Source organism: Carcharhinus amblyrhynchos, chromosome 10, assembly GCF_965287045.1.
Source record: "Carcharhinus amblyrhynchos chromosome 10, sCarAmb.v2.hapA, whole genome shotgun sequence".
In the NCBI taxonomy this organism is placed as follows: domain Eukaryota; kingdom Metazoa; phylum Chordata; class Chondrichthyes; order Carcharhiniformes; family Carcharhinidae; genus Carcharhinus; species Carcharhinus amblyrhynchos.
In genome coordinates, this window is record NC_137333.1 from 107,566,388 (window position 1) to 107,710,566 (window position 144,179).

Sequence of the window (144,179 nt, forward strand, 5' to 3'; positions counted from 1 at the left end):
ACAATGCAAACATGAATTGCCTCATCATTCCAAAGGTGTGATAATACCACTCCAATCCCATAGCGGCAGCATCACAGGTTACAATGAATGGCCTTAGGCGGTCATAATGGGCTGGTATATTTGTTGACAGCAGTTGTTATTGGACATTTGCAAGGGCCTTCTCTGTGCCATTTGCCATGTCCATTTCTGGTTTTTGTTACAGTACATGGAGAGGCAGCAGAATCACCCCAATTCGGTGTGAATTTTCCAAAGTAATTAATGAAACTAAGGAAAGAGTTCAGCTCCAATGTATTCCTTGGAGTCAGAACCTCTTTTCTGCCCTTCCCCTTACCCTTCGACAGGGTGTAATTGATCCTTGTTAACTCTGTACCTGAGGTACCTCGTGGACCTGGAACACACATTGTCCCTTTTTTTAATCAGACGCCAGCATCTATAGGCCCCCGAATAATGATCTGGAGGTGGGGCGGGCTGTTAACGTGCAAATAAGTGCGGCGTGCAGGAATGGGACGGCCGTAGTTATGGGGGATTTCAATCTACATATAGATTGGTCGACCCATGTTGGACGCGGTGGGCTCGAGAAGGAGTTCTTGGAATGCTGCCGGGATAGTTTCCTGGAACAGTGTGTGTTGGAGCCGACGAGGGAGCGAGCTATCTTGGATCTGGTGTTATGTAATGGGGCGGGTAGAATTAGGGACCTTGCAGTGAAGGATCCTCTTGGGGAGAGTGATCATTGTATGGTGGAGTTTCTGGTGCAGTTGGAGGAGGAGAAAGTGGGTTCCCAGACGCGCGTCCTTTGTTTGAACAGAGGGGAGTACGGTAGGATGAGAGAAGAATTGGCAAATGTGGACTGGGGAAGCGCGTTGGAAGGTAGGTCTGCTGAGGAGCAGTGGAGGATCTTTAAGGAGATCTTTCTTGGTGCTCAGCAGAAATTTATTCCGATGGTCAAAAAGGACAGTAGGAGGAGAGGTAATAAGCCGTGGATAACGAAGGAGGTGAAGGAAAGTGTTAAATTAAAAGTGGAGGAATTTAGAGTAGCTAAGAGTAGTGGGCGAGAAGAGGATTGGGAGAGTTTTAAATGTCAACAAAGATTGACAAAGAAGTTGATAAAGAAGGGTAGGATAAACTATGAAGCTGGGCTAGCGCTTAATATAAAAAAGGATAGCAAGAGTTTTTATAAATATATAAAAAGGAAGAGGCTGGCTAGGGTGAACGTTGGTCCCTTAGAGGATGAGAAGGGGGACTTAGTGGTAGGGGATGGGGATATGGCTGAGGTCTTGAATAACTTTTTTGTTTCTGTCTTCACGGAGGAGGACGTGAATAATTTGCCGAGTGTTAGAGATGGAAAGGTGGTAGGACTGGAGGGTCTCGATGACATTACTGTTACTAGAGAGGCGGTGCTCGACAGACTGGAGGGGCTGATTGTGGATAAGTCACCAGGACCGGATGGAATGCATCCAAGGGTTCTGAAAGAAATGGCGGAGGTGATAGTGGATGCCTTGGTGGTTATTTTCCAGAAGTCACTGGATTCCGGGGAAGTGCCGGAAGATTGGAAAACGGCTAATGTTACGCCGTTGTTTAAGAAGGGTGCCAGGCAAAAGGCAGGGAATTATAGGCTGGTTAGTTTAACGTCTGTTGTAGGTAAAATGTTAGAATCCGTCATCAAGGAGGAAATAGCGAGGCATCTTGAGAGGAATTGCTTGATAGAGCAGACGCAGCACGGTTTCGTTAAAGGGAAATCGTGTCTGACAAATTTACTGGAGTTCTATGAGGATGTGTCTAGGGCGGTGGATAGAGGAGAGCCGGTGGATGTGGCCTTGATTTTCAGAAGGCGTTTGACAAGGTACCTCACAAGAGGTTATTGCAGACGGTCAGGGGACATGGAGTTGGGGATAGGGTGTCAGCGTGGATAGAGGATTGGTTGTCAAATAGGAGGCAGAGAGTGGGGGTCAATCGGTGCTATTTGGATTGGCGGATGGTGACTAGTGGAGTGCCCCAGGGGTCGGTGCTGGGGCCTCAGCTATTTACCATTTATATAGATGATCTGGAGGAGGGAACCGAGTGTAGGGTGTCGAAATTTGCTGATGACACCAAGATTGGTGGAACGGCAAATTGTGTGGACGGTGTGGAGAGTCTACAGAAGGATCTAGATAGGCTGGGCGAATGGGCCAGGAAATGGCAAATGGAATTTAATGTTGGCAAGTGTGAGGTGGTCCATTTTGGTAGGAATAATGGTAGGAAGGATTATTACTTACATGGCAAAAAACTGCAGCAGGCAACGGTGCAGAGGGACCTCGGGGTCCTTGTGCATGAGTCGCAAAAACCCAGCTTGCAGGTGCAGCAGGTGGTCAGGAAGGCGAATGGGATGCTGGCCTTCATAGCGAGGGGCATTGAATATAAAAGTAGGGAGGTCTTGCTGCGGCTGTATAGGGCATTGGTGAGGCCGCAGCTGGAGTACTGTGTGCAGTTTTGGGCGCCGTACTTACGCAAGGATATTTTGGCCTTGGAGGGAGTGCAGAGGAGGTTTACTAGGCTGATGCCGGAGTTGAGGGGGTTGAGCTATGAGGAGAGGCTGAATAAATTAGGCTTGTACTCATTAGAGTTTAGAAGAATGAGGGGAGATCTCATTGAGACGTATAAGATGATGAATGGGATGGGTGCAAGCGCACAAGTCCCTGAAGGTGTCGGTGCAGGTGCAGAATGTGATGAGGAAAGCGTATGGTATGTTAGCCTTCATAGGAAGGGGTATAGAATATAAGAGTAGGAGTCTGATGTTGCAGTTGTATAGAACGTTGGTTAGGCCTCACTTGGAGTACTGCGTCCAGTTCTGGTCGCCGTACTACCGGAAGGATGTAGAGATCCTGGAGAGAGTGCAGAGGAGATTTACCAGGATGCTGCCTGGTATGGAAGGGCTGTCTTACGAGGAAAGATTGAACGAACTTGGGCTGTTTTCCCTTGAGAGACGTCGGCTGAGGGGGGATCTAATAGAGGTTTATAAGATTATGAAGGGGATAGATAGAGTAAATGGTGGTAAGCTTTTTCCGCTATTAGAAATGGATAGAACGAGGGGTCACGGGCTTAGGGTGAGGGGGGCTAGGTATAAGACAAATATTAGAGGGCAGTTTTTCACGCAAAGGGTAGTGGGGGTGTGGAATGCACTGCCAAGTAAGGTGGTGGAAGCAGGCACGCTAGGGTTGTTTAAGAGTCACTTAGACAGCCACATGAGCGGTCTACATATAGGGGGATATAGCAGGCCTTACTAAACATTGTAGGCTTGGGATTCCGTTTTGGCCTCAGGGATGTTACAGTCTTTGCCTGTTTAATAATGAATTTTTTGTCTCCACAGGCATTTAAGTCCACCTTGTTGACCAGCAAGGGGCATGCATGCGGCAGGTTGTAGTGGGCTGCTCTTGGATGTTGCTTCGGGAGTTGCCTATTGCTTCATGTCGTTAGTGTGCTTAAACTGGACCATCTCGAGGGCAACATGACAGCTCAGAGACTATCTCTGTTGCTGTGCAGACACATGGATTTGGGCCTGTGTCTGTGGAAGTTTGCGCGTTCTCCCCGTGGTTGCGTGGGTTTCCTCCGGGTGCTCCGGTTTCCTCCCACATCCCAAAGATGCGCTTTTAGGCTGATTGATTGGGTAACAAATTGTCCCTATATTGGACCTCCCTGATCCTCGCACATTAGGCGTAGACTAAAATCATGAATAGGTCACTGAGACAATGGGACGGCGGCGCGGGCTCGTTGGGCCGAAGGGCCTGTTTCCCGTGCTGTGTTGTTCTTTGTTCTTTGTTTGTTGATAGGATAGAGGTGGAGAGGCTCTTCCCGCTCAGAAAGGATAGTAGGACTAGGGGGCATAGCCTCAAGATAAAGGGGGGGCGGTTTAGAACAGAGTTGAGGAGGAACTTCTTCACTCAAAGGGTGGTGAATCTCTGGAATTCTCTGCCCGTTGAAGTGGTGGAGGCTGCCTCGCTAAATATTTTTAAGACACAGGTTGATGGGTTTTTGATGAGAGGGGATTAAGGGTTATGGGGAGAGGGCGGGAATGTGGAACTGAGCCACGACAGATCAGCCATGATCTTATTGAATGGCGGGGCAGGCTCGAAGGGCTAGGTGGCCTACTCCTGCTTCTATTTCTTATGTTCTTATGTTCTTAAAAAGCCAAAAGACCTTCTTTTCAGGCATGAGGCTGATTATTTAAAATAGAAATTAAATATTTCAAGAGAGCCAGGGACACAATTCTCCAATCATGTATGGTCCCCATCAATGGGGATCTGTCGTGATGGCCTCGCCAGTAGGACCGGAAGCCATTCAGCCTGCCCCCACCCCCCCCCGCTCCCCCCCCCCCCCCAAGCCCCCAGAGACTGGGGGCACCCTGGCACTGTCCACCTGGCACTAGGGAAGGGGACTACTGGGAGGGGCGGTGCCTGAAATTGGTGGGGCCGAAGGCAGAGGTGGAGGGGGGGATGCTGTGCACTTTGAATTTGGCATTGGGGGTGGCTGTGACCCACAGCCAGCGATCAGCCAGTCCATCGGGGAGGGATGGATTGGCCATGGAGGCTAGCTAATGTGGAGGAGGACATTAGGGGCATTATTGCACACAGAGATCTATGCATGCGCAGTGGCACCCTCTGCTGAGATCTGCTGGCTTTTGTGTGAGCCGAGGCCCCATCCCTTTCCCCTGCTGGTGCAAAATAGATCTTACTTCATTTTTTTTATTTTTAACTCGCCCATTTTTGGTGAGATTGCCCCCTGTGACTCAATGGGAATATGGGCCATCAATTATTGGCCATGCATTGACTGTCCTTGAACTGAGTCACTTGCTGGGCTTTTTCAGAGGGTCAGTGAAGGGTCACCAACAATGCTGTGGGTATGGAGTCACATATAGACTAGACCAGGATGGCATTAAAGAACATTAGCAAATCACGTGGGTTTTTACAGCAATTACTGAGCTTTGCTTAATATTTAAATTGAATATTAAATAGCACAGCTGTCTTGGTGGGATTTGAACCCACATCCTCAGCATATTAGCCTGGACTTCTAGATTGCTAACCCAGTGACATTAACCCTACAGCACCTTCTGTTCTTAGCACTCATTGTGATGAGGGGCCCCTGCTCCTATTTCTTATGTTCTTATGTTCTTATATCATTTTCTCTCCATAGATGATCATGGGCAGCTATTGGAGTGAGTAGGCAGCTTAGAAACAAGGATACGAGAGACAGGGACATGTTTAAATCCAAAACATTTGTATTTGGTAAGATTGGGATAGAGCGTCCAGTAGTAACAAGAGTTTTGTCTCAAAAAAATCCATGTATAAAACCAGAAAGAGGGAACAGCAACCAGCTGACTCTGCCAGTGAAAATTAGTAACCCTCTGTACAAAAGAACATCAGAACAGCACCAAAATAAAAAACAAGCCTACCCAGCAACCCCTGGCCCTTCCCTTCTAAAAAATAAAAAATTAAAAATTTTATAGTAAACAAGAAAATGGGGCAGTTATGGCAATGAGGGAGCTTTTCCCCCCCAAGGTTCAGAAATGACCCCAATATTATCTGGAACGTTGTGAGGTCATCAGTATGTGTTACCTTGAGGGTCAGAGATCTGTTGGTATGTCCCTCCCCATAACTCCTCACAGAAAGCCAGGCTCCCCATTCTTTCCCCTGTTCTCACAAACACTGTCCAGGATCCACACTCTTGCTCAATATTCTTGTCAGAAGGAATCCCAGATTCTCCCCTTCAGCACCTTCTGAATATTCAGTAAGAAACTGGTGTAATCACACATACCCAGCTCACTAGCCAACACACATCTCAGCAATCTTCACTATCCTACAGCCTGGGTATATTCCCCCCCTCCACCCCATCCCACCCCACCACCTCATTCTCCCCATGAGGGGGAGGAGGGTGTGTGTGCTGTTCCCCCAGGGGAAAGGTTACAAGCAGCTTGGGAACAGCAAAAAGTTGGAGGGCTGGAGGAATAATCCAAACCCATCTCACCCTGTGCCCTGCAAAAAAACTAATTTGTTCCTCGGTCCATAGTAACCAGCAGTCTGAAAACCACTAATAAGAGTGGCTGTGCAATTCACGTGGGCATTATTAATGATAACACTTGCTCATTCGACATCATGTGCATAAGTATACAGTCAATGGCACAAGTACCATTCATGTGTGCATGTACGTGTTTGTAATACTATTAACAGTGGCACAGCTTGAGAATATTACAGGCTACTGAGAATATTATGGGGCAAATTACTCAGTGTGACCCGATTCCTGGATTCAAACCTGTTCAGACTGTCATAGATTTGACCCAGGGGTCAGAGAGCAACACTGGAGGTGTACGGGAGTTTCCACTCTGGTCAGAGATTAGAATAATACCCAGCTGAACTTTCACACTCACTTCCCATTAGTGTTCATGCTGAAGGAATAGGAAAAATAAAACTTCCATCCTGATTACACCAGGAAAAGACCCAAATAATGTACACACTGTTTAACAGTAGAAGTAGGCATTAAACATAGCACAGAACGCAAATACATATTTACACAATCATACATTTTAACCGTTCAGGAATACGCCTGCCCATTTCCTGAATTATGTAGTGGTGTCCAGGAGGACTGTGCTGGAACATTACAACCACTGCTGCCTTTCCTGGAATCTCAACCATGGTGATCAGTGAGAATCAGTGATACTGCCACTGCATCCAAAGCAAATATATCCATTTTCACTGCGATTCAATCAGTTGCTAGAAGCATTCCTGCAAAAATACAGAGAAAACCAGATCAGGACCACTTATTTTCTCCTCAGTGGAAGCACTCTTGCCTCTATACAAAAAAGTCAAGGGATTGAGCTAGACTCCACAGGTTTGAAGACAAATCTGACAGTCAGAGGGTCAGTACTGGGGGAGTGCCGCACTGTCAGAGGGTCAGTACTGAGGGAGTGCCGCACTGTCAGAGGGTCAGTACTGAGGGAACGCCGCACTGTCAGAGGGTCAGTGCTGAGGGAGCGCCGCACTGTCAGAGGGTCAGTGCTGAGGGAGTGCTGCATTGTCAGAGGGTCAGTACTGAGGGAGTGCCGCACTGTCAGAGGGTCAGTGCTGAGGGAGTGCCGCACTGTCAGAGGGTCAGTACTGAGGGAGTGCCGCACTGTCAGAGGGTCAGTGCTGAGGGAGCGCCGCACTGTCAGAGGGTCAGTGCTGAGGGAGTGCTGCACTGTCAGAGGGTCAGTACTGACGGAGTGCCGCACTGTCAGAGGGTCAGTACTGAGGGAGTGCCGCACTGTCAGAGGGTCAGTGCTGAGGGAGTGCCGCACTGTCAGAGGGTCAGTGCTGAGGGAGTGCCGCACTGTCAGAGGGTCAGTACTGAGGGAGTGCCGCACTGTCAGAGGGTCAGTGCTGAGGGAGTGCCGCACTGTCAGAGGGTCAGTACTGAGGGAGTGCCACACTGTCAGAGGGTCAGTGCTGACGGAGAGCTGCATTGTTGGTGCTGCCATATTTATTTGGTTAAACGAGAGACATCTGTCTTCAAGTGAACTGAATTAGCAAAACTAAATCCTCTGGACTTAAAGAGGCATTGATGGTGAATGGTTGATCTTTGGAAATGTGCAGCATTGTTTCCCAAAGTTATTATCATAGAGTCAACAAGATTACAAAATGGAAACAGGCCCTTTGGCCCAACCTGTCCATGCTGCCCAGTTTTTACCATTAAGCTTTCCCCAACTGCCTGTGGCCCATATCCCACTATACCCATTTTATGCATGTAACTGTCAAAATGCTTTTTAAATGGCAAAATTGTACCCATCTCTACAGGTTCTACAGGCATTTAGAGATGCAAGGACTGATTAGGGACAGTCAGCATGGCTTTGTGAGTGGAAAATCATGTCTCACAAATTTGATTGAGTTTTTTGAAGGGGTAACCAAGAAGGTAGATAAGGGCAGTGCAGTTGATGTTGTCTACATGGATTTTAGCAAGGCCTGTGACAAGGTACCACATGGTAGGTTGTTGCTTAAGGTTAAATCTCACTGGATCCAGGGTGAGGTATCTAAATGGATACAAAATTGGCTTCTTGACAGAAGCCAGAGAGGGTGGTTGTAGAGAATTAACTAATATTCTTCCTTTCTGTTTGTCACGCCAAAGTGTATAATTTCACATTTAGCCACATGGTACGGGATCTGTCCTGTGTTTTCCCACTCACAACTTGTCTAAATCACCTTGAAGCCTCCCTGCATCCTCCTCACAGCTCACAATGCCAATCAGTTTGTGTCGTCAGCAAACTTCGAAATGTTACATTTGGATTCTTCATCCAGGTCATTTATAAATATTGTGACCAGCTGGGGCCTAAGCACTGAGCCCTGCAGCCCCCCACTAGTCACTGTCAGCCAGTTGGAACAAGACCCATTTATTCCCATTCTCTATTCCCCATTTGTTGATCCATGCCAGTACATTACCCCCTATTCCCTGGGCTTCAATTTTACCCACTGACCTCTTATGAGGGACATTACCAAAAGCCTTCTGAAAGCCCAAATACACCACATCCACTAGTTCTCCCGTGTCTATTCTCCCTGTTACATCCTCAGAAAACTCCAGTCAATTTATTAAGCATGATTTGCTTTTCATAATCCCATGCTGGCTTTGTCCAATCCGGTTAATACTTTTCAAAATGTTCTGTTATCACATCTTTTACTATAGACTCCAGCATTTTCCTGATTCCTGATGTCAGGTTAACTGGTTTATAATTCTCCCTTTTCTCTCTCTCTCCCTTTTTAAATAGTGGGGTTACATTTGCCACCGTCCAATCTGCAGGAACAGCTCCAGAGTCTATAGAGTTTCACAAGATGTCCAACAATGCATCCAATATTTCCAGAGCCTTTTCCTTTAATACTCTGGGATGTAGATTACATAAGAACATAAGAAATAGGAGCAGGAGTAGGCCATCTAGCCCTTCGAGCCTGCCCCGCCATTCAGTAAAATCATGGCTGATCTGTCGTGGCTCAGTTCCACTTTCCCGCCCTCTCCCCATAACCCTTAATCCCCTCTCTTATCAAAAACCCATCAACCCGCGTCTTAAAAATATTTAGCGAGGCAGCCTCCACCACTTCAACAGGCAGAGAATTCCAGAGATTCACCACCCTTTGAGTGAAGAAGTTCCTCCTCAACTCCGTTCTAAACCGCCCCCCCTTTATCTTGAGGCTGTGCCCCCTAGTCCTACTGTCCTTTTTGAGCGGGAAGAGTCTCTCCACCTCTATCCTATCCATCCCATTCATCATCTTATACGTCTCAATGAGATCTCCCTCATTCTTCTAAACTGTAACGAGTACAAGCCTAGTTTATTCAGCCTCTCCTCATAGCTCAACCCCCTCAACTCCGGTATCAGCCTAGTAAACCTCCTCTGCACTCCCTCCAAGGCCAAAATATCTTTGCGCAGGTGCGGCGCCCAAAACTGCACACAGTACTCCAGCTGCCCTGGGGATTGTCAGCCTTTAACCCCATTCATTTCCCCAGCACCATTTTCTTACTAATACTGATTTCCTTCAATCCCACCCTCTCACTTGGTTCCTGAATATTTCTGGGAGATTATTTGTGCTCGCTTTTGTGAAGACAGTATCAAAATATGTGTTCAATTCTTCTGCCATTTCTTTGTTTCCCAATATAATTTTTCCAACTTCTGATGTTACTGGTTTTTTTCTCTTCACATACTTATAGAAGCTTTTACGCTACTTTCTATGTTCCCTGCAATATGTTCCTAATAATAACAGAAAACACAGAGGTTATAGAAAGCGAGTGACTAGAACTATCATCATTACTAGGGAAAAAGTACTGAGCAAACTATTGGGTTTGTGCACAGCCAGGTTTCCAGGGCCTAATGTCCTACATCCAGAGGCTTAAAGGAAGTGATGTTAGAGACAGTGGATCCAGTGAATCATAGAATCCCTACAGTACACAAGGAGACCATTCGTCCATTGAGTCTGTACCAACCACCAAGGCCCTATTCCCGTAACCCCTCGTACTTAGCCTGCTAATCCCTCTGACACAAGGGGCAATTTAGCACAGCCAATCAACCTAACTCACACATCTTTGGACTGTGGGAGGAAACCAGAGCATCCAGAGGAAACCCACGCAGACACGAGGAGAATGTGCAAACTCTGCACAGACAGTGACCCAAGCCCGAATTGAACCTGAGTCCCTGGCGCTGTGAGGCAGCAGTGCTAACCACTGTGATACCGTACTGTCCATATATTAGTTATAATATTCCAATGGAAATAGTTCTGGTAGATTGGAAAAATGTTAATGTAACACCCTTATTCAAAAAGGGAGGCAACTATAGGAAACTATAGGCCAATTAGTTAACATCTGTTGTGGGGAAATTGATAGAATCCGTTTTAAAGAAAGTATTAACCGATATTTAGAAAGTCAGCATGCTTTTGTGAGGGTAAATCATGTTTGACTAATCTGTGATGTAACAAGCAAGGTGGATCATGGTGATCCTGTAGCTGTAGTATATCTGGACTTCAGAAGGCATTTGATAAGGTGCAAACAAAATTAGTTCACATGGGATTGGGGGTATTTTATTAGCTTGCGTTGAGGATTTGCTAATGAACAGAAGGCAGAGAATGGGGATAAATGGATCGTTCTCTACTTGACAAGATGTAACTAGTGGGGTGCCACAGGGTTTAATACTCGCGTTCCAACTACTTACAATCAGGGATTGCAGGGACTATGGCCAAATTTACAGACAACATGAAAGAGGTAGGATAGTAACTTGTGATAATAAAATTTACAAATGGATTTGGATAGCTAAGTGAACGGGACAAAATGAGGCAGATGGAGTTTAACGTTAAGCGTGGGGTTATCTGTTTTGGTAGGAAAAATGCAAAGGCAAATTATTGTCTATATGGAGAGAAGCTTCAGTGCAGAGGGATCTGAGTGTCCTCATGCTTGAATCGTAGAAAACTAGTATGCAGGTACAGCAGGTGATAAGGAAAGTAACTGGAATCTTGGCATCCATTGCTAAAGGAATAGAATACAAAAGTAGTGTTGCAGCTCCTGCACAAAGCATTAGTGAGACCGCACTTAGAATGTAGTGCACTTAGAATATTTGGTCTCCTTACTTGAGGAGGGATGGAGTTGTATTGGAGGCGGTTCAGAGGAGATTCACGAGATTGATTCCAGAGATAAGAGGCTTGTCTTATGAAGAGCGATTGGACAGTTTAGGCCAATACCCCCTGAAGTTTAGAAGAATGAGAGGTGATTTAATTGAGGTGTACAAGATGATAATGGGGATGGACAAAAGTAGAATGGAGAGGGTGTTTCCTCTTGTAGGGCAATCTGGGACAAGAGGTCATAGTTTTCGGATAAGGGGTGACAGATTTAAAACAGAGATGAAAGTTATGAGAGTTAAGAGATGAGAGTCTGGAATTCGCTGCCCCGGAGCATGGTGGATGCTGGGACTTGGAGTAAATTTAAAAGGAGATAGACAGATTTTTAATTAAAAATGCATTTGAAGGGCGATGGTGAATGGGCAGGAAAGCGGAGATGAAATTAGTTGTGATTGTATTAAATGACGGAGCAGGCTCGAGGGGCTGCTCCTAGTTCCTATGATTCTTACTCTCACTTTATTTTTCTCCTCTTGGCCAAATTCTTTGTCCTCTTTTGCTGAATTCTACAGGCTGGAAAATGGAGTTAAGGTCTCAATTAGATCAGCCATGACCTTATCAAATGATAAGCCTCGAGGGACTGAATGGCCTAATGCTGCTCCTATTTCTTTTGATATTACCTAGAAACTGAATCAGACTGGCTAAAACAGCAGCTCAGAGGCTCGGAATTTAGAACATAGAACATTACAGCGCAGAACAGGCCCTTTGGCCCATGATGTTGCGCCGACCAGCTTTTTTAAAAAAAAACAACACTAACCCACTAATCTAAACCAATCCCATTTCGTCCATAAACCTATCCACAGATCTCTTAAACGCCCCCAAACTAGGCGCATTTACAACTGCAGCTGGCAGGGCATTCCAGTCCCTCACCACCCTCTGGGTAAAGAACCTACCCCTGACATCAGTCCTATAACTACCCCCCCTTAATTTAAAGCCGTGCCCCCTCGTGCTAGCTTTCTCCATCCTAGGAAAAAGGCTATCACTATCCACCCTGTCTAAACCTCTAATCATCTTATATGTTTCAATAAGGTCCCCTCTTAGCCGCCTTCTTTCCAGCGAAAACAACCCCAAATCTCTCAGTCTCTCCTCATAGGATCTCCCCTCCATACCAGGCAACATCCTGGTAAACCTCTTCTGCACCCTCTCCAAAGCCTCTACATCCTTCCTGTAATGTGGGGACCAGAACTGCACACAATACTCCAAGTGCGGCCGCACCAGAGTTGTGTACAGTTGCATCATGACGCTGCGACTCCTAAATTCAATCCCCCTACCAATAAACGCCAAGACACCGTATGCCTTCTTAACAACCTTATCTACTTGATTCCCAACTTTCAGGGATCTATGTACACATACACCTAGATCCCTCTGCTCCTCCACACTATTCAAAGTCCTCCCGTTAGCCCTATACTCAACACATCTGTTATTCCTACCGAAATGAATTACCTCACACTTCTCCACATTAAACTCCATCCGCCACCTCGCGGCCCAGCTCTGCAACCTTTCTAAGTCACCCTGCAAACTATGACACCCTTCCTCACAATCTACCACACCTCCGACTTTGGTGTCATCAGCAAAATTTGGTGGAGAGTAACTCACCTCCTGAGCCACCAAAGCCTGTCCCCTATTTACAAGTACAAGTCAGGAATGGGATGGAATATTCTCCATTTGCCTGGGTAAGGATAGATTCAAAAACACTCAGGAAGCTTGACACCATCCAGGACAAAGCAGCTGCTTGATTGGCACCCCATCCACAAACATTCACTCCCTCCTCCACCCATGCTCATAGCAGCAGTATGTACTATCTAAACTGTAGCCAAGTTTGCAGACAACACAAAAATAGATGGAAAGGCAAGTTGCGAAAGGGATACAAAGTGGATAGCGTGGATAGTGGATAGAGCCGTGAAGAAGGCTTATAGTGTGTCAGCGTCTATTAACGGGGGTTTGAGTTTAAGAGCCGTGGGGTTATGCTGCAACTATACCGGACGTTGGTGAGACTACATTTGGAATATTGTGCTCAGTTCTGGTCACCTCATTATAAGAAGGATGTGGAAGCATTGGAGAGAGTGCAGAGGAGATTTACCAGGATGCTGCCTGGTTTGGAGGGTAGGTCTTATGAGGAAAGGTTGAGGGAGCTGGGGCTTTTCTCTTTAGAGCGGAGAGGATGAGAGGCAACTTAATAGAGGTTTATAAGATGATGAGAGGGATTGATATACTGGACGTGCGGAGACTATTTCCTCGGGTGGATGTAGCTGTTACTAGGGGTTATAACTATAAGGTTGATTGTGGGAGATAAGGAGGGATGTCCGAGGTAGATTCTTTACTCAGAGAGTGGTTGGGAATAGACTGCCTGCTGTGATAGTGGAGTCGGACATGTTAGGAACTTTCAAGCAGTTATTGGATAGGCACATGGAGCACACCAGAATGATAGGGAGAGGGATAGCTTAATCTTGGGATTGGACATAGCTCAGCACAACATCGAGGGCCGAAGGGCCTGCACTGTTCTATGTTTCTAATGATTTTACAAAGAGATATTGATAGGTTAAGTATGCAAAAAGTTGGCAAATGGAGTATAGTGTGGTTGTGAGTTTTGTAATGTCCTTGCCACAGAGAGCTGTGGGCAAAGTCCCTGTATATCTTTCAAGCTGAGATAGAGAGATTTTCATCAGTAAGGGAATCGAGGGATATGGGAAAAGAGCAGGAAAATGGACATGAGGAATGTTGCATCAGCTATGATCCTATTGAATGGGGAGCAGGCTTGAGGGGCTGAATGGCCTACTACTCTTCCTACTTCATATGGTCTTACAAGATGCACTGCAGCAACTCGCCAAAGCTCCTTAGGCAACACCTTCCAAGCAGCAAAGGCAGCAGATACCAATGCCACCACCTGCCGGTTCAGTCTCTTTCAATGTGTGTCCACTGATCCCCGTCACTGGAAATAGTTTCACCATCTTGACTTGGAAATAAATAGCCGTTCCTTCAATGTCACTGATTCAAAATGAATTAGGGTTCAGTACCTCCCAAACAGCACTGTCTGTGTTTTTTAAATTCAATCCAGGGATGTGGTATCACTGACTGGGCCAGTGGTCATCCAACACTAATCCCTAACCAGTGATCTTATACAAGCCAGTGAGAGAGAGAGAGACAGCAGCCAGAGTGAGATTCAGCCAGAGTGAGGGTATCGAGAGTTTGGAACTGAGTGGGAATTTGGTGCTGAGGGCGGGGGAAGAGATGCCAAGAGGTGGACCTGTGAGGGAGTCTCGAGGGCAAGTGAGAGGTAGAAAGAAAACAAACTGAGCCATCACAGCCAGCAGGTGAGTGGTTGGCTAGTGACTGGTAAGTAGTTTCTCCTTTTTTTCTCTTTTTTCGTCTTGGCATTGTAGTTGTTGTTGTTAAGTTAACTTAAGGAAATCCCAGACTTGTGTCATGTTCCTCTTGTGTGATGTGGGAATTCAGGGATCCCTCCTGTATCCCTGGTTCCTTCACAGGCAAGAAGCGTGTCCAACTGCAGTTCCTGTTAGACTGCTTGACGGCTCTGGAGCTGCAGATGGATTCACTTTGGAGCATCTGCAATGCTGAGGAAGTCGTGGACAGCACTCTGAGTTGGTCACACACAGATAAAAATTACTGAGGAGATAGGGAACAGCACAGTGTAACAGTGGGTTAGCACTGCTGCCTCACAGCTCCAGGGACCTGGGTTCAATTCCTGGCTTGGGTCACTGTCTGTGCGAATTTGCACATTCTCCCATGTCAGCGTGGGTTTCCACCAGGTGCTCTGGTTTCCTCCCACAGTCTAAAGATGTGCAAGTTAGGTGCATTGGCCATACTAAATTGCCCCTTAGTGTTCCGAGATGCTTAAGTTAGAGGTTAACAGAGTAAATATATGGGGATAGGGCATGGGTGAGATTGTTGTCGGTGAAGACTTGCTGGGCCAAATGGCCTCCTTCTGCACTGTAGGGTTTCTATGATTTCTATACATGGGTGACCACCAGATAGAGGAATAATAGGAAGTTAGTTCAGGTATCCTCTGCAGTCATCTCCCTCCAAAGCCCATATACCCTTTTGGATACTGTTGGGGGAGATGGCTCACCAGGGGAAGGTGGCAGCAGCCAGGTTCATGGCACCGTGGCTCTGCTAAACAGCAGGGCAGGAAAAAGAATGGCAGAGCTATCATGATAGGGGACTCAATTATAAGGGGAATAACCAGGCATTTCTGCGTTCGCAAACAAGACTCCAGGACGGTATGTTGCCTCCCTAGTGCAGGGGTTAAGGATGTCTTGGAGTGGCTGCAGGACATTAGAGTCACAGAGATTTATAGCATGGAAACAGGCCCTTCAGCCCAACTTATCCATGCCACTTTTTTTTAAAACCCCTAAGCTAATCCTAATTGCCCACATTTGGCCCATATCCCTTTATACCCATCATACCCATGTAACTGTCTAAATGATTTTTAAAAGATAAAATTGTACCCGCCTCTACTACCACCTCTGGCAGCTTGTTCCACTCACCACCCTCTGTGTGAAAAAATTGCCCCTCTGGACACTTCTGTATCTCTTCCCTCTCACCTTAAACCTCTGCCCTCTAATTTTAGACTCCCCTGCCTTTGGGAAAAGATATTGACTATCTAGCTGATCTGTGCCCCTCATTATTTTATAGACCTCTATAAGATCACCCCTCAGCCTCCTACGCTCCAGAGAAAAAAGTCCCAGTCTATCCAGCCTATCCTTATAACTCAATCCATCAAGTCCCAGTCGCATCCTAGTAAATCTTTCTGGAGGGGGAGGGTGAACAGCCAGCTGTTGTGGTGCATATAGGCACCAACAATATAGGTAACAAACAGGATGAGGTCCAACAAGCTGAATTTAGGGAGTTAGGAGTTAAACTAAAAAGTAGGACCTTAAAGGTAGTAACATAAGAACATAAGAAATAGGAGCAGGAGTAGGCCATCTGGCCCTTCGAGCCTGCCCCGCCATTCAATAAGATCATGGCTGATCTGTCGTGGCTCAGTTCCACTTTCCCGCCCTCTCCCCATAACCCTTAATCCCCTCTCTTATCAAAAACCCATCAACCCGCTTCTTAAAAATATTTAGCGAGGCAGCCTCCACCACTTCAACGGGCAGAGAATTCCAGAGATTCACCACCCTTTGAGTGAAGAAGTTCCTCCTCAACTCCGTTCTAAACCGCCCCCCCTTTATCTTGAGGCTGTGCCCCCTAGTCCTACTGTCTTTTTTGAGCGGGAAGAGTCTCTCCACCTCTATCCTATCCATCCCATTCATCATCTTATACGTCTCAATGAGATCTCCCCTCATTCTTCTAAACTCTAACGAGTACAAGCCTAGTTTATTCAGCCTCTCCTCATAGCTCAATCCCCTCAACTCCGGTATCAGCCTAGTAAACCTCCTCTGCACTCCCTCCAAGGCCAAAATATCCTTGCGCAGGTGCGGCGCCCAAAACTGCACACAGTACTCCAGCTCAGGATTGCTCCCAGTGCCACAAGCTAGTCAGGGTAGGAATGTCAGGATAGCTAAGATGAATACGTGACTTGAGAAATGGTGCAAGAGGGAGGGATTGGAACCGGTTTCTGGGGGGGTTGGGGCCAGTACAAATCAGACAGTCAGCAACAGGACAGGATGGGAACCAATATCCCAGGGGGAGTGTTTGCTCGTGCTGTTGCGGAGGATTTAAACTAATGAACCAAAGAACAAAGAAAATTACAGCACAGGAACAGGCCCTTCGGCCCTCCAAGCCTGCACCGACCATGCTGCCCGACTGAACTAAAACCCCCTATCCTTCTGGGGACTGTATCCCTCTATTCCCATCTTATTCATAAAGGATGTGACAGGGGGATGGGAACCGATGCAGGAAGTAAGAGGGAAGTAAAGTGGACACAGAAACAAAAGGCAGTAAAGGGAAAGAGTACAGAAAAGATTTACCAGGATGCTACTGGGATTTGATGGTTCGTGTTATAAGGAGAGGCTGGATAGACAGACTTTTTTCCTCTGGAGCGTAGGAGGCTGAGGGGTGATCTTATAGCAGTCAATAACATAATGAGGGCACAGATCAGCTAGATAGTTAATATCTTTTCCCAAAGGTAGAGGAGTCTAAAACTAGAGGGTATAGGTTTAAGGTGAGAGTGGAGAGATACAAAACGGTCCAGAGGGGCAATTTTTTCACATAAGTGTGGTGCTTGGAACAAGCTGCCAGAGGCAGTATTAGAGGCGGATACAATTTTGTCCTCTAAAAAGTATTTAGATAGTTACATGGGTACGATGTATAGAGGGATATGGGCCAAATGCAGGCAGTTGGGACTAGCTTAGCAGTAAAAACTGGGCAGCATGGACAAGTTGGGCCGAAGGCCTGTTTCCATACTGTAAACCTCTAGGAGCCCTTGAACTGAATGGTTTGCTGGCCCATTTCAGAGGGCAGTTGAGAGTCAACCACATTGCTGTGGGTTTGGAGTCACATGTAAGCCAGACTGGGTAAGGACAGCAGATTTCCTTTCATAAAGGGCATTAGTGAAACAGATGGGTTTTTCCGACAATCGACAATGGTTTCATGGTCATCAGTAGATTCTTAATTCCAGATTTTGTGTATTGAATTCAAATTCCCCCAGCTGCCGTGACGGGATTCAAGCATGACCCTGGATCTCTCATTTATTAAACCAGTGGCAATACCACTTCCCCACCACAGGGACTGCAGCCGTTCAAGAAGGCAGCTCACCACTGTCTCCTCACATATGGCCATATCCGCCGAATAAATAAAAGGAAGCTGGAATTGTTTTCTTTAGAGTGGAAAAGATTCAGAGTGAACTTGATAGAAATATTCAATATTTAAGAGTTTTGACAGAATAAACACTTAGAAACTATCTCCATGACAGGAAGGTCAGTAACCAGAGGACACAGATTGAAGACGACCGAATGGAGATGAGGAAATGAATTTATTTTTACACAGTGAGTTGTTGTGATCTGGAAGGCACTGCCTGCAAGGGCACTGGAAGCAGATTTAATAATAACTTTCCAAAGGGAAATTCAGTCAAGGAAATATTTAAAGGAGGGAGAATGTGCAAGGCTATGGGTTGGGGAGAGCGGTGGCGGGGGGTGGGGGGGGGGTGGGGTTTACTAAATGGATAGATCCGCTGACACAACCACAATGGGCTGAATAGCTTCTTTCTGTGTGTACCATTCTTTAATAGTGTCTTGCAAAGGAGATGAAAATTCTACCATCACACATTAAGATATTACCCCCTCATAGAGGTGTCTCCTTCTTGTAATTAAAGCCACTGGTTGGTCCCTCAAATTGGAGTTTGATGGCCTGTTTCAGGTTCAGTTCAGGATCCAAAGTAGTGATTGCAATCAGTGGTTCCATCATCACTTTCTCCACTGCACTGGTACAGCTCAATTTCTGGGGAGAGACCCTGGGACTCCTGTGGCCTCTGCACTGGGATTTGTTCAGTATTCCACTCCATTTCTCCTCAAACTCCGAGGATGCAGTCTGCTTATCGTAGCACCAAGTGAAGGGTGACGCCTCCCACTCAGCAGGGGGTTTGTTGTTGCTAAGTGATGTGATGAGTGGTGATGTAATCTCCAAATTCTTCTTGGTGATTTCAGCTTTGGGAATCTGTTCTGGAACACTGGTCAGTCCAGCCTTCACTGATACTCCCTTCCTACCTTTGGGACTAGTCTCTGACAAATCGATGCCCAATATTGGGCTAGATACAGGTGTGGTTCCCCCCTGTCTACTGGGGCTCTTTGCTGCTTCGGATATGGCACTGGTTTGCAAGTTGGCTTTAGGTTTCACCAGGGTTGAGGAAGGTGAGGTAAGGATGGAGTGTCGGCTCCGACTGCGAGGCAATGAGTGTTGCTGGATCTGCTGCGTGAAGGTCAAGCTATCAATGGGCACTGTCTGATCAGTGGCCAATGAATGGTAGGTGGACGAGGTGACAATAGATGAGTTTTTGGAACTCTTCAATGAGTTGTTGGACATAAGGGACTTGCGATGATCCACAGTGGAATCCGGGGACCCAGATGGTGAGCTTGATGCCCCTATTTGTTTTTTGTCACTGGAGACGCGGTTGCTAAAAGGCATTTCTCCACCTGTCATACCAGGACTTCCAGAGCTGTTGGACGTGCCAGAGGACAGCGTCTTCATGGTGGAGGTGTGCTGTTCTGCTTTCTGTCCAGCTGCTGGTGCCACATAACCATTGAACGCTGGCACACCAAATTTCTCCAACAGCTTCATGATCCGTGTCTGCCCACGTTTGGCTGCCACTCTCATCGGCGTGCGGCCATACTGGTCAGCGTGGTTAGGATCTGCTCCCTTTTCCACAAGTATCCTCACCACCTCAGTGTGACCCTCCTGGGCGGCTATGCAGAGTCCAGTGGCCCCTTGATTACAAGCATGATCAACAGGAGCCCCACTTTCGATCAGAAACTGCACCACAGGCGAGTGGCCCTGCCAGGCAGCTGAGTGCAGGGCTGAGCGACGGTCACTGTCCAAGGCATTGACCTCTGCCCCGTACTTGACCAATAACTTTACTAGCTCCAGGTTACCCTGCCAGCTACATACGTGCAGAACTGTCCGTCCATCCAAGTCCCGCGACTCCAAGTTGGCAGCTCCATCATCCAGCAGTAACTGCATCATGTCCATTTGATTGTCCAAGGCCAGGAGGTAGAGTAAGGGCCGTCCGTCTGCGTCCTTGATGTCTACATTTGCCCCTTTATTCAAAAGCAGCTTCACCACTTCCTTGTGGCCTTCGAGAGCTGCAGTACACAGAGCTGTCCTCCCATCGTACCCCCGGGAATCCACGGGGGATTTATATTCCAGGAGGACCTGGACACACTGGTAATGCCCTTCCAGAGCAGCCAGGATTAGTGGGATCCTTCCATCATTGTCCACCTCTATCACCCTAGCACCCTGTTCAATCAGTGCCCGGCAAACAGAGCAGTGACCCTCGAAGCTGGCCATGTGGAGGGGGGTCCAGCCTGTGTCGTCTCGGTGATTCTCATCCAGGCCTCTGTCCAGGAGGGTCTGCACTACATCAGTGTTGCCATAAGCAGCAGCGATACTGAGCACTGTCCGCCCTTCACTGTCGATGGTATCCACAGCCGCACCCCAGAACAGTAACGCATTGACAACAGCAGCATGACCCATGGAGGCTGCGGCCAGGAGCGGCGTGCGTCCTGTGGCATCAGCCTCATCCACATCTGCGCCCCCTTCTAGGAGCAGATCCACCACATCCGCATGACCTTCGTAAGCAGCCACCAGGAGTGGGGTGAGACCGTCACGGTCCCGGTGACCTACCTCTGCACCCTGCTCAATTAGCAGGCTCACCACATTGGCATAGCCACGACTGGCAGGAACACAGAGAGCTGCCACAGAGAGAGCTGAGCGCCCATCTACATCCCGATGGTTGATGTCAGCACCATGATCCAGCAGAATTTCCACCATCTCCCGGTGACCCATGTAGGCAGCAGCAATTAGTGCAGTCCGGCCGTCTGTATCCTCTTTGTTCACGTCAGCTCCGTGCTGTAGCAGGGTGAGTGCAATGTCCTCATGCCCACCCCAGGCTGCAGCCCTTAGTGCCGTCCGGTGGTCAGCATCTGTGCTGTCCGCCTCAGCACCCCCAGATTCCAGCAGTACTGTCACTGCCTCTGAGTGCCCCCCCCAAGCTGCTGAGCGCAGTGCAGTCCAGCCTTCCTGGTCAGCATGATTGATGTTGGCACCGTGCGAGATCAGACAATGAAGCACTTTGGTGTGGCCCATTCGAGCAGCTAGGGTTAAGGGAGTCTGTCCTTGATAATCCTCAGTCTCTAGATCAGCTTGTCTGGATAGCAGTAAGTTGACCACCTCTAAGTTGCCACTGTAAGCTGCATTGGCCAGGAGCGTACGTCCACTCGAATCGCGCTGATGGACACTCGCCCCATTCTCAAGCAGCATCCGGATGGAGTCTTCCCTTTCCAGAGCTCGGTGAATGACTCCTGAGGAGTCTCCACCCTCCTGGTCAGAGGCATAGGCTCCAGCCTTGACCAGGACCTGGAGGACCTCCTGTTCCACTGGCAGGATGGAGTTGAGAGAGTCCCGGGTTACTGGCGCTCCACTCCATACCATCCAAAGGGCCAGGCGACTGGGATCAGCCTGGAGACGAGAGTGAACAAGGTGCCGGGCATATTCTTGCACCTGAGTGGGAGTCAGCTCCCTGGCACAGCAAGTCAGACTCATTGCCAGCATGGCATGCCCCTGTGCCGCACTGCACAGGTACTTCTGAGTGCAGTACTTTACGTCCAGTAGCCATTCGGCAAAGCTGTGATGGAAGAGAATCTTGCTGCCAAACTCTCCATCCAGCAGCAGTTTAGACACCATCTCCATCTTGTTCTGGAATTCCATGGCCGTCAAACACATGCCCTTGGTCCAGACAGCTTCATAGAGCTGGCGCAGGGTGAGGGGGCGCTGGGCAGCCAGCATCACATTGAGGATTGGTTGGATTTTGGTGAATTGCTTGCGGGTGAAGAGCCGTTGGCACAGCCAGAGGTAGAGGCCGTTGAGGGTGCCCGGAATATCGCGGATCTCACGAAGCATGATGAAATTATCGAGCACCCCATCCAACACTCTCTCCAGGTATAGGAAACAACCATTACTCTTGATGTGAAGTTGGTTTAACATCTCTGCCGTCTCCCGGGTCAGGTGATGCCTCAGAGCTTCCTCCTGGTCCAATCGGCTCAGGATGTACTGTTGCACATCCTTCACGATGTGTGATTTGCGGAGATCATCCAGGCAAATCTTTCGGAAACCTGACAGAAAGAAACACACAAAATCAGCAAATCTGCTGCTGGCAGCAATGGAGAATCCACATGAAGCATGTATGGAACATTGCTTAGGGCACACTCACATCACAATATTGCACTATTAAACAGGTACAGTGTAGAAAGAGGCCATTCAACCCATCATGTCTGCACAGCCAAAAAAGAGAAAAAAAGAAACTAGCGTTCATTTTGAGAAGGCTGGAATACCAAAGCAGAGATGTACTGCTAAGGTTGTATAAGGCTCTTGTCAGACTACATTTAGAGTACTGTGAGCAATTTTGGGCCCCATATCTAAGGAAGGATGTGCTGGCTTTGGAGAGGGTCCAGAGGAGGTTCACATGAATGATCCCAGGAACGAAGGGCTTGACATATTAGGAGTGTTTGAGGACTCTGGGTCTCTACTCAATGGAAGTCTCACAACACCAGGTTAAAGTCCAACAGATTTACTTGGTATCATGAGCTTTTGGAGCACTGCTCCTTCATCAGGTGAGTTTTCAAAAGATTTGCCTGGATGATCTCCGCAAATTGCACGTTGTGATGGACGTGCAACAGTATATCCTGAGCTGAGTGAAGGGCAGCTCAGAAAGCTCATGCTACCAAATAAACCTGTTGGACTTTAACCTGGTGTTGTGAGATTCTGACTGTGCCCACCCCGGTCCAATACCGGCATCTCCACATCATGTACTCAATGGATGAGGGAGGATCTCTATGTGGTGACTAGGGGATTTTCACAGTAGCTTCACTGCAGTATTAATGTAAGCCTACTTGTTACACTAATAAATAAACTTAAACTTACAGAATACTAAAAAGCCTGGATCGAGTGGACATGGGGAAGATGTTTCCATGAGTAGAAGAGACTAGGATCCGAGGGCACAGCCTCAGAGTAAAGGGATGACCTTTTCGAACCGGGATGAGGAGGAATTTCTTCAGCTAGAGGGTGGTGAATCTGTGGAATTCATTGCTGCAGAAGGCTGTGGAGGCCGGGTCATTTAGTGCTTTTAAGACAGAGATAGATAGGTTCTTGATTAATAAGGGGATCAAAGTTATTGGGAAAAGGCAGGAGAAGGGGGATGAGAAACTTATCAGCCACGATCAAATGGTGGAGTAGACTCAATGGGCAGAGTGGTCTAATTCTGCTCCTATATACTATGGTCTTTTCATTTGAATTCCATTTCCCAGCACTTGGCCTGTAGCCTTGATGGTTTCAGCATTTCAGATCCAGGCATCTTTTAAATGAGTCGAGTCTTTCAGCCTCAACCATCAACTCAGACAGTGAATTCCAGACAGCCACCAACCTCTGGATGAAAATGTTCCCTCTAATCCTTCTACCGATCAGCTTCAATCTCTGGCCCCTGCTAACTGCCCCCTCAGCTGGGGGGATCAAATCTTTCCTGTCTACCCAGTCTCGGCCCCTCATCATTTTGCACATTTCAGTTAGGTCACCCTTTAACCACCTCTGCTCTGAGGAAAATAACCCGTCTATCCAATCTTTTCTCACAACTGCAATTTTCAAATTTTCTTTTTCCCAGAGTTGAAATGTCTAAAACTAGTGGGCATGCACTTAAGGTGAGAGGGGAATGTAAGGGCCAAATTGTTTTTATACCGAGTGTGGTAGTTATCTGGAACACACTGCCAAGGCTGGTGGAGCAGGCAGATAAAATAAGGGCATTTAAATAAGCATATGAATATGCAAGAAATAGAAGATATAGACCAAGGGCAGCAGAAGAGATTGGTTTAATTTGGCACAACATCGTGGATTGAAGGGCCTGTTCCTGTGCTGCACTGTTAAATGTTGTAATGTCGTGACCAGAGCTGTATACTAAACTCCAGCTGTGGCCTAACTATTTGTTTATACAGTTCCAGCATTACAGAATCACAAAATTGTTACAGTGCAGGAGACATTTGGCTTCCCAAATGAGCATCATGACTTGGTGCCATTCCCCTGCATGTATTAGCATACAGTGAAATGTATTGTTTCTTGTGCGCTATACAGACAAAACATCCCGTTCATAGAGAAGGGAAGGAGAGAGTGCAGAGTGTAGTGTTACAGTCATAGGTAGGGTGTAGAGAAAGATCAACTTAATGCAAAGTAGGTCCATTCAAAAGTCTGACAGCACCAGGGAAGAAGCTGTTCTTGAGTCAGTTGGCTTGTAACCTCAGACTTTTGTATCTTTTTCCCAATGGAAGAAGGTGGAAGAGAGAATGTCCAGGGTTCATAGGGTCCTTAACTATGCTGGCTGCTTTGCCGAGGCAGCGGTAAGTGTAGACAGAGTCAATGGATGGGGAGCTGGTTTGCGTGATGGATTGGGCTACATTCTCAACCTTTTGTAGTTTCTTGCAGTTTTGGACAGAGCAGGATCCATACCAAGCTGTGATACATAAAGAAAGAATGCTTTCTATAGTGCATCTATAAAAGTTGGTGAGAGTCGTAGCTGACATGCCAAATTTCCTTCGTCTTCTGAGAAAGTGGAAGCATTGGTGGGCTTTCTTAACTATACTGTCAGTATGGAGGGACCAAAAGAGGTTGTTGGTGATGTGGACACTAAAATACTGAAGGTCTCGACCATTTCTACTTCGTCCCCATTGATGTAGACAGGGATATATTCTCCTTTACGCTTCCTGAAATTGATGACAATCTCTTTTGTTTTGTTGACATTGAGGAAGAGATTATTGTCGTCACACCAGTTCATCAGATTCTCTATCTTATTCCTGTACTTCGTCTCATCATTGTTTGAGATCTGACCTACTATGGTGGTGTCGTTAGCAAACTTGAAAATTGATTTGAAGGGGAAATCATAGGTCATAGGTCTATAAGGGAATACAGTAGGGAGCTGAGAACACAGTCTTGTGGGGCACCAGTGTTGAGGCTGATTGTGGAGGAGGTGTTGTTGCCTATCCTTACTGATTGTGGTCTCTGAGTTAGGAAGTTCAGGATCCAGTCGCAGAGGGAAGTGCCAAGGCCCAGGCCACAGAGTTTCGAGATGAGTTTTGTAGGAATAATGGCGTTGAAGGCTGAGCTGTAGTCAACAAATAGTCAATAAGTATGGCCTATTCCTGCTGCTATTTTCTATGTAGAGAAGACCTTGGCAGATTTCTCAACCAGTACATCAAAAAAAAGGAAAGGGAGTTCATTTGACTGCTCCATTTCAAAGGTGAATTTGAGCGAGGGATGAAGCTCATTAAAACAAGTGAGGAAATTATTATACGCAGCTGTGGATTTAAAATGGAGCAAACGTATTATCCACAGAGTGGAAATATGCAGCGGTAAAAGGTGAGGTGTCATTCTGCCAGGGACCTTCTGCAATGAGATGAATTTAATAAACAATCTCAGAGTAAAAGATCCCCTAGGAAACAGTGACCATAACATGGGAGAATTTAACACTCAGTTGGAGAATGAAAGATTTGGATCAGAAACAACTGTGCTAAACTTAAATAAGGGTATTTATAAAGATGTGGGGGCAGAGAAGGCCGGAGTGCATTGAGAAAGGAGTTTAGCAGGAGAGACGCTTGATCAGCAATGGGAGACATTTTAGAAAATAGTTCATGACTCACAACAAAGATAAATCGTAGTGAGGAATAAGGATTCTGGGAAGAGGATAAATCAACCATATTTAACCAAGGAAGTTCAGAATAGTTTAAACCAAACCAAAATCATATTATGTGGTAAAGATTACTAGTACGCCATGGGACTGGAAAGATTTTCAGAACCAACAGAAGATGACTAAAAAATAACCCGAGAGGGAGAAGATTAACTATGAGGATAAACTAAAACATGGGTTATGGGGAGAAAGGAGGATTAGGCTCTTGAGTTGGACGTTTAGCTGTGATTGTAATGAATGACGGAGCAGACTTGAAGTACCGAGTTTTAATCAGGAAGGGAATTCAGGGTTATGGGGATAAGGCAGGAAAATGGAATTGAGAATTATTATATCAGAACAGTCACGATCACACTGAATGGCAGAGCAGACTCGATGGGCCGAATGGCCTACTTCTGCGCCTTATGGTCTTAGCCAATGCAGTGAGAAGATAGCCTCTGACTGGGCTAGGTGGAAACAGCGGGAAATTAACTTTTTTATTCATTCAAGAGATGTGGGCATGTACCTGTGGCTGGGCCAGCACCTATTGTCCATTCCTAATTGCTCTTGAACTGAGTGACCTGCTAGGCCATTTCAGAGGGCAATTAAGAGTCAACCACAACCTCATAAAAGGTGTAAGCCAGTCAAGAATGAGGAAGAGATTGGATGGAGAGGCATGGTAGGCAGCGGCCCAGGAGCAGGGGGAAACGGCCAGGGAGCAGGAGGGCAGGAACTGGCGGGGGGGGGGGGTGCATTGGCCAGGAGAGAATGAGATGCCAGTGTGTCTATGTGTCGGAAAGAGAATGATGGAGGGATGATAAAGTATATTTGAGTTTGTGCACGCATGCGTGTGTATGAGAGTGGGAGGGAATGGGTGAGAGAGAGTGAAGAGTGTGAATAAGAACATAAGAACATAAGAAATAGGAGCAGGAGTAGGCCATCTAGCCCTTCGAGCCTGCCCCGCCATTCAATAAGATCATGGCTGATCTGTCATGGCTCAGTTCCACTTTCCCGCCCTCTCCCCATAACCCTTAATCCCCTCTCTTATCAAGAACCCATCAACCCGCTTCTTAAAAATATTTAGCGAGGCAGCCTCCACCACTTCAACGGGCAGAGAATTCCAGAGATTCACCACCCTTTGAGTGAAGAAGTTCCTCCTCAACTCCGTTCTAAACCGCCTCCCCTTTATCTTGAGGCTGTGCCCCCTAGTCCTACTGTCTTTTTTGAGCGGGAAGAGTCTCTCCACCTCTATCCTATCCATCCCATTCATCATCTTATACGTCTCAATGAGATCTCCCCTCATTCTTCTAAACTCTAACGAGTACAAGCCTAGTTTATTCAGCCTCTCCTCATAGCTCAATCCCCTCAACTCCGGTATCAGCCTAGTAAACCTCCTCTGCACTCCCTCCAGGGCCAAAATATCCTTGCGCAGGTCCTTGCATCTGAGGGACAGAGAAAGAGAGCAAGAGAGAGGGATTGGGCAAAGGCAAAATACTGCAGAGGCTGGAAGCTGAAGCAAAAACAGAAAATGCTGGAAAATCTCAACCAGTCTGACAGCATCAGATGAAGAGTCATACACACGAAATATTGGCTCTATTCTCTTTCCACAGATGCTGTCAGACTTGCTGAGATTTTCCAGCATTTTCTGTATTCGTTAGAATGAGAGAATGTGTGTGTGTGTGTGTGTGTGAGTGAGTGAGAGAGAGGGAGAGATTGGGAGCATGTGTGTGAGAGAGGGAGAGAGAGGGAGACACTGGGAGTAAGTAAGAGAAGATATAGGCTCCAACGAGCAAAACGTGGAATCACTGTGGGTGGAGATAAGGAAATGTAAGTGGAGGAAGACACTGGTGGGTGTGGTCTATAGACCCCCAAATAATAACTTTGAGGTGGAGCAGGCTATAAACAAGCAAATAATTGATGCGTGCAGAAATGGAACAGCAATAATTATGGGGGATTTTAATCTGCATATTGATAGGGTGACCCAAGTCGGACGCGGTGGGCTTGAGGAAAAGTTCTTGGAATGCTGTCGGGATAGTTTCCTTGAACAGTATGTAACAGAATATACGAGGGAGTGAGCTATCTTAGATCTGGTACTGTGTAACGAGGCAGGTAGAATTAGGGATCTTGTCTTGAGGGATCCTCTTGGGACAAGTGATCATAGTACAGTTGAATTTCTGATGCAGATGGAGGATGAGAAAGTAGGGTCCCGAGCCTGTGTCCTCTGCTTGAACAGAGGGGAGTATGATAAGATGAGGGCGGAATTGGCAAATGTAGATTGGGGGCGCAGATTGGTTGGTAGGACAGCTGAGGAATAGTGGAGGAATTTTGAGGAGATCTTTTTCAGTACTCAGCAGAAATATATTCCGATGGTAAAGAAGGACTGTAGGAGAAAGGATAACCAGCCGTGGTTATCGAAGGAAATAAAGGAGAGTATTAAATTTAAAGTAGATGCTTTCAGAGCGGCTAAAAATAGTGGGCGATTAGAAGATTGGGAAAGATTTAAAAAACAACAAAGAATGACTAAGAAAGCGATAAAGAAAGGAAAGATAGACTATGAAGCTAAACTAGCTCTAAATATAAAAAATGATAGTAGAAGTTTTTACAAAGGAGGGATGAGGGATGAGGGATTGGAATGCCCTGCCTGCTGCAGTTGTAAATGCGCCTAGTTTGGGGGCGTTTAAGAGATCCGTGGGTAGGTTTATGGACGAAAAGGGATTGGTTTAGGTTAGTGGGTCATTGTTTTGTAACTGGTCGGCGCAACATCGTGGGCCGAAGGGCCTGTTCTGCGCTGTAATGTTCTATGTTCTAAATATATAAAGAGGAAGAGGCTGGCTAGAGTGAATGTTGGACCCTTGGAGGATGAGAGGGGGGATTTAGCGGTGGGCGATGAGGAAATGGCTGAGGCTTTAAATAAGTTTTTTATGTCAGTCTTCACGGAGGAGGACACAAATAGCTTACCGAATATTAAAGATAGAGGGATGGTAGGAGATGAGGTCCTTAATGCAATTACTGTCACTAGAGAGGTAGTGCTTGATAGACTAACGGGACTGAAAGTAGACAAGTCCCCAGGACCGGATGGAATGCATCCCAGGGTCCTGAAAGAAATGGCAGAGGTGATAGCGGAAGCCTTAGTAATTATTTATCAAAATTTGCTGGACTCTGGGGAAGTGCCGGAAGATTGGAAAACGGCTAATATTACGCCGCTGTTTTAAAAAAGGTAGCAGACAAAAGGCAGGGAATTATAGGCCAGTTAGTTTAACGTCTGTAGTTGGAAAAATGCTTGAAACTGTCATCAAAGAAGAGACAGCGAGACACCTAGAAAAGAACAGTTTGATCAAGCAGATGCAGCACGGATTCGTGAAGGGGAAGTCGTGTTTAACGAATATATTGGATTTCTATGAGGATGTGACTAGTGCAGTAGACAGAGAGGAACTGGTGAATGTGGTGTTTTTAGATTTCCAGAAGGTGTTTGATAAGGTGCCTCACAAAAGGTTGCTACAGAAGGTTAGGGTACACAGAGTTGGGGGTAAGGTGTTAGCGTGGATAGGGGATTGGTTGTCTAATAGGAAGCAGAGAGTTGCAATCAATAGGTGCTATTCTGGTTGGCAGTTGGTGACTAGTGGAGTGCCGCAGGGATCGGTGCTGGGGCCTCAACTGTTTACCATTTACATAGATGATCTGGAGGATGGGGCTGAGTGTAGGGTAACAAAATTTACTAATGACACGAAGATGAGTGGAAAAGCAAATTGCGTGCAGGGTGTGGAAAGTCTGCAGAGAGATCTGGATAGGCTGAGCGAGTGGGCGAGGACCTGGCAGATGGAGTATAATGTTAGCAAGTGTGAGGTTATCTGGTTTGGTAGAAATAATAGTAGGAGGGATTATTATTTAAAAGGCGAAAAGCTGCAGCATGCTACGGTGCAGAGGGACCTGGGGGTCCTTGTGCATGAGTTGCAAAAACCCAGTCTGCAGGTGCAGCAGGTGATCAAGAAGGCGAATGGAATGCTGGCCTTCATAGCGAGGGGGATAGAATATAAAAGCAGGGAGGTCTTGCTGCAACTGTACAGGGCACTGGTGAGGCCGCAGCTGGAGTACTGTGTGCAGTTTTGGTCGCTGCACTTGCGGAAGGATATATTGGCCTTGGAGGGAGTACAGAGGAGGTTCACTAGACTGATACCGGAGATGAGGGGGTTGGACTATGAAGAGAGACTAAGTAGACTGGGTCTGTACTCGTTGGAGTTTAGAAGGCTGAGGAGGGATCTTATAGAGACATATAAGATAATGAAGGGGATAGATAGGGTAGAGGTAGAGAGATTCTTCCCGCTTAGAAAGGATAGCAGGACTAGAGGGAACAGCCTCAAGATAAGGGGGGGTGCAGTTTAGATCAGAGTTGAGGAGGAACTTCTTCACTCAACGGGTGGTGAATCTCTGGAATTCTCTGCCCGTTGAAGTGGTGAAGGCTACCTCGCTGAATATACTTAAGTCACGGGTAGATAGGTTTCTGATAGACAAGGGAATTAAGCATTATGGGGAGAAAGCGGGAAAGTGGAACTGATCCACTTCACATCAGCCATGATCTTGTTGAATGGCGGGACAGGCTCGAAGGGCTAGATGGCCTACTCCTGCTCCTATTTCTTATGTTCTTATGTATGTGTGTAAGAGAGGGAGAGATTGGGAGTATGTGTGTGTGTGAGAAAGAGAATGGATGTGTGTGAGAACAAGAGTGAGAGACAGAAATTAGGTGGTGTGTGTGTGTGTGTGTGTGAGAGAGAGAGAGAGAGAGAGAGAGAGACAGGGAGAGAGAGTGAGAGCGAAAGAGATTAGGAATGTCACTGTGTGCGAGAGAGAGATTGGGAGTGTGTGAGAGGGAGCAAGAGAGGGAGGTTGGGAATTAGAGTGGAGAGTGTGTGTGAGCGAGCATACGTGTATCTAATATGAGAATCCAGCTCTCCAGCAGGTCACCCTACATTAAGTGAATTTGAGCAGAAGCAGTATTATTCCTTCCATTAAAAATAACAAAATGGTGAAATTTAAGTACTTTGCTGAATACGTGAACTTTTAAATTAGAATAAATGTACCCTCATAAAACATAGAAAATACTTTAATTCACTTGTTTTCGTATGTTTGTACCTATTGCACAAAACAATCCTTTTTTGTAGTTTAACTCTGTCAACACAACGAGAATGTTTTTCAGGGATTCCAGCAGTACTCTTGGGAGGCCAAAAGGCCGGAAAAGTTTGGGAAATTCAGCTTCAATCAATCAGGTTTAGACTTCACGTACATTCCCAGCAGTCTCACTTCCCCTTTCTATTTCTGACCTCATCCCATACGGTCTCAATTGATGCTTCATTCAGTCTGTATCATCCCTCCTCACAACAGTAATTGGTTTTTTACCAATAAACCCGCATTTTGTATCCCCCTCCCTATCCTGCCAGAAAACTCTGTATCCAGGGATATTGAACTTCGTATTGAACACACATATAAGATGATTAGAGGTTTAGACAGGGTGGACAGTGATAGCCTTTTTCCTCGGATGGAGAAAGCTAGCACGAGGGGGCATAGCTTTAAATTAAGGGGTAGTAGTTATAGGATGGATGTCAGGGGTAGGTTCTTTACCCAGAGGGTGGTGAGGGATTGGAATGCCCTACCTGCTGCAGTTGTAAATGCGCCTAGTTTGGGGGCGTTTAAGAGATCCGTGGATAGGTTTATGGATGGAAAGGGATTGGTTTAGGTTAGAGGGTCATTGCTTTTTAACTGGTCGGCGCAACATCGTGGGCCGAAGGGCCTGTTCTGCGCTGTAATGTTCTATGTATCCAGGGATATTGAACTCCGTATCCAGGGATACTCAGCTGCTATTTTTACCCCTTCTGAAGCCAGCTTTCTGTTCAGAGCGGTGATATCATGAGTCAGAGAGGTTTACAGCATGAAAACAGGCACTTCGGCCCAACTTGTCCATGTCACCCTGGTTCAATCTACCGAAATGTATCACCTTGCATTTGTCTAAATTAAACTCCACCTGCCATTCGTCAACCCACTGGCCCAACTGACCAAGGTCCCATTGCAATTGGAGATAACCTTCCTCACTGTCCACACTGACACATGCTGCCATGTGTCTCTCTGTGCCTCAGCCCATCAGTTTTATTTACTCTGCTCCTTGTATTTATATACAAGGGCCGGTTTGTGCTGTAATGTTCTATGTTCTATATACCTGTTAACACTGCTAAATTCCTGTGCTTGCACTTTGGAACCTGTGCTGCTCCTGTCTTTCAGAGTCATAGAATCATACAGTGCAGAAGAAGCCCTTTGGCCTACGTGAGAAAGACCTGACCTACTTACCTAATGCCATCTGCCAGCACTTGACCCATAGCCCTGAATGTTATGACGTGCCACGTGCTCATCCAGATACTTTTTAATGGATGTGGGACATCCCACCTCTACCACCCTCCCAGGTAGTGCATTCTAGACCCTCACCACCCTCTGGGTAAAAAGGCTTTTCCCTAAACCTTCTGCCCCTCATCTTAAACCTGTGTCCCCTCTTAACTGACCCTTTAACTAAGGGGAACAGCTGCTCCCACACGCTCTATTTTTCCCTGCTCTGAATTTACCCTCCAGTTCCCATTCCCATGCCGACCTCGTTTAAACTGCCTCCCAAATATTCTATAGCAAAAGAGGCCATTTGATCCATTGTGCCTATACTGGTTCTTTGAAACAATAGTGCAATTAGAGTCATTCCCCCAAAGCCCTGCAAATATCATCCTTTTGTATATTTATCCAGTTCATTTTGGGTGTTATTATTGAATCTGCTTCTCCCGGCCTCTCAGGCAGCGCCCTCCAGATCACAACAACTCACTGTGTAAAAAAAACATTCTCCTCATCTCCCCCTCTGGTTCTTTTCCCAATTCTCTCCAATCTGTGTCCCTCTAGTTACCCGCCCTTCTACCACCGGAAATATTTTCTCTTCATTTAGTTGATTAAAACCCTTTGTCATTTTGAACACCACGGTGAAATCTCACCTGTAAACATTCTGCTGACCATTTTGTTTTGTTTTCGAGCTGAACACACGAGGAGTAACCAGGATGGGAAGAGCTCTTGGTGATTGGACAGAAGTTCTGCAATAGTCGCACTCTTGGCAGAAGGTTTCCAGTCTGCATCTTTAAAGATTTCACCTTCATCGATGGAGTCCACGAGCAGCAGAAGGTTCTGTGATGGTGGCGGAATGTCCAGTAGAGGCAGGAGGACAGCCCTTCATTAAGCAAAGTGAAATGTAGGTCAGTCTAACTCAATAGTCTAACTAACACGGATAAATGTGTAGTGGTCCATTTTGGCAGGACCAACGGGATGCAAGAGTACAATATCAAAGGTAGGAGTCTTAGCTGGGTTGAAGGGCAGAAGGATCTTGGGGTCCGGGTCCATAGGACTCTTAAATCAGCCTCGCAGGTGGAAGATGTGGTCAAGAAGGCATATGGTGTACTGGCCTTCATTAATCGAGGGATTGAGTTTAGGAGTCGGGAGGTAATGCTGCAACTTTATAAGACCCTTGTCAGACCCCACTTGGAGTACTGTGCACAGTTCTGGTCGCCTCACTACAGGAAGGATGTGGAAGCTTTTGAGAGGGTGCAGAGGAGATTTACAAGGATGTTGCCTGGATTGGGAGGCATGCCTTATGATGATAGGTTGAGGGAGCTAGGTCTCCTCCTTGGAGAGACGAAGATTGAGAGGCGACCTGATAGAGGTTTATAAAATGTTGAGAGGAATAGATAGCGTGGATTCTCGGAGGCTATTTCCCAGGGCTGAAATGGTCGCTACGAGAGGACACCGGTTTAAGGTGCTGGGAAGCAAGTACAGAGGAGATGTTAGGGGTAAGTTTTTCACTCAGAGGGTGGTGAGTGAATGGAATCGGCTGCCATCAGTGGTGGTAGACGTGAACTTGCTGGGGTCTTTTAAAAGACTTCTGGATGAGTATATGGGATCTAATGGGATTGGGAGTTACAGATAGTTCTATGGCTCAGTAGGTATGGATATGATTGGCGCAACTTGTGGGCCAAAGGGCCTGTTTGTGCTGTAGTGTTCTATGTTAATAGCTTCTCCTCATTACCCTGTCAGCAACGGACTTCCATAATATTTCCTCCCCCACTTGTACTGCACCCCACAATATACAATCACCGCCCAAAGCACTTGATGCAGAGACAAGAAAAACATGCATGGAGATAGAAATCAAAAGCGTGACTGAAGACTAAACTAATGGGTTTTGGACAGGAACCTCTGGTGGGTGGGAGGAAGCTAGTGGTGGAGATACATGACAGAACAGATTGAGAGAAATGGAAAGCATAGACATCATGTGGAGGGTAATAAGGACATAGAACATAGAACATTACAGCGCAGAACAGGCCCTTCGGCCCATGATGTTGTGCCGACCAGTTAAAAAACAATGACCCTCTAACCTAAACCAAACCCTTTCCATCCATAAACCTATCCACGGATCTCTTAAACGCCCCCAAACTAGGCGCATCCACAACTGCAGCAGGCAGGGCATTCCAATCCCTCACCACCCTCTGGGTAAAGAACCTACCCCTGATATCCGTCCTATAACTACCACCCCTTAATTTAAAGCTATGCCCCCTCGTGCTAGCTTTCTCCATCCGAGGAAAAAGGCTATCACTGTCCACCCTATCCAAACCTCTAATCATCTTATATGTTTCAATAAGGTCCCCTCTTAGCCGCCTTCTTTCTAACGAAAACAACCTCAAATCCCTCAGTCTCTCCTCATAGGACCTCCCCTCCATACCAGGCAACATCCTGGTAAACCTCCTCTGCACCCTCTCCAAAGCCTCCACATCCTTCCTATAATGTGGGGACCAGAACTGCACACAATACTCCAACTGCGGCCACACCAGAGTCTTGTACAGTTGCAACATGACGCTGCGGCTCTTAAATTCAATCCCCCTACCAATAAACGCCAAGACACCGTATGCCTTCCTAACAACCCTATCTACTTGATTCCCAACTTTCAGGGATCTATGTACACATACACCTAGATCCCTCTGTTCATCCACACTATTCAGAGTCCTACCGTTAGCCCTATACTCTACACATCTGTTATTCCTGCCAAAGTGAATTACCTCACACTTTTCCACATTAAACTCCATCCGCCGCCTCTCGGCCCAGCTCTGCAACTTGTCCAAGTCCCCCTGTAAACTAAGACACCCTTCCTCACTATCTACCACACCTCCGACTTTGGTGTCATCAGCAAATTTACTAATCCACCCAACTATACCCTCATCCAGATCATTTATAAAAATTACAAACAGCAGTGGCCCCAAAACAGATCCCTGAGGCACACCACTCGTAACTGAACTCCATGACGAATACTTGCCATCAACCACCACCCTCTGTCTCCTATCCACCAGCCAATTCCTGATCCAATTACCTAAATCACCCTCAATCCCATACATCTGCATTTTCTGCAGAAGCCTTCCATGGTGAACCTTATCAAACGCCTTACTAAAGTCCATATATACCACGTCAACTGCCTTACCCCCATCCACCTCTTTGGTCACTTTCTCAAAAAACTCAATAAGGTTAGTGAGGCACGACCTACCCTCCACAAAACCATGCTGACTATCTCCAATCAATTCATTACCCTCCAAATAACTATAAATCCTATCCCTAATAATTTTCTCTAAAACCTTACCCACGACAGAAGTAAGACTCACCGGTCTATAATTCCCGGGGAAGTCTCTGTTCCCCTTCTTAAACAATGGGACAACATTCGCCATCCTCCGGCACTATACCTGTGACGAACGACGACCTGAAGATCAGAGCCAGAGGCTCTGCAATCGCCTCTCTTGCCTCCCAGAGAATCCTAGGGTAAATCCCGTCCGGCCCAGGGGACTTATCTATTTTCAAACCCTCAAGAATATCTAGCACATATCCTTATCAACTGCAATACTGTCCAGTTTACAACCCTGTAACCCAATGTTCTCCACAGCTACATTTATGTCCCCCTGCGTGAACACCGAAGAGAAATATTGGTTCAATGCGTCTCCAATCTCTTCCGGTTCCACACACAAATTCCCACTGCTGTCTCTAACTGGCCCCAATCTTGCCCTAACCAACCTTCTGTTCTTAACAGAATTATAGAGATAGAACTATATAATTCCAGCAGTGCAAAAGGAGGCCTTTCGGCCCATCTAGCACTGGGGTAGGATAACGAGGGGCATAGACAAGGTAGATAGTCAATATCTTTTCCCAAAGGTAGGGGAGTCTAAAACTAGAAGGCATAGGTTTAAGGGGAGAGGGGAGAGACCCGAAAGTGTCCAGAGGGGCAATTTTTTCACACAGAAGGTGGCAAGTGTCTGGAACAAGCTGCCAGAGGTAGTAGTAGAGGCGGGTACAATTTTGTCTTTTAAAAAGCATTGAGATAGTTACATGGGTACAATGGGTATAGAGGGATATGGGCCAAACATGGGTAATTAGGATTATCTTACAGGATTTAAAAAAGGGTGGCATGGACAAGTTGGACCTAAGGGCCTGTTTCCATGCTGTAAACCTCTCTGATTCTATGTGCCTATGAAAAGGAAGGACAGGCAAGGCAGGATTCAGGAACCATGGATGACCGGGAAAATTGTGAGTCTAGTCGAAAAGAAGAAGGATGCAAACATGAGGTCTGGGCAACTAAAAACAGATGAAGCATTTGAAGAATGCAGGGAAAGTAGAAAAGAGCTCAAACTGGGAGTTAGGAGGGAAAGAAGGGGGTCACGAAATGTCCTTGGCAAGCAGGATTAAGGAGGATCCCAAGGCATTTTATACATAAATTAAGAACAAGAGGGTAACTATAGAAAGAATTGTCCACTTAAGGACAAAGGAGGGAAATTATGTGTAGAACCAAAGGAAATGGGTGAGATCCTTAATGAATACTTTGCATCATATTCACAAAGCAGAGGGACATGTTGAAAGGTGGTGTCTCAGAAGGATATGTAAACCCTCCAGAGCAAGTCACCATTATGAGGGAGGAAGTAATATGTGAATTAAAAAGCATTAAGGTAGACAAATCCCCAGGGCCAGATGGCATCTGTCCCAGATAACTGAGGAAGACAAGAGAGGAAACTGCTGGGCCTCGAACAGAAATCTTTATTGGTCACGGGTGACGTACCAGAAGATTGGAGGATAGCCAGTGTTGTCCCGTTATTTAAGAAGGGTAGCATGGATAACCTGGGTAATCATTGGCCAGTGAGCTTGATGTCAGTGATAGTGAAATTGTTGGAGAAGATTCTTAGGGATAGTATCTATACACATTTGGAACTGAATGGTCTTATTAGCGACAGACAGAATGGCTTTGTGTGAGGGACGTCAGGTCTCACTAATTTAATTGATTTTCTGAGGAGGTGACAAAAATGATTGACGAGGGAAGGGCTGTGGATGTTGTCTACATGGACTCTAGTAAAGCATTTGACAAAGTCCTTCATGACAGGCTTGTGCAAAAGGTTAAATCACACAGGATCAAGGGTGAACTAGCTAGGTTGATTCAGAACTGGCTTGGCCATAGAAGACAGAGGGTAGAGGTGGAAGGATAGTTTACTGGATGGAGGTCTGTGACTAGCGGTGTTCCACAGGGATCAGTGCTAGGACATCTGCAGTTTGTAACATATATAAATGACTAGGAAGAAAATGTAGCTGGTCTGATTAACAAGTTTGTGGATGATACTAAGAACGCTTGAGTTGGAGATAGCGACAAAGATTGTTAGAGAATACAGAAGGATATAGATAGGCTGGAAAATTGGGTGGAGAAATGACAGATGGAATTTAATCTGGACAAATGCAAGATGATACATTTTGGTCGATCCAATTCAGGTGGTAGCTATAAAATAAGTGGCAGAAACATCAGGAGCATAGACACAAAGAGACATCTGGGAGCACAGGTCCACAGATCCTTAAAAATGGCAGCACAGGTGGAAAAGGTGGTGAAGAAAGCATATGACATAGAAACATAGAACCATAGAATATTACAGCACAGAAACAGGCCTTTTGGCCCTTCTTGTCTGTGCCAAACCATTTTTCTGCCTAGTCCCACTGACGTGCACTTGAACCATATCCCTCCACACCCTCCTCATCCATGTACCTGTCCAAGCTTTTATTAAATGTTAAAAGTGAGCCCACATTCACCACTTTATCTGGCAGCTCATTCCACACTCCCACCGCTCTCAGTGTGAAGAAGCCCCCCCCCGCCCCCACTAATATTCCCTCTCTTGTTTTTTGCCTCCCCTAGCCTCAGTGGAAAAAGCCTGCTTGCATTCACTCTATCTATACCCATCATAATTTTATACACCTCTATCAAATCTCCCCTCATTCTTCTACACTCCAGGGAATAAAGTCCTAACCTATTCAACCTTTCTTTGTAACTCAGTTTCTCAAGTCCCGGCAACATCCTTGTAAACCTTCTCTATACTCTTTCAACCTTACTAATATCCTTCCTGTAATTAGGTGACTAAAACTGTACACAATACTCTAAATTCGGCCTCACCAATGTCTTATACAACCTCACCATAACATTCCAACTCTTATACTCAACACTTTGATTTATAAAGGCCAATGTTCCAAAAGCACTCTTTATGACCCTATCTACCTGTGACACCACTTTTAGGGAATTAGGTAACTGTATTCCCAGATCCCTCTTCTACTGCACTCTTCAGTGTCCTACCATTTACCTTGCTTGCGTTCATTGGTTGGGGCATCGAGTATAAAAGTTGGCAAATTATGTTATGGTTGTATGAAACATTAGTTAGGCCACATTTGGAATTCTGTATCCAATTCTGATCGCCGCACTAGCAGAAGGACGTGGAGGCTTTGGAGAGAGTACAGAAAAGGTTTCCCAGGATGTTGCCTGGTACGGAGGATATTAGCTGTAAGGAGAGATTGGGTAAACTCCTGGAAAGATGGAGGCTGAGGGGCGACTTGATAGAGATTAATAAAATTATGAGGAGTATAGATAGGGTAAACAGTTGGAAAAATTTTCCCAGGGGCAGAAATGACAATTATAAGGGGGCACAAGTTCAAGATAAGGGGGGAGGGGTAGGTTCAGTAGAGATGTGCAGGGGAGATTTTTTACACAGAGGGTGGTGGGGGCCTGGAATGCACTGCCGAGTGAGGTGGTTGAGGCAGATACGTTAGACATTTAAGACTTATCAAGATAGACACAGGAATGGGCAGGGAATAGAGAGATATAGGTGATTAGTCTAGATAGGACAATGTGATCAGGTTTGGAGGGCCAAAGGGTCTGTTCCTGTGCTGCACTATTCTTTGTTCTTGTTCCTAATGTTTCCTCTTATGGGGCAACCTAGAATAAGAAGTTACAGGTATAGGTTGAGAGGCGGTAGATTTAAAACTGAGATGAGAAGGAACTACTTCACAAAAGAGGACGTAAATCAGATGCCAGAAATATTCAAGAATGCAAGGTTTAGTGAGAGGGAAGAATTGATGGAGATCAATATCAGTAAAGAAATGGTGTTGGGCAAATTGTTGGGATTAAGGTGGATAAATCCCCAAGGCCTGATAACCTTCATCCCAGAGTACTGAAGGAAGTGGCTGTACGGTAGCACAGTGGTTAGCATTGCTGCTTCACAGCTCCAGGGTCCTGGGTTTGATTCCCGGCTTGGGTCACTGTCTGTGTGGAGTTTGCACATTCTCCTCATGTCTGCGTGGATTTCCTCCGGGTGTTCCAGTTTCCTCCCACAATCCAAAGATGTGCAGGTTAAGTTGATTGGCCATGCTAAGAAATTGCCCCTTAGTGTCCAGGGATACGTAGGTTAGAGGGATTAGTGGGGATAATATGTGGGGATATGGGGGTAGAGCCTGAGTGGGATTGTGTTCGATGCAGACTCGATGGGCCGAAGGGCCTCGTTCTGCGCTGTAGGGTTCTATGATTCTAGAAATAGTGGATGCATTGGTGGTTATCTCCCAGGATCCTACAGACTCTGGAACAGTCCCTGCAGATTGGAGGGTAGTGAATCTCACTCCAATATTCAAAAAGGGAAGTAGAGAGAAAACAGGGAATTATAAACCAGTAAGCTTAATGTCGATAGTGGGAAAAATTCTCGAATTCATTATCAAGGACTGTATAGCAGAGCATTTAGAAAGCAGTGACAGGATCAGACAGACTCAGCATGGATTTATGAAGGGAAACCATGCTTGACAAATCTGTTGGAATTCTTTGAAGATATAACTAGTACAGTTGACAAGGGGGATGTGGTATATTTGGACTTTCAGAAAGCTTTTGACAAAGTCCCCCAGAAAAGATTATTGTGCAAGATTAAAGCGCCTGGGATTGGGGGAAGTGTATTGAGATGGATAGAAAACTGGTTGGCAGAGAGGAAACAAAGAATAGGAATTAATGGGTGTTTTTCAAATTGGCAGGCAGTAACTAGTGGGGTCCCACAGGGATCGGTGCTGGGACCCCAGCTATTCACAATATATATTAATGATTTGGATGAGGGAACAAAATGTAACATCTCAAAGTTTGCCAATGATACCAAGTTGGGTGGGAGGGTGAACTGTGACGAGGATGCAGAGATCCTTCAGAATGATCTGGATAGGTTGGGTGAGTGAGCAAATCAATGGCTGATAGCGTATAATTTGGATAAGTGTGAGGTTATTCACTTTGGAAGCAAAAACAAGAAGGCAGATTACTACCTGAATGGCTGTAAATTGGGAGAGGGGAGTGTGCAGCGGGTCCTGGGTGTCCTTGTGCACCAGTCACCGAAGGTAAGCATGCAGGCGGTAAAGAAGGCAAATGGCACGTTGGCCTTCAGTGCGAGAGGTTTTGAGGACAGGCGCAAGGGATGTGTTGTTGCAATTATGATGTGGAGATGCCAGCATTGGTCTGGAATAAACACAGCAAGAAATCTCATAACACCAGGTTAAAGTCCAACAGGTTTATTTGGTAGCAAAAGCCACTAGCTTTCAGAGCGCTGCTCCTTCATAAGGTACTCCCAATTACCTGACGAAGGAGCAGCACTCCGAAAGCTAGTGGCTTTTGCTACCAAATAAGCCTATTGGGCTTTAACCTGGTGTTGTGAGACTTCTTACTGTTGTTGAGGCCACACCTAGAGTATTGTGTGCAGTTTTGGTCTCCTTTTCTGAGGAAGGATGTTCTTGCTCTCGAGGGAGTGCAGCGAAGGTTTACCAGGCTGATTCTGGGGGTGGTGGGACTGATGTATGAGAAGAGATTGAGTAGGTTAGAATTGTTTTCGCTGGAGTTCAGATGAATGAGGGAAGACCTCATGGAGACTTATAAAATTCTAATAGGTCTAGACAGGATAGATGCAGGGAGGATGTTCCCGATGGTGGGGGAGTCTAGAACCAGAGGTCACAGTCTGAGGATTCAGGGTAGACCATTTAGGACGGAGGTGAGGAGACGTTTCTTCACCCAGTGAGCCTGTGGAATTCATTACCATAGGAAGTAGTTGATGCCAAAACATTAAATGTATTCAAGAGGCAGCTGGATATAGCACTTGGAACTAACAGGATTGAAGGTTATGGGGAGAAAGCAGGATTAGGCTATTGAGTTGGATGATTAGCCATAAGCGTAATGAATGGCGGAGCAGGCTCGAAGGGCTGAATGGCCTCCTCTTGCTCCTATCTGCTACGTTTCTATGTTACTTCTCGCAGAGGCTGGTGAATTTGTGGAACTCGCTGCCCCATAGTGCCGTGGAGACTGAATCATTGAATGGTTTCAAGAAGTAGATAAATATATTTCTAATAAAAAAGGAAAAAAGGGTATCGGGAACAGGTGGGAGGTGGATCTGAGACCAGGGAGAGATCAGCATGATCAGATTGAATGGCGGTGCAGGCTCAAAGAACTGAATCTGCCAACTTCTGCTTCTAATTCCTATGTTCCTGTGAGGATTTATGTGCATCTGGCCAACACAAGGTAAATAGGGTCTTAGCAAAGGAGCAAGTGTCTGTCTGGACTTGTTAGAATAACTAAATATCCTGAATTAAACAAGGAAAATATCCCAAATTAAATGCAGGAAAATATCCCAAGTTAAACACAGGAAAATATTCCAAGCACACAGTAAGGAAGGATATTGGAAGGATGTGATTGCACTAGAGAGGGTGCAGAGGAGATTCACCAGGATGTTGCCTGGGATGGAGCAGTTCAGTTATGAAGAGGCTGAATAGTCTGGGATTGTTTTATTTAGAACAGAGAAGGCTGAGGGGGGACATGTTCGAGTAAAATATTATGATGGGCATAGGATTGTTAGCAAGAAACTTTTCCCCAATAACCAAGGGGCAGAGATTTAAGGTCAGGAGCAGGAGATTTGGAGGGAATTTGAGGAAAACCTTTTCCACCCAGATTGTGGTGAGATTCTGGAACTCACTGCCTGAAAGGGTGAAAAAAGCACAATCCCTCTTGGAACATCACAGCACACAGGAATACAGACCAGGGCTGGAAATTAGGATTAGGGTAGCTAGGTGCTTCATGGCTGGTGCGGAGACAATGGGATGAACGGCCTCTTTCATGCTGCAAAACACTGTGACATTAAGAATCAGGTAAGCTGACAGCAAGAATCAGATTGATCCAACACTGGACTGTACCCAATACAGTAACAAGTCTCACAATACCAGGTTAAAGTCCAACAGGTTTATTTGGTAGCAAACACTACCAAATAAACCTGTTGGACTTTAACTTGGTACTGTGAGACTTTTATTGTGCTTACCCCAGTCCAACGCTGGCATCTCCACATTACGTGCCCAACAGACAGATTCTACATTGCTCACATTCCTACCCTTTGTATTCAGTTTATACAGGGTCAAACACTGCAGACACCACTCCAACACTCCCAGGACAGGGACAGCACAGGGTTAGATACAGGGTAAAGCTCCCTCTACACTGTCCCCATCAAACACTCATGATGTGGGTATGCCGGCGTTGGACTGGCGTAAACACAGTAAAAAGTCTGACAACACCAGGTTTTAGTCCAACCTATTTATTTGATAATATACTCACTAGCTTTCGGGGTTACCCCCTTCGTCAGGTGAATGGAGAGTTCTGGCCTCAGACAGAGCATATAAAGCACAGACAGTTTAGAGATTACTGATTAAAATGCGAATCCTTACACCTAACCTGCTGTTCAAGACCTGAAGTGGCTGATAATGTGAGTGGAAGGAGCACTGATCACAGTTTAAAGAGATGTGTATTGTCTCCAGACAGTACAGTAAGTGAGGTTTTGCAAACCCAGGCAAGTCATGGGGGTTACAGATAGTGCGACATGAACCCAAGATCCCTGTTGAGACCGTCCTCATGTGTGCTTACCCGAAGGTCAGAGGCTGAATGCCCGTGACCACTGAAGTGTTCGCCAACAGGAAGGGAACAGTCTTGCCTGGTGACTGTCGAGCGATGTTCATTCATCCGTTGTCGTAGCAAACACTCCCAGGACAGGTACAGCACGGGGTTAGATACAGAGTAAAGCTCCCTCTACACTGTCCCCATCAAACACTCCCAGGACAGGTACAGCACGGGGTTAGATACAGAGTAAAGCTCCCTCTACACTGTCCCCCCATCAAACACTCCGTTCTCTGGAAATAGATTGTATTGTTGTTTGTGGGTGTTTTCTGTGCTCAGGTTTGCCTGTCTACATAATGGCTGTGAGGGCACTTTCAACTAATTGCTTCACCCTTTCAGAGTTGCCAGGTGAAATCAGGGATGAGTATATGGGGTTTTATGGGATTGGGGGTTATAGATAGGTGTTGATGTGATCGGCGCAACTCGTGGGCCGAAGGGCCTGTTTGTGCTGTAGTGTTCTATGTTCTATGTAAGGTGAAATTCTGCCTCTTGATACAGGAGCTGGAGGTTAACAGGAGGGGCTGGAACTGGAGTGTGTAAGACGACAGTGTGTAATCCGTGTGGCAGTAGTGCTTCTGGGACTCACATCACTGAGTGTGTAACAATCTCGCACACTCACTACACACACCTTTTCTAAGACAGAGACTGGTTTTTCCAGTCAGATCGACACACCCTGAGAAACTGTGACTCAGCACTGAGTCTGAACACATCCCAACTCACAGACTAAGTGGAAATCCATGCATCCTCGCACATTCCACTGTGCAAACTCTGCTTCCCTTGAACTGATCAGTGTGCAATAGCTTGAAGTTTGATTAAGCCTCACCTTCCCCCAACTCAGTAGCAATCTTCCAAAAACTGAACAGGAAAGATAAAACCAAACAAAGCAAGAGTAAATCTCAAAATGAGCAAAGACAATCCCCTCTCCAGTAAGAGGGGATTCCCCCCACCCCCATACTGAGTGAGGGACCCACCCCCACTCCCCCAGACTGATTGGGGGCCTCATTCCCACCCCCAGGCTGCGTGAGGGCCCCACCCCCACCCCCATACCCCCAGGCTGCGTGAGGGCCCCATCCCCTTCCCCAGATCAATGAAGACCCCCACTCCCTTCCATGTGGAGCCCACCCTTCCTGATGGGATGAGGCTGTGGAAGGGTTTAAAAACAAGGTGTTTCACAGGGTGCCAGTGTGAGTCAGCGAGCGCAAGAAGGTGGTAGGGGATTGGGAGTTGGCATGAGTTAGCACACAGGCAGCAGAATTCTGGATGAATTGGAAATTCTGAAGGTGTGAGGTCAGTGTCCAGCCATGAGGGCACTGAATTCTGGAGGTTACAAGGGTGTGAATAAAGATAAGGTGGGTGAAGTTGGGGCCGGGGGGTGGTGTTACAGTGTTGGAAATAGGTGGTATTAATGATGGCTCAGATATGTGATAGGACGATATTCCAGTCCCAAGAAATAGTGCACAGGCCTAAAAATGGCAGCAGTCCCAGTCCCATTCTACTGGCGCAGGCCAGATTGCACCGAGGCTGATTAGCACAAGATTGACCCAATTTCAGTTTGGCGCGCGATCAATTCCCCCCCTCATCCCAACTCCGGAATGTTCCCACCCCTCCAGCAAGAAGTTACACAGGCAAAAATCAGGCACGACGACTGGGTCGAAGGTCTCAGAGGCCATTAAATCCCCCCAGATGATCAGGGATGGCCATTGGGCAATGCCCACCAGACACCCTGGCAATGCCAGGTGGGCACTGCTGATATGCCAGGAACAGCGTAAAGGGATTGAGGCCTGAGTAGGGACTATGACGGGGAAGGCTATGCAGGGGGGACGGTACAGAGATGGAGCACGAAGGGGTCATGATGGAAGAGCATATTGGGGGTCGTAATGTTGGGGTCACGATAAGGGCAACATGTTGGGGTCACGCAAGGAGACTCACTGGGATGGCCCCACTGTTGGTGCCTGTGTTGGGAAGGGAGTGGGGAAACATGCTGCTGATGGGGGTCACGTTTTCTGTGGGGGGGAGGGAGGAGGGCACTGTGCAAGGGGATGCCCTTGTGAAACAGTGCCTGAGCACTCTGCAGCTGGGGTCACAGCGTATCTTGGACAGCCCTGTTCTAGCACGGAATTTACCACTCACAGGAAGCAAGCTCACCACCTTCTCAAGAGCAACTAGGGATGGGTAGTAAATGCTGGCCAGTCAGCAACACCCATGTCCCATGAATGAATAAAAAAAATTCCCAAAAAATGAGTGAATGTGGGATGTCTGCAGTGCAGAGCACTCCTGACAGACTGGCATGGATCACTCCGGTACTCTCACTGTTGTGAAACTCAGTTTCCTTGAGAAAATTCCACCGCAAATCTCATCTGGGGGTCGAATATGACTGAAAGGTTCAGCATTAGACAGAAGCCAAAATATTCCAAACATTGTGAAAGGCCGAGCCTGCTGTACCAGGTGATGTTTGATACCTCTTTCTAATTTGATGCTCCAAGCAGCTGGCTGGCAGTTCAACTACAGTCTGACACAGAGTTAATGTGGACAAAGAGCTGACCAGAGAAGACAGAGCGGCTTTACAGTGGAACACAGAGACTATCCTGAGCCTCCAGTCTGCACAGTCATTGATTCAGGTCCTGGTTAACCTCTAATCCCCTCTACCTTTGTTCTACAATCCTTAATGAGGTTAGCTAACAAAAAAATTCTGAAATTGCCAACTGACCCTTCGCCATTTTACTGGGGGACAGGGGGGTGTATTCGGGGCTGGTGTTGGGGGGGGGGGGGGGGGGGGGGGGCACCAGGACCAGTGGGGAGAGTTCCACATTTCCTTCCCTTTGTGTGAGGAAGTGCTTCCTGACATCCCACCCAAAGGGCCTGGCTCTGCTGCGATTGTTCTTTTGTTCTGAATCTTAGCAACTTTGTAAAGGAAATTCTGACAAAACTGCAAAATGTTAACTGGGGTTTTTATCTGCGTTACCTTTTGAAAGTTTCATCTGGGTTTTTCTCACACTCGCTGGGTTCCAGTAATGTTTGCAGTGACACCTCCTGTAGTTTCTCATTGTATCCATGTACCAACAGGCACCTTCGAATCTGTCCCACTAGACTCAGGACAAAGGCACTGACCGAAAGTGTCCGCACATCCTGTGCCTGACAGAAGTGGTGTCCCATAGTCCGGATGGACAGGTCAAATCTCTGGCCATGCTCGGACACTGGCCACAGCACCTCACTGCACAGGGCTGTCTTGCCGCTGCCGGGACCCCCAGTGATCAGGATGCCATTGCTCCGGCCACTCGGACAGCAGTCCAGGCAATGCTGTAACTTGCGCAATGCCCATTCCCGACAGTAGAATCTCTTCCCCTGGAGCAAGCTCTGAGTCATTTCTTAATCCTTTCCACACTCCCAGTGCTGCAGTTCATTCATGCTGGACTCCGGAACAGGTGGGGCTGTGCCGGTGCCGAGTGATCAGAGCTGGAATTCCCGGAGCTCGGCTGCTTTGCAACTGCAGCACAAACATGTCACAACATGTGAGAACCTGCAGAGACAGAGAGGCAGGACACGAGTCACATGGAGAAAGAACTTACATTTCTATAGCACCTTCACATCCTGAGGAATTGCCAAAATGCTTCACAGCCAATCAGGTATTTTTGTAGTGTCAGCACTGTTGGAATGTAGGAAATGCAGAATCCACTTTGTGGGAACTTGCTGTGCACAAAAAAATAACAACAAGATAATCAGCTTCCTAAATATAAGGGATAAATGCTTGCCAGGAGGCTGAGGGAAGGACCACTCCTGTGCTTGCAATACAGTCGTGGGATGCTTAACACGCAGCAGAGCATGGAAGCACCACCTCACATTAACATCCCACTTCAAACAACAAACCCTGATAGGGCGGCGCTCCCTCAGCACTGACCCTCTGACAGTGCGGCACTCCTTCAGCACTGACCCTCCGACAGTGCGACGCTCCCTCAGCACTGACCCTCTGACAGTGCAGCACTCCCTCAGTACTGACCCTCCGACAATGCGGCGCTCCCTCAGCACTGACCCTCCGACAGTGTTGCAGAGGGAATGGGGAAAGAGTGGAAATGAGATCAGAATCTTGTTTGTTCTGGGACTCTGATGTAAGAGGATGAAAATGCTCCAGCCCAAATGTTTATCGTTGACCCGCCCAGATTACTCAGACTCAGTCACTGCATTGGTGGATAGATTTAAAGGAAATTAAACTGATGCAGGAGTTGTCACTCAATGAATTGACGACAGACAATTTCTCGAATTGCCTTTCACTGACATTCCAATATGAAGGCTTGGTCCAAACATGGACAAAAGAACTGAATTCCAGAGGTGAGCGAGAGTGTTATTAAGGCAACATTTGACCGAGTGTGGCATCAAAGAGCACCAGCAAAGCTGGAGTCCGTGGGAAACGGGGAAAGTCCTTCATAAAAGCAAATTACTGCAGATGCTAGAATCTGTAACCAAAAAAGAAAATGCTGGAAAATCTCAGCAGGTTTGGCAGCTTCAGTGAGGAGAGAAGAGAGCTGACGTTTCAAGTCCAGATGAGCCTTTGTCAACCCTTCACTGGTTGGAGTCATAAACTCAACAAAAAACTTCAACAAAATGTGCAGGTTTCCTCACGTTTCCAGTAACAGTCCAAAGGTATGCAGGTTAGGTGGATTTCCCACGTTAAATTGTCCCTTAGTGTCCCTGCATGTGTGGGTTAAGGGATTAGAGGGATAAATATGTGGGGTTATGGGGATAGAGCCTGGGTAGGATGCTCTGTTAAAGGACTGATTCAGACTCAATGGGCTGACTGGCATCCTTCTACACTGTATGGATGGATTCTGATTGGGAGACGTCTTGACATGGTGAATGCATTAGTTGACAGCGACTGACAGTTAACTGCCCAACATCGTTTGAGTTAACCATGCAGCTTAATTCTGACTGGTCAGGGCATTGCCCTGTGGAGTGAAAAAGCAAATGGCTATCACTTATTTTGTTTAACTATGTGTACATTTTCTTCCTGTTTACAAAGAAGATTGGCCTTATTGGCAACTTTGTACAAAACCAGAGCTCCCTGGATGAAAACAGAGATAGAAATTAAGGAAGAAAAACTGTGCTTCTGACAGGCGTCAGGTAGAAAACACAGTTCAGAACAAAGAGGAATACAGAAGATTCAGAGGAGAGGTGAAAAAGTACATTTGAGAAACAAAGAGAGGTTATGAGAAAAGACTTGATTTGTTCGCTGGTTGGGCCAGCATTTATAGTCCATCCCATTTCAGAATCAACCACATTCTGTGGCTCTGCAGTCACATGTAGACCAGACCAGGTAAGGACGGCAGATTTTCTTCCCTAAAGGACATTGGTGAACCAGATGGGGATTTCACGATGGTTTCATGGCCATCATTAGATGTTTATTTCCAGATTTTATCTGTTGTGGTGGGAGTCAAACCCAGGTTCCCACAGCCATTACCCTGGCTCTCTGTATTACTGGTCCAGTGACAATAGCACTATACCACCACCTCAACCTAAATCAATGTGGAGAGACTGGAGAAGCTGAGATTGTTCTCCTTAGAACAGAAAAGGAGAAATTATAATCAAAGCGTTCAGAATCACCAGGGATTTTGATAAAGCAATTAGAGTGATCAAAGTTTACAGCGTGGACACAGGCCCTTCGGCCCAACTTGTCCAGCTGGCCCAGTTTTACCACTAAGCTAGTCCCAATTGCCCGTATTTGACCCATATCCCTCTATACCCATTGTAACCATGTAACTATCTAAATGCTTTTTAAAAGACAAAATTGTACCTGCCTATTACTTACGTGGCAAAAAACTGCAGCAGGCGACGGTGCAGAGGGACCTCGGGGTCCTTGTGCATGAGTCGCAAAAACCCAGCTTGCAGGTGCAGCAGGTGGTCAGGAAGGCAAATGGGATGCTGGCCTTCATAGCGAGGGGGATTGAATATAAAAGTAGGGAGGTCTTGCTGCAGCTGTATAGGGCATTGGTGAGGCCGCAGCTGGAGTACTGTGTGCAGTTTTGGGCGCCGCACCTGCGCAAGGATATTTTGGCCCTGGAGGGAGTGCAGAGGAGGTTTACTAGGCTGATACCGGAGTTGAGGGGATTGAGCTATGAGGAGAGGCTGAATAAACTAGGCTTGTACTCGTTAGAGTTTAGAAGAATGAGGGGAGATCTCATTGAGATGTATAAGATGATGAATGGGATGGATAGGATAGAGGTGGAGAGACTCTTCCCGCTCAAAAAAGACAGTAGGACTAGGGGGCACAGCCTCAAGATAAAGGGGAGGCGGTTTAGAACGGAGTTGAGGAGGAACTTCTTCACTCAAAGGGTGGTGAATCTCTGGAATTCTCTGCCCGTTGAAGTGGTGGAGGCTGCCTCGCTAAATATTTTTAAGAAGCGGGTTGATGGGTTCTTGATAAGAGAGGGGATTAAGGGTTATGGGGAGAGGGCGGGAAAGTGGAACTGAGCCACAACAGATCAGCCATGATCTTATTGAATGGCGGGGCAGGCTCGAAGGGCTAGATGGCCTACTCCTGCTCCTATTTCTTATGTTCTTATGTTCTTATACTACGACCTCTGGCAGCTTGTTCCAGGCACTCATCACCTTGTGTCAAATAATTGCTCCTCTGGATGCTTTCGTACCTCTCTGCTTTTACCTTAAACCTATGCCTTCTAATTTTAGACTCCCCTAAAGTTTATTTATTAGTCACAAGTAGGCTTACATTCACACTGTAATGAAGTTACTGTGAAAATCCCCGAGTAACCACACTCTGGAGCCTGGTCAGGTACACTGAGGGAGAATTTAGCCTGGCCAACTCACCTAACCTGCACGTATTTAGAACATAGAACATTACAGCGCAGAACAGGCCCTTCGGCCCACGATGTTGCGCCGACCAGTTAAAAAACAATGACCCACTAACCTAAACCAATCCCTTTTCGTCCATAAACCTATCCACGGATCTCTTAAACGCCCCCAAACTAGGCGCATTTACAACCGCAGCAGGCAGGGCATTCCAATCCCTCACCACCCTCTGGGTAAAGAACCTACCTCTGACATCCGTCCTATAACCACCCCCCCTTAATTTAAAGCCATGCCCCCTCGTGCTAGCTTTCTCCATCCGAGGAAAAAGGCTATCACTGTCCACCCTATCTAAACCTCTAATCATCTTATATGTTTCAATAAGATCCCCTCTTAGCTGCCTTCTTTCCAGCGAAAACAACCCCAAATCCCTCAGTCTCTCCTCATAGGACCTCCCCTCCATACCAGGCAACATCCTGGTAAACCTCCTCTGCACCCTCTCCAAAGCCTCCACATCCTTCCTATAATGTGGGGACCAGAACTGCACACAGTACTCCAAGTGCGGCCGCACCAGAGTTGTGTACAGTTGCAACATGACGCTGCGACTCCTAAATTCAATCCCCCTACCAATAAACGCCAAGACACCGTATGCCTTCTTAACAACCCTATCTACTTGATTCCCAACTTTCAGAGATCTATGTACACATACACCTAGATCCCTCTGTTCATCCACACTATTCAGAGTCCTCCTGTTAGCCCTATACTCAACACATCTGTTATTCCTACCAAAGTGAATTACCTCACACTTCTCCGCATTAAACTCCATCCGCCACCTCTCGGCCCAGCTCTGCAACCTGTCCAAGTCTTCCTGCAAACTAAGACACCCTTCCTCACAATCTACCACACCTCCGACTTTGGTGTCATCAGCAAATTTACTAATCCACCCAACTATACCCTCATCCAGATCATTAATAAAAATTACAAACAGCAGTGGCCCCAAAACAGATCCCTGAGGCACACCACCCGTAACCGAACTCCATGACGAATATTTACCATCAACCACCACCCTCTGTCTCCTATCTGATAGCCAATTCCTGATCCAATTTCCTAGATTACCCTCAATCCCATACATCTGCATTTTCTGCAGAAGCCTACCATGGTGAACCTTATCAAACGCCTTACTAAAATCCATATATACCACGTCAACTGCCTTACCCCCATCCACCTCTTTGGTCACTTTTTCAAAAAACTCAATAAGGTTAGTAAGGCACGACCTACCCGCTACAAAACCAAGCTGACTATCTCCAATCAATTCATTACTCTCCAAATAACTATAAATCCTATCCCTAATAATTTTTTCTAAAACCTTGCCCACAACAGAAGTGAGACTCACCGGTCTATAATTCCCGGGGAAGTCTCTGCTCCCCTTCTTAAACAATGGGACAACATTCGCTAACCTCCAATCTTCCGGTACTATACCAGAGGCCAACGACGACCTGAAGATCAGAGCCAGAGGCTCTGCAATCACTTCTCTTGCCTCCCAGAGAATCCTAGGGTAAATCCCATCCGGACCAGGGGACTTATCTATTTTCAATCCCTCAAGAATATCCAGCACATCCTCCTTATCAATTGTAATACTGTCTATTCTACTCCCCTGCAACCCAGTGTCCTCCTCAGCTATATTCTTGTCCCCCTGCGTGAACACCGAAGAGAAATATTGGTTCAATGCCTCTCCAATCTCTTCCGGACTGTGTGGACTGTGAGAGGAAACCAGAGCACCTGGAGGAAACCCACACAGGCATGGGGAGAATGTGGAGACTCTGTACAGTGACCCGAGCCGGGAATCGAACATGGGTCACTGGAACTATCACACAACAATGCTAACCATTGTGCCCCTACCTTCAGGAAAAGATGTTGACTATCTACCTTACCTATGCCCCTATTTTATCGGGGTCTATATAAGAGACCTTAATAAGATCTCCCCTAAGCCTCCTACGCTCTAGGGAAAAAAGTCTCAGTCTATCCAGCCTCTCCTTACAACACAAACCATCAAGTTCCAGTAGTATCCTAGTCAATCTTTTCTGCATTCCTTCTGGTTTAATAATATCCTTTCTATAATAGGAAAACCAGAACTGCACAATATTCCAAGTGTGACCTTACCAATGTCTTGTACTTCAACAAGACATCTCACCTCCTGCATTCAATGTTCTGACCAATGAAACCAAGCATGCCAAATGCCTTCTTCACCATTCTGACCACCTGTGCCTCCACTTTCAAGGAGCTATGAACCTGCACCCCGAGATGTCTTTGTTCTATAACTCTCCCCAACACCCTACCAGTAACTGAGTAAGTCCTGTCCTGGTTCGAGCTACCAAAATGTATTACCTCATATTTATCTAAATTAAACTCATCTGCCATTCATCAGCACACTGGCCCAATTGATCAAGATCCCATTGCAATCTGACATAACCTTTTTCACTGTCCACTATGCCACCAATCTTGGTGTCATCTGCAAACTTACTAACTATGCCCCCTATATTCTCATCCAAATTATTAATATAAATGACAAATAACAGTGGACCCAGCACCGATCCCTGAGGCACACCACTGGTCACAGGCCTCCACTTTGAAAGACAATCCTCAACAACCATCCTCTGTCTTTTGCAATCAAACCAATTTTGTATCCATTTAACTATCTCACCCTGGATCCCGTGAGATTTAATCTTATGCAACAATCCATCATGTGGTACCTTGTCAAAGGCCTTGCTAAAGCTCATGCAGATAACATCAACTGCACTGCCCTCATCTACCTTCTTGGTTACCCCTTCAAAAAACTCAATCAAATTCGTGAGACCTGATTTTCCACTCACAAAGCCATGCTGATTACAACTTACCCACCACAGATGTAAGTCTCACTAGCCTGTAGTTCCCAGACTTTTCCCTGCAGCCCTTTTTAAACAAAGGCACAACATTTGCCACCCTCCAATCTTCAGGCACCTCGCCATGACTATCGATGATTCAAATATCTCAGCTAGGGGGCCCGCAATTTCCTCCCCAACCTCCCACAGCGTTCTGGGATACAATTTATCAGGTCCTAGGGATTTGATGAACTTTAAGACTTCCAGCACCTTCTTCTCTGTAATATCTACACTCCTCAAGACATCACTATTTATTTCCTCAAGTTCCCAAAGATCCATCCTTTTCTTGACAGTAAATACTGATGAGAAATATTCATTTAGGATCGCACCGAGTCCTTGTGAATCCTTGTCTCTCCCTAGTTACTCTTTTGCCTTTTACGTATTTATAGAAGCTCTTTGGATTCCTCTTCACCTCATCTGTCAAAACAATCTTGTGTCCCTTTTTGCACTGATTTCTCTCTTAACTCTACTGCAACACCTTATATAATCTTCAAGAGATCCACTTGATCGCAGCTGCCTCTGCATGTCACGTGCCTTCTTCTTTTTCATGGCCAAGGCCTCAATATCCGAGTCATCTAGGGCTACCTACTTCTACCAGCCTTGCCCTTCACTCTAAGAGCAATGTGCTTATCCTGAACCCTAGTTAACACACTTTTGAAAGCCTCCAACTTACCAGATGTCCCTTTGCCTTCCACAGACTCTCCCAATCAACTTTTGAAAGTTTCTGCCTGATACCATCAAAATTGGCCTTGGCCGAATTAGAATTTTAACTTTTGGGCCAGACTTATCATTCTCCATAGCTATCTTAAAACTAATGGAATTACAGTCACTGGTCCCAAAGTGATCCCTCACTCACACTTCTGTCACCTCCCCTTTCTTATTTCCCAAGAGGAGGTCAAGTTTTGCCCCCTGTCTAGTCGGGCCATCCACATACTGAATGAGAAATTCCTCCTGAATACACTCAACAAATTTCTGATATTGAAGCAAGTGAGAATGGAATTGCCAGGATGTTAGCCCTAATCTTCCAGAATTCTCTCGACTCAGGAGAAATGCCAGAGGCTGAGAATTGCAAATGTTACACCCTTGTTCAAAAAAGAATAAGCCCTGTAATTCAAAAACCAGTCAGTTTAATATCAATTTAACATCTTCACAAACAATGATTCAGAACTGAATTAAAGTCATATAATAAAATTCAGGTTCATTAGAAAGAGCCAGCAAGGATCTCCAAAGGGAATATTGAGTTTAACTATCTCGAAAGATTTTTGAGGAGGTAACAGAGACAGTCAATGAGGGTAATGCTGTTGATGTGGTATACCGGAACTTTATAAGGCATTCAATACAGTGCCACACAAGAAACTTGTGAGAAAAGTTACAGCTCAGGGAATAAACGGGACAGTAGCAAAGAGGGTACAAAATTGGCTGAATAATAGGATTTGGGGAGTTACAGTTAATGGATATTTCTCAAACTGGAGGAAGGTTTGTCGTGGTCTTCCCCAAGGGTCAGTATTAGAACACTTGCTGAAGGAATTTCATTCTGTTTCTAACCCCATGCGGTACCTGTCCTGGGAGTGTTTGATGGGGAGACAGTATAGAGGGAGCTTTACTCTGTATCTAACCCCATGCGGTACCTGTCCTGGGAGTGTTTGATGGGGAGACAGTGTAGAGGGAGCTTTACTCTGTATCTAACCCCGTGCTGTGCCTGTCCTGGGAGTGTTTGATGGGGGGACAGTGTAGAGGGAGCTTTACTCTGTATCTAACCCCGTGCTGTACCTGTCCTGGGAGTGTTTGATGGGGGGACAGTGTAGAGGGAGCTTTACTCTGTATCTAACCCCGTGCTGTACCTGTCCTGGGAGTGTTTGATGGGGGGACAGTGTAGAGGGAGCTTTCCTCTGTATCTAACCCTGTGCTGTCCCTGTCCTGGGAGTGTTTGATGGGGGGACAGTGTAGAGGGAGCTTTACTCTGTATCTAACCCTGGGCTGTCCCTGTCCTGGGAGTGTTTGATGGGGACAGTGTAGAGGGATCTTTACTCTGTATCTAACCCTGTGCTGTCCCTGTCCTGGGAGTGTTTGCTGGGGACAGTGTAGAGGGAGGTAGGGGGAATGGAAGTGGGGGGAATTGGAGAGTTGAAGGTGGATACAGAGTCAGGTTGGGCTGGGGGTGAAGATGCTGTGGTCAGTCTCCTGGGGGAGTGGTGTGGGTGTGGGGTGTCCCATGTGAAGCTGGATCTGGGTGTCTGTATAGTTAATCTGCAGTTAAAGGGATCTTTTATCATTCTAACTCTTTCAGAATTGTTATCAGAGTTAAACTGGTAGAACCATGCAAACTCAGTGATTTAAATTGCTTTGTTGGATGGTTCCCAGCCCTGCACAATTGTCCAGAGAAAGTTCACGCTTCTGGATAATTGCCGGTGAACCCTTACTCAGAACCTTCTGGAAGAATTCCCCAACTCTTCACTGGGGTACCACCAAATCCTTTGCTGGGGAACCACAAAGTTACGGCCTGACTTACAAACCCCACCTCGGTGGAGGAACTGCTCAGTGTAGCCAACCCCCCGCATCCTACACTCCCCTGTACAGCAGCCACTGCGTGCCCACCCAGGGCTGGGTGCATCAAACAGCACGCAGCAGAACGAGAAATGACTAACTCTAACTGATTAGTGACTGGCTTTGTACTGGGACCTGTTTTAATTTCCAATTGGACTAAAAAATCTGACCCCAGAAGGTAAAAGAATGAATCATATCAAACTTCTCGGGCATGTCCAATGTCTGCCTGATCTGCCTACACAGGTAAAGCTGTTTGAGAGTCCTGACTGACTAATAAAGACAACAGTTCACATCAAACAGCACCTCACCCTGTATTAATCCATGTACCCTCCTTGGGAGAAACTACACCCTCAAAAACAGTGGTAACTAATAGAGCAGTTTCCAGTAATCACTGTTAATGTTAACACCCGCTAACTCACCCCCAACTAAATCCATTTTCCTTTTCACAATTCCTCTGGTGCTGATGGGTTTGATGAGGCTGCAGGAAGTGACAGTATGGGTGGTACTGGAAGCACCAAACTCTCATCCCCTTCCGTTGCTGACTCTATTTTTCCAAGAACACTTAAGGACTGGAAGCAAACTTCCACAAACTTTAATCTCCATGCCTCCTTAATTTAAGGAAAACCTGCTGAACTTTTTAAAATTCATATAACTATCAACGGTACCCAAGCTGCTTCTCCTGTGAAAGTTTGGGAAACAATGGAGAGAAACCTTACCAAGTACCAGGAACAAATAGGGGCAGCCAGGAATGGTCAAATCCTGAGACTCATTAAAAATATAATAACCATATTGCTGAGAAAAGAGACATACTGTCAAAGCTTCTCATCTTGCACTCATCAGGACAGATGCACAAGAGTACCAATTGTAAAGGAGACACCAATTTATACTACATGAGAAGAGAGTGCTGATTAGTTAGCAAGCAGACTCTGATTGGTAGAGGTGCTGCCTCTACCATAGCTGCAAACTTTTGGTTCAATTCAAACTGGGCAGATGGACTGATTGCTCATAGGACTGCCAAGAGGAATGAACCCGGGAATCGCTGACCTCCACACGTTTGTTCAATTGATAAAGTACATTGTATGGACGTGTTCCCTTTGTGTGCATAGGATAGGGGCCTGTGTGTGAATATATGGAGCTTCCAGTATGGGGAAGTTGTGCATGTTTTGCCGCTTGTGAACAGCCAAAGGGATATGGTGTTTAATGTGATTGACTAATCTTCAGAATGTACAGCCTACACACTTAGCATTATAGTGACACTGAAATTCATTTACCATATTACTCATTTCTGTGACAGGCAGAATGTTTTTTTAGCTTGATGGCAGCATTGGAACAGAAGAACAGGAGTAGGCCATTCAGCCCCTCAAGTCTGTTCCATCATTCAATTACATCATGGCTGATCTGTGGCCGAACTCCATATGCCTGCCTTTGGCCCATATCCCTTCATATCTTGCCTTAATATTTGAAATTAGATTAAAAATTAGCAACTGATCCAGCATCAACTTGTAGAAGAGTTATCTCTACTATCTTCTGTATATAGAAATGCTTCCTAACATCTTTCCCAAATGGTCTGACTTTTACAGCTACACTCTGTTCCCTACCTCTAGAATCTCCAACCAGTGGAAATAGTTTATCCTTATCTTTGTCTTTACCTGTTAATATCTTAAGAATTTACGTACTTAAGGAAGTGACCCTAGAAGTAATAGACCAATTGGTGGTCATTTTCCAAAACACGCTGGTCTCTGGAATAGTTCCTACAGATTGGAGGGCAGCTAACGTAAGCCTGTTATTCAAAATGGGAGGTAGACTGAAAACAGGGAATGTCGGTACTGGGGAAGTTGCTGGAGTCCATTATCAAGGATTTCATAACTTAGCATTTGGAAGACAGTGGTATAATCAGACAAAGTCAGCATGGATTTACATCAAGGGAATCATGCTTGATAAATCTATTGGAATTTTTTAAGGATGTATCCAGTGGTCGATTGAGGAGAACCAGTGGATATGGTTTATTTAGACTTTTAGAAGGCTTTCGACAAGGTCTCACGTTGTCAAATTAAAGCACCTGGGATTGCAGATAATGTCTTGAGATGGATAGAAAGCTGGTTAGCAAATAGGAAGCAAAGAATTGAAATAAATGAGTCTTTTTCTGATTGGCAGTCAGTAATGAGTGGGGTTCTGCAGGGATCTGTGCGAGGCCCCAACTGTTCACATTATATGTTCATGATTTCGATGAGGGAACTGAATGTATTATCTCCAAATTTGCAGATGGTACAAAGATGGCTGGGAGGGTGAGCTGTGAGGAGGATGCAGAGATGCTCGGACAGGCCAAGTGTGTGGGCATCCGCATGGCAGGTGCAGTATAATGCGGATGAATGGGAGATTATCCACTTTGGTAGCAATAATGGGAAGGCAGATTATTATTTGAACAGATGAAAATTGAGAGGGTCAGTGCCGATGGAGCGCCGCGCCGTCGCAGGGTCAGTGCCGAGGGAGCGCCGCGCCGTCGCAGGGTCAGTGCCGAGGGAGCGCCGCGCCGTCGCAGGGTCAGTGCCGAGGGAGCGCCGCGCCGTCGCAGGGTCAGTGCCGAGGGAGCGCCGCGCCGTCGCAGGGTCAGTGCCGAGGGAGCGCCGCGCCGTCGCAGGGTCAGTGCCGAGGGAGCGCCGCGCCGTCGCAGGGTCAGTGCCGAGGGAGCGCCGCGCCGTCGCAGGGTCAGTGCCGAGGGAGCGCCGCGCCGTCGCAGGGTCAGTGCCGAGGGAGCGCCGCGCCGTCGCAGGGTCAGTGCCGAGGGAGCGCCGCGCCGTCGCAGGGTCAGTGCCGAGGGAGCGCCGCGCCGTCGCAGGGTCAGTGCCGAGGGAGCGCCGCGCCGTCGCAGGGTCAGTGCCGAGGGAGCGCCGCGCCGTCGCAGGGTCAGTGCCGAGGGAGCGCCGCGCCGTCGCAGGGTCAGTGCCGAGGGAGCGCCGCGCCGTCGCAGGGTCCGTGCCGAGGGAGCGCCGCGCCGTCGCAGGGTCAGTGCCGAGGGAGCGCCGCGCCGTCGCAGGGTCCGTGCCGAGGTGAACCTGGGTATTTGACTCAGTTCCTGGGAGGATGGTGCTCACTGGGGGCCAATTGCAGCACTCTGTGAGATCTTGCTGTGTTTCTGGGTTGCAGGGGGCGGAGGGGGGGATGATGCCGGCGCTACAACAATGTACCTGGGCTGGGTCCGCCTCTCCCCCCCCAACCCCGGCTCCGCTCACTTACCTCCTCCTCCGCCGCCGCCTCTCCTGGGCCGGGCAGCTGTGCTCGGAGAGGCCGAGGCTCGGGCCTGCACCAGGCCGCAGTCCGGGGCCGCTGGGGAGTCCGGGCCGAGTCCCGGGGATCGGGGAGGCGACACTCGCTCCGGCGGCGCAGGAAGCGGGCGGGGGGGGCGGGAGGGGGCCGGGCCCGGGGCGGAGCCGCCCCAGGAGGCGGGGCGGCGGGTGGGCCCAGAGCCAAGGCCCGGGGCCGGGGGCCTGGAGCCGGGGGTGAGGGGGAGCCCGGGAGCCCGGGGCTCGGGTCCGGCACTGAGGGAGCTCCAGCCTCTGGCAGGGTCACACAGGGACAGTTTGATTGGAAAACATTGACTCACTTTCCATTAAAATAAATGCTGGAAAAAAGCAGCCTTTCTGGCAGCATCTGGTTCAGATTTAGGAACTTGTTGAGAGCTGAAGGATGGATAGGAATCTGATGCTCTGTGTAGTGGGAGAGAAGGTGGAGGATTTGGGGCAGGGTGGAGGGTCAGAGCTGAGGAGAGATGGTCCAGTGTACACAAGGCAGAGGAAGGGTTAATGGCAGAAAGGTGTTAACAGGGGAATGAGGGTCAGACAGCAGAGTCTGCTCATCAAAATCAAAATTCCTGTTGGCGAACACTTCAGCGGTCACGGGCATTCAGCCTCTGACCTTCGGGTAAGCATTCTCCAAGGCGGCCTTCACAACACACGACAGCGCAGAGTCGCTGAACAGAGACTGATAGCCAAGTTCCGCACACATGAGGACGGTCTCAACAGGGATCTTGGGTTCATGTCGCACTATCTGTAACCCCTGTGACTTGCCTGGGTTTGCAAAACCTCACTTACTGTACTGTCTGGAGACAATACACATCTCTTTAAACTGTGATCAGTGCTCCTTCCACTCACATTATCAGCCACTTCAGGTCTTGAACAGCAGGTTAGGTGTAAGGATTCGCATTCTAATCAGTAATCTCTAAACTGTCTGTGGTTTACATGCTCTGTCTGAGGCCAGAACTCTCCATTCACCTGACGAAGGGGCTAACCCGAAAGCTTGTGAGTATATTATCAAATAAATAGGTTGGACTAAAACCTGGTGTTGTCAGACTTTTTACTGCATCAAAATACCACAGGGACAGTGAGGGAAAGCCCTGCCCCAGGGGGTGGTATCCGGACAAACCAAGGAGATAAGAGGGGGTGAAGATGGAGGTGAAAGGTCACAGTCTAAAATTGTTGAACTCAATGTAAAGCCCTAAGGGTTATAACATGCCTCATCAGAAGATGAGGTGCTGATCCTGCAGCTCACGCTGGGCTTCACTGGAGCATTGCGGCAGGCCGAGCATAGACATGACAGCAACATGCTGAGTTAAAATGACAAGTGACCAGGAGCCTGGGGTCATGCTCATAGACTGAGCGAAGGTATTCTGCAAAGGGCTCATCCAGTCTGCATTTAGTCTCCCCAATGCAGTGGAGACTACTTTGGGAGCAACAAATATGTTAGGCTCTCTTTCCTGCTTTCTCTCTGTCAAACCTGATGAATATTTCCTACATTTTCAGCAAGAAAGAGGTCATGCACTCGTTCATGTCCTGAACTGTGTGAAAGGGCTCACCAACTTATCCAATTTTCTAGTTGTTAGATCGCAGTCCATCATTGTCACTTCCATTTTACATGTATTTTTGAAATGTTATGAAGGTTTCTGCCTCTGCCACTTGTTCAGACAGTGTTCCAGATCCCACCACATTCTCAGTGAACAGATTTAAAATTTCGTCGAAGCCACTAACCTTTTACCCTAAATCTATGTCTCCTGGTTTTAGACATGCTCCGTCTAAATCAACAGGGACGAAGTAGAAAGAACATATAGAACATTACAGCACAGTACAGGCCCTTCGGCCCTCGATGTTGTGCCGACCAGTGGAACCAATCTAATGACCCTCTAACCTAAACTATTCCAATGTTATCCATATGCCTATCCACTGACCATTTGAACGCCCTTAAAGTTGGCGAGTCCACAACTGCTGCAGACAGGGCATTCCATGCCCTTACTACCCTCTGAGTAAAGAACCTACCTCTGACATCTGTCCTATAATTACCACCCCTTAACTTAAAGTTATGTCCCCTCATGTTAGCCACCACCATCCGAGGAAAAAGGCTCTCACTGTCCACCCTATCTAACCCTCTGATCATCTTGTATGCCTCAATTAGGTCACCTCTTAAGCTTCTTCTTTCTCACGAAAATAACCTCAAGTCCCTCAGCCTTTCCTCATAAGACCTTTCCACCATACCAGGCAACATCCTGGTAAACCTCCTCTGCACCCTTTCCAATGCCTCCACATCTTTCTTATAATGCGGCGACCAGAACTGTACGTAATACTCCAAGTGCGGCCGCACCAAAGATTTGTACAGTTGCAACATGTCCTCACGGCTCCGAAATTCAATCCCTCTACCAATAAAAGCTAACACACCGTACACCTTCTGAGTAAGAGTCGAGAGCTTCAGATTTTAAGTGTCAAGGTCACCACAACCTGTCTGGTCCCCCCATGCTGACACTATAGTTAGGAAAGCCCACCAATGCCTCCAATTTCTCCCAAAACTAAGAAAATTTGGCATGTCAGCTACAACTCTTACCAACTTTTACAGATGCACCATAGAAAGCATTCTTTCTGGTTATATCACAGCTTGGTATGGCTCCTGCTCTGCCCAAGACTGCAAGAAACTACAAAGGGTCATGACAAAGCCCAGTCCATCGCTCAAACCAGCCTCCCATCCATTGACTCTGTCTACACTTCTTGCTGCCTTGGAAAAGCAGCCAGCATAATTAAGGATCCCACGCATCCCGAACATACTCTCTTCCACCTTCTGCTGTCGGGAGAGGATACAAAAGTCTGAAGTCACATACCAACAGTCTCAAGAACAGCTTCTTCCCTGCTGCCATCAGACTTTTGAATGGACCAGCTTTGCATTAAGCTGATCTTTCTCTAGAACCTCGTTATGACTGTAACACTACATTCTGTATTCTCTCCTTCCCTATTTACAATATGCTTTATATAACGTGCAAGAAACAATAGTTTTCACTGTATACTAATACATGTGACAAAAATCAAATCAAACCCCTCAACCGAAGGGGTTAGCTCCATTCAATCTACTCTCTCTCAACCCCACAAATTCTTCACACCTCAAATTAAATCTCCCCTCATCCTTGTCCCAAAGAAAACAACCTTTCCTCATAATTAAAATTCTCGAATACAGGCAGCATCCTCATAAATGTCTTCTGTAGCCTACCTAGTGCAATCACATCATTCCAATAATGTGACTTAAGCTTATGCAGAACTCAAACCAATGTTTTATACAGTTCTTAGCATAACTTCCCTGCTTTTATATCCATACTTTGATCAACAAAAGAAAATGTTGTATATGCCTCTTGACCAATTTCCTACCTGGCTTGCTACTTTTGGGGATATTGTTGCAAAGAGAGACATGTTGCTGAAGCTTTTCATCTGGCACTCATCAGGACAAAAGCAAAAATGTCAAATTTAAAACAGTCACATTAATTTATACTACAAGATAAAAGGGTGCTGATCAGTTGGCAGATCAACAGATTGCTTTCTCCAAGGCAAATCCTCAGTCAAAGGGGAACTATTAGGCTTTCCTGACTCAGGCTAATTTAGAAAGCTACAAGGCTTGAACATATTCCTTTTGTTTGCAGAGTGTGGGTACCTGGGTATGAATGGGTATGTCGATTCTACCCACTATAAATGAGCCACATTAAGAGTTCGACCAATTAGCTTAAATTGGTTGTTAATGTAGCTATTAGCGCACTCAGCATTGTTCAAGTACCGCCCCATCGCAGAATAAATTTTAATAGCAGACACTTGGTTTTGGTTGAATACAAGTCTGTATTCTGCTTGTTACAAACAGCTGAAAGAACAAGCTGTTTGATTCAATCAGCCAATCTTTGGGCTATACCGTCAATGCACCCGGCATCAGAGGGTGGTGGTTGATGGGAAATGTTCATCCTGGAGTTCAGTTACTAGTGGTGCACTGCAAGGATCTGTTCTGGGGCCACTGCTGTTTGTCATTTTTATAAATGACCGAGATGAGGGTGTAGAAGGATGAGTTAGTAAATTTGCAGATGACACTAAAGTCGGTGGAATTGTGGACAGTGCGGAAGGATGTTGCAGTTTGCAGAGGGACATAGATAAGCTGCAGAGCTGGACTGAGAGGTGGCAAATGGAGTTTAATGTGGAAAAGTGTGAGGTGATTCACTTTGGAAGCAGTAACAGGAATACAGAGTACTGAGCTAACGGTAAGATACTTGGTAGTGTTGATGAGCAGAGAGATCTCGGTGTACATGTGCATAGATCCCCGAAAGTTGGCACCCAGGTTGATAGAGTTGTTCAGAAGGCGTATGGTGTGTTAGCTTTTATTGGTAGAGGGATTGAGTTTCAGAGCCATGAGATCATGTTGCAGCTGTACAAAACTCTGGTGCAGCCGCACTTGGAGTATTGCGTACAGTTCTGGTCGCCGCATTATAGGAAGGATGTGGGAGCATTGGAGAGGGTGCAGAAGAGATTTCCCAGGATGTTGCCTGGTATGGTGGGAAGGTCTTATGAGGAAAGAACATAAGAAATAGGAGCAGGAGTAGGCCATCTAGCCCTTCGAGCCTGCCCCGCCATTCAATAGGATCATGGCTGATCTGTCGTGGCTCAGTTCCACATTCCTGCCCTCTCCCCATAACCCTTAATCCCCTCTCTTATCAAAAACCCATCAACCCGCGTCTTAAAAATATTTAGCGAGGCAACCTCCACCACTTCAACGGGCAGAGAATTCCAGAGATTCACCACCCTTTGAGTGAAGAAGTTCCTCCTCAACTCTGTTCTAAACTGCCCCCCCTTTATCTTGAGGCTGTGCCCCCTAGTCCTACTATCCTTTCTGAGCAGGAAGGGTCTCTCCACCTCTATCCTATCCATCCCATTCATCATCTTATAGGTTGTTTTCGTTAGAGAGAAGAAGGTTAAGAGATGACTTAATCGAGGCATATGAGATGATCAGAAGATTAGATAGGGTGGACAGTAAGAACCTTTTTCCTCAGATAATGATGGCTAGCATGAGGGGACAGAGCTTTAAATTGAGGGGTGATAGATATAGGACAGATGTCAGAGGTAGGTTCTTTACTCAGAGACAATTAAGGGCATGGAATGCCCTGCCTGCAACAGTAGTGGACTCGCCAACATTAAGGGCATTTAAATGGTCATTGGATAAACATATGGATGATATTGGAATAGTGTAGGTTAGATGGGCTTCAGATTGGTTTACAAAGGTTGGCGCTACATCGAGGCCTGAAGGGCCTGCACTGCACTGTAATGTTCTGTGTTCTATCACACAAGCATTGAAATTCATACACAACATTGCTCATTGTCCGGTAGACAGAATGTCTTTTTGGATTGATTACTATCACCGATTGTCAGAAAAACCCATCTGGTTCCCTAATGTCCTTTAAGAAAGGAAATCTGCTTTCCTTACCTGGTCTGGCCGATATGTGACTCCAGAGCCACAGCAAGGATGTTGACTCTTAAATATCCTCTGAAATGGCCAAACAAGCCACTCAGTTGCATTAAATAGCTATGAAGTCCAAAAGGAATAAAGTCGGCTTGTAAGTTTACTATCAAATAAATTGGTTGGACTTAAACCTGGTGTTGTCAGACTTCTTACTGTGTTTACCCCAGTCCAACGCCAGCATCTCCACATCATGACCTCAGCCAGGCCAGTCGATTTCCGTGGGTTGACTTTCGAGAAAGCTGCTCTGACATCTGCAATGGAGACCTCAGATACAGGTTCAGCCGGGGTTTCAGAGTGGCGGACACGCTCTCGCTGTTCTCTCGCTCAAAACAGGTGTAGAATGCATTGAGCTCATCAGGGAGGGGTGCGTTGGAGCTGGCAATTTTACATGCCTTCATCCTGTAACTTGTTACGTCTTGCAGAACTTGCCATAGTCGGTCGGTGTGGCTAGCCTGGGACTCTAGCTTGGTCCGGTACTGTTATTTGGCATCTTTGATGGATCTCCTTGAATCGTATCTGGCTTTCATGGGTAGGTCAGGGTCGTCTGACTTGAACGTCTCAGACCTGGACTTCAGCAAGCAGTGGATATCTCTGTTCATCCATGGTTTCTGGTTGGGGAACACACGGATTTGCTTCTTTAGCGCACAGTCTTCTGCACACTTACTAATGAGGTCAGCTACTGTAGTGGTGTACTCATTCTGGCTGGTCAGAGTTTTTAATCACTGACCAGCCCACTGAATCCAAGCAGCCCCGTAGGAGATCATCCGATTCCTCAGACCAACATTGCACAACTCTCTTTGATGGATTCTCCCGCTTCAGTTTTTATTTGTAAGCAAAAACCGGGATTAGGAGCACAGCCCTGTGGTCTGATTTGCTGAAGTGTGGGCAGGTGATAGAGTGGTAGGCATGTTTGATATTTGTGTAGCAGTGACCTAAGCCCTATAGTCAGAGATGTCTGGAATATGATGATGAGTCCAGGAATGGATGGTGACCAAGGAAATTGAGTGCGAGGAGAAAATGTGTCTGTGAGAAGAAATGTCATAGAATCAGTGCATAGGGGGGCCATTTGACCTATTGAGCCTGGACCAACAACAATCCCACCCAGGCCCTATCCCTGTAATCCCATAGGTTTACTCTGCTAATCCACCTGACACTAAGGGGCAATTTAGCATGGCCAATCCACCTAACCTACACACCTTTGGACCGTAGGAGGAAACTGGAGCACATGGGGGAAACCCACGCAGACATGGGGAGAATGTGCAAACTTCACACAGACAGTAACCCAAGGCCAGAATTGAACCCAGATCACTGTGCCACCATATCGCCCGCCTCTGAATCTGCAGAGTGGGGATATCCGTTTGGGATGGGGGAGGAACAAGCAGAGCAGTCTGTGTTTCATTGTGATTCCTGCCTGTGCTGATGAAAGCAGCCAGTCGATGGCAGTGTGACACCAGACTGCAAACTAGCTCATGACTGAGGGGGCGGGCAGGGCGAGGAATTCTGGCCAACAGGATGGGGTGGGTGGAATTGCAGGAAGAAGGGAGGAACCATGGGAGGGTGTAAGCACTGGGGGTGGGAGAGGAACTGGATTAGTGGAAGCAGGAAGTTAGAAAGAGAGAGAGAGGAAGATCACTGAGTTACAGCTAGACGATTTTTCATTAAGTGTTCCCCTTTCTGTCTGCAGGGTCTGTTTGTAAAGATGGCAGAGGTAACAGTGGAGGAACGAGCAATGGGTGCAGTCATTGGATCCCTCGTGGCTGATGCTGCAGGTGAGAGGAAGACAACAGAGCCCCTGACCACAGGCTCTCTCATTTCACCCCTCCTGTCCCCCTGCCACCCCTGTGTATCTGGACTGCATTTGAACCGTGATCAGTTATCCCCCAGAGTGGAACACAAAGTGGGGGAAATGTTCGTTCCTTTGCTTTTTGCTGATTTTCACCAGATTCCAGTTAAAATTCCATGCTGGCAATGTGTACAGGACACACAAGATTACACAGCAGGGGAAGATTTTCAATGGTGAAAGCAGTATCAGCTAGCAATGCAGTACGTACCAGCAAGGTATACATCAGGCTCCGGAACAAACAAGGAGCCTCTGCACCATGACCAAAACTTTCCTGCACAACATTAACATAAAACTTGAAAATGCAAAGGTGGCAAGGGTGTTTTTCTAAATTAAATTCACTGTAAATATTGCACAGAATCTTTACAATACAGAAAGAGGCCATCAAGTCTGCAGAGACTCTCTGAAGGAGATTCTATCCAATCCCACTCCCCTGCCTTATTCCTGTAACCCTGCACATTCTCTCTTTTCAGATAACAATCCAATTCCCTTTTGCATACCTGGATCGTTCCAGACTCCACACTCTGGGTGAAAATATTTTTCATCACATGACTCCTACTCCCTTTGCCTATTGTTCTGAATCTCTGCCTCTGGTTTTTGATACTCTCTTGAGGGAACAGTTTCTCACTATTCACCCTATCCATACCTCCCAGGCTTGCTCACAAGACTTTGTATGGCTTTGTATTGAAAGCCTCCTCTAAAAGCTCCAGCAAGTAAGTTAAATATGATTTTCCCTTAATTAACCCATGCCGGTGTTCCTTGGTTATCCTAATTGACTGTTGATTTTATTCCAAAGGTGCCAGAATTCTACTGTCCCGTCCACCACAGAATCAGAGCGAGCGAGGGGTGGACAGTGGAAATGTCCATTGACCTCGGGCTGGATTTTCCGGTCTTGGGTTGAGCAAGGCCATAAATTCCCAAATATAGGCCGAACTCTACCATCTCGCCCACCATGGAATCGGCATGGGTGAGGATCCGACATGGAAATCTCCATTGACATCAGGCGGGAATTTCCGGAATCACTTGGGCGAGGCCATAAAATCCCGCCCATGGTTCCCAGATGCTTCCCTACCGCTGAAGTCAAACTGGCTGGTATTTAGTTACCAGCATTATCCTTGCATCACATCTTGAACAAGAGTGTAATATCCACAATTCTCTAGTCCTCCAGTAGCACCCCTGTGTCTTAGGAAGACTGGAAGATTATCACCAGTGCTTCTGATATTCCCACTCTCTCTTTCTTCTGTTTTCTTAGATTCATCTCATCCTGGTACCTTATAAATTTTAAGTACAGATATAACATCTTCTCCCTCTCAATCATAAATTTCTAAGTGTATCATTTATGTCCTCTCTCATCTTTTCCTGGGTAGCATTCTTGTGCAAAGTACTCGTTTAATACCTTCGCTATTTCTCCTCCCTCCACACACAGGTCCTCTTTTATATACTCGTTCCTTTACCATTCTTATTTCCCTCATCATAGAAGACCTTAAGAACATAAGAAATAGGAGCAGGAGTAGGCCATCTAGCCCTTCGAGCCTGCCCCGCCATTCAATAAGATCATGGCTGATCTGAAGTGGATCAGTTCCACTTTCCCGCTTTCTCCCCATAACCCTTAATTCCCTTGTCTATCAGAAATCTATCTACCCGTGACTTAAATATATTCAATGAGGTAGCCTCTTCAATGGGTAGAGAATTCCAGAGATTCACCACCCTTTGAGTGAAGAAGTTCCTCCTCAACTCCATTCTAAAATGCCCCACCCCAGAGCAATCTGGCCTGGAGCTCACCAATCTTTTGAACCACACTCTGTGCATTCACGTACACGCAGATTAATCCTGGTTTAAGCTTTTTAACTTTCACCCTTACTCTGTCCCCACACAGACACAGGGAGAATGTGCAAACTCCACACAGGCAGTCAGTGTGTGGAGAGAGAAACAGAATTAACCTTTCACATTTGCGTGATTCTTCAGAGCTGAACAGAAGTAGAGATGGGACGGATTTTATGGTTGGAGGGAGGTGATGGAGCAGAATGGAGAGTCAGGGATAGGTAGGAACGACAGAGAGACTGGCATAAGATGTCAGACAAAGTGGGTGTTAATGGTACCACTAAGGATAAAGAAGGTACATAGAAGATCCTGAAGGGACTTGATAGGGTGGATACCAGGCAGATATTTTATCTTGTGGGTGAGACTAGAACTAGGGGACTTAGGCCAGATTCTTCGACCTTTCACGCTGGTGCAATTCTCTGGTCCCACCAGAAGCGCACACCCTCCTGTGGGTTTCTCGTTGCCATGCTAATGGGAATTCCCATCGACAGTGGTGAAAACAGAGAATCCCGCTGTTGGCAAACAACATACCACCTCCCACCAGCAGGAAACAGCGGCTGGAAGGCCGGAGAATCATGCCCAATGTTTGAGAATAAGAGATGAAGAGGAGTGTTTTCTATGAAGGAATTATTACTCAGTGGAATTCTCTTCCCCACAGAGTTTTGGAGGATGCTTCATTGAATTGCCAAGTTCCATAGATTTTTGACAGGCCAGGGACCTGGAGCTGTGAAGCAGCAGTGCTAACCACTGTGCTACTGTGCCACCCAAGATGTCATCATCTCTGTCAAGCTTAGTCAGAGAGCTAAATGTACTGGTACACCTCATTTTTAGCAATCATTTATGATGGTTGGGGTATTAGGGAGATTTCCTTCATTGTTGGAGTAAAAATGTTTTGTTTTTGAGTTCATTCGAGGGTGACACAGTCATTGGCACTGCTGCCTCACAGTGCCAGGGACCCAGGTTCAATTCTGGCCTCAAGTGGTCTGTGCGCAGTCTGCATGTTCTCCCCGTGTCTGCACGGGTTCCCTCCGGGTGCTCTGGTTTCCTCCCACAGTCCAAAGATGTGCAGGTTAGGTTGATTGGCCATGCTAAATTCTCCCTCAGTGTCAGGGATTAGCAGGGTAAATACATTGAGTTACAGGGATAAGGCCCAGTGGGGGGATTGGCGATAGTGGAGGTTTGATGGGCTGAATGGCATCTTCTGTATGGTAGGGATTTTATGATTCTTTATTCACGTTGGTGTCCAGTGCTATATTTTCCCCACCCTGTGGGACATGGCCGAACCTGCACACTCAGCTGGCCTTTATATGTAGTGAAGGACAGTGTCTGAGATCCTTCAGCCTGGATAATCACAATGTTGTTGGTGAACTCAGAGTCCTGTAAAGACCCTGCCAGACAACATCCTGAGATGGACCCAATGAGGACAGTACCCTTTAGGCCTTCATTTCCCTACCTCAACTGACTGTTCCCACACACCCAGAACTCCAGGTCCGGTGGCAGTTTGTGACTAGTCCAACAAGGAAGGAGCACTGCTGTACATAGAACACAGAACACTACAGCACAAACAGGCCCTTCGGCCCACTAGTTGCGCCAATCACTTCTATACCTACTAAGCCATAGACCTATCTATAACCCCCAATCCCATTAGATCCTATATACTCATCCAGAAGTCTTTTAAAAGACCCCAGCGAGTTCGCCCCTACTACCACTGACGGCAGCCGATTCTATTCACTCACCACCCTCTGAGTGAAAAACTTACCCCTAACATGTGAAGAGTAAAAGGATGAGAAGAGAACGGATAGGACATATAAAAGGTGAAGGGGGAAAGGTCTGTGTGGAACCAGACGAAATGGCAGAGGCGCTTAATGAGTACTTTGCCTCAGTATTCACGGTGGAAACTGATCTGGGAGATTTTGCTACAGGTTTGCAGCAAATGGAAAAGATTGAGTATGTGGATATTAAGGAAGAGGATGTGTTAGAACTTTTGAATTCTATCACGATAGATAAGTCGCCGGGACCAGATGGGATGTACCCCAGGTTACTGTGGGAGGTGAGGGGGGTGATTGCAGAGCCCCTGGCGATGATCTTTGCGTCATCAATGGAGACAGGAGAGGTTCTGGAGGATTGCGGATGTGGTTCCTATTTTCAAGAAAGGGAACAGAGATAGCCCGGGAAATTACCGACCGATGAGTCTGACCTCAGTGGTTGGTAAGCTGATGGAGAGGCTTCTGAGGGAAAAGATTTATGAGCATTTGGAGAGGTTTGGCATGATCAGAAATAGCATGGTTTTGTCAAGGGCAGGTCGTGCCTTACGAGCCTAGTTGAGTTCTTTGAAAATGTCACTGAACACATTGACGAAGGAAGTGCAGTGGACGTGGTGTACATGGACTTCAGCAAGGCATTTGATAAGGTCCCCCATGCAAGACTTCTTGAGAAGGTGAGAGGGCATGGGATCCGGGGGCTTTGGCCTTGTGGATCCAGAACTGGCTTGCCTGCAGAAGGCAGAGAGTGGTTGTGGATGGGTCTTTTTCTGCATGGAGGTCAGTCACCAGTGGAGTGCCCCAGGGATCTGTTCTAGGACCCTTGCTGTTTGTCATTTTCATAAATGACCTAGATGAGGAAGTGGAGGGATGGGTTAGTAAGTTCGCCGATGACACGAAGGTCGGTGGTGTTGTGGATGGTCTGGAAGGATGTCTGGAGGGATCTTCATCACGAGGGGGATTGAATATAAAGGTAGGGAGGTCTTGCTGTGGCTGTATAGGGCATTGGTGAGGCCGCAGCTGGAGTACTGTGTGCAGTTTTGGGCGCCATACTTACGCAAGGATATTTTGGCCTTGGAGGGAGTGCAGAGGAGGTTTACTAGGCTGTTGCCGGAGTTGAGGGGGTTGAGCTATGAGGAGAGGCTGAATAAATTAGGCTTGTACTCGTTAGAGTTTAGAAGAATGAGGGGAGATCTCATTGAGACGTATAAGATGATGAATGGGATGGATAGGATAGAGGTGGAGAGACTCTTCCCGCTCAGAAAGGATAGTAGGACTAGGGGGCACAGCCTCAAGATAAAGGGGGGGCGGTTTAGAACAGAGTTGAGGAGGAACTTCTTCACTCAAAGGGTGGTGAATCTCTGGAATTCTCTGCCCGTTGAAGTGGTGGAGGCTGCCTCGCTAAATATTTTTAAGACGCGGGTTGATGGGTTTTTGATAAGCGAGGGGATTAAGGGTTATGGGGAGAGGGCGGGAATGTGGAACTGAGCCACGACAGATCAGCCATGATCTTATTGAATGGCGGGGCAGGCTTGAAGGGCTAGATGGCCTACTCCTGCTCCTATTTCTTATGTTCTTATGTAAGTTGCAGCAGGACATAAATAGGATGCAGGACTGGGCAGAGAAGTGGCAGATGGACTTCAACATGGATAAATGTGTAGTCGTCCATTTTGGCAGGACCAATGGGATGAACGAGTACACCATCAAGGGCAGGAGTCTTAGCAGTGTTGAAGAGCAGAAGGATCTTGGGGTCCGGGTCCACAGGACTCTTAAATCGGCCTCGCAGGTGGAGGATGTGGTCAAGAAGGCGTATGGTGTACTGGCCTTCATAAATCGAGGGATTGAGTTTAGGAGTCGGGAGGTAATGCTGCAACTTTATAAGACCCTTGTCAGGCCTCATTTGGAGTATTGTGCACAGTTCTGGTCACCTCACTATAGGAAGGACGTAGAAGCTATTGAAAGGGTACAGAGGAGATTTACAAGGATGTTGCCTGAATTGGGAGGCATGCCTTATGAAGATAGGTTGAGGGAGCTGGGACTCTTCTCCCTGGAGAGACGAAGGCTGAGAGGCGACCTGATAGAGGTTTATAAAATGTTGAGAGGAATAGATAGCCTCTGAGAATCCACCCTATTTCCCCGGGTTGAAATGGTCGCTACGAGAGGACACAGATTTAAGGTGCAGGGAAGCAAGTACAGAGGTGATGTTAGGGGTAAGTTTTTCACTCAGAGGGTGGTGAGTGAATGGAATCGGCTGCCGTCAGTGGTGGTGGAGGCGAACTCGCTGGGGTCTTTTAAAAGACTTCTGGATGAGTATATGGGATTTAATGGGATTGGGGGTTATAGATAGGTCTATGGATTGGTAGGTATTGATGTGATCGGCGCAACTTGTGGGCCGAAGGGCCTGTTTGTGCTGTAGTGTTCTATGTTCTATCTCCTCTGTTCCACGTCCTTCCTATAGTGAGGCGACCAGAACTGCGCACAGTACTCCAAGTGGGGTCTGACAAGGGTCCTATAAAGTTACAGCATTACCTTCTGACTCCTAAACTCAATCCCTCGATTAATGAAGGCCAGTACGCCATACGCCTTCTTGACCACATCCTCCACCTGCGAGGCCGATTTAAGAGTCCTATGGACCCGGACCCCAAGATCCCTCTGCTCATCAACACAGCTAAGACTCCTGCCCTTGATATTGTATTCCTTCATCCCATTGGTCCTGCCAAAATGGACCACTACACATTTATCTGGGTTGAAGTCCATCTGCCACTTCTCCGCCCAGTCTTGTATCCTATCTATGTCACGCTGCAACTTCTGACATCCCTCCAGACCATCCACAACACCACCAACCTTCGTATTGTCTGCGAACTTATCAACCCATCCCTTCACTTCCTCATCCAGGTCATTTATGAAAATGACAACAGCAAGGGTCCTAGAACAGATCTCTGGGGCACTCCACTGGTGACCAAACTCCATGCAGAAAAAGACCCATCCACAACCACTCTCTGCCTTCTGCAGGCAAGCCAGTTCTGGATCCACAAGGCCAAAGCCCCCTGGGTCCTATGCCCTCTCACCTTCTTGGAAATAAGATGGGCCAAGGTTAAATATCAGTGTGGGAACATTGATCAGGCAGTGATCATTGATATAATAAGGTTTAGGGTGATGATTGTAAAGGACAATGGGCAGTCCAGAGTAAGAATAATTAGCTGGGGCAAAAACAGAGCTGGACCGGTTAGACTGCAACCAAACAGTGGTGAGAAGAACTGGATTAAAAAAGAGATAAAATAAAAGATAAGGAAGAAAAAGTGTGCTTCTGAAAGGTGTCAGGTAGAAAATACATTGACAACTAAGAGGAATACAGAAGGTTCAGAGGGAAGGTGAAAAAGTGCATTAGAGAAGCAAAGAGGGATTATGAGAAAAGACTGGCAGCCAATAGAAAGAGGAATCTCAAGTTCTGTATAGACTTATAAATAGTAAAAGGTGGTAAAAAGAGGAGTAGGGCCAATTAGAGAGCAGAAAGAGTATTCGCACATGGACGCAGAGGACTGAGGTATTAAATAAATACTTTGCATCCATCTTTACCAAGGATATAGATTCTACCCAGAACATGGTGACAGATAAGACAAGTCTGTCCCCCAAAGGGTTCAAATTGATAAGGAAGAAGTGTCCCCTGAAAGATGACAGGGCCCCGGAATCAGATGATGTACATTCATGGATAGTGAAGGAAGTGATCTTCCAGAATTCTCTCGACTCAGGAGAGAAGCCAGAGGCTGAGAATTGCAAATGTTACACCCTTGTTCAAAAAAGAATAAGCCCAACAATTATAAACCAGTCAGTTTAACATCAGTGGGGAAGCTTCTGGAATCAGTTATTCACGATCGAATTAACAGTCACCATGGGAAAATGTGGGTTGATTAAGAAGGACTAGCATGAATTTCTAAAGGAGAAATTGTGTTTAACTAACTTGATTTTGATTTTTATTTGATTTATTATTGTCACACGTATTAACATACTGTGAAAAGTATTGTTTCTTGCATGCTATAGAAAGCATACTGTTCAAAGAGAAGGAAAGGAGAGAGTGCAGAGTATAGCATTACAATCATAGCTAGGGTGTAGAAAGATCAGCTTAATGCGAGGTGGGTCCATCCAAAATTCTGACAGCAGCAGGGAAGAAGCTGTTCTTGAGTCGGTTGGTGCGTGACCAGAGTTTTGTATTTTTTTCCCAAAGGAAGAAAGTGGAGCAGAGAATATCCAGGTTGCGTGGGGCCCTTAATTATGCCGGCAGCTTTGCCAAGGCAGCAGGAAGTATAGACAGAGTTAATGGATGGGAGGCTTGAGTTTTTGAGGAGATAACAGAGAGGGTTGATGAGGGTAATGCTGTTAATGTGATATACATATGATTTGATTTATTATTGCCACATGTATTAACATATAGTGAAAAATATTGTTTCTTGCACGTTATACAGACAAAGCATACTGTTCATAGAGAAGGAAGTGTGAGGGTGCAGAATGTCATGTTGCAGTCATGGCTAGGGTGTAGAGAAAGATCAACTTAATGCAAGGTAGATCCATTCAAAAGTCTGATTGCAGCAGGGAAGATGCTGTTCTTGAGTCAGTTGGTACGTGACCTCAGACTTCTGTATCTTTTTGCAGTCTATACTGAGGTAATTAAAGTCCCCATTTGTTATTTTGTTTGTAACAGGTGCAATGTGTGTACATGTTATTTCTATCTGAAAAGAATAGGGCCCCGTGTGTTAATGTATTTCACTTCCACTCCACACAAATACACCACACTGCCACTTCTATGAACTAAAAGTTGGTGCAGAGTTGTAGCGGACATGCCAAATTTCTTTAGTCTCCTGAGAAAGTACAGGCAGACTTTCAGAAGGCATTCAATACAGTCCCAACAAACTTGTTAGAACTTATAGCGCATGGAATAAAAGAACAATAGCAATGTGGATACAAAATTGGCTGAATAAAGGAAGCAGAGAGCAATGGTCAATGGAGATCTTTTGGGCTGGAGGAAGGTTTGTAGTAGTGTTCCTCAGACCTTTGCTTTTCATGATACATATTAATGATCTAGATCTTGGTGTACAGAGGCCAATTTTTAAAGTTTGCAGATTGATACCAAGCTTGAAAGAATTGTAAACCGTGAAGAGGACAGTGCAAAACTTCTAAAGGACATAAATAGGTTGGTGGAGTGGGCAGGTAAGAGGTCAATGAAGTTCATATAACATAGAACAGTACAGCGCAGTACAGGCCCTTCAGCCCTCAATGTTGTGTCGAGCATTGTCTGAAAACAAGATCAAGCTATCCCACTCCCTATCATTCTGGTGTGCTCCATGTGCCTATCCAATAAAATATTGAAAGTTCCTAAAGTGTCCAACTCCACTATCACAGCAGGCAGTCCATTCCACACCCCAACCACTCTCTGAGTAAAAAATCTACCTCGGACATCCCTCCTATATCTCCCACCATGAACCCTATAGTTATGCCCCCTAGTAATAGCTACATCCACCCAAGGAAATAGTCTCTGAACGTCCACTCTATCTATCCCCCTCATCATCTTATAAACCTCTATTAAGTCGTCTCTCATCCTCCTCCGCTCCAAAGAGAAAAGCCCCAGCTCCCTCAACCTTTCCTCATAAGACCTACCCTCCAAACCAGGCAGCATCCTGGTAAATCTCCTCTGCACTCTCTCCAATGCTTCCACATCCTTCTTATAGTGAGGTGACCAGAACTGCGCACAATATAAAGTTCATTGTAGAGAAGTGTGTGATTGATTTTGGTGAGAAGAACATGGAGCAACAATCACCAAAATCCTTCTTCCATTCAATGCTAGCGAGGGTGCGTTCAACTGGAAACCCTGTTGACCACGGCAGGACCATTCCACTGCCAAGTGAGCCCACACCATTTCACACCACAAAACACTGCACAGTGGGAGAAAAATCCCACCCAATAGAAAATAAGGGATAAAATTCTTAAAGGGTGCAGGAGCAGAGGGAGCCAGGTGCATATGCATATAGACTATTGAAGGTGGCAGGATAGGTGGAGAGATATAGTATTCTTCTTTCTACATACTTTCTTCTTCTGACAGTGAAAAAACATATTAATCAGTGGAAAACTGGGACTTTCTGAATAGAAGCAGAGAGTACAAGAGCAAAGCTTTAATGCTGAACTTATACAGACACTAGTTAGACCTCAGCTGGAATATTGTGTACAGTTCTGGGAGCCACAGGAAAGATGTGAATGCATTGGAGAGAATGCAGAAGAGGTTTACAAGAATGGTTCCAGGGATGAGAAACTCTAGTTATGAGGATAGATTGGAGAGGTTGGGACTGTTCTCCTTGGAGAGAAGAAGACTAAAAGGAGATTTAATAGAAATCATGAGGGGGCTGGACAGAGTAGACAGGGAGAAACTGCTCCCCCTCATAAGAACATAAGAAATAGGAGCAGGAGTAGGCCATCTCGCCCTTCGAGCCTGCCCCGCCATTCAATGAGATCATGGCTGATCTGTCGTGGCTCAGTTCCACTTTCCAGCCCTCTCCCCATAACCCTTAATCCCCTCGCTTATCAAAAACCCATCAACTCGCATCTTAAAAATATTTAGCGAGGCAGCCTCCACCACTTCAACGGGCAGAGAATTCCAGAGATTCACCACCCTTTGAGTGAAGAAGTTCCTCCTCAACTCCGTTCTAAACCGCACCCCCCTTTATCTTGAGGCTGTGCCCCCTAGTCCTACTATCCTTTCTGAGCGGGAAGAGTCTCTCCACCTCTATCCTATCCATCCCATTCATCATCTTATACGTCTCAATGAGATCTCCCCTCATTCTTAGGATTACGTAACAAAAGGATCAAGAACACGGGGGCTGAGATTTAAAGTGATTTGCAGAAAAAGTAAATACAATGTGAGAAAAAACTTTTTCACACACGTGGTTGGGGTCTGGGATGCCGTGGCTGGAAGTGTGTTTGGGCAGGTTCAATCGATGTTTCAATTCAAATAACCTTTTGAATGCAATGTGCAGGGATATGGGGAATGGCACTGAATCATAATCCTCATCCAGAGAGCCAGTGCAGACATGATGGGCTGAGTGGCCTTCTTTTGCACCATAATAACTCTGTGATCACCTCACCTCCCTCCCTCCCTTCCCTCATATCTCTTCCCTCCCCTCCCTTTCTTTATTGATTGGGTTTCTGAAGAAAGCGAAAATAAAATTCATGTCACCAGGTTACAGTCTGTCTCTCTCTCGCTCTCGCTTTCTCGTAGGGCAGCCCCTTCACTGGATCTATGATGTGAATCGTTTGGACAAGGTCCTGAAGGGTCGCGAGAGCACTCCTGAATTTGTGGATCCTGGCCAAGGTCCGTTCTACCGCCAGCCCACCGGAGCTCAGAGTGGTTATGGGGATCAGACTCTTGCCTTGCTCAAGGCCCTGGTGGAAGGGAAAGGTGAGTGGAACATTCCAGAAGGTTGGTCTGTAAATGATGGCTGTGTTACCAGGGAGTAAAAAACCCGCAAAGGCGGGGAGAAACTTGGAGAATAATTAAGTTGCACTGTGGCATCTCTTCATGCAGGGTTTGAAATACAATTGTACAGACAACAATTATATAAAACTTTTGGACCAAACTCTGACTACGATGTCAAGTCAAAGCCAAAAACGCAGGACCAGGTTCAGACAGGAGGATACAGACATGCTTCTATTAAAGCATTCCTGACTGCGTATGAAGCAACAAAGGAAAAAACGGGACTCTCTCCAGACCCACAGGTAAACTTCACAAAAAGTAAAGGCTGCAGTCCATTCAAGCTGGCCTTGTTCTTATTCCAGTTTCTAAATATGTATTCTTTCACAGGACATAGGCTTCACTGGCTAGACCAGCATATATTGCCCATTTCTAATTGCCCTCGAGAAGATGGTGGTATTGAGCTGCCTTCCTGAATTGCTGCAGTCCATGTGGTGTAGGTACACCCACAGTGCTGTTAGGGAGGGAGTTCCAGGATTTTGACCCAGTGACAGTGAAGGAATGGACTAATCAGCAGTGTCTCCTCATATGAAATGTCATGAGGAGAGACTGAGTCGGTTAGGATTATATTCACTAGACTTTAGAAGAGTGAGAGGGATTTCATCGAAACTTATAAAATGCTCACAGGATTAGACGGGGTAGATTCAGAAAGAATGTTCCCAATGGTGGAGGAATCCAGAAGTAGGGGTGATAGTTTGAGGATAAGGGGTAAACCTTTCAGAACTGAGGTGAGGAGAAATTTCTTCTGGTGAATGCGTGGAATTCACTCCCACAGAAAGTAGTTGAGGCCAAAACGTTGTCTGGTTTCAAGAAGAAATTAGATATAGTTCTTGGGGCTAAAGGGATCAAGGGATATGGGGGGAAGGAGGGATCAGGATATTGAATTTGATGATCAGCTATGATCAAAATGAATGGCGGAACAGGCTGGAAGGGCCAAATGGTCTCCTCTAGCTTCTAGTTTTTATGTTTCTGTAAATAGGAGCAGGAGTAGGCCACTCGACCCTCACCCCGAAACCTGCTCTGCCATTCAGTAAGATCTGACTGTGGCTTCAACTCTACATTCCCGCCTACTCCCAGTACAATGTGACTGCCTGGCATCTACCTCTGCCTTAAAAATATTCAATGACCCTACCTTCACTCCCATCTGAGGAAGAGTTCCAAATATTTATGATGCTCTGAGAGAAGCAAATTCTCCTCGTCACAGTTTTAAATGGGGAACCTCATATTTTCAAATTGAGCACGCGAATACACAAATAGGAGCAGGAGTTGGTCACCAGGCCCTTCCAGCCTGCCCCGCTGTTCAATACGACCCTTTCTGATCCGTGTCAGCTTCAATCCTTTTCCTGTGCCATTTCCCCATCGCTCTCTCTTTCTCAATCTATCAAATATTTATCCACTTCCACTTTCAAGACTTCTAATGATCCAACCTCCAATATCCTTTGGGGCAGAGAATTTCAGAGAATCACCACAGCTGAGTTTTAAATGACCGACCCTTTATCTTGTCACTGTGTCTCCTTATTCCAGACTCCCCCACTAGTGAAAATATCTCACCATCTACCCTGTCAAACCCCCTCAAATCTTATATGTTTCAATACAGTCACCCCTCACTTGTCTAAACTCCACAGAATACAGAGCCAGAGCATTTAGTGTCTCTGGATAAGACAAACCTCTCATCTCAGGAATTAGCCTGGTGAATCTCTTTTGGACTGCCTCCAGTGTTACTATATGCTTCTTTAGGTAAGGAGACCAAAACTGTGCGCAGTGTTCCAGGAGAGGCCTAACCAATACCCTGTACAATTGCAACAAAATCTCTTTGGCTGTATTGCTAAAACTTAAGCTGACTCATAAACTCAGTGTCTTGATTGAAAGATGCATCTTTATTTGACCAATACATATTGGGAGAGAGATGTAGGAAGGATTCCAACTTCTCTCTAAAGTTACATCACGTCAGCACAATTGATATCCAGTGCGGCTCTGTTATAACGCAATGGTTGGGATCCGTAAAATGTTATTGCAAAAAACGCGGGATTGTGCTAAATCAGGGTTGCTATGGTTACGTTATGGGCAATCTCAGTGTCCATCAGAGCTCTGTTTATACAATCACTACACAGTTCATTAACTTTTACTAACCTTTTGATTGGCAGGTCCAGGCTAGTTTAAAACAGACAATGGGGATGTTTATTTACACAAACACTTTCATGGTTCATTAACTGTGAAGTACTTCCTCTTTTGAACAACTAAGTGTCATTTTTTCTAAGTGAGAACCCCTTTTATCTGAACTGGGCAAAGGGGGGGAAGCAAATGTTTTCTGTCCACAGTTTCTTTCAGACGCAGATTATTTTCACATTAGAAATAGATTGCAGTAACCAAAAACTTTTCAGTTCCCTGGAAAGAGCAAAAAAAAGGGTCCAATGATTCATCACGTTATGTCCAAATTCGCGCTAAATCAGGATGCGTAAAATCAGGGTCTCACTGTACCATTTTCTCAGGTTTGTATTCCCCGTCCAATCTGTCATACTGACTGGATGCTCCAATTACATTAATGCACATTATTTACCTTGGCCAGTAGCATTCGACCTCTCAGCATAATTAGGAATTCATTGGTTAATTGGACCCAAAGGTCTTCCTCTATCACTTAGCAACCTGCTTATGTACATCAGGCTGGTGTGAGACCATGAGAATTGATGAGGAGTCACTTTCCCGGGCTGGCAAAAGCTGAGTACTCCATTCATTGCAATTAGCACCTGAACACTCATTGATTTATTGATAATCTCACAATTCTCCAACTGCGAAGACTTTAATCATTCTGTGCCCTATCATTACCAGAGAACGCAGTCCCTGGTTTCATTTTTTCCCATTATACTGTTGCTTTTGATCAGAACTCACAAATACCTTTAAAACTACATTTCAAAGTTAAAATTTTTGCTAAAAATCCATGACTATTAATTGTATAAGCGGTTAATAAACAATACCTTTGTGTAATACATGTAGGAGGCACATTGTGATAGTTTTGGTATACGTAAGGTATATTATGGTTCCTAACTAACCTGCTCTGCTTTAAACCAGGGGTTTCAGTATTCCCTGCTACACCTCCCCATTGCAATAAAGGCTAATATGCTATTTGCCTTCCCAACTACTTGTTGGACCAGCTTGCTAACTTTTTGTGAATCATGCACTAGAACACCCAGATCCCTCTGTAGAACATAGAACATAGAACATTACAGCGCAGAACAGGCCCTTCGGCCCACGATGTTGCGCCGACCAGTTACAAAAACAATGACCCACTAGCCTATACCAATCCCTTTTCGTCCATAAACCTATCCAGAGATCTCTTAAACGCCCCCAAACTAGACGCATTTACAACTGCAGCAGGCAGGGCATTCCAATCCCTCACCACCCGCTGGGTAAAGAACCTACCCCTGACATCCGTCCTGTAGCTACCCCCCCTTAATTTAAAGCCATGCCCCCTCGTGCTAGCTTTCTCCATCCGAGGAAAAAGGCTATCACTATCCACCCTATCTAAACCTCTAATCATCTTATATGTTTCAATAAGATCCCCTCTTAGCCGCCTTCTTTCCAACGAAAACAACCCTAGATCCCTCAGTCTCTCCTCATAGGACCTCCCCACCATACCAGGCAACATCCTAGTAAACCTCCTCTGCACCCTCTCCAACGCCTCCACATCCTTCTTGTAATGCGGGGACCAGAACTGCACACAGTACTCCAAGTGCGGCCGCACTAGAGTAGTGTACAGTTGCAACATTACACTGCGACTCCTAAATTCAATCCCCCTACCAATAAACGCCAAGACACCGTACGCCTTCTTGACAACCTTATCTACTTGATTCCCAACTTTCAGGGATCTATGTACACACACACCTAGATCCCTCTGTTCATCCACACTATTCAAAGTCCTCCCGTTAGCCCTATACTCGACACATCTGTTGCTCCTACCAAAGTGAATTACCTCACACTTCTCCGCATTAAATTCCATCCGCCACCTCTCGGCCCAGCTCTGCAACCTATCTAAGTCTCCCTGCAGACTATGACACCCTTCCTCACAATCTACCACACCTCCAACTTTGGTGTCATCAGCAAATTTACTAATCCACCCAACTATACCCTCATCCAGATCATTAATAAAAATTACAAACAACAGTGGCCCCAAAACAGATCCCTGAGGCACACCACTCGTAACTGCACTCCATGATGAATATTTACCATCCACCACCACCCTCTGTCTCCTATCTGATAGCCAATTCCTGATCCAACTTCCTAGATTACCCACAATCCCATACATCTGCATTTTCTGCAGAAGCCTACCATGGTGAACCTTATCGAACGCCTTACTAAAATCCATGTATACCACGTCAACTGCCTTACCCCCATCCACCTCTTTGGTCACCTTCTCAAAAAACTCAATAAGGTTAGTAAGGCACGACCTACCTGCTACAAAACCATGCTGACTATTTCTAATCAATTCATTACACTCCAAATAACTATAAATCCTATCCCTAATAATTTTTTCTAAAACCTTGCCCACAACAGAAGTAAGACTCACCGGTCTATAATTCCCGGCAAAGTCTCTGTTCCCCTTCTTAAACAATGGGACAACATTGTATTTCACTTACCTGCAGTCTCTCTCCATTCAGATAATAATTTGCCTTTTGATTCTTCCTGCCAAAATGTGTGACCTCATGCGTCCTCACATTAAACTCTATTTGTCAGGTTTTCACCCAGTCACTCAATCTATCTCTATCCCATTGCAGAATCTCAATATCCACATCACAACCTGCCCTTCCACCTATCTTCATATCATCAGCAAATTTAGAAGCCTTAGATTCTATTCCTTCTTCCAGGTCATTAATGTAAATAGTGAACAATTGTGGGCCAAGAACTGATCCCTCTGGTTCTCCAATAGTTACATCTTTCCACCCTGAAAAGGGGATAGATAGGGTAGAGGTAGAGAGATTCTTCCCGCTTAGAAAAGACAGTAGGACTCGAGGGCACAGCCTCAAGATAAGGGGGGGGCAGTTTAGATCAGAGTTGAGGAGGAACTTCTTCACTCAAAGGGTGGTGAATCTCTGGAATCCTCTGCCCGTTGAAGTGGTGGAGGCTACCTCGCTAAATATATTTAAGTCACGGGTAGATAGGTTTCTGATAGACAAGGGAATTAAGGGTTATGGGGAGAAAGCAGGAAAGTGGAACTGATCCGCTTCAGATCAACCACGATCTTATTGAATGGCTTGGCAACTCGAAGGGCTAGATGGCCTACTCCTGCTCCTATTGCTTATGTTCTTATGACCCATTTATTCCAACTCTGTTTTTAGTCCATGCTAACACAGTTCCTCCATTTCCATAGGCTTTTACTTTATGCACCAACCTTTTATGCAGCGCCTTGTCAAAGGACAAAAAACTGTACAGCACAGGAACAGGCCCTTCAGCCCACCAAGTCTGCACCAACACATGATGCTTTTCTAAACTAAAGACCTTTCCCCCTACGGGGCCCGTATCCCTCTATTCCCTGCCTATTCATGTATCTGTCATTGCTATTGTATCTGCTTCTACCACCTCCTCTGGCAGCGCATTCCAGGCACTTACCACCCTCTCTGTAAAACACTTGCCTCTCACATCTCCTTTAAACTTTCCCCCGTTTACCTTAAACCTATGTCCCCTAGTAACTGACATTTTGACCCTGGGAAAAAGACTCTGACTTTGCTGATGACACCAAAGTCGGAGGTGTGGTAGATAGTGAGGAAGGGTGTCATAGTTTGCAGGGAGACTTGGACAAGTTGCAGAGCTGGGCCGAGAGGTGGCAGATGGAGTTTAATGCGGAGAAGTGTGAGGTAATTCACTTTGGCAGGAATAACATGTGTCGAGTATAGGGCTAATGGGAGGACTCTGAATAGTGTGGATGAACAGAGGGATCTAGGTGTATGTGTACATAGATCCCTGAAAGTTGGGAATCAAGTAGATAAGGTTGTTAAGAAGGCATACGGTGTCTTGGCGTTTATTGGTAGGGGGATTGAATTTAGGAGTCGCAGCGTCATGTTGCAACTGTACACAACTCTGGTGCGGCTGCACTTGGAGTACTGTGTGCAGTTCTGGTCCCCACATTATAGGAAGGATGTGGAGGCTTTGGAGAGGGTGCAGAGGAGGTTTACCAGGATGTTGCCTGGTATGGAGGGGAGGTCCTATGAGGAGAGACTGAGGGATTTGGGGTTGTTTTAGTTAGAAAGAAGGCGGCTAAGAGGGGATCTTATTGAAACATATAAGATGATTAGAGGTTTAGATAGGGTGGACAGTGATAGCCTTTTTCCTCGGATGGAGAAAGCTAGCACGAGGGGGCATGGCTTTAAATTAAGGGGTGGTAGTTATAGGACGGATGTCAGGGGTAGGTTCTTTACCCAGAGGGTGGTGAGGGATTGGAATGCCCTGCCTGCTGCGGTTGTAAATGCGCCTAGTTTGGGGGCGTTTAAGAGATCCGTGGATAGGTTTATGGATGGAAAGGGATTGGTTTCGGTTAGAGGGTCATTGTTTTTTAACTGGTCGGCGCAACATCGTGGGCCGAAGGGCCTGTTCTGCGCTGTAATGTTCAATGTTTTATGTTCTATCCAGTCTATCCAAACCTCACATAAACTTCTATCAGGTCTCCCCTCAGCTTCTGACATTCGAGGGCAAACTAGCTAATACCCTCCAAACCGGGCAACATCCTAGTAAACATTTTCTGTACCATCTCCAAAGTCTCCACATCCTTCTGGTAGTGTGGTGACCAGAACTGTATGCAGTATTCCAACTGTGGCCTAACTAAAGTTCTATACAGCTGCAAGATGACTTGCCAATTTTTATACTTTGTGCCCCAACTAATGAAGGCAAGCATGCCGTGTGCTTCTCGAGCACCTTATCCACTTGTCATGTATCACCAGTCTGTCTATATCTTCCTGAAGTCAGTTATTGTCAGTTCTGTACCAAGTTTTGTATTTTGATATTATATTCTGTACTGAAGTCATTAATATATTAGTATATGCAGTGAATTGATAGATATTTTCATTTGACAGATGGATGGTGTGGCAAAGATTGCACCAATCGTCTCTCTGTACGCTGGAAATCCCAAACTCCCAGAGTATGTGGAGGAGGTAGTACGAGTCACACAGGATGACAATCTGGCCGTGAAGTGCAGCATTGCAGGTAGACCTCATTGCTAGGCTGTCAGCACATTGTGGTGGTCATGTTTCTTGCATCGAGCTAGGTGCGGATCTCCACATCGAACCACAAGTCTGCTTTTCCCACTTAAAGGGACACTCAGATTGTCGTTGTCCAATCATGTTGCGCACAAAAATACTGCTGCCTATGTTAACCACAGATACTCTGTTTCCAATCTCCAACCAGAGGATAGATTAGATTAGGGATATGGGGAGAAGGTGGGATTGAGGGATACAGGTGACGGTGGGTGGGGATTGAGGCATACGGGAGAAGGTGAGTAGGTAGGATTGAGGGATATGAGGAGAAGGTGGGATTGAGGGATATTGGGAGAAGGTGGGATTGAGGAATATGGGGAGAAGGTGGGATTGAGGGATATGGGGAGAAGGTGGGATTGAGGGATACGGGGAGAAGGTGGGATTGAGGGATACGGAGAGAAGGTGGGATTGAGGGATACGGGGAGAAGGTGGGATTGAGAGATATGGGGAGAAGGTGGGATTGAGGGATATGGGGAGAAGGTGGGATTGAGAGATATGGGAAGAAGGTGGGATTGAGGGATATGGAGATAAGGTGGGATTGGATAAGTTAGTGTTGCGCTCTAAGGTAACAGTAAGATTTTTTTTGGATTGGAAATCCCAAACTAGGTAATTACAAAAAGACTAAAACCACAATGTTCTAAATGAAAAGAGTTTTACTTCAATCAGATCTCCCCTCGGCCTCCGATGTTCAAGGCCAAACAAACCAAGTTTCTCCAACCTCTCCTCATAGCTAATACCCTCCAAACCAGGCAACATCCTAGTAAACATTTTCTGTACCCTCTCCAAAGTCCAAAAGAGTTTCACTGTACAAAAATTATTGAATATAAATACTACTAACTACATTCCATCTAAAATGGTCAATTACTTTAAAGATAATTTAGTTAGTTTTAAAACTAACTTTGTACTAGTTTCTTTTTTCTTTAAATTTTGCACCGGAAGCAGTTACTAGGGCACTCGAAGAGAGAGAGAGAAGGGCTCTGACTGAGAGCAGGTAAGTTTGTTTTTGTGTGCTGTAGGGGCTTTGGCTCACAGGGCCAAAGAGATAAGGGTGAGGCAAGGTAAGTTATAAGTTTTTTTTTACTTTTTCCTCTGGGTTACTAAAAAGGGGCAAGTATGGGTGTGAGGCCAGTATGTTGTTGCCAGTGCAACATGTGGGAGGTCTTGGAAGCTCCTGGTCTACCAGACATCCACACTTGTGCTCGGTGTGTGGAGCTGCAGTCCCTACGGAACCAGGTTAAGGAACTGCAAATGCAGCTCGAGGACCTTCGGCTCATTCGGGAGAGTGAGGAGGTTATAGATAGGAGCTACCAGCAAGTAGTCACACCAGGGCAACGGGAAGAAGGCACGTGAGTAACTATTAGGAAGGGGAAACCTCGGGTGATGGAGAGCACACCGGTGGATGTCCCCCTTCAAAATAAGTACTCCGGCCTGAGTACTACTGGGGGGGACAGCTCATCCGAGGGAGGAAGCGGTGGCCAGGCCTCTGGAGCTGAGCCAGTAAGTCAAAAAATTAAAAAAGAGAGCAGAAAGGTAGTACTAATGGGGGACTCCACAGTGAGGGGGGCGGACAGGCGTTTTTGTGGACGTAGACGTGAGTCGCGGATGGTGGTTTGTCTCCCTGGGGCTGGGATCCGGGATGTCTCTGGGCGTGTCCCAGATATCCTGAAGGGGGAGGGTGAGGAACTAGAGGTTATAGTGCATATAGGTACTGCTGACATAGGCAAGAAGAGGGAGGCAGTCGTGGAAAGGGAATATAGGGAACTGGGTAGGCAGCTGAGGAAGAGAAAAGCAAAGGTAGTAATCTCAGGATTGCTGCCTGTGCCACGGGAGAATGAGGGCAGGAATGGAATGAGGTGGAGGCTGAATGCGTGGCTGAGGGACTGGTGTAGAGGGCAGGGATTTCGGTTCCTAGCTCATCGGGACCTCTTTAGGGGCAGGTGTGACCTGTACAGTAAAGACGGGTGGCACTTGAATCCCAGGGGGACTAATATCTTGGGAAGACTGGCTAGGGCTACTGGGGGGACTTTAAACTAGAAAGGATGGGGGGAGGGAATTGTGATGGGGAAACTGGGACTGAGGAGATTAGCTCCCAGGTAGGGAAGGACTGCAGGCAGTATGAGGGGGAGGTTAGACAGGTGGTGGAGAAGGGAAATGCCCAGACTGTGGGGCTGAAGTGTATCTATTTTAACGCCAGGAGTGTAGTAAATAAGGTAGATGAGCTTAGGGCATGGATTGCTGCTTGGGAATGTGATGTGGTGGCCATTACGGAGACTTGGATGTCTCAGGGACAGGACTGGGTACTTCAGGTGCCAGGATTCAGATGCTTCAGGAAGGACAGGGAGGGTGGCAGAAGAGGTGGTGGAGTGGCACTGTTGATCAGGGATAGTGTCATGGCTGCAGAGAAAGAGGATGCCGTGGAGGGACTATCTACAGAGTCTCTGTGGGTGGAAGTTAGGAACAGCAAAGGGTCGAAAACTTTGCTGGCTGTTTTCTATAGGCCGCCCAATAGTGACAGGGAAGTTGAGGTGCAGATAGGGAAACAGATTCTAGAGAGATGTAGTAATAACAGAGTTGTCGTGATGGGAGACTTCAATTTCCCAAACATCGACTGGAATATCCCAAGGGTAAGGGGTTTGGATGGGGAGGAGTTTGTTAGGTGTGTTTAGGAGGGTTTCCTGACACAGTACGTGGATAAGCCTACGAGAGGAGAGGCTGTACTTGACCTGGTGCTGGCTAATGAACCAGGACAGGTGACGGATCTCTCGGTAGGAGAGCATCTTGGGAATGGTGATCATAATTCTATCTCCTTCACAATTGCATTGGAACGAGATAGGATCAGGCAGGCTAGGAAGGTGTTTGTCTGGAGTAAGGGGAGATACGAAGACATCAGGAAGATAATTGGACAAGTAAACTGGAAGGAGGTGTTCTTGGGGAAAAGTACAGAAGGAAGGTGGCGGATATTCAAGGAATGTTTGTCTGGAGCTCTGCACGACAACGTTCCGATGAGACAAGGAGGTTTTGGTAGGTCGCGGGAACCGTGGTGCACGAAAGCTGTGGTGAACCTGGTCAGGAAGAAAAGGAAGGTGTACAAAAGGTTCAGGGAGCTAGGAGATGTTAAGGATCTTGAGGAGTATAAGGATTGTAGAAAGGAGCTTAAAAGGGAAATTAGGAGAGCCAGAAGGGGTCATGAGAAGGCCTTGGTGGGTAAGATTAAGGAGAATCCCAAGGCCTTCTACAAATATGTGAAAAGTAAAAGGATGAGAAGAGAAGGGATAGGACATATAAAAGGTGAAGGGGGAAAGGTCTGTGTGGAACCAGAAGAAATGGCAGAGGTGCTTAATGAGTACTTTGCCTCAGTATTCACGGTGGAAACTGATCTGGGAGATTTTGCTACAGATTTGCAGCAGATGGAAAAGATTGAGTATGCGGATATTAAGGAAGAGGATGTGTTATTACTTTTGAATTCTATCAAGATAGATAAGTCGCCGGGACCAGATGGGATGTACCCCAGGTTACTGTGGGAGGTGAGGGAGGTGATTGCAGAGACCCTGGCGATGATCTTTGCGTCGTCAATGGAGACGGGAGAGGTTCCGGAAGATTGGAGGATTGCGGATGTGGTTCCTATTTTCAAGAAAGGGAACAGAGATAGCCCGGGAAATTACCAACCGGTGAGTCTGACCTCAGTGGTTGGTAAGCTGATGGAGAGGTTCTGAGGGACAAGATTTACGAGCATTTGGAGAGGTTTGGCATGATCAGAAATAGTCAGCATGGTTTTGTCAAGGGTAGGTCGTGCCTTACGAGCCTAGTTGAGTTCTTCGAAAATGTCACTGAACACATTGACGAAGGAAGTGCAGTGGACGTGGTGTACATGGACTTCAGCAAGGCATTTGATAAGGTCCCCCATGCAAGACTTCTTGAGAAGGTGAGAGGGCATAGGATCCAGGGGGCTTTGGCCTTGTGGATCCAGAACTAGCTTGCCTGCAGAAGGCAGAGAGTGGTTGTGGATGGGTCTTTTTCTGCATGGAGGTCAGTCACCAGTGGAGTGCCCCAGGGATCTGTTCTAGGACCCTTGCTGTTTGTCATTTTCATAAATGACCTAGATGAGGAAGTGGAGGGATGGGTTAGTAAGTTCGCCGATGACACGAAGGTCGGTGGTGTTGTGGATGGTCTGGAAGGATGTCAGAAGTTGCAGCAGGACATAAATAGGATACAAGACTGGGCGGAGAAGTGGCAGATGGACTTCAACCCAGATAAATGTGTAGTGGTCCATTTTGGCAGGACCAATGGGATGAACGAGTACACTATCAAGGGCAGGAGTCTTAGTAGTGTTGAAGAGCAGAAGGATCTTGGGGTCCGGGTCCACAGGACTCTTAAATCGGCCTCGCAGGTGGAGGATGTGGTCAAGAAGGCATATGGTGTACTGGCCTTCATTAATCGAGGGATTGAGTTTAGGAGTCGGGAGGTAATGCTGCAACTTTATAAGACCCTTGTCAGGCCTCACTTGGAGTACTGTGCGCAGTTCTGGTCGCCTCACTACAGGAAGGACGTAGAAGCTATTGAAAGGGTACAGAGGAGATTTACAAGGATGTTGCCTGGATTGGGAGGCATGCCTTATGAAGATAGGTTGAGGGAGCTGGGACTCTTCTCCCTGGAGAGACGAAGGTTGAGAGGCGACCTGATAGAAGTTTACAAAATGTTGAGAGGAATAGATAGGGTGGATTCTCAGAGGCTATTTCCCCGGGTTGAAATGGTCGCTACGAGAGGACACAGATTTAAGGTGCGGGGAGGCAAGTACAGACGTGATGTTAGGGGTAAGTTTTTCACTCAGAGGGTGGCGAGTGAATGGAATCGGCTGCCGTCAGTGGTGGTGGAGGCGAACTCGCTGGGGTCTTTTAAAAGACTTCTGGATGAGTATATGGGATTTAGTGGGATTGGGGGTTATAGATAGGTCTATGGATTGGTAGGTGTTGATGTGATCGGCACAACTCGTGGGCCGAAGGGCCTGTTTGTGCTGTAGTGTTCTATGTTCTATACTGAAAGTAGGATGAACACTGTTATTTACTCTCTAAACCAAATTCTTTTACTCAAATTTCCTTCAATGTTTAACCCAAAGCCCAAGTTAGAAATTTATCAGATTAATTACATTGCCTCAGTAATGCTTTGGAGGGTCAAATAAACATTGAGATTTCTTGGTCTTTCTCTTCCAAGGTTTTCATTTGTGGTTTTCCCTTCAAATCTCCTCGAAGCAGCTCATGGTTGTAGACTTCCCTTTCTACACAGTTTATCACTAACACATTAATGATTGCTGAATCAGGTCAGAGCTTTCCTGGCTCAGATATTCTTTAACTCATTATTAACTTATTACCTGTAAAACTCTGTGTTGTGTATGTGTTGTCTGTCTCTTTAAGTCAGCACAGCTGAAGTGAGTCACCTGACTTGAAGGACCAATTGGCACTGAGAGTGAGTGATAACCCCAGAGGATGGAGTCCTCTTTTGGGTAGATTCATTGAGCAGTCATGTAGCTAACATCATAAAGACTGGATCAGGACCCCAGGGCAGCCTAGAGCTGTAACTCCTGTACTTAATTCCTCTTATTGATAAATACCTTTTGTTCCTAACAAAGTCTGAAATCTCTTGATGCTGCCAGAGTGAGCCACAACATTACATATTGACGATGCGATGGAATCAATCGAATGGCACAGTCTACCTGTGAGCATCTGGTATAATTGAAGTTGGAAAAAAGGAATAACTCTTTGGCTAATCCACTTAGTGAGAGTTGTTGTGCTAAAGCCAGACCCTGAGGGGCATTTAACGTACTGAACCCGTTGTCGCTGCTGAAAGATGTAAGAAAAATTAAAATGAAGAAAGATTAACCTTCAGGAACAAGGAATGTGAGACTTGAGGAAAAGAAAAGAGAACAGGAGGTTGAAATAAAAGGAACATTTAGCCAGCTAGAATAAAATCCTGTTTCAGATTTCAAAAAGAGAAATGTTATGAAAGAAAAGTTGTGAAGGTTGCGTAGGCTTGGGCTGTTTTTGTTGGAGCAGAGAAGACTGAAGGGTGACCAGATTGAGGTGTACACGATCGAGAGGCACAGACAGTGGATAAGGAACAGACGTTCCCCTTTGTAGAACGGTCAGTCATGAAGGGACACAAGTTACAAATGAGGGGCAGGAGGTTTAGGGGGGATTTGAGGAAAAACCTTTTTACCCAGTGGAGGGGTGAGGGTCTGGAATGCGCTGCCAGGGAGGGTGATGGAGGTGGGATGCCTCACATCCTTTAAAAAGTATCTGGATGAGTACTTGGCACATCATAACATTCAGGGCTATGGGCCAGGGGCTGGCAGATGGGATTAGGTGAGAGCTCAGGCGTTTGCTGCATGTTGGTGCAGACTCGATGGGCCAAAGGGCCTCTTCTGTGCTGTATGATTCGATGAAATCTGGAAAAAAGGCAGATATTGGCTACAGTTAAACAAACTCAGAAGTTAAAAGAGAGAAAATCTCAGGGAGTCACAGAGAGCGGTGGATGCCTGGAATGCACTGACAGAGGAGATGGTGGAAGCAGGCACATTAGCAACATTTAAGAGGCATCTGAACGGATATATGAATAGGGAGGGAATACAGGGATATGGAGCGAGTAAGGGCAGAAGGTGATTTTTAGTTTGTTTAGGGCATTATGATCGGCACAGGCTTGGAGGGTCAAAGAGCCTGTTCCTTTGCTGTACTGTTCTTTATTCTAACAAAGTTTTAAACCTTTTAACCAGCACTCAGAATTTCAACTGAATTCTGCTGGTAATAGTGTGCTCTGCAGCCAGATTGTTCTAAATTAAAATTTAAACCCTGCTTGAAACAGAACCACAAACACACAAGCTGTTAATTGGGCTATGATTATCTTCTTGATAACGCATTATTCTGTTGATTATCTCAGAAACCATGTGGTCACATGACCAGTTACCAGAGGCAAGGTTCTGTAACAGGAATCATCTCCAAGAGAAACCTCATTCTCAAAGGGACCATCACCCCAACATGAAATGCAGGTTTTTCTCTGGCCATCCCAGCGGGTAGGTGGGATTGAGGAGAAGGTGTGTAGCTGTGAATTGAGGGAGAGGTGAATACATGGGATTGGGAAATACGTGTTTAAGGGCTATGAGTTGAGGGAGATGGTGGGTTTAAGGAACATGGAGAGGAGGTTTTCCCTAAAGACTTAATGCAGTCCCTGACTCCAGTGCACTGGAGGAATATAGAGAGAGTAGGAGGGAGCTTAAAAGGGGAGTTAGAAGGGCGAAAAGAGGGCATGAAATGGCTTTGGCTAATAGGATTAAGGAAAATCCAAAGGCATTTTACTCTTATATTAGGAGCAAGAGAGTGGTTAGAGGGAAAATTGGTCCTCTTAGGGACAAAGAAGGAGAGCTATGTATCGAGTCTGAGGGAATGGGGGAGATCCTGAATGAATACTTTGCATCGGTATTCATGTAGGAAAGGGGTTTGGTGTCGTGTAATGTCTTGGAGGGAGCTGTAGATCAGTGGAAGGAAATATCTATTACGAGGGAGGAAGTGCTAAGGTTTTTAGGTAGCATAAAAACGGATAAAGCTCCGGGGCCTGATGGTATTTATCCCAGGCTGCTTAGGGAGGTGAAAGATGAAATTGCTGGGCCTCTGACGCAAATCTTTGTCTCTTCCTTGGACACAGGTGAGGTCCCAGAAGACTGGAGGGTAGCTAATGTTGTACCGCTGTTTAAAAAAAGGTAGTAGGGATAACCCTGGTGATTATAGACCACTGAGTTTGACATCGGTGGTAGGAAAATTATTGGAAAAAATTCTTAGGGATAGGATGTATGAGCATTTGGAGCGTTGCGATCTGATTAGGGATACGCAATATGGCTTTGTTCGGGGGAGGTCTTGCCTTACGAATCTGGTGGAATTCTTTGAGGAGGTGACAAAAACGGTTGAGGATGGGCGAGCTGTTGATGTCATCTATATGGATTTCAGTAAGGCGTTTGACAAAGTCCCTCACGGTAGGCTGGTAGAAAAGGTTAAGGCACATGGGATACAAGGACAGGTAGCTAGATGGATTGAAAACTGGCTGGGCAACAGGAGACAGAGAGTAGTAGTGGAGGGGTCCTTTTCTGGCTGGAGGTCAGTCACCAGTGGTGTGCCGCAGGGCTCAGTACTGGGACCTCTCCTCTTTGTAGTATATATAAACGACTTGGAAGAGGGCGTACGTGGTGTGATCAGCAAGTTTGCAGATGACACCAAGATGGCAGGATTGGCAGATAATGAGGAGGATTGTCAGGTGATACAGCAGGATATAGATAGGTTGGTATATTGGGCAGATAGGTGGCAGATGGAATTTAATCCTGACAAATGCGAGGTGATGCATTTTGGAAGGAATAATGCAGGGAGGAGTTACATGATAAAGGGTAGACCGATTAAGAGTATAGAAATACAGAGGGACCTGGGAGTGCAGGTGCACAAGTCTCTGAAGGTGTCAACACAGGTAGAGAAGGTTGTGAAGAAAGCTTACGGAATGCTAGCCTTTATAGGAAGGGGTATAGAGTATAAGAGCTGGCGTCTAATGCTTCAGTTGTACAGAACGTTGGTTAGGCCGCATTTGGAGTACTGCGTCCAGTTCTGGTCACCTTACTACCGGAAAGACGTGGAGACCCTGGAGAGGGTGCAGAGGAGGTTTACCAGGATGTGGCCTGGCATGGAGGGGCTGGGTTATGAGGAAAGGTTGGAGAAACTGGGGCTCTTCTCCTTAGAAAGATGGAGATTAAGGGGGGATCTGATAGAGGTGTATAAAATAATGAAGGGAATAGATAGAGCCAACAGTGGTAGGCTTTTCTCTAGATTGGGGACAATTACAAGAAGTCACGATCTAAGGGTGAGAGGGGAGAAGTATAATTTGGACACTAGAGGAAGGTTTTTCACGCAGAGGGTCGTGGGGGTATGGAACGCGCTACCAAGTAAGGTGGTGGAGGCAGGAACGTTGGATTTGTTTAAGGTTTACTTAGATAGACACATGAGCGAAACAGGGATGGAGGGTTATAGTAGACGGTATTAAAAAGGGTCAGAGCCTCGGGACGACACCGGAAATGTAGTATTACATGTTAATGTTTTGTCTCTTTTAATCCACAGGCGTCGGTCCACCTTGTTGTCAAACGAGGGGCATGCACACGGTGGGTCGTGCGTGGGCTGCTCTTGGAGGTTCCGGGAGTGGCCTAGTACTTTGTGTCGTTGTGTATGCTTAATCCTGGACCAGCAGACAGGCACCACAACAGCTCAGTGACTATCACTGCTGGCTGCGCAGATACATGGATTTGGGCCTGTGTCTGTGGGAGTTTGTGCATTCTCCCTGTGGTTGCGTGGGTTTCCTCCGGGCGCTCTGGTTTCCTCCCACACCCCAAAGATGTGCTCTTAGGCTGATTGGTGCAACAAATTGACACTATTCTCCCCTGAATCTGGCTACATTAGGGGTTCCACTCACATACACGCAGGGCAGAGTAGGTGTAGGAAAATGCTTTGTTGAAGGGGTGGCGTGGACTCTTCGGGCCAAAGGGCCTGTTTCCCGTGCTGGGTTGTTCTTTGTTCTTGTTTTTGTACTTCTCAATTCTCATGTCTCTATCCTAAACCTCTCTCTGACCCTTCCCAGCTGCTGCCGTTCTGGAGCAATTCATTCTACAACCCCCAGCGGAAGGATTCCTAGAGAAAATGAAGAACCGGCCAGAGCTCAGTGTCATTGCCAGCAAGTTACCCGAGATCCTGAAACTGCGTGGTACAGCTCACCGTGAGGTGGTGCAAACAATCGGCAGCTCATGTGGTAAGCAAGTGCAGGGGAATGGTGATGGGGGAGTTGGGGAATGGGTGGACCCTGGGATTGAGTGGATCGGGGGGGCAGATTAGGGATGGGGCGGATTGAAGAGGGGCTGCTTTGCAGAGGGACAGTTAGGGATTGGGCAATGCAAAACGGTATTAGATTAGGGCCTGGGTGGGATTGTTGTCAGTGCAGACTCGATGGGCCAAATGGCCTCCTTCTGCACTGTCAAGATTCTATGATTGATTCTATGATTTATCTATTCTATCCAGACACTAAGTTTTTGAATACCGCTATCAACTCTCAACATTCTTTTCTCAAAGGAAAGCAGTTCTAATTTCTTCAACCTATCCTGCATTCCAATGTACAATATATGAATCAGGAGCTGGAGTAGGCCACTCAGCCCCTCCACCTTTTGGTCATTCATGGCTGATCTGATTGTAACTTCAACCCCACATTTCTGCCAACCCCAATAGCCTTTTGACCCCTTGTTAATCAGGAATCTATCCAGTCCCGCCTTAAAAATATTCACATTCTGCTGGGTGGACAGGCACCAGACAGCAGGGTGGCATTGTAGTCAACACTGCTGCCTCACAGCACCAGAGACCTAAGTTCAATTCCCGATTTGGGTCTCTGACTGTGTAGAGTTTGCACATTCTCCCCGTGTCTGCGTGGGTTTCCTCCAGGTGCTCCGGTTAAATGGATTGGTCATGCTAAATTCTCCCTCAGTGTACCGGAACAGGCACCAGAGTGTGGCGACTAGGGGATTTTCACCATGCCGCCTGGCCTTTTTTTATTGTTTGATGGTCACTCCCTTTCTTTCCTTCCTGCATAAGTTATGGAGTGACCACACCTATAAACATGCTATCCACAGAGCTGTCAATCCACAGGTGCTCTGCAGTGATGCCAGCTACCACTCAGATTCCAAAACGCAAGCATCTCAAGCTGCTGTAATTTATTATGCTTTCTTGAGAAATGATTATCTGGGATTATCCAGGGTTCTGAGGAATGTGGAGGAGCAGAGAGATCTTGGGGTTTGCAACCACAGATCTCTGAAGGCTGCCACTCAGGTGGATAGAGCTGTGAAGAAGGCTTATAATGTGCTAGCGTTTATTAACAGGGGGTTTGAGTTTAAGAGCCGTGGGGTTATGCTGCAACTATACCGGACATTGGTGAGACCACATTTGGAATATTGTGTTCGGTTCTGGTCACCTCACGATAAGAAGGATGTGGAAACATTGGGGAGAGTGCAGAGGAGATTTACCAGGATGCTGCCTGGTTTGAAGGGCACTGCTACCACTGGCACTGGCACTGACACCACTGGCAGTGCCAGGTGGACAATGTGGTCAAGAAGGCATATGGTGTACTGGCCTTCATTAATCGAGGGATTGAGTTTAGGAGTCGGGAGGTAATGCTGCAACTTTGTAAGACCCTTGTCAGACCCCACTTGCAGGTCTGGTCACCTCACTACAAGAAGGATGTGGAAGCTATTGAGAGGGTGCAGAACAGATTTACAAGGATGTTGCCTGGATTGTGAGGCATGCCTTATGAAGATAGGTTGAGGGAGCTAGGTCTTTTCTCCCTGGAGAGACGAGGATTGAGAGGTGACCTGATAGAGGTTTATAAAATGTTGACAGGAATAGATAGGGTGGATTCTCGGAGGCTATTTCCCCGGGTTGAAATGGTCACTACGAGAGGACACAGGTTTAAGGTGCTGGGGAGCGGGTACAGAGGAGATGTTAGGGGAAAGTTTTTCACTCAAAGGGTGGTGAGTGAGTGGAATCGGCTGCTGTCGGTGGTGGTAGAGGCAAACTCGCTGGGGTCTTTTAAGAGACTTCTGGATGAGCATATGGGATTTAATGAGATTGAGGATCTTGGATAGGCCTGGTAGGTATGGATATGATCGGCGCAACATGTGGGCCGAACGGCCTGTTTGTGCTGTAGTGTTCTATGTTCTATGCCATCACTGGCACTGATACCACTGGCACTGAAAGCACTGGCACCACTGACATGGGCACCAACAGCACCACTGGCTGCAACACTACCACCAACAGCAGCACCCCGACACTGGCGCCAGCACCACAGCTGTACTCAGGCCCTCGTCCCCCAGAAATCTCGCTCTGTCCTCGAGCCGCGTCCCGCCCTGAGTCTCCTCCAAACCCACGCTCTGTCACTTTTCCACAGCTCTGATATAAATCCTACTAGCCCTTTCATCCACATATTCGTAGGAGTGGAGATTAATCAGTCTCAAGGCCATGTTTCTGTAAAGTGACACTTTTCAGAGAGGAGTGTTTGTCAAACTGCCCAAAGCGACAACAGGTGCAGTCGGTAAATGATGGAAATTGAAGTATGTCGATAGCCTCAATAGTGCTTCCTAACTGTGTTACTCTTGCTGAGAATTGTTTTGCTGAGAATAGATTGTGATTAATTAAAAGTAAATCCCAAAATATGATATTAATATCATAACGGAAAGGTTTCAGGCATCTTCCTGATGCATGTTGATGATTTCTTACGATGTGATACTGTGGAATTTGAGAAATGTGTTATTAATAAGATGAATGTAGAATTTAAAACTGAGAGTCAGGCATGTGAGGCCTTTCCTGATGAAAAATTATCAACCTGAAATATTAACTCCTGTTTCTCTCTCTAAAAATACAGCCTGGCCAGCTGAGGCTTGTTTCATCTCAGTTTTCCCACATCAAGTAGAGCTTTTAAATAGTTATTCATCAGAAAAGATAAAAGCAAAATACTGCAGATGCTGGAATCTAAAAACAGAAAATCGCTGGAAAATCACAGCAGGTCTGACAGCGTCTGTGGACCATAAGATCATAAGACATAGGAGCAGAATTAGGCCATTCAGCCCATTGAGTCTGCTCTGCCATTCAATCATGGCTGATATTTTTCTCATCCCCATTCTCCTGCCTTTTCCCCATAACCCCTGATCCCCTTATTCATCAAGAACCTATCTATCTCTGTCTTAAAGACACTCAATGACCCGACCTCCACAGCCTTCTGCGGCAAACAGTTCCGCAGATTCCCCACTCTCTGGCTGTGGAGAGAGTCTGGGTGACCCTTTGTCAGAGCTGGTTTTCCAGCATTTCTGGTTCTGTTGTAGTTATTATGCAGAATTACTAATCCTATCTGGACATTGTTGAGGCTGTCCTGCTTCATCACAGGAGGTCATCACGCAAAGGCAATGTTATATCTAAAAATGGGACAGAGGAGTTGTAATAGCTGAGTGGTCAGTTGAACTGACGGGCAATCTGCCTGGATTGGATGCTGGTTTTGTACTGGGATAAAACACAACAAAAACAAGAACATTTTGAGAGAAAATAAACCGTAAAATAATCAAATCTGGAGAAATACTGATTGAAGCAGATATTATTAGATAACCCAAAGGATATGAACACAATTGTTTTAGTGGGGCTTCATTGCTAATCACCTTGTTATTTATTGTAGTTAATACATATTCCATAAAAAGTGTGACTTTAATAAGGTTATGGATCAATCTTGCAAATGCTGGAGGAAAAAGAAATCTCAAAACTTAGATGGATGAATGCAAATAGACGATCAGGATATTGAATTCAATGATCAGCGTCTCTGTGTTGTCCTATCATTAATCTCGGAATTATTGTCCTTCTGTCCCTGCAGCTATTCCAGGCAATTTACTGAATTCCCTTCACTGTCTGCTGGTGACTCCCAGCCTGAGTGATTACCCTGCCACCGTGAGGCTCACCATGGCTGCCGGAGGATGCAATTGTAGCCGTCTCAGCTTTGTAGGTGAGTGCAACAGAGGAGCGACCAGGAACAGGTGAGGGTGGAGGGAAGGAAAGCAGCCCAGGGTGGGGAAAGGAGGACAGGGTGGTGGCTGCATTAATTGTTGGGATGTGGGGTGTATTATTGCTTAAGTGAGAATATTGGTGAGTGTGAGGCAGGGATATGGGTGTGGGTGAGTGCGGGAGGGATGTGGGTGAGTGCGGGAGGGATGTGGGTGAGTGCGGGAGGGATGTGGGTGGGTGCATGGTGGGGATATGAATGAGTGCAGGAGGGGAAATATGGGTGAGTGCAGGGGGATATAAGAACATAAGAACAAGGAGCAGGCGTAGGCCATCTGGCCCCTCAATTTTGCTCCACCATTCAATAAGATCATGACTGATCTTTTCGTGGACTCAGCTCCACTTACCCACCCACTCACCATAACCCTTAATTCCTTTACTGTTCAAACATTTATCTATCTTTGCCTTAACAACATTCAATGAGGTAGCTTCAACTGCTTCACTGGGCAGGGAATTCCACAGATTCACAACCCTTTGTGTGAAGAAGTTCCTCCTCAACTCAGTCCTAAATCTGCTTCCCCTTATTTTGAGACTACGCTCCCTAGTTGGGTGGCACGGTAGCACAGTGGTTAGCACTGCAACTTCACAGCTCCAGGGACCTGGGTTCAATTCCCGGCTTGGGTCATGTCTGTGTGGAGTTTGCACATCCTCCTCATGTCTGCGTGGGTTTCCTCCGGTTTCCTCCCACAGTCCAAAGATGTGCAGGTTAGGTTGATTGCCCAGGCTAAAAATTGCCCCTTTGTGTCCTGAAATGAGGAGGTTAGAGGGATTAGCAGGTAAATGTGTAGGGATATGGGGGTAGGGCCTGGGTGGGATTGTGGTCGGTGCAGAGTTGATGAACCGAATGGTCTCTTTCTGCACTGTAGGGATTCTATGATTCTTTCCATGAGTTCTAGTTTCACCTGCCAGTGGCAACAACTTCCCTGCTTCTGTCTTATCTGTTCCCTTCATAATCTTATATGTTTCTATAAGATCTCCCCTCATTCTTCTGAATTCCAATGAGTATAGCTCCAGTCTACTCAGTCTCTCCTCATAATCCAACCCTCTCAACTCCGGAATCAACCTAGTGAATCTCCTCGGCACCCCCTCCGGTGCCAGTATATCCTTTCTCAAATAAGGAGACCAAAACTATACACAGTACTCCAGGTGTGGCCTCACCAGCACCTTATACAGCTGCAACATAACCTTGCTCTTTTTAGACTCCATCCCTCTAGCAATGAAGGACAAAATTCCATTTACCTTCTTCATTACCTGCTGCACCTGCAAACCAACTCCTTATGATTCCTGCACAAGGACACCCAGGTGCCTCTGCACAGCAGCATGCTGCAATTTTTTACCATTTAAATAATAGTCCATTTTGCTGTTATTCTGACCAAAATGGATGACCTCACATTTACCAACATTGTACTCCATCTGCCAGACCCTCACCCACTCACTGAGACTATCTATATCCCTTTGCAGACTTTCAGAATCCTCTGCATACTTTGCTCTTCCACTCATCTTAGTGTCGTCTGTGAATTTTGACACACTACACTTGGTCCCCAACTCCAAATCATCTATGTAAATAGTAAACAATTGTGGTCTCAACACTGATCCCTGAGGCACACCACTACTCGCTGATTGCCAACCAGAAAAACACCCATTTACCCCCACTCTTTGCTTTCTGTTAGTTAACCAATCTGCTATCCATGCTAATACATTACCCGTAATACCGTGCACCTTTATCTTGTGCAGCAGTCTTTGGTGCGGCACCTTGTCAAATGTCTTCTGGAAATCCAGATACACCACATCCACAGGTTCCCCATTGTCCACTGCACATGTAATGTCCTCAAAGAATTCCACCAAATTAGTCAAGCATGACCTGCCCTTCATGAACCCATGCTGCGTCTTACCAATGGGACAATTTATATCCAGATATCTCGCTATTTTTTCCTTGATGATAGATCCAAGCATTTTCCCCACTACAAAAGTTAAGCTAACCGGCCTATAGTTACTTGCCTTTTGTCTACCTCCTTATTTAAACAGTGGCGTCACATTTGCTGTTTTCCAATCTGCAGGAACCACCCCAGAGTCCAGTGAATTTTGGTAAATTATCACTAGTGCATTTGCTATTTCTCCCACCATCTCTTTTATTACCCTGGGATGCATTCCATCAGGACCTGGAGACTTGTCTACCTTTAGCCCCATTAACTTGCAGGCATATGGGTGAGTGAGGGGGGGATGTAGGTGAGTGCAGGAGCGCATGGGTTAGTGCGGGGGGATATGGGTGAATGAGGGGATTATGAATCTGTGCAGGGCAGGGATATGTGTGAGTGAGGAGGGATGTGGGTGAGTGCAGGGACATATGTGGGAGGGCGGGGCAGGGATATGGATGAGTGCAGGGGGATATGGATGAGTGCGGGGCAGGAATGTGGGTGAATGAGGGGGATGTGGATGAGTGAGGGGGGAATATTGGTGTGTGCCGGGGGTGGTATCGGTGAGTGCGGAGCAGGGATATGGGTGAGTACAGGAGGATATGGTGAATGAGAGGGATTTGAGTCACTGCGGGGCAGGGATATGGGTGAGTGCGGGGGGATATAGAACATTTCAGCGCAGTACAGGCCCTTCGGCCCTCGATGTTGCACCGACCAGTGGAACCAATCTAATGACCCTCTAACCTAAACTATTCCAATGTTATCCATTTGAACGCCCTTAAAGTTGGCAAGTCCACAACTGCTGCAGGCAGGGCATTCCACGCCCTTACTACCCGCTGAGTAAAGAACCTACTTCTGACATCCGTCCTATAATTATCACCCCTCATATAGGTGAGTAAGGAGGATATGGGTGAGTGCGGGGCAGGGATATGGGTGACGAGGGGGGAATATTAGTAAGTGCAGGGGGATATGAGTGAGCGAGGGGATATGGGTGAGTGCGGGGCGGGGATATGTGTGAGTGAGGGGGATATGGATAGGTGAGGGGGGATGTGGGTGACTGCACGGGCACGTAGACTCATAGAGTCATATATGTTTACAGCATGGAAACAGGCCCTTCGGCCCAACTTGTCCATGCCACCCTTACTTTTTTTTAAACCCCTAAGCTAATCCCAATTGCCCACGTCAGGCCCATATCCCTCTACACCCATAGTACCCATATAACTATCTAAATGCTTTTTGAAAGATAAAATTGTACCGCTTCTACTACTACCTCTGGCTGCTTGTTCCAGACACTCGCCACTGTCTGTGTGAAAAAATTGCTCCTTTGGACACTATTGTATCTCTCCTCTCTCACCTTAAACCTATGCTGTCTAATTTTAGACTCTCCTACCTTTGGGAAAAGATACCTTGCCAATGCCCCTCATTATTTTATAGACCTCTATAAGATCACCCCTCAGCCTCCTACACTCCAGAGAAAAAGTTCCAGTCTATCCAGCCTCTCTCTTTAACTCAATACATCAAGTCCCGGTAGCATCCTTGTAAATCTTTCCTGCACTCCTTCTAGTTTAATAATATCCTTCCTATAATAGGGTGACCAGAATTGCACACAGTATTCCAAGTGTGGCCTTACCAATGTCTTGTACAACTTCAACAAAACGTCCCAACTCCTGTATTCAATGTTCTGACCAATGAAACCAAGCATGCCGAATGCCTTCTTCACCACTCTGTCCACCTGTGATTCCATTTTCAAGGAGCTATGAACATGTGCCCCCAGATCTTTTTGTTCTGTAACTCTCCCCAACGCCTTACCATTAACCAAGTCCTGCCCTGGTTCAATCTAACAAAATGCATCACCTCACATTTGTCTAAATTAATCTCCATCTGCTAAGATGCTCTCCCACTGAGAGATCCTACACCTGTCCTGGTTCATTAGCCAGTACCAGATCGAGTACAGCCTCTCCTCTTGTAGGCTTATCCACATACTGTGTCAGGAAACCCTCCTGAACACACCTAACAAACTCCTCTCCATCCAAACCCCTTACCCTAAGGGATATTCCAATCGAAGTTTGGGAAATTAAAGTCTCCCATCATGACAATTTTGTTATTACTACATCTCTCCAGGATCTGTTTCCCTATCTGCACCTCAACATCCCTGCTAATATTGGGCAGCCTACAGAAAACACCCAGAAAAGTTATCAACTCCTTCCTGTTCCAAACTTCCACCCACAGAGACTCTGTAGACAGTCCCTCCATGGCATCCACCTTCTCTACAGCCGTGACACTGTCCCTGATCAACAGTGCCACTCTGCCACCTCTTTTGCCTCCCTCCCTGTCCTTCCTGAAACATCTGAATCCCGGCACCTGAAGTATCCAGTCCTGTCCTTGAGTCATCCAAGTCTCTGTAATGGCCACCACATCACATTCCCAAGCAGCGATCCACGCTCTAAGCTCATCCACTTTATTCACTACACTCCTGGCGTTAAAGTAGACACATCTCAAACCTTTGGTCTGAGCTCTCCCCTTCTCCCTCACCCGTCCATCCTCCCTCTTATACTGTTTACAATCCTTCTCTACTTGGGATCTAACCTCCTCGCTCTCAGTCTCCTCATCTCTATTCCCTCCCCCCAGCCTTTCTAGTTTAACATCTCCCCAGTAGCCTTAGCCAACCTTCCCACCAGGATATTTGTCCCCCGAGCTTCAAGTGGGTGTGGGGGAGGATATGGGTGGGTGCAGGGGGTGGATATGGGTGGGTGCAGGGGGTGGATATGGGTGGGTGCTGGGGGGTATGGGTGGGTGCTGGGGGGTATGGGTGGGTGCTGGGGGGTGGATATGGGTGGGTGCAGGGGGTGGATATGGGTGGGTGCTGGGGGTATGGTGGGTGCTGGGGGGTGGATATGGGTGAGTGCGGGGGGATATGGGTGGGTGCAGGGGGGTATGGGTGGGTGTGAGGGGAGTGGGTGCGGGGGGGTATGGGTGGGTGCAGGGGGGTATGGGTGGGTGTGAGGGGAGTGGGTGCGGGGGGGTATGGGTGGCTGCAGGGGGATATGGGTGGGTGCTGGGGGGTGGATATGGGTGAGCGCAGATGGATATGGGTGGGTGTGCAGGGGGTATGGGTGGGTGCTGGGGGGTGGGTGTGCAGGGGGGTATGGGTGAACATAAGAACATAAATAGGAGCAGGAGTAGGCCATCTAGCCCTTCGAGCCTGCCCCGCCATTCAATAAGATCATGGCTGATCTGAAGTGTCTCAGTTCCACATTCCCGCCCTCTCCCCATAACCCTTAATCCCCTTGCCTATCAAAAACCTATCAACCCGCGTCTTAAAAATATTTAGCGAGGCAGCCTCCACCACCTCAACGGGCAGAGAATTCCAGAGATTCACCACCCTTTGAGTGAAGAAGTTCCTCCTCAACTCTGTTCTAAACCGCCCCCCCCTTTATCTTGAGGCTGTGCCCCCTAGTCCTACTGTCCTTTCTGAGCGGGAAGAGCCTCTCCACCTCTATCCTATCCATCCCATTCATCATCTCATACGTCTCAATGAGATCTCCCCTCATTCTTCTAAACTCTAACGAGTACAAGCCTAGTTTATTCAGCCTCTCCTCATAGCTCAACCCCCTCAACTCTGGTATCAGCCTAGTAAACCTCCTCTGCACCCCCTCCAAGGCCAAAATATCCTTGCGTAAGTGCGGCGACCAAAACTGCACACAGTACTCCAGCTGCAGCCTCACCAATGCCCTATACAGCTGCAGCAAGACCTCCCTACTTTTATATTCAATCCCCCTCGCTATGAAGGCCAGCATCCCATTCGCCTTCCTGACCACCTGCTGCACCTGCAAGCTGGGTTTTTGCGACTCATGCAAAAGGTGGGTGCTGGGGGGTGGGTGTGCAGGGGGGTATGGGTGGGTGCTGGGGGGTGGGTGTGCAGGGGGGTATGGGTGGGTGCTGGGGGGTGGGTGTGCAGGGGGGTATGGGTAGGTATAACAGTAATTTTCCTGTTTCCCGCTGCGTTGCAGGTGCCTGTGTTGGAGCTGCAGTCGGATCCAGAGGGATCCCTGCTGACTGGATCAAGAAGACCCAGCATGGTGATGCCATTAAGAAGCTCTCGAAAGATCTGGTTGCTCTCCGAGCGTCAGTGTGAGGTGGTGCAGGGGGTGAAGGTGGGAATGTAGAAACAAGATAACTGCAACAAACAAGAAACCCCAAGGTTATCACGGAACCATTGCTCCTATACTCTCTCCCTTCCTCCCCCACTCTCACTCAGTACCCTCCCCTTAGTACCCCAGCCTTCATCCCTGTCCCTCCGCATCCCTCATAAGAACGTAAGAAATAGGAGCAGGAGTAGGCCATCTAGCCCTTCGAGCCTGCCCCACCATTCAATAAGATCATGGCTGATCTGATAGTGGTTCAGTTCCACTTTCCCACCTGCTCCCCATAACCCTTAATTCCCTTATTGATCAGAAATCTATCTACTTGTGACTTAAACTCACTATCCCTCACTATCTCCCTCATTCTGTCCCACACTCACAACATTTTCCTTATGCTCCTTCTCTTTCTACATTCACACTCTCATTCCCTTTCCTCCATTGCCCTCCTCCTCCCTCCGCCTCTTCCCTGCTCACTTCCCTCATACTCCCTCCATTTCTCCCCCTCACACACTCTTCCTCGCTCCCTCTGCATGACTCTCCATATCTCTCTGCCCCCTTCCTCTCTCTGCCCCATGATCTCCCTCACCCTCATGCTTTCCCTCACATTCACCCATTCTCTCTTACTCCCCCTCTCCTTCCCAGTCTCCCCCACTCCCTCTCTCCTCGTGTCTCTCCCATCCCTGTATCCTCCCCTGCTTCGCTCCTCCTCACTCCCTCTCTCTATCTTCCCCCTTCTCTCCCCCTCCCTCTCTTTCCCCTCACTATCCCCTCCCCCTTCTCCCTCGCTCTCGCTGCCCCTGCTTCCCTCTCTATTGCTTCCCCTCCCTTCCTCCCTCTCAGTCCCCACCGCTCAAGCTCCCCCACTTTCCCTCTCGCTCCCCCTCCCTCTCGCACCCCCTTCCTTCCTCACGCACCCCGTCCCTCTCGCTCCCTCTTCCTCCCTCTCTCTCCATCTCCTCCTCACTCCCCCTCCCTGCCTCCCTCTCTTTCTCCCTCGCTCTTGCCCTTCTCGCTCTCCCTCTTTCCCTCCCTTTTGCTCTCGCTCCCCCTCGCTCTTGCTTTCCTTCTCTCCCTCTAGTACCCATCCCTCTCCCTACCTCTCTCTCACTCCCCCTGTCCCTCTCGCTCCCCCTCCCTCCCTCTCGCCCTCTCCCTCTCCATCTCGCTCCTCTTCCCTCTCTCCCTCTTGCTCCCACATATTGATGATCTGCCTGATTTTTAGGAGCTGGTTTGATATTACCATGTCAGTCTGGGCTCTGAGCCAGTGGCTGTGGGAATTGGACACACGTGGGGGTTGGATCACGGGGGTGGATCACGGTTTGGATCATTCGGACTTTCCCGGGATTGGCCCCAGTGCTCAGCAGCTGATTTCTCAGTCTTTCCACCCTTTGATTAATAAACAGTGAAAAGTTGGGGAATGAGATCGTGCTGGTGGGGAGGGCCCAGCAACCTGAGAGATTAGCACCCCCTCCCCCACCACATGGACATGGAACCCCTGCTCCCAGGGGCAATACCCAAACACTGCCAGACTCCTGCCCGAGTATGAACCCCCCACCCCTGGGGGGTCGGGGGGGGTGCTGTATTTACTGGTGCACCTCTGGTGGCTTCAGTTTGCCAGTTCCCTGTTTGTCCAAACCTGTAGTAAATGCTGGGGATGTGGCAATGGCAGAAGCTGGGATTTCCCTGTGCCGGGGCTTGATACAGCAGTAAGGCCTGATACACAGGTGTGTAAATGTATCATAATGGAGACCCTGATCTTTCATTGCAAGAATCCTCTTCAGCCATTGACAAAGGCTGAGGGCAATCTGACCGCCCCCCCTCTCCCCCGCAAACCATTGCAACCATTAACCCATTAACCAAGAATTAACTGTCTGGTAGAATCCTGGTGTGTGTGTGTGTGTGTGTGTGTGTGTGTGTGTGTGTGTGTGTGTGTGTGTGTGTGTGTGTGTGTGTGTGTGTGTGTGTGTGTGTGTGTGTGTGTGTGTACAGATGTAAATGGGAGTGCAGTGTGTAAACACAGTAAGAAGTCTCACAACACCAGATTAAAGCCCAACAGGTTTCTTTGGTAGCAAACGCCACTAGTGGCTCTCGCTCCCCCTCCAAAACCCACAAGTGGCTTTTTCTACCAATTAAACCTGTTGGACTTTAACCTGGTGTTGTGAGACTTCTTACTGTGTTTACCCCAGTCCAACGCCAGCATCTCCACATCACAGTGTAGTGTGTAACAGCTCCCAGGAAATACACTGATACCTGCACAGAGCAGACAATGCCAGTCCCTCAGTTTGAAAACCCTGGGGACTAACCAAACATTATGAAAAAAACAAACAAGGACTGTGATCAGACTGATCTTTTCCTGTCTGTCATAAAGGATGTGTGTGCTCTGCAAACTTTACTGGAATTCACAGTTCTTCTTGCCTCACTTAATTGCAGCAGGAATTTCGGGAATTCAAAGGACAAAATGTTTCTGAGGCATTTCTTCATGAATATGTAAATATTTGTCAGCCTGCAGTAACTCGGTGAGTGAATGCAGCGTTCAGTGTAGTCACACAGACCAGGCAGCTCCTGTTTCAATCACCGCTCATGTCAGAGAGATCAGGCTGAACTCGGAGTGAGGGTCTCTAGTTGGTCTCAGTGCTACCTTGGCTAAGGGGATGTAGATCAACAGGGTTACGGTACATTGTTGGTCCAGTTACACTTGCTCCTTTGATGTCAAGTTATAAATTCTTATTTTACTGCAAGAATCAATTTAAATAAATTTATCTGTTGTTGAGTACTGATTTGTGTATAATGAGCCATATATAACTTCACTGAGCTGTGTATAAATATACAGTGCCGTGTACAACTACACAGGGCCGTGTACAACTACAAACTTGGCAACTTGATAAACATGGGACACCGCAGACAGAGTACCCTTTGTTGTCCAGTACTTCCCTGGAGCCTCCAGTTTGAAAACAACTCTCTACAACCACCCTCTGGCTTCTGTCAAGAAGCCAATTTTGTATCCAATTGGCTACCTCACCCTGGATCCCGTGAAATTTAACCTTATAGAACAACCTACCATGCGGTACCTTGTCAAAGGCCTTCCTAAAGTTCATGTGGACAACATCAACTGCACTGCCCTCATCTACCTTCTTGGTTACCCCTTCAAAAACTTCAATCAAATTTATGAGACATGATTTTCCACTCACAAAGCCATGCTGACTGTCCCTAATCAGTCTTTGTGTCTCTAAATGTCTGTAGATCCTGTCTCTCAAAATACCTTCCAACAATTTACCCACTATAGATGTGAGGCTCACTGGCCTGCAGTTCCCAGGCTTTTCCCTGCAGCCCTTTTTAAACAAAGGCACAACATTTGCCACCCTCCAATCTTCAGGCACCTCACCTGTGACTATCGATGATTCAAATATCTCGGCTAGGGGATCTGCAATTTCCTCCCTGGCCTCCCACAATGTCCTGGGATACACTTCATCAGGTCCCGGGGATTTATCTACCTTGGTGCACTTTAAAACTAAAAATATTAATTTAGGATCTCATCCATCTCCAGTGGATCCACACATAGATGACCTTGTTGATCCTTAAGAGGTCCTACTCTCTCCTTTGTTACTCTTTTGCTCTTTATGTATTTGTAGAAGGTCTTTGGATTCTCCTTTGCCTTATCTGCCAAAACAATCTTGTGTCTCCTTTTTGCCCTCCTGATTTCAGAGCAGCATTCCGAAAGCTTGTGCCACCAAACAAATCTGTTGGACTTTAATCTGGTGTGAGACTTCTTACTGTGCCTACAAAAGGTTGTGAATGTAATCCAATCCATCAGATAAACCAGCTTCCCATCCATTTACACTGTTTACACTTCCCGCTGCCTCAGCAAAGCAGCCAACATAATTAAGGACTCCGGACATTCTCTCTTCCATTTTCTTTCTTTGGGAAAAAGATACAAAGTCTGAGGTCACGTACCAACCAACTGAAGAACAGTTTCTTTCCTGCTGCTATCAGACTTTTGAATGGACCAACCTTGCATTAAGTTGATCTTTCTCTACACCCTAACTATGTTTGTATGAATGTTCTGCACTCTCTCATTTCCTTCTCTATGAACAGTATGCTCTATATAGCACATAAGAAACAACATTTTTCACTGTGTACTAGTACACGTGACAATAATAAATCCAATCAAAATTCTGTTCAAGGGCAATGAGGAATGGGCAACAAATGCTATCCCAGTGATGCCCAGATCCCATGAAAGAAATCTTTTAAAATGCATCAGGGAACAATTAACTGCCAAGCTTTTGTTGAAATTCATACCAGGTGATTTTTATAATACCAAATGACTTTCACCCCACTTTGAGAAAAGGGCCATCATTCCATTAAATAATATAATTATTTTGTAATGTGCTCCAGTTTGTATTTTTTTGTGGAGTGAACAAAGGAATGGTGAACTGAGAGAGGGATGAAGATGTGGAGTTTGAAAGATAGGGAGGAGCAAGTGAGAGGAGGATAAAAAAAAATGGCAGATTTAGCACTCTTGGTTGGTCTAAACAGAAAGAAAGCAGGAGTGATCTACTACAACTTCATATCTGGGAGATACATGGAAATAACGCTTGGCTTAAGATTCAGAATGCAGGGAAGAATGCATGCGTTTAGAACTTGGGACATGGACCTTAGCAAGGATCGGAGGCCGGAGGGGACTGAACCTGTGAGCATTGATAACACAAAGATACAGAAAGGTTGCAACAGAGAGACAAAACTTGGCTTACAAAACTGTCCTGAATTCTGGCTCCCCTCTTTCAGCAGTTTAAGACTCAGTGTTGTCACTCACTTTCAGGCATCCTTACTATTGAAGGCAGTCGGTCAGGAGAATCTGCTGTCTTCTTATGGCTCAGTTTAGACCTCAAGGCCACTGCCACCCTGAACCCTGCAGCAAACCACTCAATGGCCAGAAGTTTGCATTTCTCAGGCAGGCATGTTCGCTGAACATGTGAAATCGCAGGAGAAGACATTATGCGCGCCTCCCAAAATCATTTAAGTTGACAGGCATGCAAAACTCAGCTACATGCCCACTGACAATCAAGCAAGCAATTTAGTCCATTTCAGAGCCAATTCAATGTAATAGCATACGGCCCATCTACTTTAACTGTTGGGCACAGTGATTGGCCAGGCAGCCATTACACTTGCCTTCAACTCAGCTCCAGGATGGGATGATCTCTCAGCCCTGAAATAAAATTAACAAAAGGTGTGAAGGGAGACTGAGGTCTGAGTAAGATTCTGCTGCCTAGACACCCATAGCATCAATTGAACATTGGTATTTATATCTCACGGTTAGCAGTTCCCTAAGACAGCGATGCAGTGGCTGTGTCCCTGAGGGAGCGTGTTAGAAATGATAGTCCGCAGCTTGTCTTTATGCCCCAGCAGTGATCAGTCTTTCTCAGAGAGTCTCACACTCAAGGACTGTTTATTGGCTAATCAGAGTGAAATTGCACTATGGGGAAGGGATTCTGTTTTGCACCCAATCTAACCCACCCGGGGTTCCCATTAACTTGCTGTCTGGCACTAACCCCACTCCATGTTCCAGTTAACTTGCTGTCTGGCACTAACCCACTCCATGTTCCCCTTAACTCGCTGTCTGGCACTAACCCACTCCGTGTTCCCCTTAACTCGCTGTCTGGCACTAACCCACTCCGTGTTCCCCTTAACTCGCTGTCTGGCACTAACCCACTCCATGTTCCCGTTAACTCGCTGTCTGGCACTAACCCACTCCATGTTCCCCTTAACTCGCTGTCTGGCACTAACCCACTCCGTGTTCCCCTTAACTCGCTGTCTGGCACTAACCCAGTCCATGTTCCAGTTAACTTGCTGTCTGGCACTAACCCACTCCATGTTCCCCTTAACTCGCTGTCTGGCACTAACCCACTCCGTGTTCCCCTTAACTCGCTGTCTGGCACTAACCCCACTCCATGTTCCAGTTAACTCGCTGTCTGGCACTAACCCACTCCATGTTCCAGTTAACTTGCTGTCTGGCACTAACCCACTCCATGTTCCAGTTAACTTGCTGTCTGGCACTAACCCACTCCATGTTCCAGTTAACTTGCTGTCTGGCACTAACCCACTCCATGTTCCAGTTAACTTGCTGTCTGGCACTAATCCACTCCATGTTCCAGTTAACTCGCTGTCTGGCACTAACCCACTCCATGTTCCCATTAACTCGCTGTCTGGCACTAATCCACCCCGTGTTCCCGTTAACTCGCTGTCTGGCACTAACCCACTCCATGTTCCAGTTAACTTGCTGTCTGGCACTAACCCACTCCATGTTCCAGTTAACTTGCTGTCTGGCACTAACCCACTCCATGTTCCCATTAACTCGCTGTCTGGCACTAATCCACCCCGTGTTCCCGTTAACTCGCTGTCTGGCACTAACCCACTCCATGTTCCAGTTAACTTGCTGTCTGGCACTAACCCACTCCATGTTCCAGTTAACTTGCTGTCTGGCACTAATCCACTCCATGTTCCAGTTAACTTGCTGTCTGGCACTAATCCACTCCATGTTCCCGTTAACTTGCTGCCTGGCACTAACCCACTCCGTGTTCCCCTTAACTCGTTGTCTGGCACTAACCCACTCCATGTTCCAGTTAACTCGCTGTCTGGCACTAACCCACTCCATGTTCCAGTTAACTCGCTGTCTGGCACTAATCCACCCCGTGTTCCCGATAACTCGCTGTCTGGCACTAATCCACTCCATGTTCCAGTTAACTTGCTGTCTGGCACTAACCCACTCCATGTTCCCATTAACTCGCTGTCTGGCACTAACCCACTCCATGTTCCAGTTAACTTGCTGTCTGGCACTAACCCACTCCATGTTCCCATTAACTCGCTGTCTGGCACTAACCCACTCCATGTTCCAGTTAACTCGCTGTCTGGCACTAACCCACTCCATGTTCCAGTTAACTCGCTGTCTGGCACTAACCCACTCCATGTTCCCGTTAACTTGCTGTCTGGCACTAACCCACTCCATGTTCCAGTTAACTTGCTGTCTGGCACTAACCCACTCCATGTTCCAGTTAACTTGCTGTCTGGCACTAATCCACTCCATGTTCCAGTTAACTTGCTGTCTGGCACTAATCCACTCCATGTTCCAGTTAACTTGCTGTCTGGCACTAACCCACTCCATGTTCCCGTTAACTTGCTGTCTGGCACTAACCCACTCCATGTTCCAGTTAACTTGCTGTCTGGCACTAACCCACTCCGTGTTCCCCTTAACTCGCTGTCTGGCACTAACCCACTCCGTGTTCCCCTTAACTCGCTGTCTGGCACTAACCCACTCCGTGTTCCCCTTAACTCGCTGTCTGGCACTAACCCACTCCATGTTCCAGTTAACTCGCTGTCTGGCACTAACCCACTCCGTGTTCCCGATAACTCGCTGTCTGGCACTAACCCACTCCGTGTTCCCATTAACTCGCTGTCTGGCACTAACCCACTCCGTGTTCCAGTTAACTTGCTGTCTGGCACTAACCCACTCCATGTTCCCATTAACTTGCTGTCTGGCACTAACCCACTCCGTGTTCCCCTTAACTCGCTGTCTGGCACTAACCCACTCCATGTTCCAGTTAACTCGCTGTCTGGCACTAACCCACTCCATGTTTCCCTTAACTTGCTGTCTGGCACTAACCCACTCCGTGTTCCCGATAACTCGCTGTCTGGCACTAACCCACTCCGTGTTCCCGATAACTCGCTGTCTGGCACTAACCCACTCCATGTTCCAGTTAACTCGCTGTCTGGCACTAACCCACTCCATGTTCCCGTTAACTCGCTGTCTGGCACTAACCCACTCCGTGTTCCAGTTAACTTGCTGTCTGGCACTAACCCACTCCATGTTCCCGTTAACTCGCTGTCTGGCACTAATCCACTCCATGTTCCCGTTAACTCGCTGTCTGGCACTAATCCACTCCATGTTCCCATTAACTTGCTGTCTGGCACTAATCCACCCCGTGTTCCCGTTAACTCGCTGTCTGGCACTAACCCACTCCATGTTCCCGTTAACTCGCTGTCTGGCACTAACCTACTCCATGTTCCCATTAACTCGCTGTCTGGCACTAACCCACTCCATGTTCCAGTTAACTTGCTGTCTGGCACTAATCCACTCCATGTTCCAGTTAACTTGCTGTCTGGCACTAACCCACTCCATGTTCCCATTAACTCGCTGTCTGGCACTAACCCGCTCCATGTTCCATTTAACTTGCTGTCTGGCACTAACCCACTCCATGTTCCCATTAACTCGCTGTCTGGCACTAACCCACTCCATGTTCCATTTAACTTGCTGTCTGGCACTAACCCACTCCGTGTTCTCGTTAACTTGCTGTCTGGCACTAACCCACTCCATGTTCCCATTAACTCGCTGTCTGGCACTAATCCACCCCGTGTTCCCGTTAACTTGCTGTCTGGCACTAACCCACTCCATGTTCCCATTAACTTGCTGTCTGGCACTAACCCACTCCGTGTTCCCCTTAACTCGCTGTCTGGCACTAACCCCACTCCATGTTCCCGTTAACTCGCTGTCTGGCACTAACCCACTCCGTGTTCCCGATAACTGACTGGCTGGCACTAATCCACTCCATGTTCCATCTCACTAACCAAGTCTCTGTAATTTTTGCTAACTCACAATGTTTGTCTCGCAGGGCTGTGATCCAGTTTGTTCTGCAGAACAAACAGTTCAGTCTTTACTCAACACTGTGCCTTCCAGAGAAAACACAATAGAAGGTCTTTTGAAAAGTTATTTCACAATATTACTCTCTTTGTATCAAGTCGAAATGTTGACTCTCGCTGGGGTACAAGGTCTCCCTCCTCTCCTGAAGGGGCTGACTCTCGCTGGGGTACAAGGTCTCCCTCCTCTCCTGAAGGTGCTGACTCTCACTGGGGTACAGGGTCCCCCTCCTCTCCTGAAGGTGCTGACTCACTGGGGTACAGGTCCCCCCTCCTCTCCTGAAGGTGCTGACTCTCACTGGGATACAGGGTCCCCCTCGTCTCCTGAAGGTGCTGACTCTCACTGGGGTACAGGGTCCCCCTCCTCTCCTGAAGGTGCTGACTCTCACTGGGATACAGGGTCCCCCTCGTCTCCTGAAGGTGCTGACTGTCACTGGGGTACAGGGTCCCCCTCCCCTCCTGAAGGTGCTGACTCTCACGGGGGTACAGGGTCCCCCTCCTCTCCTGAAGGTGCTGACTCTCACGGGGGTACAGGGTCCCCCTCCTCTCCTGAAGGTGCTGACTCTCACGGGGGTACAGGGTCCCCCTCCTCTCCTGAAGGTGCTGACTCTCACTGGGGTACAGGGTCCCCCCTCCTCTCCTGAAGGTGCTGACTCTCACTGGGGTACAGGGTCCCCCTCCTCTCCTGAAGGTGCTGACTCTCACTGGGGTACAGGGTCCCCCTCGTCTCCTGAAGGTGCTGACTCTCACTGGGGTACAGGGTCCCCCCTCCTCTCCTGAAGGTGCTGACTCTCACTGGGATACAGGGTCCCCCTCGTCTCCTGAAGGTGCTGACTGTCACTGGGGTACAGGGTCCCCCTCCCCTCCTGAAGGTGCTGACTCTCACGGGGGTACAGGGTCTCCCTCCTCTCCTGAAGGTGCTGACTCTCACTGGGGTACAGGGTCCCCCTCCTCTCCTGAAGGTGCTGACTCTCACTGGGGTACAGGGTCCCCCCTCCTCTCCTGAAGGTGCTGACTCTCGCTGTGATACAGGATCCCCCTCCTCTCCTGAAGGTGCTGACTCTCGCTGGGATACAGGGTCTCCCTCCTCTCCTGAAGGTGCTGACTCTCACTGTGGTACAGGGTCCCCCCTCCTCTCCTGAAGGTGCTGACTCTCACGGGGGTACAGGGTCTCCCTCCTCTCCTGAAGGTGCTGACTGTCACTGGGGTACAGGGTCCCCCTCCCCTCCTGAAGGTGCTGACTCTCACTGGGGTACAGGGTCTCCTCTCCTCTCCTGAAGGTGCTGACTCTCACTGGGGTACAGGGTCCCCCTCCTCTCCTGAAGGTGCTGACTCTCACTGGGGTACAGGGTCCCCCTCCTCTCCTGAAGGTGCTGACTCTCACTGGGGTACAGGGTTTCCCTCCTCTCCTGAAGGTGCTGACTCTCACTGGGGTACAGGGTCCCCCCTCCTCTCCTGAAGGTGCTGACTCTCACTGGGGTACAGGGTCCCCCTCCTCTCCTGAAGGTGCTGACTCTCACTGGGTTACGGGTCCACAGATGTGTGCATTTATTCAATGATTTAGCCACGTCAGCAATACTTCAAAACCTGCAGCCAATCTCCACAATTATAACCCTACTATGGTGACAGCCCCTCCCAACTTATTGCGTGGCTCCTTCCAGGCAGTCACGGATATTTAAGCTCATTTACCAGCACCCTATCATCACCTTCTTTGTCTTTCTCGTCTCCAAAGTTGTTCAGTAAAATATTGAACAGCAGCTACTGTTCATGTGGCCTGAGCCCCAGGTACAAGGTGTGAGGAAACAAGAAGGGGAGGAGGGGGCTGGGAAACTGGTTTTAAGAATCCTGAACGCTTATAAGCTCGCAGGGTGTCCTTGTATCAGAGTTTTAGATAGCAGGAAGGCACGACTCAGTGGCCAGTTCATTGTTCAGGAGATCTTTGGATATCGAGCTGTTATCTATGTCTGATGACCATGGCTGTGGCAGTGCCCACAGGACTGACTTGGCAATGAGCTCATGCTGATGGAATTAACACACAGTCCAGAACCTCTGGGTGGGTGACCTTGTCCTGCCAAGAGAAGCCAAGGATATGTCTGAGATAGAAAAGTTCAGCCTTTTCTCCAGCCTGACATATACTGTCCAAACTCCAACACTGTAGGTGATTGAGCTGGGTGTGTAAGCTTGGTAGACAGTCAGGCTGTTCCACACTCTCTTACTCAGATTGGATAGAACAGCTGCAGCTTTTACAATCTGTGGGCTCATTTCAACATCAAGTGACAGATTGCTTGAGATTGTGGAACCAAGATCTGTGAAGCTATCAACAATTTCTAGAGTCGCATTATCAGTGCTGTTAGATGGCATCCTCAGCCATGACATTGGTTTCCTGATGTTGATGTCAAACCAACCATTTTACAGGCATGAGAGAGTCTGTCCATTTGCCTCTGCAGGTGTTTCTCAATGAGGAACACCAGTGTGGAATGGGTAAGCGACTTGCTCTGTTGATGGCTTAGTGCAGCTTTGCCACTGATCTTGGGTGATCAAAGCTGAACACTTTCCCCTCTGTCGATGATCTGAAGGTGGATGACAGCAGCAAAGAGACAGTGCCAGAGTCAGCACAACCCTGTTTGACCCACAGCACATCTGTAAGGGTTTCGATGTTGTCCAATCTTAGCTGATCTTGACCATCAAGTTGTGATAGAACATAGAACATTACAGCGCAGAACAGGCCCTTCGGCCCACGATGTTGCGCCGACCAGTTAAAAAACAATGACCCACTAATCTAAACCAATCCCTTTTCGTCCATAAACCTATCCACGGATCTCTTAAACGCCCCCAAACTAGGCGCATTTACAACTGCAGCAGGCAGGGCATTCCAATCCCTCACCACCCTCTGGGTAAAGGACCTACCCCTGACATCCATCCTATAACTACCCCCCCTTAATTTAAAGCCATGCCCCCTCGTGCTAGCTTTCTCCATCCGAGGAAAAAGGCTATCACTATCCACCCTATCTAAACCTCTAATCATCTTATATGTTTCAATAAGATCCCCTCTTAGCCGCCTTCTTTCCAGCGAAAACAACCCCAAATCCCTCAGTCTCTCCTCATAGGACCTCCCCTCCATACCAGGCAACATCCTGGTAAACCTCCTCTGCACCCTCTCCAAAGCCTCCACATCCTTCCTGTAATGTGGGGACCAGAACTGCACACAGTACTCCAAGTGCGACCGCACCAGAGTTGTGTACAGTTGCAACATAACGCTGCGACTCCTAAATTCAATCCCCCTACCAATAAATGCCAAGACACCGTATGCCTTCTTAACAACCCTATCTCCTTGATTCCCAACTTTCAGGGATCTATGTACACATACACCTAGATTCCTCTGTTCATCCACACTATTCAAAGTCCTCCCGTTAGCCCTATACTCAACACATCTGTTATTCCTACCAAAGTGAATTACCTCACACTTTTCCGCATTAAACTCCATCTGCCACCTCTCGGCCCAGCTCTGCAACCTGTCTAAGTCTCCCTGCAAACTATGACACCTTTCCTCACAATCTACCACACCTCCGACTTTGGTGTCATCAGCAAACTTACTAATCCACCCAACTATACCCTCATCCAGATCATTAATAAAAATTACAAACAGCAGTGGCCACAAAACAGATCCCTGAGGCACACCACTCGTAACCGAACTCCATGACGAATATTTACCATCAACCACCACCCTCTGTCTCCTATCTGCTAGCCAATTCCTGATCCAATTTCCTAGACTACCCTCAATCCCATACATCTGCATTTTCTGCAGAAGCCTACCATGGTGAACCTTATCAAACTTACTAAAATCTATATATACCATATCAACTGCCTTACCCCCATCCACCTCTTTGGTCACTTTCTCAAAAAACTCAATAAGGTTAGTAAGGCACGACCTACCCGCTACAAAACCATGCTGACTATCTCCAATCAATTCATTACTCTCCAAATAACTATAAATCCTATCCTTAATAATTTTTTCTAAAACCTTGCCCACAACAGAAGTAAGACTCACCGGTCTGTAATTCCTGGGGAAGTCTCTGTTCCCCTTCTTAAACAATGGGACAACATTCGCTATCCTCCAATCTTCCGGTACTATACCAGAGACCAACGACGACCTGAAGATCAGAGCCAGAGGCTCTGCAATCACCTCTCTTGCCTCCCAGAGAATCCTAGGGTAGATCCCATCCGGACCAGGGGACTTATCTATTTTCAAACCCTCAAGAATATCCAGCACATCCCCCTTTATCAACTGCAATACTGTCTATTTTGCACCCCTGCAACCCAGTGTCCTCCTCAGCTATATTTATGTCCCCCTGCGTGAACACCGAAGAGAAATATTGGTTCAATGCCTCTCCAATCTCTTCCGGTTCCACACACAACTTCCCTCTACTGTCTGTAACTGGCCCTAATCTTGCCCTAACCAACCTTCTGTTCTTGACATACCTATAGAACGCCTTAGGATTCTCCTTAATCCTATCAGCCAAAGTCTTCTCATGTCCTCTTTTAGCCCTTCTTAACTCACTCTTCAACTCCCTCCTAGCCAATCTAAAACTTTCTAATGCACTACCTGAGCCCTCAAGCCTCATCCGAACATAAGCCTCCTTTTTCTTTTTAACCAACGAATCAACTTTTTTAGTGCACCACGGTTCCCTAGCCCTACCAATTCCTCCTTGCCTGACAGGGACATACCTATCACAGACTCGCAGTAGCTGCTCCTTGAAAAAACTCCACATTTCGGACGTTCCCAATCCCTGTAATCTCCTAGTCCAACCTATGTTTCCTAATTCTCTCCTAATAGCCTCATAATTACCCTTCCCCCAGCTAAAACTACTGACCCGAGGTTCATGCCTATCCCTTTCCATCACTAAGGTGAACGTAACCGAATTGTGGTCACTATCACCAAAATGCACACCAACTTCCAAGTCTAGCACCTGGTCTGGCTCATTTCCCAGCACCAAATCCAATATAGCCTCACCTCTAGTTGGCCTATCTACATACTGAGTCAAAAAACCTTCCTGCACGCTTTGTACAAAAACTGACCCCTCTAATGAGCTAGAGCTATAGCAATTCCAATCAATATTAGTAAAGTTAAAGCCCCCCATAACAATTACCCTATTACTTTCACTCCTAACCAGGATCGTCTCCACAATCCTTTCCTCAACCTCTCTAGAACTTTTAGGAGGTCTATAAAAGACTCCCAACAGGGTGACCTCTCCTCTCCTATTTCTAATCTCCGCCCATACTACCTCAACAGACAAGTCCTCATCAAACTTCCTCTCTGACACTGTGATACAATCCTTGACTAATAATGCTACCCCTCCCCCCCTTCTACCTCCTTCTCTACTCCTACTGAAGCATTTGAACCCCGGAACCTACAACAACCATTCCTGACCCTGCTCTATCCATGTCTCTGAAATGGCCACAACATCAAAGTCCCAGGTACTGATCCACGCTGCAAGTTCATCCACTTTATTGCGAATACTCCTCGCATTAAAGTATACACATTTCAAACCCTGCTCCGCTTCACCCCCACGATGCCGTACATTGCAGTCCCCATCTGTGCCCCCCTCACTTTCACCCCCGCTACTCAGGATCCCACCCCCCCTCCGAATCAGTTTAAACCCCCCTGCATAGCCTTTGCAAATTTACCCCCCAGGATATTTGTTCCCCTCTGATTCAGGTGTAGACCATCACTCTTATAGAGGTCCCACCTTCCCCAGAACAAGCCCCAATTGCTCAAGAACCTGAACCCCTCCCTCCTGCACCATCCCCTCAGCCACGAGTTCAAACTTTCCCTCTCTCTATTCCTCTCTAAACTATCCCGTGGCACAGGCAAGAGTCCGGAGATAACCACTCTCTCTGACTTGGCCTTTAGTTTCCACCCCAACTCCATAAATCTCTGCTTAATATCCCCTTCCCTTAACCTCCCTATGTCATGCGTCCCCACATGAACTATAACTTGGGGTTGATCTCCCTCTCCCCAAGAGTCCTGAATACCCTTTCCGATACATCCCGGACCCCAGCCCCGGTAGGCAACACACCAGCCCTGAGTCCCTACCATTACTTCCGACTCTCCTATCCGTCCCCCTAACTGTGGAGTCCCCAGTCACTAGGCCCAATCTTTTACATCCCCTAACCACCTGAGCCTTCACAGCAGGCTCACCTCCAGAGACTTGCTCCCTTTGGCTATCTCCAGCTGATTCCTCCTCAACTGTAGCCTCCAGGACCGAAAACCTATTTTGGAGGGGAACAGCCCCAGGGGACTGTCCCCCCAATTGCTTCTTTCCCCTCTTCCTGGCAGTGACCCAAGACTCATTTCTAGGAGTGACTATCTCCTTATAACTCCTATCGATGTCCGCCTCTGCCTTCCGAATTATGTGGAGTTCCTCTAACTCCACCTCCAGCTCCTTTACACGCTCCTCCAGAAGCTGCAATCGAACACACTTCCTACAAGTAAAATCACCTGAAACACTACTGGAGTCCCTCACCACATACATCCCACAGGAGATGCAGCTTACTGCCTGAACTGCCATCCCTGAAACAATTACCAGCAGAAAAATAAAAATAAAAATATTAAAAAAAAACTTCCCCCACTCTTATAATTAGGTTAGAGGAGGTGGGAGGGTGGGATTCTCTACCAGTGTAGAGGATCGGGTGTCCTCTCTGCGCTAATTTATAGGGTTAGGGGCCCGAGAGAAAAGAACTACAACTACCAGTAAGTGTCCTAGTGACGACTTCCGGTTTCTAACTAATTTAAAAACAAACCGCCGAAACTTGCGACTTAAACTAGAAATAAAAAGTTAAACAATATAAACAAAAAAATGTACCTGTTTGCTGCCTCCTCACATGCCCAAGAATCGCTGCCTCTCGATACTGCTCCTCAGGAACAATGAGGCCGATACACGGAGGTAGGTGCTTATAAACCCAAGGAAAAAAAACTACAACTACCGGTAAGCGTCCTAGTGACGACTTCCGTAAGAGGAAGATTACATTGGTAAGAGGAGATTACATTGAGCAGTTTTAGCATGGTAGCCCATTTCCTAGTGGATCTTATATAGTCCAGCTCTGGCAATATATCATGATCTCCTTTGTTTATATCACTTGCCTTGCAGCTGCTCATCTGAGAAGATGATGTAAGTTATAGATCTCCCAGTTCTGAAACCACACTGGGATATGAAATAGATGTTCCACCATTTCGGCAAATATTTTCCCACGATTCTCAGCAGGGTGATGCCTCAGTAATTGTGTGGAATCCGTGCGGAGTTTGCATGTTTTCCCTGTGTTAGTGCGGTGCTCTGGTTTTCTCCCACACTCCAAAGGTGTGCGGGTTAGGTGGAAAAGATGTGTAGATTCAGGGGATTACTGGGGTAAACGTGTGGAGTTACAGGGATAAGGCAGGGAGTGGGCCTGGGTAAGATGTTCTGTCTCACAGTCAGTCCAAACTCAATGGGCCAAATGGCCTCCTTCTTAAGGAATTCTCTGATTCTATGAATTATTGCAATCACTGTGGTTCAGCCTTACTCACTTATAGGATCACAGTCTGCATATTACGGAGCACCACCCCCCTCTCCAGTAGAACAAGAGAAACTTGTGTAGATGCTGCAGAAGTGCTTGTTTTGCAAGCTTGTGGAGTTCAGGTGATCCAGCATCAGCACCGTGAACTTTACCCATGGAATGTGAGTCAATAGCTCTTAAACTTTATTTATTCATTAGTCACAAGTAGGTTTACATTAACATGGCAATGAAGTCACTGTGAAAATCCCTTAGTCGCCACACTCTGGTGCCTGTCTGGGTACACTGAGGGTGAATTTAGCATTGCCAATGCACCTAACCAGCAAGTCTTTCAGACTGTAGGAGGAAACAGGAGCACCCGGAGGAAATCCATGCAAGACACAGGGACAATGTGCGAACTCTGCACAGATAGTGACCCAGGAATTGAACCCGGGTCCCTGGCACTGTGCAGTGGTACTGCTAATCATTGTGCCACCATGCCTCCCTAAGCTGCATCGCTGTGGGTTCAATATGCAACTCTGCTTTGACAGACAGGCTAGCCGTGATGTATAGAGGCTTCTCCCTAGAGTACAAATTAAGTGCTCTACCCATCCATTCAACAGTTTATTACAATCAGTGACGACCACCCTGCCTTTGTTTTTAATGGACGCATTATTGCTCCATTTACTGGTCGATGGCCGGGACGAGCCAGTAGGATTGCGAGAGCCAAAAAATCAAGTTCATGTCCACTTTCTCGCCTCTCCGTCTTACAGTCACCAGATATCCAGTCAGAATTCTATTTAAAGTAGAATTTAAATACTAAAGCCTGGGTCTCAATTGACCAGGCTCACCTGCCACGCCGGTGAAGACCTCACTGCTAAGGATCATGTGTAGTCCCCATCAGCGGGGACATGTTGTGATGACCTTGCTGCGGACTGGAGGCCATTGAACAAAGAACAAAGAGAACAAAGAATAATACAGCACAGCAACAGATCCTTCAGCCCTCCAAGCCTGCACCGATCATGTGTTCCTAACTAGACCATCCGTTTGTATCCCTCTATTCCCAGGAAAGAACAAAGAAGAATACAATATAGAACAATGAGGCCCCCCCACCAGGAAGTCAGGGTTTGGGGGTATTCCCCTTGGGCACTGGTAGCCTGGCACTACCCACTGAGCACCTGGCACTGTCAGCCTGGCACACTAGCAGTGTCCACTGAGCACTGGACAGTTCCAGGGGGACAGGACCTACTGTGAGGGGAGGGGCTGAAGGGCACGGGGCCTAAGACTCACATTGTCTGTACCTTTAAGGCTTGATTACCTGTAAAGACTTGCATTCCAATCATTATTCCTTAAGTTGAGTTTGTATCTTTATATACCCTGTTTCGCTATAGTTCGAGTACGTTAGAGGGGTCAGTTTTTGTCCAATGTGTGCAGGAAGGTTTCATGACACAGTATGTAGATAGGCCAACAAGAGGCAAGGCCACTTTGGATTTGGTACTGGGTAATGAACCAGACCAGGTGTTAGACTTGGAGGTAGGTGAGCACTTTGGTGATAGTAACCACATTTCGGCTACATTCACCTTAGTGATGGAAAGGGATAGGCATATACCGAAGGGCAGAAGTTATAGCTGGGGGAGAGGAAATTATAAGGCGATTAGGCGAGATTTAGAATACATAGGGTGGAGTAGGAAACTTCAGGGGCTGGGAACATCTGAAATGTGGAGCTTATTCAAGGAGCAGCTACTGCGAATCCTTGATAAATATGTACCTGTCAGGCAGGGAGGAAGTGGTCGAGCGAGGGAACCGTGGTGTACTAAGGAAGTTGAATCTCTGGTGAAGAGGAAGAAGGAGGCTTATGTAAAGATGAGACATGAAGGCTCAGTTAGGGCACTGGAGAGTTACAAATTAGCCAGGAAGGAACTAAAGAGGGAGTTAAGAAGAGCTAGAAGAGGACATGAGAAGACTTTGGCGGATAGGATCAATGAAAATCCTAAAGCTTCCTATAGGTATGTCAGGAATAAAAGATTGATTAGGGCAAGATTAGGGCCAGTCAGAGACAGCAGTGGGAAGTTGTGCGTGGAGCCTGAAGAGAGAGGAGAGGCACTGAATGAGTATTTTTCGTCAGTATTCACGCAGGAAAAAGTCAATGTAGTCGAGGAGAATACTGAGATACAGGCTTTTAGACTAGATGGGATTGAGGTACATAAGGAGGAGGTGTTAGCAATTCTTGAGAGTATGAAAATAGATAAGTCCCCTGGGCCGGATGGGATTTATCCTAGGATTCTCTGGGAGGCTAGGGAGAAGATTGCAGAGCCTTTGGCTTTGATCTTCATGTCGTCATTGGCAACAGGTATAGTGCCAGAAGACTGGAGGATAGCAAATGTTGTCCCCTTGTTCAAGAAGGGGAGTAGAGACCATCCTGGGAATTATAGACCGGCGAACCTTACTTCTGTTGTGGACAAAGTTTTGGAAAGAATTATAAGGGATAGGATTTATAATCATCTAGAGAGAAATAAATTGATTACGGATAGTCAACATGGTTTTGTGAAGGGTAGGTCGTGCCTCACAAACCTTATCGAGTTTTTTGAAAAGGTGACCAAAAAGGTAGATAAGGGTAAGGCAGTTGACGTGGTGTATATGGATTTTAGCAAAGCGTTTGATAAGGTTCCCCATGGTAGGCTATTGCAGAAAATGCAGATGCATGGGATTGAGGGTGATTTAGCAGTTTGGATCAGGAATTGGCTAGCTGATAGAAGACAGAGGGTGGTGGTTGATGGGAAATATTCAACCTGGAGTTCAGTTACTAGTGGTGTACCTCAGGGATCTGTTTTGGGGCCACTGCTGTTTGTCATTTTTATAAATGACCTAGATGAGGGTGTAGAAGGATGGATTAATAAATTTGCGGATGACACTAAAGTCGGAGGAGTTGTAGACAGTGAGGATGGATGTTACAGTTTGCAGAGGGACATAGATAAGCTGAACAAATGCTGGGAGGTGGCAAATGGAGTTTAATACGGAAAAGTGTGAGGTGATTCACTTTGGAAGGAGTAACAAGAGTACAGAGTATGGGCTAATGGAAAGACTCTTGGTAGTGTGGATGAGCAGAGAGATCTCGGTGTCCATGTGCATAGCTCCCTGAAAGTTGGCAGCCAGGTTGATAAGGTTGTTAAGAAGGTGTACGGTGTGTTAGCTTTTATTGGTAGAGGGATTGAGTTTCGGAGCCGTGAGATCATGTTACAACTGTACAAAACTCTGGTGCGGCCGCACTTGGAGTATTGTGTACAGTTCTGGACGCCGCATTATAAGAAAGATGTGGAAGCATTGGAAAGGGTGCAGAGGAGGTTTACCAGGATGTTGCCTGGTATGGTGGGAAGGTCTTATGAGGAAAGGCTGAGGGACTTGAGGTTGTTTTCTTTAGAGAGAAGAAGGTTATGAGGTGACCTGATTGAGGCACACAAGATGATCAGAGGGTTAGATAGGGTGGACAGTGAGAGCCTTTTTCCTAGGATGGTGGTGGCTAACACAAGGGGACATAGCTTTAAATTAAGGGGTGGTAATTATAGGACGGATGTCAGAGGTAGGTTCTTTACTCAGAGGGTAGTAAGGGCGTGGAATGCCCTGCCTGCAGCAGTTGTGGACTCGCCAACTTTAAGGGCGTTCAAATGGTCAGTGGATAGGCATATGGATAACATTGGAATAGTTTAGGTTAGAGGGTCATTAGATTGGTTCCACTGGTCGGCGCAACATCGAGGGCCAAAGGGCCTGTACTGCGCTGTAATGTTCTATGTTCTGTGTTCTATGTTTGTGAACAGAACTCCCACCCACCTGACGAAGGGGCAGCCAGCGCTCCGAAAGTTAGTGGCTTTTGCTACCAAATAAACCTGCTGTACTTTAGCCTGGTGTTATGAGACTTCTTACTGTTGTTATAGCAGCAGGGAACACAAGAGCAAGGAGATTATGTCAAACTTGCATAAAACCCCAATGCACCCTCAACTGGAATATTGCAGCCAGTTCTGGGTGCCACACTTTGGGAAGGATGTGAATACCTTGGAGAAGGTTTGGAGATTTACCAGGATGAGATCAGGGCTGAGAGACTTCAGTCATTTTTATTTTCATTTGTTCGCTTGCTGGGCCAGCATTTATTGGCCATCCCTGAGGGCATTAAGAGTCAACCACATTCTGTGGCTCTGCAGTCACGTGTAGACCAGACCAGGTAAGGACGGCAGATTTCCTTCCCTAAAGGACATTGGTGAACCAGATGGGGATTTCACGATGGTTTCACGGCCAGCATTAGCCGTTTATTTCCAGATTTTATCTGTTGTGGTGGGAGTCGAACCCAGGTTCTCACAGCCATTACCCTGGCTCTCTGTATTACTGGTCCAGTGACAATAGCACTTAGAACAGAAAAGGGGAAATTATAATCAAAGCGTTCAGAATTATCAGGGGTTTTGATAAAGCAACTAAAGAGAAACTATTTCCAGTGGCAAGAGGATCATTAACCAGAGGATACACATTGAAGATAACATAACTTGAACAAAAGCTGGAAGGGAGAGGCAAGATTTTGTCACACAGCAAGTTATGATCTGGAAAGCACTGCCTGAAAGAGCGGAGGAAGCAGATTCATTAATAACTTTCAAATGCTTGAAAAGGGAACTGTTTCAGGACTGGAGGAAAGAGCAGGGGCAACAGGATTAATCTTTCAAAGAGACAGCACAGGCACCCAGAGCCAACTAGGCTCCTTTGTGCTGCAGGGTTCTCCAATTGTGTGATCACACAGTTTAAAGATTAACCAGACAGTGTGACTCAGAAACTCTTGAAATTCAGACCATGGCTTGCCAATTAAACAAGGCTCCACTTGACCCCACGGCTACTATCACAGCGCTTCATACATTACACAAGTTGGATATTTGGCATGTCCGCTACGACTCTCACCAACTTTTACAGATGCACAACAGAAAGCATTCTTTCTGGGTGTATCACAGCTTGGTATGGATCCTGCTCTGTCCAAGACTGCAAGGAACTACAAGGTCGTGAATGTAGCACAATCCATCACACAAACCAGCCTCCCATCTACTGACTCTGTCTACACTTCCTGCTGCCTCAGCAAAGCAGCCAGCATAATTAAGGACCCCACACACCCTGAACATTCTTCCACTTTCTTCCATCAGGAGAAAGATACAAAAGTCTGAGGTCACGCACCAACTGGCTCAAGAACAATTTTTTCCCTGCTGCAATCATACTTTTGAATGGACTAACCTCGCATTAAGTTGATCTTTCTCTACACCCTAGCTATGACTGTAACACTGCATTCTGCACTCTCTACTTTCCTTCTCTATGAACGGTATGTTTTGTCTGTATAGGGCACAAGAAACAATACTTTTCACTGTATACCAACGCATGTGACAATAATAAATCAAATCAAAAAAAGTTTGAGGGGACAATATCTTTATTTCGGGCAAGAATAATTTTGCAAGATTATGTCTCAGCAATGTAGAAATATTAGGAATAGGAGGAGGCCATTCAGCCCCTCAAAAGTTTTCCACTATTCAAATGGATTGAATGGATCAGAAACTTGATTCCATTTATCTGCCTTTCCTCAATATCCCTCATTATGTCACAGTGAAATTCCATCAAACATCACACCAATGCTGTGAAAATAATGCAATGCTGGTTTTATGATGCAATTGTATGGATATTTTAAAAAATAGCTGTGCCACCTTAAATCCTGTGACAAACTACAGTAAGAAGCCTCACAATACCAGGTTAAAGTCCAACAGGTCTATTTGGAATCACAAGCTTTCAGAGTACTGCTCCTTCATCAGGTGAGTCACTCTGAATTTATATTATACTCGCCTGATGAAGGAGCAGTACTCTGAAAGCTTGTGATTCCAAATAAACCTGTTGGACTTTAACCTGGTGTTGTGAGACTTCTTACCATGCCCACCCCAGTCTAACGCCAGCATCTCCACATCATGACAAACTTCGTTCAGCGGGAGAAAGAAGAACTTGGTATTTCTTGAGCAGAAACATAGAAAACAGGAGCAGGATGAGGCCATTTGGCCCTTTGAGCATGCTCTGCCATTCATCACAATCATGGCCGATTGTCATTAAACTCAATAGCCTAATCCTGCTCTGGGGAACTGGGTTTGAATCCCACCACAGCAGATAAAATCTGGAATTAAAAGTCTAATGATGGCCGTGAAACCATCATGAAATCCCCATCTAGTCCATTAATATCCTTTAGGGAAGAAAATCTGCTGTCCTTACCTAGTCTGACCTTCATGTGACTGCAGAGCCACAGAATGTGGAAATAAATAGTGATGTCTTGAGGAGTGTCATATTACAGAGAAGGAGCTGCTGGAAATCTTAAAGCGCATCAGAGCAGATAAATCCCGGGCCTGCAGGTGCAGCAGGTGGTCAGGAAGGCGAATGGGATGCTGGCCTTCATAGCGAGGGGGATTGAATATAAAAGTAGGGAGGTCTTGCTGCAGCTGTATAGGGCATTGGTGAGGCCGCAGCTGGAGTACTGTGTGCAGTTTTGGGCGCCGCACCTGCGCAAGGATATTTTGGCCTTGGAGGGAGTGCAGAGGAGGTTTACTAGGCTGATACCGGAGTTGAGGGGGTTGAGCTACGAGGAGAGGCTGAATAAACTAGGCTTGTACTCGTTAGAGTTTAGAAGAATGAGGGGAGATCTCATTGAGACGTATAAGATGATGAATGGGATGGATAGGATAGAGGTGGAAAGACTCTTCCCGCTCAAAAAAGACAGTAGGACTAGGGGGCACAGCCTCAAGATAAAGGGGGGGCAGTTCAGAACGGAGTTGAGGAGGAACTTCTTCACTCAAAGGGTGGTGAATCTCTGGAATTCTCTGCCCGTTGAAGTGGTGGAGGCTGCCTCGCTAAATATTTTTAAGAAGTGGGTTGATGGGTTTTTGATAAGAGAGGGGATTAAGGGTTATGGGGAGAGGGCGGGAAAGTGGAACTGAGCCACGACAGATCAGCCATGATCTTATTGAATGGCGGGGCAGGCTCGAAGGGCCAGATGGCCTACTCCTGCTCCTATTTCTTATGTTCTTATGTTCTTATGTTCTTATGTTCTTATGTATCCCAGGACATGGTGGGAGGCTAGGGAGAAAATTACGGATCCCCTTGCCAAGATATTTGAATATTTGATATTTGAATCATCGATAGTCACAGGTGAGGTGCCTGAAGATTGGAGAGTGGCAAATGTTGTGCCTTTGTTTAAAAAGGGCTGCAGGGAAAAGCCTGAGAACTACAGGCCAGTGAGCCTCACATCTGTGGTGGGTAAATTGTTGGAAGGTATTTTGAGAGACAGGATCTACAGACATTTAGAGATACAAGGACTGATTACAGGTAGTCAGCATGGCTTTGTGAGTGGAAAATCATGTCTCACAAATTTGATTGTGTTTTTTGAAGGGGTAACCAAGAAGGTAGATGTGGGCAGTGCAGTTGATGTTGTCTACATGGACTTTAGCAAGTCCTTTGACGAGGTACCGCATGGTAGGTTGTTGCATAAGGTTAAATCTCATGGGGTCCAGGGTGAGGTATCTAAATGGATACAAAATTGGCTTTGGAGGGTGGTTGCAGAGAATTGTTTTTCAAACTGGAGGCCTGTGACCAGCGGTGTGCCTCAGGGATCAGTGCTGGGTCCCCTGTTATTTGTCATTTATATTAATGATTTGGGTGAGAATATAGGGGGCATGGTTAGTAAGTTTGCAGATGACACCAAGATTGGTGGCATAGTGGACAGTGAAGAAAGTTATCTCAAATTGCAACGGGATCTTGATCAATTGGGCCAGTGGGCTGACGAATGGCAGATGGAGTTTAATTTAGACAAATGCAAGGTGATGCATTTTGGTAGATTGAACCAGGGCAGGACTTACTCAGTTAATGGTAGGGTGTTGGGGAGAGTTACAGAACAAAGAGGTCTCGGGGTACATGTTCATAGCTCCTTGAAAGTGGAGTCACAGGTGGACAGAATGGGGAAGAAGGCATTCAGCATGCTTGGTTTCATTGGTCATAACATTGAATACAGGAATTGGGACGTCTTGTTGAAGTTGTACAAGACATTGGTAAGGCCACACTTGGAATACTGTGTGCAGTTCTGGTCACCCTATTATAGAAAGGATATTATTAAACTAGAAAGAGTGCAGAAAAGATTTACTTGGATACTACCGGGACTTGAGTTATAAGGAGAGGCTGGAAAAATTGAGACTTTTTTCTCTGGAGCGTAGGAGGCTGAGGGGTGATCTTATAGATGTCTATAAAATAATGAGGGGCACAGATCAGCTAGATAGTCAATATCTTTTCCCAAAGGCAGGTGAGTCTAAAACCAGAGGGCAGAGGTTTAAGGTGAGAGAGGAGAGATACAAAAGTGTCCAGAGGGGCAATTTTTTCACACAGAGGGTGGTGAGTGTCTGGAACAAGCTGCCAGAGGTAGCAGTAGAGGCGGGTACAATTTTGCCTTTTAAAAAGCGTTTAGTTAGCTTCATGGGTATGATGGGTACAGAGGGATATGGGCCAAATGCGGGCAATTGGGATTAGCTTAGGGTTTAAAACAAATGGAGACATGGACAAGTTGGGCTGAAGGGCCAGTTTCCATGCTGTAAACCTCTATGACTCTATGACTTTTAATGCCCTCAGGGATGGCCAATAAATGCTGGCCCAGCCAGCGAACAAATGAAAAAAGAATGATTGAAGTCCCTCAGCCCCAATCTCATTCTGGTAAATCTCCAAGGTATTCACATCCTTCCCAAAGTGTGGCACCCAGAACTGGCTACAATATTCCAGTTGAGGGTGCATTGGGGTTTTATGCAAGTTTGACATAATCTCCTTGCTCTTGTGTTCCCTGCTGCTATAAATAACGTCATGATGTAGAGATGCCAGCAGGGTAAACACAGTAAGAAGTCTCACCAGGCTTAAACCTGGTGTTGTGAGACTTCTTACTATAAATAAAGCCCAGGACACTGTATGTTTTATTAGCTGTGCTCTCAACCTGTCCTAGCACCTTTAATGATCCATGCAAACATAGAAACATAGAAGGTAGGACAGCAGGAGGCCATTTGGCCCTTTGAACCTGCTCCACCATTCATTACGATCACGGCTGATCATCCAACTCAATAGCCTAATCCTGCTTTCTCCCCATAACCTTTGATCCCATTCACTCCAATCCAGCTGCCTGTTGAATATATTCAATGTTTTGGCATCAACTACTTCCTGTGGGAATGAATTCCACAGGCTCACCACTCTGTGGGTGAAGAAATGTCTCATCTCCGTCCTAAATGGTCTACTCTGAATCCTCAGGCTGTGACTCCCGGTTCTGGACTCCCCCCACCTTCGGGAACATCCTCCCTGCATCTATCCTGTCCAGTCCTGTTAGAATTTTATAAGTCTCTATGAGATTCCTCCGTCATTCGTCTGAACTCCAGTGAAAACAATCCTAACCTGGCCAATCTCTCCTCGTACATCAGCCCCGCCATCCCCAGAATCAGCCTGGTAAATCTCTGCTGCACTCCCTTGAGAGCAAGAACATCCTTCCTCAGAAAAGGAGACCAAAACTGCCCACAATACTCTAGGTGTGGCCTCACCAAGCCCCCTGTATAATTGCAACAACACATCCCTGCTCCTGTACTCGAAACCTCTCGCAATGAAGGCTAACATACCATTTGCACGTTTATCCCATGTTCCACTGCTCCTGCACCCCCTTTAGAGTTTCCCTTTTATTTTGTTGTCTCTCCTCATACTTGTTTCTAAAATGCACCACTTCTCTGTGTTAAATTTGACCTGCCATACTTCTGTCTGTCTGTGTCCTCCTCATTGTTTACTACATTCTGACTCCCATGTGATATAGCAGCTCATTCATATCTATCTAAAGGAGCAGTGGTCCAGGTACTGACTCCTGGGGAACAGCAGTGTGTGCACCCCTTTCAGGCTGGTAAAACAGTAACTCACCACCACTTTCTGACCTGTGGCAAATTATATGCAAGCTGTTAAGAACATAAGAACATAAGAAATAGGAGCAGGAGTAGGCCATCTAGCCCTTCAAGCCTGCCCCGCCATTCAATAAGATCATGGCTGATATGAAGTGGATCAGTTCCACTTTCCAGCTTTCTCCCCATAACCCTTAATTCCCTTGTCTATCAGAAACCTATCTACCCGTGACTTAAATGTATTCAACGAGGTAGCCTCCACCAACGGGCAGAGAATTCCAGAGGTTTACCACCCTTTGAGTGAAGAAGTTCCTCCTCAACTCCATTCTAAACTGCACCCCCCTTATCTTGAGGCTGTGCCCTCTAGCCCTGCTGTCCTTTCTAAGCGGGAAGAATCTCTCTACTTCTACCCTATCCATCCCCTTCATTATCTTATACGTCTCTATAAGATCCCCCCTCATCCTTCTAAACTCCAACGAGTACAGACCCAGTCTATTTAGTCTCTCTTCATAGTCCAACCCCCTCATCTCCGGTATCAGCCTAGTGAACCTCCTCTGCACTCCCTCCAAGGCCAAAATATCCTTACGTAAGTGCGGCGACCAAAACTGCACACAGTACTCCAGCTGCGGCCTCACCAGTGCCCTGTACAGTTGCAGCAAGACCTCCCTACTTTTATATTCTATCCCCCTCGCTATGAAGGCCAGCATCCCATTTGCCTTCTTGATCACCTGCTGCACCTGCAGACTGGGTTTTTGCGACTCATGCACAAGGACCCCCAGGTCCCTCTGCACTGTAGCATGCTGCAGCATTTCGCCCTTTAAATAATAATCCCTCCTATTATTATTCCTGCCAGAGTGGATAACCTCACACTTGCAGACGTTGTACTCCATCTGCCAGGTCCTCGCCCACTCACTCAGCCTATCCAGATCCCTCTGCAGACTTTCCACACCCTCCACGCAATTTGCTTTTCCACTCATCTTTGTGTCATCAGCAAATTTCGACACCCTACACTCAGCCGCCTCCTCCAGATCATCTATATAAATGGTAAATAGTTGAGGCCCCAGCACCGACCCCTGCGGCACTCCACTAGTCACCAACCGCCAACCAGAATAGCACCCATTGATACCAACTCTCTGCTTCCTATTAGACAGCCAATCCTCTATCCACGCTAACACCTTATCCCCAACTCTGTGCACCCTAACCTTCTATAGCAGCCTTTTATGAGGCACCTTATCAAATGCCTTTTGAAAATCTAAAAACACCACATCCACCGGTTCCCCTCTGTCTACCGCACTAGTCACATCCTCATAGAAATCCAATAAATTCGTCAAATACGACTTCCCCTTTACAAATCCGTGCTGCGTCTGCTCGATCAAACCATTCATCTCTTGGTGCCTCGCTATTTCTTCTTTGATGACAGATTCAAGCATTTTTCCAACTTCAGACGTTAAACTAACCGGGGTATCAAGTGTTTAGGAAGGATAGATGGGAGGGAAAAGGGGGTGGGGTAGCTCTGCTGATTAAGGATAATATCAGGGTGGTAGTAAGAGAAGATATAGGCTCCAAAGAGCAAAACGTGGAATCGTTGTGGGTGGAGATAAGGAACAGTAAGCGGAGGAAGACGCTGGTGGGTGTGGTCTATAGGCCCCCAAATAATAACGTAGAGGTGGGACGGGCTATAAACAAGCAAATAAATGATGCGTGCAGAAACGGAACGGCGATAATTATGGGGGATTTTAATCTGCATATTGATTGGATGATCCAAGTCGGACACGGTGGGCTTGAGGAAGAGTTCTTGGAATGCTGTCGGGATAGTTTCCTTGAACAGTATGTGACGGAACCTACGAGGGAGCGAGCTATCTTATATCTGGTGTTGTGTAATGAGGCAGGTAGAATTAGGGATCTTATTGTGAGGGATCCTCTTGGGATGAGCGATCATTGTGTGGTTGAGTTTTTGATGCAGATGGAGGATGAGAAAGTAGGGTCCTGAACCTGTGTCCTCTGTTTGAACAGAGGGGAGTACGATAGGATGAGAGAGGAATTGGCGAATGTAGATTGGGGGCGCAGATTGGTTGGTAGGACGGCTGAGGAACAGTGGAGGATCTTTAAGGAGGTCTTTTTTGGTACTCAGCAGAAATATATTCCGATGGGAAAGAAGGGTCGTAGGAGAAGGGATAACCAGCCGTGGTTATCTATGGAAATAAAGAAGAGTATTAAATTAAAAGCTGATGCGTTCAGAGTGGCTAAAAGTAGTGGGTGATTAGATGATTGGGAAAGATTTAAAAATCAACAAAGAATGACTAAGAAGGTGATAAAGAAAGGAAAGATAGACTATGAAGCTAAACTAGCACTAAGTATAAAAAATGACAGTAAGAGTTTTTATAAATACATAAAGAGGAGGAGGCTGGCTAGAGTGAATGTTGGACCCTTAGAGGATGAGAGGGGGGATTTAGTGGTGGGAGATGAGGAAATGGCTGAGGCTTTAAATAAGTTTTTTGCCTCAGTCTTCACGGAGGAGGACACGAATAGTTTGCCGGATATTAAAGATAGAAGGATGGTAGGAGTTGAGGGCCTGAATGCAATTACTGTCACTAGAGAGGTAGTGCTTGATAGACTAATGGGACTAATGGTGGACAAGTTCCAGGACCGGATGGAATGCATCCCAGGGTTCTGAAGGAAATGGCAGAGGTGATAGTAGATGCCTTAGTAATTATTTATCAAAATTCACTGGATTCTGGGGAAGTGCCGGAAGATTAGAGAACGGTTAATGTTATGCTGCTGTTTAAAAAAGGTAGCAGACAAAAGACAGGGAATTGTAGGCCGGTTAGTTTAACGTCAGTAGTTGGAAAAATGCTAGAATCCGTCATCAAAGAAGATGCCCTTTAACCTCCTGGGTTTCGATTATGTGAAATCTGATTTGTGAAACTTTATCAAAAGGTCTTTCGAAAGAGCCTGTGAGTCAGGAACTGTTTGTTCTGACACTGACCTCTCTGCTTCAGTGAGATCTTGTATTGTGTTTGTTTTGGAAAAGGTGATGTTGGCTGGCTATGTATATAATCCTCGGGTTTGAACACAATACTCAGTCCAAGCACAGATCTGCTGAGTGACCATGAAGTTCCTATTGGGAGGATTGTGCCTGTCTTTGGCTCTTGCTGTCAGTCTCGCTGTTCCTATGTGAGTATTTGCATTTGTGCTGAGTTGATGAAGATGTCATATGCTCAGTTATAGGTAGTCAAGTAGATGGCTCATAGCGTCTGCTATTGAGGCATGCACCAGGGATACCTGGTTGTCTGAGTTAGAATCAAAGAGATTTATAGCATGGAAACAGACCCTTCGGCCCAACCTGTCCATGCTGCTCAGTTTTTACCACTAAGCTAGTCCTAGTTGCCCGCATTTGGCCCATATCCCTCTATACCAAGCTGGCCCATGTAACTATCTAAATGCTTTTTAAAAGACAAAGTTTTACCCACCTCTACTGCTACCTCTGGCAGCTTGTTCCAAACACTCACCACCCTCTGTGTGAAAAAATTGCCCCTCTGAACCCTTTTGTATCTCTCCCCTCTCACCTTAAACCTATACCCTCTAGTTTTAGACTCCCCTACCTTTGGGAAAAGATATTGACTATCTAGCTGATCTGTGCCACTCATTATTTTATAGACCGCTATAAGGTCACTCCTCAGCCTCCTACGCTCCAAAGAAAAATGTCCCAGTCTATCCAGCCTCTCCTTATAACTCAATCCATAAAGTCCCGGTAGCATCCTAGTAAATCTTTTCTGCACTCTTTCTAGTTTAATAATATCCTTTCTATAAAAGAGTGACCAGAATTGCACACAGTATTCTAAGTGTGGCCTTACCAGTGTCTTGTACAACTTCAACTAGACGTCCCAATTCCTGTATTCAATTTTCTGACCGAATTTAATTTAGATGAAAAAACTCACAGATGTTTAGTTCTGCACAGTTTCAATCCAAATTAAGAGATTAAATTAGCTTCATTTGAATTATCGAAAAGGTAAGATAGTGGACACATCAGAAACTAGGGAGGGATTATTTCCCTTCTGGATTTTTTGCTGTGATGTGGCTGCCCACAAGGTGTGTTTCTTTTGATTTATACTGGTGCGGTAATTATATTGCTGGATATGTTACTGGATGATTAATCCAGATTAAGGGAGGGGTGAGAATGTGAAATTTAGTATCACAGGAACAGACAATACTGGAAAATCTCAGCAGATCTGACAGCCTCTGTGTGGAGAGAATAGAGCAAATGGAGCTCCGACATCTAGACTCGATTTTAGGAAAAGCAATGCAAACCAAGGTGAAGGGCAGCATGAACTCGCACTTGAGGAGATGTGATATAAGCAGCATGTTCCATGTGTTTGTGTTCTTTGATGAGCTAACAGAGTCGATCAATGAAAGCACCACATTACAACCTTCCTCAGAGAATAGAAGCACATGACATTACACGCTAGCTTAGATGGGAAGAAGTAGTGGTTTTCTGACTGGGCAAAAGTACATAAAAGCACAAGAAATGGGAGCAGAGGTGGCCATTCAGCCCCTCAAGCTTGCTTTGCCTTCAGCTAGATCATTGGTTGACCTATTCCGCTATCTCAACACCAATTTCCTGCTCAGACCGCGTATCATTTGACATGAGTGGGGTGCCAGGAATTGAATCCAGGCCCCTGGCGCAGCAATGCTAACCATTGTGCCACTGCGCCACCCATGGACTTCTATCTGGAGATTGCAGCATTTTCTGAGGGGAGATTGCAGGAAATCTGGAACAGAAGGTGAGAGAATGGAGAGGCACAGTGGTTAGCACTGTTACCTCACAGCACCAGGGACCTGGGTTTGATTCCTGGCTTGGGTCACTGTTTGTGCGGAGTCTGCACATTCTCCCCGTGTCTGTGTGGGTTTCCTCCGGGTGCTCCACTTTCCTCTTACAGTCTGAACGACGTGCTGGTTAGGGTGAATTAGTCATGCTAAGTTCTCTCAGTGTATCCGAACAGGTGCTGGAGTGTGGCAACTGGGGGGTTTTCACAGTAACTTCATTGCAGTGTTAGTTGTGACACTAATAAATTAACTTTAAAAAAGAAAGAGTATTTCCTGAGAACCACTGCATTAAAGTGATTTGTTGTTTCATTCCAGCCCGCTGGATCTGGAAAACATCACGCACGGTGAGATGAGTCAGCACCATCCACATCCCAGCATTCCAGGTCAGTGCCCACACTGCTGTTCTTGCCAACCTCTAGAAACAGGAGGAGACAATTTAGCCACTCAATCTAAGGACGTAAGAACCAAGAGCAGGCGTAGGAAATTCAGGCCCTCAGCTATTCAGTATGACCATGGCTAATATTATCTTGGCTTCAACTCCACTTTCCTGCCCGTTCTAAGAACATAAGAACATAAGAAATAGGAGCAGGAGTAGGCCATCTAGCCCTTCGAGCCTGCCCCGCCATTCAATAAGATCATGGCTGATCTGTTGTGGCTCAGTTCCACTTTCCCGCCCTCTCCCCATAACCCTTAATCCCCTCTCTTATCAAAAACCCATCAACCCGCGTCTTAAAAATATTTAGCAAGGCAGCCTCCACCACTTCAACGGGCAGAGAATTCCAGAGATTCACCACCCTTTGAGTGAAGAAGTTCTCCTTAACCCTTTAACCCATTACTAATTAAAAATCTCTTTATCACCTCCTATCTATCCCAGCATTCACTGACGGCTGAACTGTGATCTAACTTTACGAACCCACCATTGCTAGGGAACTTGGGGGAATGTCTTGAGGAGTGCACATATTAAGAGAAGGAAGTGCCAGAAGTCTTAAAGCGCATCAAGGTAGATAAATCCCTGGGACCTGATGAAGTGTATCCCAGGGCATTGTGGGAGGCTAGGGAGGAAATTGCGGATCCCCTAGCGAGATATTTGAATCATTGATAGTCACAGGTGAGGTGCCTGAAGATTGGAGGGTGGCAAATGTTGTGCCTTTGTTTAGAAAGGGCTGCAGGAAAAGCCTGGGAACTACAGGCCAGTGAGACTCACATCTGTAGTGGATAAGTTGTTAGAAGGTATTTTGAGAGACAGGTTCTGTAGGCATTAGGAGAGCCAAGGACTGATTAGGGACAGTCAGCATGGCTTTGTGAGTGAAAAATCGTGTCTCACAAATTTGATGGAGTTTTTTGAAGGAGTAACCAAGAAGATAGATGAGGGCAGTGCAGTTGATGTTGTCTATGTGGACTTCAGCAAGGCCTTTGACAGGGTACCGCATGGTAGGTTGTTGCATAAAGTTATATCTCATGGGATCCAGGGTGAGGTATCTAAATGGATACAAATTTGGTTTGGTGACAAGCCAGAGGGTCGTTGTAGAGGATTGTTTTTCAAACTGGAGGCCTGTAATCTGCGGTGTGCCTCAGGACTGAGTGCTGGGTCCACTGTTATTTGTCATTTATTTTAATGATTTATTTCAAGAAGAAATTAGATGTTGCTCTTGGGGCTAAAAGGATCAAGGGATATGTGAGGAAGGGGAGATATCAGGATATTGAATTTGATGATCAGCCATGATCAAAATGAATGGCAGAGCAGGGCTGGAAGGGCCAAATGGCCTCCTCCTGCTTCTAATTTCTAGGTTTCTATGTAAGTTCCCATATATCACCACTGCCATTGCACCAGTTTAGCCTCCTTTCTTTAAGTGTCTATGATTTATTTTTCAGGTTCTCCTGATCGTTGCGATGGTCTCGGATTTGATGCAATCACCCTGGATGAGCAAGGAGTCATCAATTTTTTCCGAGGTAAGACTTGGCAGCAGAGGCCAGAGTCAGAGAGCAGAATTTCCTCACATCTCCCAGCCCAAACAACACACCTCTGTCTCCACATAATTCCTGTTCCCCACTTGCATGCGTTACCAGCAAACTTTTATTTAATGCTAAAGCCAAAAACTAAAGAACAAAATACAAACAAGCAATATGAACCAGGACTGGCAGTATCTCTGATAGGGTGTACCACTGATAGGGTGTACCACTGATAGGGTGTACCACTGACAGGGTGTACCATTGACTGGGTGTACCACTGATAGGGTGTACCACTGACAGGGTGTACCATTGACTGGGTGTACCATTGATAGGGTGTACCACTGACAGGGTGTACCACTGACAGGGTGTACCACTGATAGGGTGTACCACTGACAGGGTGTACCATTGACTGGGTGTACCATTGATAGGGTGTACCACTGACAGGGTGTACCACTGACAGGGTGTACCACTGATAGGGTGTACCACTGACAGGGTGTACCATTGACTGGGTGTACCATTGATAGGGTGTACCACTGACAGGGTGTACCACTGATAAGGTGTACCACTGACAAGATATACCACTGACAGGGTGTACCATTGACTGAGTGTACCACTGACAGGGTGTACCACTGACAGGGTGTACCACTGATAGAGTGTACCTCTGATAGAGTGTACCACTGATAGAGTGACCCACATACAAACTTATGGACATAATTGGGGAAGCTGGGTAGGTGACATTGAGGGAAATAAGACACGAGTTACTCCTCAGCTGGAATATTGTGTACAGTTCTGGGTGCCACACTATAGGAAGGATGTGAACACATTAAAGAGAGCACAGAAGAGGTTTACAAAAATGGTTTTAGGGATGAGAAACTTCGGCTATGAGGATGGATTTGAGAGGTTGGGAACTGTTCTCCTTGGAGAGAAGAAGACTAGGAGGAGATTTGTAGCTGTTACTAGGGAGCATAACTATAAGGTTCATGGTGGGAGAGATATCCGAGGTAGGTTCTTTACTCAGAGTGGAACGCACTGCCTGCTGTGATAGTGGAGTCAAACACTTTAGCAACTTTCAAGCGGTTATTGGATGGGCACATGGAGCACTCCAGAATGATAGGGAGTGGGATAGCTTGATCTTGAGTTTGGACATAGCTCGGTACAGCATTGAGGGCCGAAGGGCCTGTACTGTGCTGTACAGTTCTATGTTTCTATTAGACAGAGATGTTCAAAATCATGAGAGGGCTGGACTGAGTAGACAGGGAAAAACTGTTCCCCCTTGTCAAAGGATCGAGAATGAGAGAGCACAGACTTAAAGCAATTTGCAAAAGAAACAAATGTGGTGACAGAAAAATTTTTTTCACACAGTGAGTGGTTTGGGGCTGGAATTCACTGCCTGCGAGTGTGGTGGAGACAAAGTCAATTGAGGCATTTAAGAGGGAATTAGATGATTATTTGAATAGAAACAATATGCAGAGGTACAGGGAAAGACAGGAGAATGGACAGCCTATGGGCCAATTGGCCTCATTCAGCACTGCAACAATTCAGTGAATCTGTGGTATAGGGAGAAGGTGGGATTGAGGGATACGGGGAGAAGGTGGGATTGAGGGATACGGGGAGAAGGTGGGATTGAGGGATACGGGGAGAAGGTGGGATTGAGGGATACGGGGAGAAGGTGGGATTGAGGGATACGGGGAGAAGGTGGGACTGAGGGATACGGGGAGAAGGTGGGATTGAGGGATACGGGGAGAAGGTGGGATTGAGGAATACGGGGAGAAGGTGGGGTAGGTGGAGTGATGACGTATTAAAATGGTTTCAACTGCTGTCAGACTTCTGGCTCCCTGAAGGATCTCTCTTTGACCTTTCCTATTCTTCCTTCACATCTTATCCTCCTGTGATATCACCTGAAAACACAGTGTTTAATAGAAACTGATCCCACTCTATCCACCACTTCTCAACTTTCACTAAATTATCAGACTATTTGTTGACACCCTGCACTCAGGGTCCCCACCCTAGCAATCTACTCTTTCCCTCTTCCTTGGTAACTGTCTAAGATTAGGAAAGATGTTTGCAACTATGGTGTCATATCTGATCCAAGTCTGAGGATGGATATCCTTGTCTAGAGGGAGCACAGCGAAGGTTTACCGGGCTGATTCCTGGGATGGCAGGTCTGTCGATATGAGGAGAGACAAAGTCGATTAGGATTACATTCACTGATCCCTCTCACTCAATTCCCTCTCACTCTAATTCAGAAAGAATGTTCCCTATGATGGGAGGTCCAGAACTAGGGACCATAAGAACATAAGAACTAGGAGCAGGAGTCGGCCACCTGGCTCCTCAAGCCTGCCCCGCCTTTCAATAATATCATGGCTGATCGTTTTGTGGTTTCAGCTCCACTTACCCGCCCGCTCACTATAACCCTTAATTCCTTTACTGTTCAAAAATTTATCTATCCTTCCCTTAAAAACATTCAATGAGGGAGCCTCAACTGCTTCACTGGGCAGGGAATTCCACAGATTCACAACCCTTTGTATGAAGAAGTTCCAACTCAACTCAGTCCTAAATCTGATCCCCCTTATTTTGAGGCCATGCCCCCTAGCTCTAGTTTCACCCACCAGTGGAAACAACTTCCCTGCTTCTATCTTATCTGTTCCCTTCATAATCTTATATGTTTCTATAAGATCTCCCCTCATTCTTCTGAATTCCAATGAGTATAGCCCCAGTCTACTCAGTCTCTCCTCATAATCCAACCCTCTCAACTCCAGAATCGACCTAGTGAATCTCCTCGGCACCCCCTCCAGTGCCAGTATATCCTTTCTCAAGTAAGGAGATCAAAACTGTACACAGTAACTCCAGGTGTGGCCTCACCAGCACCTTATACAGCTGCAACATAACCTCGCTGTTTTTAAACTCCATCCCTCTAGTAATGAAGGACAAAATTCCATTTTCCTTCTTAATTACCTGCTGTATCTGCAAACCAACTCCTTGAGATTCCTGCACAAGGACACCCAGGTCCCTCTGCACAGCAGCATGCTGCAATTTTTTACCATTTAAATAATAGTCCATTTTGCTGTTATTCCGACCAAAATGGATGACCTCACATTTACCAACATTGTACTCCATCTGCCAGACCCTCACCCACTCACTTAGACTATCTTTCTCCCTTTGCAGACTTCAGAATCCTCTGCACACTTTGCTCTTCCACTCATCTTAGTGTCATCTGTGAATTTTGACACACTACACTTGGTCCCCAACTCCAAATCATCTGTGTAAATCGTAAACAATTGCGGTCCCAACACTGATCCCTGAGGCACACCACTAGTCACTGATTGCCAACCAGAAAAACACCCATTTACCCCCACTCTTTGCTTTCTGTTAGTTAACCAATCCTCTATCCATGCTAATACATTACCCGTAACACCGTGCACCTTTATCTTATGTAGCAGTCTTTGGTGCGGCATCTTGTCAAATGCCTTCTGGAAATCCAGATACACCCCATCCACAGGTTCCCCATTGTCCACTGCACATGTAATGTCCTCAAAGAATTCCACCAAATTAGTCAAACATGAACCCATGCTGCGTCTCACCAATGGGACAATTTATATCCAGATGTATTTAGGATCTCATCCCTTTTTTTTTATCTACGTCATTTGTACCTCTGGCTGTTCACCCTCCCCCTTCAGAATGTCCTGCAGCCACTTCGAGCCATCCTTGACCTAGCACCAGGGAGGCAATGTACCATCCTGGAGTCTCATTTGGGGCCACAGAAATACCAGTCTATTCCCCTTATAATTAAATTCCCTATAACTATTGCGCTGGCACACTTTTTACCCCTCCGCTCTGCAGCAGAACCAACCATGGTGCAATGAGTTTGGCTGCTGCTGCTTTCTCCAGAAGGTCATTTCCCCTCAATGCTATCCAAAGCGGTGTATCTGTTCAGCAGGGGAGTGGTCACAGGAGGTTCCTGCACTGCCTGCCTATCTCTCTTGCTCTGTCTGGCGGTCACCCATTCCCTTCCTGTCTGTGGAGTCTGAACCTGCAGTGTGACCAACTCTCTATAGGTTGAGGATAAGGGGTAAACCTTTTAGAACTGAGGTGAGGAGAAATTTCTTCACCCAGAGGATGGTGGATGTGTGGAATTCACTACCACAGAATGTAGTTGAGGGCAAAACGTTGTGAGATTTCAAGAAGAAATTAGATATAACTCTTGGGGCTATTGCATGTGAATCACATGAGCAGACTGGGAATGGAGGGATACAAACAAATGGTCTAGTTGGACCAATGAACAGCACAGGCTTGGAGGGCCGAAGGGCCTGTTTCCTGTGCTGTACTGTTCTTTGTTCTTTGTTCTAAAAGTATCAAGGGAAATCGGGGGAAGGGGGGATCAGGATATTGAATCTGATGGTCAGCCATGATCAAAATGAATGATGGAGCAGGATGGGAGGGCCGAATGGCCTCCTCCTGCTTCTAGTTTCTATGAATGGGGTTTCTGGTGATCAATAAAACTATCCATTTTCACCTCAATAATATCACCTGACTTCACCACTGACTCTCTGGACTTAAAACGTTAACTGTGTTTCTCTCCTCGTAGACACTGCTAGATCTGCTGAGTTTCACTCGCGTCCTCTGTTCTTGATTAAGATTCCTGCATCCGCAATATTTTGTTTCAGAAAGTTTTGACGTTGTGAGATTTAGAAAAACTGACTGTTCTCTCCATTGCTTCCTGATTAACAGATGAGTTTGTGTGGAGAGGTTTCTTTGGACCTGCTGACTTTATTAATAATACCTGGCCCCTACTGCCGAGTCACATTGATGCAGCATTCCGCATGCACCACAAAGTCTCCCCTGAACATCACGACAGGATGTTTTTCTTCAAGGTAAGCTCATCAGGTTACAGTATCCATGGCACCAGATCTCCAGCAAACCTGCAATTTTCAGTCAGGGCCCAATGTGGTGGGAAAACCAAAGGGTAGATTTGAAGTAATTTGACCTTCAATGGCATTACCGTCACTGAATCCCCACTATCAACACACTGGGGTTACCATCAACCTGAGACTCAATTGGGACTAGCCATATAAACACAGTGGCTACCAGAGTGGGTCAAGCCACTCACCATCCTGACTTGGAAATATATCACCATTCCTTCACTGTTGCTGGGTCAAAACCCTGGAAAACCCTTCCTAACAGCACTGTGGGTGTACCTACACCACAGGGACTGCAGCAACTCAAGGAGGCAGCTCACCACCACCTTCTGGAAAAGGCAATTCGGGATTGATAATAAATGCTGGTCTATCCAGAGTAGGTCACATCCTGTGAAAGAATAAAAAGGGTATTCATTGGTGTAGAGGCATCAAACAGAGTCAAAGCCACCAATATTAGGATTAAAAGCTCCCATTCTCAGAAACTGTTAGGTACCAATCCTAGTAGATTGCAGGGTGCAGAGGAGGCAAACATTGAACAGTATAGCACAGTACAGGCCCTTCGGCCCTCAATGTTGTGCCGAGCTTTGTCCGATCAAGATCAAGCTATCCCACTCTCTGAACAGTGTTTAAAGTATGAAGTTCATTTATTATGTCACAAGTAGGCTTACATTAACACTGCAATGAAGTTACTGTGAAAATCCCCTAATCGCCACATTCTGGGCGCGTGTTTGGGTTCCCTGAGGGAGAATTTAGCACGGCCAATGCACTCTAACCAGCACAACTTTTGCACTGTGGGAGGAAACTGGAGCACCCGGAGGTAACCAATGCAGACACAGAGAACATAAACATAAGAAATAGGAGCAGGAGTAGGCCATCTAGCCCTTCGAGCCTGCCTCGCCATTCAATAAGATCATGGCTGATCTGTCGTGGCTCAGTTCCACTTTCCTGCCCTCTCCCCATAACCCTTAATCCCCTTGCCTATCAAAAACCCATCAACCCGCATCTTAAAAATATTTAGCGAGGCAGCCTCCACCACTTCAACGGGCAGAGAATTCCAGAGATTCACCACCCTTTGAGTGAAGAAGTTCCTCCTCAACTCCGTTCTAAACCGCCCCCCCTTTATCTTGAGGCTGTGCCCTCTAGTCCTACTGTCCTTTCTGAGCGGGAAGAGTCTCTCCACCTCTATCCTATCCATCCCATTCATCATCTTATACGTCTCAATGAGACCTCCCCTCACTCTTCTAAACTCTAACGAGTACAAGCGTAGTTTATTCAGCCTCTCCTCATAGCTCAACCCCCTCAACTCCGGCATCAGCCTAGTAAACCTCCTCTGCACTCCTTCCAAGGCCAAAATATCTTTGCGTAAGTGCGGCGACCAAAACTGCACACAGTACTCCAGCTGCGGCCTCACCAGTGCCCTATACCAGTGGAGTGCCCCAGGGATCTGTTCTAGGACCCTTGCTGTTTGTCATTTTCATAAATGACCTAGATGAGGAAGTGGAGGGATGGGTTAGTAAGTTCGCCGATGACACGAAGGTCAGTGGTGTTGTGGATGGTCTGGAGGGATGTCAGAAGTTGCAGCAGGACATAAATAGGATGCAGGACTGGGCGGAGAAGTGGCAGATGGACTTCAACGTGGATAAATGTGTAGTGGTCCATTTTGGCAGGACCAATGGGATGAAGGAGTACACTATCAAGGGCAGGAGTCTTAGCTGTGTTGAAGAGCAGAAGAATCTTGGGGTCCGGGTCCACAGGACTCTTAAATCGGCCTCGCAGGTGGAGGATGTGGTCAAGAAGGCGTATGGTGTACTGGCCTTCATTAATCGAGGGATTGAGTTTTGGAGTCGGGAGGTAATGCTGCAACTTTATAAGACCCTTGTCAGGCCCCACTTGGAGTACTGTGCGCAGTTCTGGTCGCCTCACTATAGGAAAGACGTAGAAGCTATTGAAAGGGTACAGAGGAGATTTACAAGGATGTTGCCTGGACTGGGAGGCATGCCTTATGAAGTTAGGTTGAGGGAACTGGGTCTCTTTTCCCTGGAGAGACGAAGGTTGAGAGGCGACCTGATAGAGGTTTATAAAATGTTGAGAGGAATAGATAGGGTGGATTCTCAGAGGCTATCTCCCCGGGTTGAAATGGTCGCTACGAGAGGACACAGATTTAAGGTGCAGGGAAGCAAGTACAGAGGTGATGTTAGGGGTAAGTTTTTCACTCAGAGGGTGGTGAGTGAATGGAATCGGCTGCCGTCAGTGGTGGTGGAGGCGAACTCGCTGGGGTCTTTTAAAAGACTTCTGGATGAGTATATGGGGTTTTATGGGATTGGGGGTTATAGATAGGTCTATGGATTGGTAGGTGTTGATGTGATCAGCGCAACTTGTGGGCCGAAGGGCCTGTTTGTGCTGTAGTGTTCTATGTTCTACGTTCTATACAGCTGCAGCAAGACCTCCCTACTTTTATATTCAATCCCCCTCACTATGAAGGCCAGCATCCCATTCGCCTTCCTGACCACCTGCTGCACCTGCAAGCTGGGTTTTTGCGACTCATGCA

General features: G+C 46.7%; 2 protein-coding genes across 4 annotated transcripts; one reads left to right on the top strand and one right to left on the bottom strand.

Moving 5' to 3' along the window:
- Positions 1-5,226: 5,226 nt before the first annotated feature.
- Positions 5,227-58,493, bottom strand: LOC145349266 (uncharacterized). Its single transcript, XM_080197769.1, has 5 exons — positions 58,342-58,493; positions 45,816-46,370; positions 32,526-32,755; positions 18,383-21,928; positions 5,227-6,749 (listed from the first exon to the last, which is right to left on the bottom strand). Exons 2-4 carry the CDS (start codon positions 46,214-46,216, stop codon positions 18,387-18,389), a joined length of 4,173 nt encoding a protein of 1,390 aa, XP_080053895.1. The 5' UTR covers positions 46,217-46,370; positions 58,342-58,493; the 3' UTR covers positions 5,227-6,749; positions 18,383-18,386.
- selenoj (selenoprotein J) lies at positions 32,678-105,717 on the top strand. Of its 3 annotated transcripts, none has more exons than XM_080197771.1 (8): positions 32,678-32,780; positions 65,588-65,672; positions 76,586-76,765; positions 76,892-77,082; positions 83,896-84,025; positions 93,727-93,894; positions 97,540-97,668; positions 103,648-105,717. In XM_080197771.1, the coding sequence occupies exons 2-8, from the start codon at positions 65,603-65,605 to the stop codon at positions 103,770-103,772; spliced, it is 993 nt and encodes a 330-aa protein (XP_080053897.1). In that variant the 5' UTR covers positions 32,678-32,780; positions 65,588-65,602; the 3' UTR covers positions 103,773-105,717. The 3 variants fall into 3 exon arrangements, with proteins under 3 accessions (XP_080053897.1, XP_080053898.1, XP_080053896.1); XM_080197772.1 differs by having other exon boundaries at positions 32,759-32,776; XM_080197770.1 differs by lacking the exon at positions 32,678-32,780 and having other exon boundaries at positions 65,490-65,672.
- Positions 105,718-144,179: the final 38,462 nt, after the last annotated feature.

Bases quoted from the DNA above. Each gene is read 5' to 3' on its own strand.
- LOC145349266 (XM_080197769.1), bottom strand. From the start codon at position 46,216: ATGACTCAGAGCTTGCTCCAGGGGAAGAGATTCTACTGTCGGGAATGG. The intron at 32,756-45,815 runs GTAACGCAGATA...TGCTTAATGAAG, and splicing joins CCAGATGAAACTTTCAAAAG to GGCTGTCCTCCTGCCTCTAC. The intron at 21,929-32,525 runs GTGAGATTTCAC...TCTTTCTGTCAG, and splicing joins GGTCAGCAGAATGTTTACAG to GTTTCCGAAAGATTTGCCTG.
- selenoj (XM_080197771.1), top strand. From the start codon at position 65,603: ATGGCAGAGGTAACAGTGGAGGAACGAGCAATGGGTGCAGTCATTGGA. The intron at 65,673-76,585 runs GTGAGAGGAAGA...GCTTTCTCGTAG, and splicing joins CCTCGTGGCTGATGCTGCAG to GGCAGCCCCTTCACTGGATC. The intron at 97,669-103,647 runs GTGAGTGCAACA...GCTGCGTTGCAG, and splicing joins TAGCCGTCTCAGCTTTGTAG to GTGCCTGTGTTGGAGCTGCA.